General features: G+C 47.9%; 3 protein-coding genes across 4 annotated transcripts; 1 reads left to right on the plus strand and 2 right to left on the minus strand.

Moving 5' to 3' along the window:
• Positions 1 to 10,967: 10,967 nt before the first annotated feature.
• FAM174C (family with sequence similarity 174 member C) lies at positions 10,968 to 113,742 on the minus strand. 2 transcript variants are annotated; one of them, XM_063914337.1, is made up of 5 exons: positions 113,638 to 113,742; positions 68,982 to 69,089; positions 14,055 to 14,290; positions 11,660 to 11,779; positions 10,968 to 11,539 (listed from the first exon to the last, which is right to left on the minus strand). In XM_063914337.1, the coding sequence occupies exons 2-5, from the start codon at positions 68,985 to 68,987 to the stop codon at positions 11,536 to 11,538; spliced, it is 366 nt and encodes a 121-aa protein (XP_063770407.1). In that variant the 5' UTR covers positions 68,988 to 69,089; positions 113,638 to 113,742; the 3' UTR covers positions 10,968 to 11,535. The 2 variants fall into 2 exon arrangements, with proteins under 2 accessions (XP_063770407.1, XP_063770408.1); XM_063914338.1 differs by lacking the exon at positions 113,638 to 113,742 and adding an exon at positions 113,242 to 113,266.
• A 138-nt stretch (positions 113,743 to 113,880) lies between these two features.
• On the plus strand, positions 113,881 to 117,569 carry LOC134901718 (putative nuclease HARBI1). Its single transcript, XM_063914336.1, has 3 exons — positions 113,881 to 116,763; positions 116,852 to 117,223; positions 117,308 to 117,569. Coding segments are annotated over exons 1-3 (1,137 nt in total). The 5' UTR covers positions 113,881 to 116,000; the 3' UTR covers positions 117,310 to 117,569.
• A 4,781-nt stretch (positions 117,570 to 122,350) lies between these two features.
• Positions 122,351 to 127,810, minus strand: LOC134927343 (serine/arginine repetitive matrix protein 1-like). Its single transcript, XM_063921696.1, has 6 exons — positions 127,357 to 127,810; positions 125,051 to 125,229; positions 124,363 to 124,882; positions 123,779 to 124,285; positions 123,562 to 123,687; positions 122,351 to 123,486 (listed from the first exon to the last, which is right to left on the minus strand). Exons 2-6 carry the CDS (start codon positions 125,225 to 125,227, stop codon positions 122,801 to 122,803), a joined length of 2,016 nt encoding a protein of 671 aa, XP_063777766.1. The 5' UTR covers positions 125,228 to 125,229; positions 127,357 to 127,810; the 3' UTR covers positions 122,351 to 122,800.
• Positions 127,811 to 144,179: the final 16,369 nt, after the last annotated feature.

Consider the following 144,179-nt stretch of genomic DNA (forward strand, 5'->3'; position numbering starts at 1 on the left):
TGGGGATGACTTCACCGGGAATACCCTTTCGAGCTAGGATTTGGCGTTCAACCGCCACACCGTCAAACGCAACCGCGGTAAGTCTTGGAACACGCACGGCCCTTGCTGTAACAGGTCCTCTCTTAGCGGAAGAGGCCAGGGATCTTCTACGAGTAATTCCTGAAGATCCGGAAACCAGGTCCTCCGTGGCCAATCTGGAACAATGAGTATCGCCTGAACCCTTGTTCGTCTTATGATCCTTATCACCTTTGGAATGAGTGGAAGTGGAGGGAACACATATACCGACTGAAACACCCACGGTGTCACCAGGGCGTCCACTGCACTGGCTTGAGGGTCCTTCGACCTGGAACAATATCTCTGAAGCTTCTTGTTGAGGCAGGACCGCATCATGTCTATTTGAGGAATTCCCCAATGACCAATGACTTGTCTCTTCTGCAAAGACCTCTTGATGAAGACCCCACTCTCCTGGATGGAGATCGTGTCTGCTGAGGAAGTCCGCTTCTCAGTTGTCCACGCCCGGAATGAAGACCGCTTACAGAGCACTGGCATTTTTTTCCGCCAAGCGGAGAACTTTTGTGGCCTCCGCCATCGCCGCTCTGCTCTTTGTTCCACCCTGGCTGTTTATGTACGCCACTGCTGTTATGTTGTCCGACTGAATCAGGACGGGCAGACCGCGAAGAAGATGTTCCGCTTGTAGAAGGCCGTTGTAGATGGCTCTTAATTCCAGAACGTTTATGTGCAGACAAGCTTCCTGGCTTGACCATTTTCCCTGGAAATTTTCCCCCTGTCTGACTGCTCTCCAGCCTCGGAGACTTGCGTCCGTGGTCACCAGGACCCAATCCTGGATCCCGAACCTGCGTCCCTCTAGGAGGCGAGAACTTTGGAGCCATCACAGGAGACATACTCTGGTCCTGGAAGATAGGCTTATTTTCCGGTGCATGTGCAGGTGAGACCCGGACCACTTGTCAAACAGGTCCCACTGAAACACCCTGGCATGGAACCTGCCAAACGGAATGGCTTCGTAGGCTGCCACCATCTTCCCCAGCACACGAGTGCATTGATGAATCGACACTCTTGCCGGTTTCAGAATCTCCTTGACCATGTTCTGGATTTCCAGAGCTTTTTCCCCTGGGAGAAACACTCTGCAGTTCCGTGTCCAGGATCATGCCCAAGAATGACAGCCGTGTTGTCGGAACCAACTGTGACTTTGGCAAATTTAGGATCCAACCATGTTGTTGCAGGACTGTCAGGGAGAGCGCAATGTTTCCTAGCAACTGCTCCTTTGATCTCGCCTTTATCAGATCGCCCAAGTACGGGATAATTGTGACACCCTGCTTGCGCAGAAGCACCATCATTTCCGCCATGACTTTGGTGAAAATCCTCGGAGCCGTGGAAAGACCAAACGGCAACGTCTGAAATTGGTAATGACAATCCTGAACAGCAAACCTCAGGTAAGCTTGATGTGGAGGATATATTGGGACATGTAAGTAGGCATCTTTGATGTCAACTGACGCCATAAAATCTCCCCCTTCCAGACTGGAGATCACTGCTCGGAGAGATTCCATCTTGAATTTGAATCTTTTCAGATATAAATTGAGGGGTTTTAAGTTCAGAACCGGTCTGACCGAGCCATCCGGCTTTGGGACGACGAACAGGTTCGAATAAAACCCTTCTCCCTGTTCTGACGGGGGTACCGTGACAATGACTTGCTGTTGACAGAGCTTTTGTATCGCAGCGCATACTACTTCCCTTTCCGGAAGAGAAACTGGCAAGGCGGATTTGAAAAATCGGTGTGGGGGAGGGGGGGGCACGTCCTGAAACTCCAGTTTGTACCCTTGGGACACTATTTCTAACACCCAAGGATCCAGGCCCGAGTGAAACCAGCCCTGACTGAAGAGCTGGAGACGTGCCCCCACCGGTGCAGACTCCTGCAGAGGAGCCCCAGCGTCATGCCACAGCAGGTTACCTCTTTCCCTTTCCTCTACCTTTAGAGTCAAGAAAGGACGACCCTCTTCCTTTTTTGTATTTACTGGGCCGAAAGGACTGCATCTGATAGCGAGGCGTCTTTTTCTGTTGCGCAGGGACATAAGGTAGAAATGATGACTTACCGGCGGTAGCCGTAGATACCAGATCAGCGAGGCCGTCACCAAAAAAAGACACCACCTTTATACGGGAGAGCCTCCATATCTTTCTTAGAGTCGGCATCAGCATTCCATTGATGAATCCACAGTGCTCTCCTGGCCAAGACTGCCATGGCATTGGCCCTTGATCCCAACAGGCCAATATCACTCGCCGCATCCTTTAGGTAGGCTGCAGCGTCCCTGATATAACCGAGAGTCAAAAGAATGCTATCTCTATCCAGGGTATCTATGTCAGATGAAAAAGTTATCTGCCCACTTTCAAAATATTGCTACTCAACCATGCAGACGAAACGGCAGGTCTGTAGTGACATAAATGGATTTTAAGGTAGTTTCCTGCTTACGATCCGCAGGACCTTTAGGGCAGCCGTGTCAGGAGACGGAAGCTCCACCTTTTTGGTCAGACGTGACAGAGCTTTGTCCACATTGGGGGTTGACTCCCACTTTTCCCTGTCCTCAGAGGGGAATGGATACGCCATCAGAACTCTTTTGGGAATCTAACTTTTTGTCAGGAGTTTCCCAATCTTTTTCAAAAAGAGTGTTCAGCTCATGAGAGGGGGGAAACGTTTTTCCCTTATACAAACAGACCCTTGTATCAGGAATAGTAGGGACTTCTGTGTTATGCAATACGTCTTTAATTGCCACAATCATGTACTGAATACTCTTAACCAGTTTAGAATTCAATCTGGCATCACTACAGTCGACACTGAAATCAGAGTCAGTGTCGGTATCTGTATCTGTTATCTGGGTAAATGAACGCTTTTGTGACCCCAAGGGGGTCTGGACCTGAGACAAGGCGTCCTCCATGGATTTTCTCCCTGTTTGGGTCTGAGAATCAGATTTATCCAGCCTTTTAAGTCAATAACGCCACATTTGCATTCAACGTACTCAACATATCTACCCAATCAGCTGTCGGCGGTGCCGACAGGGTCACTCCCAGCGGCTTATCTGCCCCCACTCCAACTTCCTCCGGGGAGGAGCACTCAGCCTCAGACATGTCGACACACACGTACAGACACGCACGATCACACTGGGCTATAGGGGACAGACCCACAGCAAAGCCTGTTAGAGAAACACAGAGGGAGTTTACCAGCTCACAACCCAGCACCTATCCCGGAACTGAGACTTTATACACACTGCCTCAGACCTGTTAGCGCTTTTATATCAAATGATAATAGCACCAAAGTACTGTGCCCCCCCCCCCCCCCCCCTGTTTTGCACCCTGTTACTTGTACAGAAGTGTGGAGGTCAGGGCCAGTGTCTCTGCAGCTCCTGTGAAGAGAAAATGGCGCTGGGTAGCTGTGAGGGCTAAGCCGCGCCCCCTCACCGGTGCGCTTCAGTCCCGCTCAGATTCAAAATGTTTATACTGGCAGGGGCTATATTTAGTGCCTAGGCACTTCTAATACAGGTTGAGTATCCCATATCCCAATATTCCAAAATACGGAATATTCCGAAGTACGGACTTTTTTGAGTGAGAGTGAGATAGTGAAACCTTTGTTTTTTGATGGCTCAATGTGCACAAACTTTGTTTAATACACAAAGTTATTAAAAATATTGTATTAAATGACCTTCAGGCTGTGTGTATAAGGTGTATATGAAACATAAATGAATTGTGTGAATGTACATACACTTTGTTTAATGCACAAAGTTATAAAAAATATTGGCTAAAATTACCTTCAGGCTGTGTGTATAAGGTATATATGTAACATAAATGCATTCTGTGCTTAGACTTAGGTCCCATCACCATGATATCTCATTATGGTATGCAATTATTCCGAAATACGGAAAAATCCCATATCCAAAATACCTCTGGTCCCAAGCATTTTGGATAAGGGATACTCAACCTGTATATATTTTAGCCAGTGGTCACTTCAGTATTCATGCCACCCAGGGCGCCCTCCCTGCGCCCTGCACCCTGCTAGTGCCGCCGTATGCGTGTGTGGGAGCATGGCGCACAGCGCGACTGCTGCACGGTACCTCAATACTGAAGTCTTCTGCCGTCACTGAAGTCTTCTTTTCTTCGTAATACTCACCCGGCTTCTTGCTTCTGGCTCTGTGAGGGGGTGATGGCGCGGCTCCGGGAACAAGCAGCTAGGCGCATCAAGTGATCGGATCCTCTGGAGCTAATGGTGTCCAGAAGCCTAAGAAGCAGAGCCTTTGAACTCACAGAAGTAGGGCTGCTTCTCTCCTCTCACTCCCACGATGCAGGGAGCCTGTTGCCAGCAGGTCTCCCTGAACATAAAAAAACCTAACAAAGTCTTTTCAGAGAAACTCAGGAGAGTTCCCCTGTGTGTGTCCAGTCTCTCTAGGCACAGAATCTAACACAGAATCTAACTGAGGTCTGGAGGAGGGGCATAGAGGGAGGAGCCAGTTCACACCCATTTAAAGTCTTAAAGTGCCCATGTCTCCTGCGGATCCCGTCTATACACGATGGTCCTTTTGGAGTCCCCAGCGTCCTCTAGGACGTATGAGAAAAAATGAGTTTTTAAACCTACCGGTAAATCTATTTCTCCTAGTCCGTAGAGGATGCTGGGGACTCCGTAAGGACCATGGGGTACAGACGGGCTCCGCAGGAGATAGGGCACCTAAAAAGAACTTTTACTATGGGTGTGCACTGGCTCCTCCCTCTATGCCCCTCTTCCAGACCTCAGTTAGAGAACTGTGCCCAGAGGAGATGGACAATACAAGGCAGGATTTAGCAATCCAAGGGCAAGATTCATACCAGCCCACACCAATCATACCATGTAACCTGGAACATACATAACCAGTTAACAGTATGAACAAAAAACAACAGTAACGGTCCAAGACCGATGTCAACTGTAACATAACCCTTATGTAAGCAACAACTATATACAAGTCTTGCAGAGTTTCCGCACTGGGACGGGCGCCCAGCATCCTCTACGGACTAGGAGAAATAGATTTACCGGTAGGATTAAAATCTTATTTTCTCAAACGTCCTAGAGGATGCTGGGGACTCCGTAAGGACCATGGGGTTTATACCAAAGCATCCAATCGGGCGGGAGAGTGCGTATGACTCTGCAACACCGACTGAGCAAACGCTAGGTCCTCATCAGCCAGGGTATCAAACTTGTAGAATTTAGCAAAAAAGTGTTTGACCCCGACCAAGTCGCCGCTCTGCAAAGTTGTAAAGCCGAGACGCCTCGGGCAGCCGCCCAAGAAGAGCCCACCTTCCTAGTGGAATGGGCCTTAACCGAATTTGGTACCGGCAAACCAGCCGTAGAGTGAGCCTGCTGAATCGTATTACAGATCCAGCGAGCAATAGTCTGCTTTGAAGCAGGAGCGCCAATCTTATTGGCCGCATACAGGACAAACAGAGCCTCTGTTTTCCTAATTCTAGCCGTCCTGGCTACATAAATCTTTAAGGCCCTGACTACATCCAGGGATCTGGAATCCTCCAGGTCACCGGTAGCCACAGGCACCACAATAGGTTAATTCATATGGAACGACGAAACCACTTTAGGCAAAAATTGCGGACGTGTCCTCAATTCAGCTCGATCCACATGAAAAATCAAGTAGGGGCTCTTGTGTGAGAGCCGCCAATTCTGACACTCGCCTTGCTGATGCTAAGGCCAACAACATGACCACCTTCCAGGTAAGAAATTTCAACTCAACCTTGTTAAGCGGTTCAAACCAGTGTGATTTTAGGAACTGCAACACCACGTTCAGGTCCCATGGTGCCACTGGAGGCACAAAAGGGGGCTGGATGTGCAGAACTCCCTTTAGAAACGTCTGGACTTCTGGAAGAGAAGCCAATTCCTTCTGAAAGAAAATCGAGAGGGCCGAAATCTGTACCTTAACCGAGCCTAATTTCAGGCCCATATCCACTCCTGTCTGTAGGAAGTGGAGAAGACGACCCAGATGAAAATCTTCCGTAGGTGCATTCTTGGTCTCACACCAAGACACCTACTTTCGCCAGATACGGTGATAATGTTTTATCGTCACCTCCTTCCTAGCCTTTATTAAAGTAGGGATGACCTCTTCCGGAATCCCCTTTTTTGCTAGGATTCGGCGTTCAACCGCCATGCCGTCAAACGTAACCGCGGTAAGTCTTAAAATACACAGGGCCCCTGCTGCAACAGGTCTTCCCTCAGAGGAAGAGGCCAGGGGTCTCCTGTGAGCATCTCTTGTAGATCCGAGTACCAGGCCCTTCGAGGCCAGTCTGGGACAACGAGTATCGTCTGTACTCTTCTTCGTCTTATGATCCTCAACACTTTCGTGATGAGAGGAAGAGGAGGAAACACGTAGACCGATTCGAACACCCACGGTGTTACCAGTGCGTCTACTGCTACTGCCTGAGGGTCCCGAGACCTGGCGCAATACCTCCGAAGTTTTTTGTTGAGGCGTGACGCCATCATGTCTATTTGAGGAGTTCCCCAAAGACGTGTTACGTCTGCAAAGACTTCTTGATGAAGTCCCCACTCTCCTGGATGGAGATCGTGTCTGCTGAGGAAGTCTGCTTCCCAGTTGTCCACTCCCGGAATGAAGACAGCCGACAGAGCGCTTACATGATTTTCCGCCCAGCAAAGTATCCTTGTGGCTTCCGCCATCGCGACTCTGCTTCTTGTCCCGCCTTGGCGGTTCACATGAGCCACTGCTGTGACATTGTCTGATTGAATCAGAACCGGTAGGTTTCGAAGAAAACTCTCCGCTTGTCGAAGGCCGTTGTAAATGGCCCTGAGTTCCAACACATTGATGTGTAGACAGGACTCCTGGTCTGACCAAAGACCCTGAAAAGTCTTTCCCTGTGTGACCGCTCCCCATCCTCGGAGGCTCGCGTCCGTGGTAACCAGGATCCAGTCCTGAATCCCGAACCGGCGACCCTCCAGCAGGTGAGCACTTTGCAACCACCACAGGAGGGACACTCTGGTTCCTGGGGACAGAGTTATTTTTCGATGTAAGTGCAGATGGGACCCGGACCACTTGTCCAGAAGGTCCCATTGAAAAGTCCTTGCATGGAACCTTCCGAAGGGAATGGCCCCGTAGGCCGCCACCATTTTCCCCAGAACTCGAGTGCATTGGTGAACTGACACCCTTTTCGGTTTTAGCAGGTCTCTGACCATGTTCTGGATGTCTTGGGCTCTCTCTATTGGGAGAAAGACCTTCATTTGTTCCGTATCCAGTATCATACCTAGGAACGGTAATCGAGTTGCCGGAATCAACTGTGACTTCGGTAGATTTAGAATCCAACCGTGTTGCTGGAGCACTCTCAGAGAGAGCGCCACACTGCTCAGCAATTTCTGCCTTGATCTCGCTTTTATCAGGAGATCGTCCAAGTATGGGATAATTGTGACTCCATGCTTGCGCAGGACCACCATCATTTCCGCCATTATCTTGGTGAAAATCCTCGGGGCCATGGAAAGTCCAAACGGCAACGTCTGAAATTGGTAATGACAATCCTGTACAGCGAATCTCAGGTATTCCTGGTGGGGGGCATATATGGGGACATGAAGGTATGCATCCTTTATGTCCAGAGACACCATAAACTCCCCCTCCTCCATGTTGGCTATTATTGCTCTGAGAGATTCCATTTTGAATTTGAATCTTTTTATGTACAGGTTTAGGGATTTCAGATTCAAAATCGGTCTGACCGTACCGTCCGGTTTCGGGACCACAAATAGGGTTGAATAGTAACCTCTTCCCTGCTAGTGCAGGGGAACCTTGATTATCACTTGCTGTATACACAGCGTTTGAATTGCAGCTAACACTACATCCCTTTCCGATGTGGAAGCTGGTAGGGCCGATTTGAAAAATCGGCTCGGGGGCACATCCTCGAATTCCAATTTGTAACCCTGGGAAACTATTTCCAACACCCAGGGATTCAGGTCTGAACTGACCCAGGCCTGAATGAAAAGTCGAAGACGTGCCCCCACCGGTGCGGACTCCCTCAGGTGGTTTTTGGAGCAGCCGGGGAGGACTTTTGTTCCTGGGCACCTGCCGAAGCAGGTGCTCTCTTGCCTCTGCCCTTACCTCTGGCGAGGAAAGAGGATCCCCGACCTCTTTTGGACTTGTGCGACCGAAAGGACTGCATCTGAAAGGACTGCATCTGATAGGGTGTTGCTTTCTTTTGCTGTTGGGGAATATATGGTAAAAAATTTGAATTACCTGCTGTAGCTGTGGAAACCAGGTCCGTCAGCCCATCCCCAAACAATACATCACCCTTATAGGGTAGCACTTCCATATGGAATCCGCATCACCCGTCCATTGGCGAGTCCATAAGGATCTTCTCGGTGAGATAGACATGGCATTGGCCCTAGAAGCTAGCAATCCAATGTCCCTTTGAGCATCCCTCATAAATAAGACTGCGTCTTTTATATGGGCTAGAGTTAGGAATATAGTATCCTTATCCATAGTATCAAATTGATTTGTCAGCTCATCTGTCCAAGCTGCAATTGCGCTACACACCCATGCCGACGCAATCGTCGGTCTTAACACAGCACCCGTATGAGAATAAATACCCTTTAAGGTAGTTTCTTGCCTGCGATCTGCAGGGTCCTTAAGGGCCGCTGTGTCAGGAGACGGTAGCGCCACTTTCTTGGACAAGCGCGTCAGGGCCTTGTCCACAGTGGGGGGTGATTCCCAAATCTCCCTGTCCTGCTTAGGGAAGGGGTATGCCATAAAAATTATTTTGGGTATCTGCGGTCTCTTATCCGGAGTCTCCCAAGCTTTTCCAAAGAACTCATTTAATTCACGAGATGTGGGAAAATTAATAATCTGTTTCTTTTCCTTAAACATGTGTACCCTTGTGTCGGGGACCGAGGGTTCATCCACAATATGCAACACATCCCTTATTGCCACAATCATACACTGAATGGTTTTAGTCACCCTAGGGTGCAATTTTACTTCGTCATAGTCGACACTGGAATCAGAATCCGTGTCAGTAGTAGTGTCTTGTGTTAAGGGACGCTTTTGAGACCCAGACGGGCCCTGTGAGTCGGTCCAATCTGAAGATTGACCGCCTGATGTCCCCCCTAAACCAGCCTTATCAAGCCTTTTATGTAAAGATGCCACACTTGCATGCAACGTATGCCACATGTCCATCCAATCTGAAGTCGGCACAACCGACGGGGACACACCACTCATTTGCTCCACCTCCTCCTTGGAGAAGCCTTCCGCCTCAGACATGTCGACACACACGTACCGACACCCCACACACACAGGGATTAACCTATAAGGGGACAAAACCCCAACCAGGTCCTAAGGAGAGACAGAGAAAGAGTATGCCAGCACACACCAGCGCTTAACAACACTGGAAGAAAATATATATATATCCAGATAGCGCTTTTTTATATATATTATGTCAATTCCCACTCACTGCGTCGCCAAAGTGCCCCCCTCCTCTTTTTTCCAGCCTGTGTTCAGCAGGGGAGAGACCAGGGAGCCAGCGTTTTCTTTCTCATGCAGCTTCTGTGGAGAAAATGGCGCTGGTTAGTGCTGAGGATCAAGCCCCGCCCACCCGACGGCAGGCTTCGGTCTCAGTGATTTTTCAATAAAATGGCGGGGGATCAGCGATTTACTGCCTCTGCAGTCTAATGCCACTGTTTTGTGCCAAAATGTGAGGTTTATTATTGCTGCCCAGGGCGGGCGCCCGCCCCCCCCCCCCCCCCCCTGTTGCCAACAGGACTCCCTGAAAATAAAAAACCTAACAAAATTCTTTTTCCACAGAAAACTCTGGAGAGCTCTCTGCAGTGCACCCATTCTCCTCTGGGCACAAGATCTAACTGAGGTCTGGAGGAGGGGCATAGAGGGAGGAGCCAGTGCACACCCATAGTCAAAAGTTCTTTTTAGGTGCCCTATCTCCTGCGGAGCCCGTCTATACCCCATGGTCCTTACGGAGTCCCCAGCATCCTCTAGGACGTAAGAGAAATAAATATATTTTACGATAATAAAAATAAATAAATGAGAAAATAAATAGACACACACAGGTACAGTATGTAACTGCCATGTGCCCCTCAAACCCTTAATCCAGCTCTATGAGACTGTAGGTGTGATATGGAAGCAACATGATTGACACAGGTGTGAGAGGTCAAGAGTTCAGGGAAACTTATTACATATACATTTTATCAGCCGTTGATTATATTATGTAGAAGGTTATTTTATAGATGGGTGAGGACTGTGCAATAAACTTTCTATCAGCTGCAAAAAGGAGGTCGTTTTTAAAGGCATCAATATTAAATAACATTATCCTTAGCATTTGATTTTTCAACTGATTGTGCTTTAATTCTAAGGGGTCATCACTGGGCAGGAGTGGTAGGTGTAACGAAGACATGCAGCCCCTTATACTCTGTTAATGAGGTGGCCCTGTAGATGTGGGGTGTTAAGCTACACTCTAGCAGATTCAGCAGCAGAGTTGTTGGGTTTTAAGGTTCTGCAGGTGTTAAACTATAATAATAAATAATTATTATTATTATTATTATTATATCTATCAATATATCACAAATGTACCGTCAATGTTAAAATTTAAAATATCAACTTACCTTAGACTTACAAGTCTTTTCAGCAGACAGCAATAAAACCAGCTGTGACAGACAGCTCACACGCAGCTGACTGTTCTATGCTGAGTAACATCACAAATGCTGTTTATGATGTAAGCCATGTACATGGGCAGTCTTGTCAGTTATTCCATTGCACCACTGAATGTAAGAATGAATGTGCTTCCTTACAGGGTAACTATGAATGCCCTGTACACTCAAACCTCCAATTCAGAGGTATGGGATTATGTAGAGCGTGTCCTGGTTGGAATAGAAATTAGAACTGTGAGGCCACATAACCAAAAATACGCATTGCAATTAACTAACGGTCGAATGGCTGTTCAAATTAGAGGGAATGTTTTATTCATGTATAAAAAGGCACAGTGGAAAAATAAACATTTGTTACAAAACATACTGCACCAGCTATAAAAGTATTAGCACATTGTGAGGAAGAGACTGCTTCTTTGCAGAACTCATTGGCAGCAAAATTATGTCATTACCTGGTTCCACCAACAAAATCTAGAACATACTTAGTTGGTCATGGAAAAATCAATGCAGTTAATAAACCATTAATAGCTGTAAGGTCAAGTTGGGAAAAGTTACACATACTGTAGTCCTCAATGTGAAAATGGAATGTACATTTTGTGCAAATGGCATAGAATAAACAGTAATTTTTTTTTTCTAAAGCCTTGTGTGTAAAATTCCTCTCAGTAGTATATACATGCTATGCCCCAAATCATAGCAGGTTAGTCTTCTGCAGTAGCAATGGTTCTGAAAAGTATAAATAATGGGTGCCAACACTCGTATCCCCTCAAAACACAGGGCCTGTAGGAAGCAGGTCTGCCATCACAAGGACAGAAAGTTGGTCTTCATTGCAGTTAGCCAACCAAGAATTACCTATTTGCCAATCACCTGTGGGGGAAAAAAAAAGAAAAAGTGGTGGTAGGGAAACAAACAGAATCACCTTTATAATAGAGGCCAAAATAAACATCAGTGTAAAAGGTATAAACTTGGAGTTTCCACTATCCTCACCTTCTTATACGTCTGGATTCAAAAATTTTCTCTTCATCGCTGTCTAGAGACGCCATTTCCATGTTTTCATCGTAGTCTGAGAGAAGCCCATATTTCTTCCTCTGTGGCTTCTTTTTTAAACTAAAAAGTGTGATGTAAAATTGGTTAGGGTTGATTATATAGAATGTTGACTGACAACACTGCAGCGTTAATTGTCAAAATTTTGGATTACTTAAGATCATACTTCCACTATCTGGAGTAAAATGTGGACACATACCAATATATCTACGTGAAAAGTCAACTCCATAATCACCAGATTAGAATCTTATTTTAATACTGGCTCCCATTTACAAGATATTTGAAATGGGGCGACATGAAAAGTCGACGTTTAGAATGTCAACATGGTGTGAATGCTGAAATATGGATGATGACCATAGTTTTGTCCATAGGTGTCTTGACTAAAGGCTCTTTGAGCAGCCCTGGTTCTAAAAATACAGGGGTGGAAAGGGGGTACAGCGGAATGAGTAGGGGTCCTCCATATTTTCAGAACCACCACTGGGCTCCACTGGCAGCAGGGTAAAGCTACAGCCAGGGGGCACACTTCACGGGACCTCCCGACCAAAGCATTATCCCCCCCAACTAGACAACCCAGGCCGGGGATTCCTGGGGAAGTGCCCCCCCCCCTCAAATATTGGGTCCCCCGCCCCCTCTCCAGTCTACCCTAGGCCTGGGCTGAAGCCCAGGGATAGCTCCCTGCACCCCTGGGTGGTGGGTGGGGAGGTTGATAGCAGTAAAAGTAAAATTGTCCTACACAGTTGAACTACAGGTTCCAGTAAGCACGCTTCAGTATGCCTGCACTTGACATGCCAGCTTGCTCAGACATTGAGGGCCTTCTGGTGCCTTTAGTCTCCCTAAGGTTGTAAATAATGTATTATATAGCATTCTTCCGAGTGGGAGCGGCCTATGAGTTCTTTTGTATTGGCCACCACCCACCCGAGTCTTCAGGAGCTCTTCTCAGCTCCTCCTCCATCAGACTGCCTGCACCATGGGGGTCATTCCGAGTTGTTCGTTTGCTAGCAGATTTTAGCAGCATTGCACACGCTAGGGCGCCGCCCTCTGGGAGTGTATCTTAGTTTAGCAGAATTGCGAACGAAAGATTAGCAGAATTGCGAATAGAAAATTCTTAGCAGTTTCTGAGTAGCTCGAGACTTACTCCTACACTGCGATCAGCTCAGCCCGTTTTGTTCCTGGTTTGACGTCACAAACACGCCCTGCGTTCGGCCAGCCACTCCCCCGTTTCTCCAGACACTCCTGTGTTTTATCCTGGCACGCCTGCGTTTTTCCGCACACTCCCAGAAAACGGCCAGTTTCCGCCCAGAAACACCCACTTCCTGTCAATCACACTCCGATCACTTCAACGATGGAAATTCTTCGTTCGGACATGAGTAAATCTACTAAGTTTTGAGCTAAAATACTTAGCGCATGCGCACTGCGTACCATGCGCATTTTCGCCTTAATCGCTCCGTTGCAAAAATCGGCAACGAGCGAACAACTCGGAATGACCCCCCATGTCTGTAATATATACCAGCCAAAGGGGAGCAAGACCATGATGTGGCAAGTCGCGATTGGCTTGCTGTGGCCATCCTGAAATTGAAGAATGGCGTGAGTGAGCCAATTACATGTCTCTGTACCATTTTTTAAATGGGCAGTTCTGCCAAATATGAGTGTTCTCTCCCCACTAGGCCTCAAACTTTTACAGAAAACTGAATCCTGGAACTGCCACCTGTATCACAGAGCAGCTGCTTACAGGTAACTTGCACCCACCATCCGTCCCCCTCCCCACTAGGCACCCGTATGCTCCCGCCCCCAATCCCACTAGCACTATAGTCACCCATTTGTACCTGCTCCTTCCCATCCCCCCACGTGCAGCATGCGAAGCCCTGCCCACTGTCGGCGAACCGGTTGGCCCATTGGACGATCCTCGCCATACACCCAAAACAAAGCTCGATATATCTTTAACTGAATATATACTGGTGATCCTAAACATTTTTGATCAGAATGGCCTATGAAAAAAAAAGCCCCAACACAGTTATCTCCAAAACTGAGAATTGCCACAATATATCGCAGATGTATGGGGGCCTTAACCCTAACAAAATCGACGAAAATCAGTTGCCCATATTAAGCCATGTCGTTCACTTCAATGTTGACTTTCCATCCAAGTCAACATTATGAATGGATAGCTTTAAAACCACCCGATGAGACACTAAATGGAGTTCCTGTTAACCATGTAAGCCATTTTCAAGCTTCTTGTTTGACAGTCTCCCAAGGTTGGAAAACCTATATACGGCGGTGGTGGAAGATGAAGAAGAAAGAAATGTAATAGTGAGAATATAATCACAAGGCTTTTGTCTCTTACGTGCAAGTCCGGATAACAAAGTAGAGTACAGCCAACAAGCTGATGCCAATGAGTACATAGAAAGCTCTCTGCATCATTTCAATGTTATTCCAGAAGGGCTTGATACGACCAGTGACAATTGAGGTAGGAGTCTGCGGTGATCCTGTGGATGTAATGTGTGTAGTATTGTTCTGTCCTTTTGTACTCTCAGCCAGAGACAGGATGATCATTAGAAAGTATGCATAGCTCCACATCTCCTGCAATTAAAGTCAAATAGTTGTATTCAGCAAGCAACATATTAAACATTATTCACATTTAATATCAAACATACTCCACAGCATTTCACAAATGGGGACAGAAACAGATTAAAAGATGGAGACCCAATTAGAGTTAAGGTTCTGACACACAAATGAAACATGGGTTATCTGGTCGGAAGATATTGCTCAAGGTGATCCTACCATAAATAGTCACATTGTGCAATTGGCACTAAATTAAATTGTGCCCAGTGCTGGGAAGGAGCTCCCAGAGCTAGTCAATTCAGCGAGCTGTTATGTTTGAGAATGCCAGTTCTCGCGCCTTAAATATGGTGTTTTGTACCGAGAACCGGCATTCTCTGACTTAAGTGCCGGGTGCAATGCAGTTTCTGGCACACTAAAAGGCAGAAAACAGCATTGCACCAATAGTTTTGTTGGATTTCTTCTCGCACCCCAGGAGTAGTGCGAGAAGAAATCCTCAATTCCGGCATAACATTGCGCTGAATTGAATAGCTCCAGGAGCCATTTCCCAGCCCTCTTTAATTTGCGCTGGGGACGGAGGGGGCGCTCATTTCCCCCAGCGGGAATAATGGGCGATGTGCTAGATTGTACCTGCATGCAGGCCAATCTAGCAACAGCAATCTTTGGGGGGAGGGGGGGGGGGGGGAATACACACAAGAGATCCATGCTTAAAATCTAAGCTGTCTAGTCAGATTGCTTAGATTTTAATAACCGATTTCTCTATGTGTACCACCCTCTAAAAGAGGTTTGACAATCGCTCCCTCACAAAACCTGTGACCGCAAATGAATTAGAGAAGCATATCATCGACAGAGCAAAAAGATTGAGCTATAAGTTATTTTGGGGGCTATTCAAGAAGCAGTGAATCAGTGCAGAAATTGCCCATGGCAACCAATCGGCACTGAAGTAACATTTATCCAGTGCAGTCTATAAAATTATAAGTAGCAGCTGATTGGTTGCCATGGTCAACTTGGTGCAGTTATGTTAATTGGTTTGTGGGTTAGTATCATTTTTATAATTTTATTTTTTACTTGATTTTTGGGGAAGGGGGTGTAAAGCCCAGTACACACGGGGAGATGTGATCAGAGATGTGTGCTGAGCGATCTAGCACAGACCGCTCAGCACATCACGATGTGTGCTGAGCGTGGGGAACAGGGGGAAGGAAGGGGGGGTGCACACTTCACCCAGCTGTGAAATGAGTCAGATTGGCCAGGAACAATCTAGCACCGACAAAGCCCCGCGAATCGCTGTCGCCGGCACCCCTACACACAGAGCGTTGTGTTCTTAATTTCTAGTCAGACTGCTTATGGGATAAAAGAGAAATTGCTAAAATTAATGCGAGATTATGACTTAAGGTTTTTGGTTGTAAAAGGGCATGGTGGAAAGGTTGAGAAGAGATTTCAATCTAATAAAAAAAAGTTTGTTGTTAGAAGACCAAGAAGAGAGATTGAGGGGTATATTTACTAAAAAAGTGATTTCCATTGATTTCAAGTCAATGAAAATCGATGTTGTGTTTCCAGGGCTAACACACACATTTACGAACATTTAAAAAGGACTATAAAATGTCATATTAGTAAATGTGTATTACAGCCCCTGAAACAACATTGATTTAGACTGATTGCCATCAATTTGAAATTGCACTACAGTACATCGAACCAAATATCAACCTTTGGTAAATATACCCCTGGGAGTTTATTTGTTCTGCAAAGCCATGTTTGATCCAAAAACAGATTAGCTTGAACCACTTGTAAAGATGCTAATGTGGTTAAAGCTGCACTACTATCATCAAAAGGAGCAAAGCATTATAGCTCTGCCCTCTCTGGAGCTCAGTGTGATGTTCTGGTGTAAAGGGGGGTACTCACGGAGCGATCGCTGCTTAAAATCTAAGCAATCTGACTAGATTGCTTAGAATTTAAGCATGATCGCTCCGTGTGTACCCCCCACAGCGATAGCGATGTGCAGCCCCATACAGGCCAATCTAGCAGGTCGCTCATTTCACCCGCTGGGTGAAATGAGCAGCCCCCAGTCCTCCCCCTGCATCGCTCAGCACACATCGGCCCGTGAGTACTGGGCTTAAGGGATGAGAAGCTGCAATCAAGGACACTTCTTATCTGCTCACATACCTGTCAGCAAGCTTTTTCAATTGGTAACAATAGGAAAAGAATTCCTGTGAGTAAACCCATACACAAAAACTTACAGCTCTTAATCTCAGCTGCCAACTTGAAAGAGAGGAATGCCACACCTCTTTTTAAATTTGTGAATACATATATAATCCTTATGTGGTATTGTATCTTTAAGATCTGACCGGTAAGTACAGGAGAACATGAAAATTGGAAACTTTACATGTATGAGGAGGCCTAGATGAGTAACAGTGCAAAGAGGTTAACCAGTGGAAGAGAGATTGCATACCATGGTCCCAGAGAGAGAAAGTGTGTCAAATAATCACAAACTGAACAAAGAGCCTGATTCACATAGGCATATGTATCCCCAGCTGCAAATTTGTAGGCAGCAATTGTGCAAAAATACGCAAATGCCGCAGCCATCTGGATTTGTACCGAGACGCTCACTGGCAGCTTTGCAAATTTCAGTGTCTATGTACAAGGACGCAGCATCCGTCGTAGAACAGTTGATTATCGAAGTTCCAAGTAGCCCTGTGCATGCACACAGGAAGTAAAACACTGGAGACATTGCAGCTGTGTACATGATCGCAGTCCTAGCCTTATAACAACCCCAAAACAGATGGGACACTCCTTTATTTTTAACACCACTTCCAGTCCCTGTATGTCCTCTCAGCGACCGCTGTCACAACACCATCGCGGCACATGCAAAGCGACATGAATGCATGCACAGACCGCTGATAATCAGGGCCAAAGTAGGAAGCCAACTAGAAGAGGGAGGGAGAGAAGGTGAGCGAGATGATTTTAGAGATTAATCAGGATAATGAGAATGCTGAAATCGCCAAAGATGGTCGTGGTGATGCCAGAGGACGAGAAATGGAGCTAGGGTGGAATAACAGCTCACAGCAACTTGCAGGGAGAAGGAATTGATTACTGCATTTGGACAGTATGTACTACAAATGATGAGAGGAAAATATAAGGAAGAAGAAGACTTTAACATGGGCACCTTGGGAAAGGACTGCATCTAAGGCAGTGGGGATTCAATTGTTTTCCACCCAAACCCACACTAGGCACCTATACAAATGGGTGCCCAATGGAGCAATTCAATTGTTTCTCCGACGGGGCACCATTAGTACTGACGTGCCTAAGAGCATCGTGTTTAGCCGCACAAAGTGGCTAAACCAGTATAAGAAGTGGTTTAGGTACCCAAATGGTAGTTTAGGCACCCAAACAGACTTTGTGCATATTACTTCTCACACCACTGGAGGCTGCAAGAAGAAATTGTGTTCACCCGCGGCTATAGGTGTTTGAAATGAGCAACAATTGAATTGCTCCATGTGGGTGCCTATTCCTAAAACGTCCACAACAATTGAATTGCCCTTTTATTGTGCGACAGGTTTTAGTTTTTGCTGAAACCTAGAGGAAGTTTGAGGATGAAGAGGTCATGGACAGGGGTTAGTCTATCAGAGACATGGCAGTAGCCACATTTCCATGGAAATGATTAAGCACCATTTTGTGTGAGTAACAGTATCATTGAACAATCACAGAATGAAAATGAGCTGTATATTAGTCAATTTACATTTATAAATAAACAAAGGATGCAGGAAATTAGATTATAATGTGTATGTTAAAGATTGCACAGAATAGACATTTCCTAAGAGGCTAACTAGATGATGTTTAGACAACAATTGACTTTATGCGATCTTTCATTTATGCTCTGTATTATTCACTGATTAGAGCGGATAATCATTTTTTAAAAATGTAAATTTTTTAGTCTTTATTTTACAATTATACTTAGACCACTTTACACGGCTTTCGTGGAAACCAGAGGTTAAACAAAAATGCAAATTGTTACCCTGGGTCTGATCTGGTTTCCAGACATCTGCTGCGGTCACGGTAGGCTGTACTAGCTTTTGCCAGCAGCAGGCTGTCAACACACTATTAAAAGGGGCTCCTCCAAAGTTTGCCACCAACCCAATACACTCTCCTAGTTCCTGCATCACTGAAAAATATTCTGCTTTTAGGTTTAACTTCTGGAATTCAAGAGAGAATTAATTTATTTACAGTAAATTAACCTTTATTAAGCCAAAAGGCTTAAAAAGGTTTTTAGTATTTTATAGGATACACTAGTACAGGCATTCCCAACCCCAGCACTCAAGGTACACTAACAGTACATGTTTTAGTGATATTCATACCTGAGCACAGGCAGCTTAATTAGTTCCTCAGTTATTTTGATTTAACCATTTGTGCTGGAGGCTGTATATCACTAAAACCTGCACTGTTAAGGCCCATATAGACGGGCCGATGCAGGAGAGATGTGTGCTGAGCGAGCCGCTCAGCACACATCTCTCCCACCGCTCAGCACAGAGCGATCTGTGCTGAGCGTGCGGGGGGAGACGGGGGGGGGGGGGGGGGGGCGCTCACTTCACCCAGCGGCAATCTAGCAGCAGCGATAGCAGCGCATCGCTATCGCTGTTAGGGCTACACACGGAGCGATCTTACTGAAAATCTAAGCAATCTAGTCAGATTGCTTAGATTATCGCTCCGTGTGTACCCCCCTTAAGTGTGCCTTGAGGACCAAGGTTGGGAATGCTTAACTTAGGGTAACCATTCTGCACTGTGTGGCACCATTTGCAGCTGAAGATTCTTAATAGATAAATTTGTCCTTTTATTTTGTCATCTTCCCCCTTCGAGTACTAGGGACCTCCATGTTCCTTTGTTATAATGGTAACAGACTGAAGTGGTGATATCAGGATTTTGGTACTTACCGATAAATCCCTTTCTCCGATTCCACAGGGGCCACTGGAGCGTAGTTACAATGGGGAAATAGTAGGCAGTAATTGGGAGCTGGCACTTTAAAAATTCTCACACTGTGGCTAGCTCCTCCCCTACTATCTCCCCTCCAAGCCAGTCTACGTAAAACTGTGCCCGAGGAGAGCTGGAATAAACAAACCGTAAGGTAGAGGAGGTTAATGACGCCCTGTAAACCAGGATAACCCAAACTAAACCTGGAACCGAACCTGACAAAAAACCAGGCAAGCCTGAACTCAACAAGCAGTCATATGGTGATCTGCAAACAGTTAAGCAAAAAACAAGGAGGAACAGCGCTGGGCGGGCGTCCAGTGGCCCCTGTGGAATCGGAGAAAGGGATTTATCGGTAAGTACCAAAATCCTGATTTCTCCTTCATCCACTAGGGGCCACTGGAGCGTAGTTACAATGGGGACGTCCCAGAGCTCCCAAAACGGGTGGGAGAGCGCTGAGAGTCCTGTAAAACCACTCGGCCAAACTGTGATGCAGAGGCCGCGAAAGTGTCAAACTTGTAGAATTTGACTAAACGAATGCCGGTCCGACCAAGTAGTCACCCGACAAAGTATTCATGGAGACCCCACGGGCAACTGCCCACGAAGGTCCCACAACGCGCGTAAAGTGCGCTGAAAAGGAAAACAGAGGCTCCAGAGCAACCGCCAAGAAGACTGTCTGATTGTCAGAGGTATCCAACAGCCCAGCATATGCTGGGACCCCGGCTATTTAGTACGGGAGCATCGTACAGAACAGAGAGGAAAAACACTTCGTTGAATAGCCTAAGACCTCTGTAGAGAGAGTCGGCGAGCCCTGACAACATTCAAAGAGGACTGAAATACACTAGTGTCAGATTTATATGAAAAACGTACATCCCCCCTGGAAGGAACGACCGCTGAGGCCGAAGCTCAGCCGGGGGAGTTGTCAATAGAGTACTCTCTGAAAGAGAGGCTGAACTTGCGGCCGCCAGGCAAATCTCTTTTGGAAGAAAACCGAAAAAAGGAAGAGACACAAAATTCAGGTCAATGTGTTTTGAAGCGCAGCCGAGTAAAACCTCCCAGAGAAACCCAAGATGACGGCTGAATGGTAACTGAAAGAAGGGGAAAACCCCTTTTTCTCCTTATTAAGTTCCTTAAAGTTTTTGCAAAAGTGGCAAAAGCGAGAAGAGGTAACAGACTTCTGAAATTGGGGCCCAGTAGGCCTAACCGAACTAGGGAACTCCTCCCTTCTGAGGTCTCGTGAACAGTCACATGGTTAAATGAAACCAGTGTAAGATTGAAAAAGGAAAAAGGACCTTGTTGAAGTAGACAGTCCAGTCGAGGTAGGAGCCAAGGCTCCTCTACTGACAGCAGGTGTAGCTGTATCTTCAAGTCATGCGAGGCCCAACCAGAGCCACGGAGAGGACTAGCACGCATATTCCCTTCCTGTGTTATCGACCGTGAGGTAGAAATAGAAAAGGAGGCAGGATAGAATAACCCGAAACTCCCAGGAACCCTGAGGTCATCCTCGGCTATTGCCGCCAGAGCTCACGTCCGAGAGTAGGAAAGGGTTAAAGAGTCAGTCAGAACGCTCTGAGGTCGCTCCGAACTCTCCGCCCATAGCGGACCAGCTGACCAAACTCCGGGGAATGTTCCCTCACCCGGGAGTCTGACCTGGTGGCTTGACCTGGAAAGAAGCTTGTTGTCCCCCGCTCAGAGGGGAATGTAGGCGACCATTCATTGCGTCGCAGCTTGACTGAAGAAATAGAATACCTGGTACCGAGGAAGGAAAAATCCCCCGACGGACCCTGTTGAGAAAACGTCTATGAGGAGCATAAATTGGATCTGTGTCGAACCAGAAGCTCCTGGATCCTCCGGATCTTCAGAAGCCCCTAATGTACAGAGTGGGATAGTAGCAGTAGACTGTCCCATTAGGGAACCAACGTCACCTCCTGCCCTTTAAAAAGAGTTATTCTGTGATCTTCCTGAACCCTGTGGGAGCGGAAGAGAGATCGAAAGGAAAGGACTGACAGTGAAAATAAGAATCCTATAATGCGAATCTGAGAAAAGCCCGATACGGAAACCCAGCGGAAATCAGTAAACAGGCATCTCTGAAGAGAAGGGACACGTAAAACTCCCTTTTTTGTTCAAACTAGCAATCACAGACTGAAAGGATTCTAAGGCCAGAATAGGCCTGGCCGAGCCAACTGGCTTCGGAACGTGAAAAGAAAACAAAGGCCTGAGAATTGTCCCGATTGAAATGATATGTGAAAAACAGGGAACACCCCCCTTTGCGATTTGAAGCATATAGAGCGCCGCCGGCATTATGACTCGTCATTGTAAAGCGGCCGATCCATGCCGAGGGACTCCGGAGACGGTTTTACCCCAACATCCAGTCTGTAACCGCCCAAGCCTTGTCCCACCGACCTGCGCCTACCCTGGGGCTCTCCAGGTGGTAGGAAAGTCTGACCTGTAGTGGGTGTATAGGATGACCGAAAATCAGACTGGACCGAGGATGTTGAACCTACTGCTTCAACCTTTTTACCCTGAGACCCCCTGGGTACGGAGATATCGCCCGTGTGGAGTCGAAAGCTTGAAAGGGTACGGAAAAATCTAAAAGGAAAGACCGATAAAGGTCTGTTTTGGAGCTGGGGCAGTAGTAGGAGAAATCAAAGTGGACTTACCTCCAATGGTTCAAGAAATCCTGCAGAAAGTTCCTTCCCCTGAACCATCTGCCCCGTAGGATTTCATATTCCCCTGTCACTGTCGCAGCCCCACAGTCCAAGCGAAAATGCAGGTTCCGAGTCTACAGACGTGGAGACTTCCAAAGAACATAAAGCAGAATCGTGATTCTGTAACCTAGAGGACAATTGTTCCACAACCTACCTGCTCCGGACAGGGTAGAAACCCGCTGCCGTATCTGTGCTTTCGATGGATCCCTGAGCCAGGTTGCCTCAGGAAAACGGCAGCTTGTTGGGCCGGCGATACATTAAGGGGTATACCCTAGAGAGGTTCTGATACCCTTGTGTGCCGTCTGCGGGGAAAGGATAGGAAAACAAACCTTGTTTGATACCTGAAATTGTGTCTTCGGGTGTCTGCCGGCCGCTTACCGGGGCATGTCCAGCTACCCCGAAACTGGACCAGTCGCTGCCATTTTGTCCTCGGCGTCGAACCCTGATGGACTTGACGTGTCCGCCTCCTTTACCTGCAGTATCAGCCGAACTGCTGTACAATGCACCTGGATATTCTGAGACACTGGTTCAGACTCCCCAGAAAACAGACATCATTAGTATTGTAACATGGAAGGTTAACAAGGTTCCTTTAGAAACCTGGAGAGGTGAAATGACGTACAAGGTCTCTGGTTAATAGTGACATTACCTGTATAATCTGAGCTGTTCAAACAGGAGTGTCATGCAGGTGTGTGGAGGGCTCTGCAGATGGCTCCACCGCCTACTTCACACCTAAGAGGGAAATCTTTGACTATCCCAGGTGAGACAAACTAAAGGAGAAAAGTGGTTATATAAACACAGCCCTATGCAAGGTTTATGTAAGGCCTGCACCATAATGTTTGACCGACACGATTCAAATAAACTTTCTGGAGCAGCGGAGACCTGAACCAATAGCGCTGCGCTGTGGGACAGGAGTCTTAGCCACTAGGCTATAGGAGCTCCCCTTAAAGGTTTTTTTTTTTGTTTTTTTTTTGGATGATCAGATACCCGCTACTAGCGTACTGAGCCACAGCGCTATTTGTCTGATGCCTTAAATACATTCCCCAAATTACTAATAGCATTAGTAACTAGTGACACCAAGGAATAATAAAGGGAAAGGCAACACCCCACCCTGTATGTAGTGTACCGCTAATTTAGGTGCACCCGAAGTTTCTCGGAGGTTGCGCTGGCTTTCCAAAATGGTGACCAGCCTGCGAGAAAAGATGGGGGAAAATGTTATGTGGCAAGGGGTATTTTGTTATTAGAAAACATTGCGGAAGTGTTTGTTTTATCCCCTATATATGGTATTGTATGTACATATCTATATACATACCCACACACACTTAATATATATATATATATATATATATATATATATATATATATATATATATATATATATATATATATATATATATATATATATATACACACACACACATATATATATATATATATATATATATATATAATAAGAATTTACTTACCGATAATTCTATTTCTCATAGTCCGTAGTGGATGCTGGGGACTCCGTCAGGACCATGGGGAATAGCGGGCTCCGCAGGAGACAGGGCACATCTAAAAAAGCTTTTAGGTCACATGGTGCGTACTGGCTCCTCCCCCTATGACCCTCCTCCAAGCCTCAGTTAGGTACTGTGCCCGGACGAGCGTACACAATAAGGAAGGATCTTGAATCCCGGGTAAGACTCATACCAGCCACACCAATCACACCGTACAACTTGTGATCTGAACCCAGTTAACAGTATGATAACAAAACGAAGTAGCCTCTGAAAAGATGGCTCACAACAACAGTAATATCCCGATTTTGTAACAATAACTATGTACAAGCATTGCAGACAATCCGCACTTGGGATGGGCGCCCAGCATCCACTACGGACTATGAGAAATAGAATTATCGGTAAGTAAATTCTTATTTTCTCTAACGTCCTAGTGGATGCTGGGGACTCCGTCAGGACCATGGGGATTATACCAAAGCTCCCAAACGGGCGGGAGAGTGCGGATGACTCTGCAGCACCGAATGAGAAAACTCCAGGTCCTCTTTAGCCAGAGTATCAAATTTGTAAAATTTTACAAACGTGTTCTCCCCTGACCACGTAGCTGCTCGGCAAAGTTGTAATGCCGAGACCCCTCGGGCAGCCGCCCAAGATGAGCCCACCTTCCTTGTGGAGTGGGCCTTTACAGATTTAGGCTGTGGCACGCCTGCCACAGAATGTGCAAGTTGGATTGTGCTACAGATCCAACGTGCAATCGTCTGTTTAGACGCAGGAGCACCCATCTTGTTGGGTGCATACAATGTAAACAACGAGTCAGTTTTTCTGACTCCAGCTGTCCTTGAAATATATATTTTTAATGCTCTGACAACGTCCAGTAACTTGGAGTCCTCCAAGTCGCTAGTAGCCGCAGGCACCACAATAGGCTGGTTCAAGTGAAATGCCGAAACCACCTTAGGGAGAAATTGAGGACGTGTCCTCAATTCTGCCCTGTCCGAATGGAATATCAGATATGGGCTCTTGTATGACAAAGCTGCCAACTCTGAAACTCTCCTGGCAGAAGCCAGGGCCAACAGCATGGTTACCTTCCATGTAAGGTATTTTAATTCTACCGATTTTAACGGCTCAAACCAATGAGATTTGAGAAAATTTAGAACCACGTTCAAATCCCACGGTGCCACTGGAGGCACTATTGGGGGTTGTATATGTAGTACACCTTTGACAAAAGTTTGTACTTCAGGCACTGACGCCAATTCCTTCTGGAAGAAAATTGATAAGGCCGAAATTTGAACTTTAATGGACCCCAATTTTAGGCCCATAGACAATCCTGCTTGCAGGAAATGTAAGAATCGACCCAATTGAAATTCTTCCGTTGGAGCCTTCTTGGCCTCACACCACGCAACATATTTTCGCCAAATGCGGTGATAATGTTGTACAGTCACTTCCTTTCTAGCCTTAATCAAGGTAGGAATAACTTCCTCTGGAATGCCCTTTTCTTTTAGAATCCGGCGTTCAACCGCCATGCCGTCAAACGCAGACGCGGTAAGTCTTGGAACATACAAGGTCCCTGCTGAAGCAGATCCCTTCTTAGAGGTAGAGGCCACGGATCCTCCGTGAGCATCTCTTGAAGTTCCGGATACCAAGTTCTTCTTGGCCAGTCCGGAGCCACCAGTATCGTTCTTACTCCTCTTTTCCGTATAATTCTCAGTACCTTTGGTATGAGAGGCAGAGGAGGGAACACATACACTGACTGGTACACCCACGGTGTTACCAGAGCGTCCACAGCTATTGCCTGAGGGTCTCTTGACCTGGCGCAATACCTGTCCAATTTTTTGTTGAGGCGAGACGCCATCATGTCCACCTTTGGTTTTTCCCAACGGTTCACAATCATGTGGAAAACTTCTGGATGAAGTCCCCACTCTCCCGGGTGAAGGTCGTGTCTGCTGAGGAAATCTGCTTCCCAGTTGTCCACTCCCGGGATGAACACTGCTGACAGTGCTATGACATGATTCTCCGCCCAGCGCAGAATCCTTGCAGCTTCTGCCATTGCACTCCTGCTTTTCGTGCCGCCTTGTCGGTTTACGTGGGCGACTGCCGTGATGTTGTCGGACTGGATCAACACCGGCTGACCCTGAAGCAGCGGTTTTGCCAGACTTAGAGCATTGTAGATCGCTCTTAGCTCCAGTATATTTATGTGAAGAGACGTCTCCAGGTTTGACCACACGCCCTGGAAGTTTCTTCCCTTTGTGACTGCTCCCCAACCTCGTAGGCTGGCATCCGTAGTCACCAGGACCCAGTCCTGTATGCCGAATCTGCGGCCCACTAACAGATGGGCAGTCTGCAACCACCACAGGAGAGACAACCTTGTTCTCGGTGACAGTGTTATCCGCTGATGCATGTGCAGATGCGATCCGGACCATTTGTCCAGCAGATCCCACTGAAATGTCCGTGCATGGAATCTGCCGAATGGAATCGCTTCGTACGAAGCCACCATCTTTCCCAGGACTCTTGTGCATTGATGTACTGACACAGTTCCTGGTTTTAGGAGGTTCCTGACAAGTTCGGATAACTCCCTTGCTTTCTCTTCCGGGAGAAATACCTTTTTCTGAACCGTGTCCAGAATCATACCCAGGAACAGCAGATGCGTTGTCGGGGTCAATTGAGATTTTGGAAGATTTAGAATCCACCCGTGTTGCTGAAGCACTACTTGTGTTAGCGCCACACCGACTTCCAGCTGTTCTCTGGACTTTGCCCTTATCAGGAGATCGTCCAAGTAAGGGATAATTAATACGCCTTTTCTTCGTAGAAGAACCATCATTTCGGTCATTACCTTGGTAAAGACCCGAGGGGCCGTGGACAAACCAAACGGCAGCGTTTGAAACTGATAATGACAGTCTTGTATCACGAACCTGAGATACCCTTGGTGTGAGGGGTAAATCGGGACATGTAGATAAGCATCTTTTATGTCCAAGGACACCATGAAGTCTCCTTCTTCCAGATTCGCTATCACTGCCCTGAGTGACTCCATCTTGAACTTGAATTTCTGTATGTACAGGTTCAAGGATTTCAGATTTAGAATAGGCCTTACCGAACCGTCCGGTTTCGGTACCACAAATAGAGTGGAATAATACCCCTTTCCCTGTTGTAGGAGGGGTACCTTGACTATCACCTGCTGAGAATACAGCTTGTGAATGGCTTCCAAAACCGACGTCCTTTCTGAGGGAGACGTTGGTAAAGCAGACTTTAGGAACCGGCGAGGGGGAAACCTTTCGAACTCCAGCATGTAACCCTGAGATATTATCTGCAGGACCCACGGGTCCACTTGTGAGTGAGCCCATTGATTGCTGAAAATCTTGAGTCGACCCCCCACCGTTCCTGGGTCCGCTTGTAAAGCCCCAGCGTCATGCTGATGGCTTTGTAGAAGCCGGGGCGGGCTTCTGTTCCTGGGCAGGGGCTGCGTGCTGCCCTTTCTTACCCTTTCCTCTGCCTCTCGGCAGATAAGACTGTCCTTTTGGTCGCTTTTTATAGGAGCGAAAGGACTGCGGCTGAAAAGACGGTGTCTTTTTCTGTTGTGAAGGGGTCTGAGGTAAAAAGGTGGATTTGCCGGCAGTTGCCGTGGTCACCAGGTCCGAAAGACCGACCCCAAACAATTCCTCTCCTTTATATGGCAATACTTCCATATGCCTCTTGGAATCCGCATCACCTGACCACTGTCGCGTCCATAAACTTCTTCTGGCAGATATGGACATCGCGCTTACTCTTGATGCTAGAGTACAAACATCCCTCTGAGCATCTCGCATATAAAGAAAAGCATCCTTTAATTGCTCTAGAGTCAATAAAATACTGTCCCTATCCAGGGTCTCAATATTTTCAGTCAGAGAATCCAACCACACTACCCCAGCACTGCACATCCAGGCTGAGGCTATTGCCGGTCGCAGTATAACACCAGTATGTGTGTATATACTCTTCAGTGTAGTTTCCAGCCTCCTATCTGCTGGATCCTTGAGGGCGGCCGTATCAGGAGACGGCAACGCCACTTGCTTTGATAAACGTGTGAGCGCCTTATCCACCTTAGGGGGTGTTTCCCAGCGCGCCCTAACCTCTGGTGGGAAAGGGTATAATGCCAATAACTTCTTTGAAATTAGCAATTTTCTATCGGGGGTAACCCACGCTTCATCACACACATCATTCAATTCCTCTGATTCTGGGAAAAATACAGGTAGTTTTTTTTTTTTACCCCCCACATAATACCCCTTTTTGAGGTACCAGCAGTATCAGAGATCTGCAACGCCTCCTTCATTGCCGTGATCATATAACGTGTGGCCCTATTGGAAAATACGTTTGTTTCTTCACCGTCGACACTAGATTCATCTGTGTCGGTACCCGTGTCGACTGACTGAGGTAAAGGACGTTTTACAGCCCCTGACGGTGTCTGAGACGCCTGAACCGGTACTAACTGGTTTGCCGGGCGTCTTATTTCGTCAACTGACTTTTGTAGTGTGCTGACATTATCACGTAATTCCATAACTAAAGCCATCCATTCCGGTGTCGACTCCCTAGGGGGTGACATTACCATCATCGGCAATTGCTCTGCCTCCACACCAACATCGTCCTCATACATGTCGACACACACGTACCGACACACAGCAGCCACACAGGGAATGCTCTAATCAAAGACAGGACCCCTTAGCCCTTTGGGGAGACAGAGGGAGAGTTTGCCAGCACACACCAAAAGCGCTATAAATGTATATAAACAACCCTAGAAGGTGTTGTTTACTATATATGCGCTCTTAATATATAAATATCGCCAATTTATGCCCCCCTTCTCTTTGTTACCCTGTTTCTGTAGTGCAGTGCAGGGGAGAGTCCTGGGAGCCTTCCTCACCAGCGGAGCTGAGCAGGAAAATGGCGCTGAGTGCTGAGGAGAATAAGCTCCGCCCCTTTTTCGGCGGGATTTTTCTCCCGGTTTTTAAGAAACTGGCCTGGGTCAAAATACATACATATAGCCTTAATGGGTATATGTGATGTATTTATTTTGCCACTAAAGGTAATTATATTGCTGCCCAGGGCGCCCCCAGCAGCGCCCTGCACCCTCCGTGACTGAGTCAGTGAGCCGTGTGACAACAATGGCGCACAGCTGCAGTGCTGTGCGCTACCTTCATGAAGACTGTGGAGTCTTCTGCCGCCTGTTTTCCGGACCTCCGTTCTGCCGTCTCTTCAGCGTCTGTAAGGGGGATCGGCGGCGCGGCTCCGGGACGAACCCCAGGCTGACCTGTGTTCCGACTCCCTCTGGAGCTAAGTGTCCAGTAGCCTAAGACTCCAATCCATCCAGCACGCAGGTGAGTTGGAAATCTCTCCCCTAAGTCCCTCGATGCAGTGATCCTGTTGCCAGCAGGAATCACTGAGATTGAAACCTAAAAAAAACTTTTCTAAACAGCTCTTTAAGAGAGCCACCTAGATTGCACCCTCTCGGACGGGCACAAAAACCTAACTGAGGCTTGGAGGAGGGTCATAGGGGGAGGAGCCAGTACGCACCATGTGACCTAAAAGCTTTTTTAGATGTGCCCTGTCTCCTGCGGAGCCCGCTATTCCCCATGGTCCTGACGGAGTCCCCAGCATCCACTAGGACGTTAGAGAAATACATATCTACACATCTATCTATATCTATCTATCTATCTATATATCTATATATCTATATATATCTCTCGCTATATATATATATATATATATCTATATCTATATATCTATATCTATATATCTATATCTATATCTATATATATATATACATACACATACACATACACATATACACACATACATATATATACATACACACACCACAGTGAACCCAACCGGGTAGAGAAAAACTGTGTATGTGAACCTAATAGGGTAGATAAATACTGTCTATGTGTAATAGAGCAGGTTCCCTGATCTACAAGTATAAAATGCAGGGCAGAGGACTCCCCTGTAGGGAGGAATGTAGCTATATTTCAGCAGCAACAATGTCTAGAAAACTAAAACCCCCAGAGACAGGTGTGTTGCCTAGAGACAGTAACCGAGCTGGGAGCCGCCGCCGGGGAGCCCGCTGTTATAAGCCATCACCCCCCCCTCATACCTTGTACTATATGCACAGGATGAATCCTCCCTGCACAGCCAGGCGAGGAAAGGAGCTTTGAGCGGCCTGGGGAGCGGGGGACTGTGGAGCGGCGATGTCATGCTGCAGCGGCCAGGGAGCGGAGAGAGCCCGCCGTACAGAGCGGGAGTTAGCTCCGCCCCCTTGCTTCGGCGCCAATTTTGAATCCGCTGCATAGCCAGCGGGAAGCGTGTATTCCCCGGCCGCCTCACTTAGTAAATGTATCTCCCCGGCTGTATGCTGCGGCCGGGGAACGGAGTGTGTAAATGTATCTCCCCGGCCGCCTGTATGCTGCGGCCGGGGAACGGAGTGTGTAAATGTATCTCCCCGGCCGCCTGAATGTTGCGGCCGGGGAACGGTCTTAAGTACAGAGATGTATCTCCCCGGCCGCCTGTATGCTGCGGCCGGGGAGCGGGGAGTGCTGCGGTCGGGGAGAGGAGAGCCTGTTACCCGCAGGGAGAATGTATTATATATCACCCGGCTGCCTATGCTGCAGCCGTGTAGTGAAGAGCGCTGAGCCCGCTTACAGAGCGGGCTGAAGCTCCGTCCCCCACATAATGGCGCCAATAAGTGCGCCTACACATTAAATCATTTTGTATCTCCCCGAGTAAAAACATACATCAGTCTAGAGGGGGGGAGATTGTACTCACCGCTGTCCTGATGTAGTGTTGTCAGGAGCCGCACTCAGCGGAGTCTTGCTCGACCGATCGGCCCAGACACGCGCCGCAAGCAGCGGTGTCCGGCAACGTATATTGTGCTGTCGGAATCTTCTGCCGACGGAGTGACCCTGACACGCGCCGCACGCAGCGGTGTCCGGCCACTGATACTCACCGCTGCCCTGCTGCCGGAATCTTCTGCTGGATGGAGTGGCCGCGACACGCGCCGCACGCAGCGGTGTCCGCCAACTCAGGAGAGCTCAGTGTCTCCCTCAGCCGGGGCCCATCCCGAGCCGCACGCAGCTGCGATGGGACCCCGCCGGCAGCTCCCGCGGTGCAGACTGGCAGTGGCAGAGCTGCCAGTCTGTGTGTGTAAGTAAGAAAAAATAAAATAATAAAGAAAAAATTAAAAATTTCTTCAGCTAAACCCAAGTGAACCAGCTCCCTCGGGCACTAACTAAGACTGGCTTGGAGGGGAGATAGTAGGGGAGGAGCTAGCCACAGTGTGAGAATTTTTAAAGTGCCAGCTCCCAATTACTGCCTACTATTTCCCCATTGTAACTACGCTCCAGTGGCCCCTAGTGGATGAAGGAGAAATATTGAAATTTCAATGTTATAGATGGGACTTTATTTCTAGGTTCCACATGCAGTAGTTTGTTCCTTTTTCTTGTATCACCTGCTTTTACAGCAGTTAACAAATCAAATATAAATGGAAGCCACCAGCACTGGTTTTGCCTGTTACTTTGACCATAAATAATTTGAATTGGCCCTAGACCACCAAACCAAGGCACTCCTGCAAGTGTCCGGAGGCGCCCCAGGGTGCCTAGGCACACAGTTTGAGAACCACTGGTACAGAGTATGCCCAGCCTCAGAGAAGGAAAAGCACGAGGAGAGAGGGTCCTGCTCGTGGGAATTTCCATTCTGAAGGGGAAGGGCAGCCAGACAGGGGGGGCACAGATGGGGCAGAAGTGAGCATGTAACAGGATTAGGAGGAAAGATGAGGTAGATGTAAGCATGTAACAAAGGGTTAGGATGAGAGATAACAGGGTTTGATGAAGTACAGTAGTAGGCATTGAGAGGCCATTTATAGTTCTGAAGAGAGCTGGAGAGTCTGATAGTGAAAGGTAGAGAATTCCAGAGGTAGGGAGCACCATGGCCAAAATTTTAGAGGTAGGAATGGGAGGAAGTAATCAGTTGGCAGGAGAGGAGGAATGAATTTGTGAAGCGAAGAGGATGGGAGTGTAACGTGAAATAAGTTCAGATATGAAAATGGGAGAGGAATAGGTGAGGGCTCTGTAAATGGGTCTGAGAAGCTTGAATTGGATTCAGACTGGGAGCTAGTGTAAGGCTTGTAAGAGAGGGGAAGTGGATGTAGTACACTTGGGGGTAATTCAGATCTAATCGCAGCAGAAAACTGTTAGCTACTGGGCAAAACCATGTGCACTGCGGGTTGGGCAAATATAATATTTGCAGAGAGAGTTAGATTTGGGTGGGTTATATTGTTGCTGTGCAGGGTAAATATACGTTATGGTAAGAACTTACCGTTGATAACGGTATTTCTCCTATGTCCACAGGATAACAATGGGATATGATGGAGCGACAGCGGATGGCACCAAACGATCACAAGCTTTCAGTCCTCCCAGGATGCAACGGGCTCGTCCATATATCCCTGCCCACTGGCTCAGGCAAATCAGTTGTATTCCAAAGCATTTAGGCAGGAGCATTATGTAGAACCCTATTCAGGCAAGAAGAACACACATGCACACCCTTCCATACAAGAGGAAAGAGTTTAGGGAGTATAAAGATATCTGTTCTGCTGAAGCACCATGTTGTGCTACCCATGAAGGACCTACCTTACGTGTAGAGTGAGCAGAGACATTAGCCGGAACAGGGAGATCAGCTCGAGAATATGCTTCTGAAATCGTCATTTGAAGCCATCTTGCTAGCGTCTGTTTAGTAGCAGGCCATCCCCGCTTGTGAAATCCGTAGAGAATGAAGAGAGAATCTGCCTTTCTGATGGCACTGGTACGATCCACATAGATTCTCAATGCACGGACTATGTCCAGCAACGCTTCTCCTGTAGAAAGTCCCAATACCTGAAAAGCGGGACCACAATTTCTTCGTCAAGGTGAAATTTAGATACCACCTTAGGAAAATAACCAGACCTAGTTCTGAGAACTGCTTTATCTGGATAAAAAAAAAAATCAGAAAAGGAGATTTACATGACAGCGCTCCTAAATCCGATACTCTTCTAGCAGAAGCAGATGCTATAGTCAGTAGAAAGAGAACTTTAGCTGTTAACCATTTAAGATCCACTTTATTAAGTGGTTCAAACGGAGCCACTTGAAAAGCTTTGAGAACCAGACTTAAATCCCAATGCACTGCAGGAGGAACAAAAGGTGGTTGAATGCGCAGCATTCCCTGGAAAAAAGTACGCACATCCTGTAAATTGGCAATTTTCTTTTGGAACCATACAGTCAATGCTGATACTTGCACTCTCAAGGAAGCCACCTACAAACCCTTACCCATTCCTGCCTGAAGGAAATCTAAGATTCTGGATACTCTGAAGGATTTTGGGTCCATACTTCTGTCACTGCACCAATAAATATAGGTTTGCCATATTCGGTGATAAATGCGAGCTGAGGAGGGTTTCCTTGCTCTGAGCATAGTTTGAATTACCTGTTGTGAAAAACCTCTTGACTTCAGGATTGAGGTTTCAACAGCCACGCCGTCAAAGACAGTCAATCCAGATGCCTGTGATAACAAGGACCCTGCATCAGTAGAGCTGGACGTTGAGGGAGCCAAAGTGGAGCCTCCATCAACATCCTCTGCAGATCTATGTATCAATGCCTTCTGGGCCCAGCCGGAGCTATTAGAATCACGGCACAACAAGGATCACTCCCGGATCCTTTGTTCTTGATCCGTATGCCGGTACTTTGTTGTTCAGACGGGACGCCGTGAGATCTACCTCTGAAAACCCCCACTTGTCAACTAGAGTCTGAAAGACCTCCGGGTGTAGAGCCCATTCGCTTGCTTGAATGGCGTGTCGACTGAGAAAGTCCGCTTCCCAGTTTAGGACTCCCGGAACGAACACTGTGGATAATGCTGAGAGATGGAGTTCTGTCCATTTTAGTATGTGACTTGCCTCCTTCATTGCTTTTTGGCTGCGAGTTCCTCCCTGATGGTTGAGGTACGCTACTGCCGTTGCATTGTCTGAGCGGATCTGGACCGGTTTTCCCTGCAGAATGTCCTTTGCCTGAATCAGTGCCATGTATATGGCCCGAAGTTCCAACAGGTTTATTGGCAGGCAACTTTCTTCTTTGGTCCATTGTCCCTGGAACCATAATTTTCCGGACACTGCTCCCCAGCCCTGAAGACTGGTATCTGTTATCAGGATCTCCCAATCTGATATCCAAAAGGGTCTCCCCTTGTCTAGATTGGATGTCTGTAGCTACCAGGCGAATTACCTTTTTACCTTTACTGGAAGTACCATCGTCTGTTTCCTTATTGTCTGATGTACTCCATTCCATCTGGCCAGAATCAGACGCTGCAGAGATCTTGAGTGGAATTGTGCATATTCCACCATGTCGAATGTTGACACCATCAACCCCATCACTCACATTGCTGCGTGAATTGATATTGTTTGACTGTGTAACAATTCCTGAATCCTTAACTGCACCTTGGATATCTTGTTCAGAGGTAAAAATATTTTCTGCAGACTTGAATCCAATACAGCCCCCAAGTGAATCATCCATTGTGACGGAATCAGAGATGACTTTGCCCAATTTAGGAGCCATCCGTGGTTCTGTAGACAAGTTATTGTCTGTTGGAGATGGCTTAAAAGCAATTCCTGGGATTGTGCCAGGATTAAAAGATCGTCGAGGTATGGAAAAATTCTTATCCCCTGCTTGCGGAGATAAGAAGCCATAACCACCATGATCTTGGTAAATACTCTGGGGGGCTGTGGCTAACCCAAAGGGTATGGCCTGGAACTGAAAATGTTGCTGGAGGATGGCGAACCTGAGGTAACACTGATGGGACAATGCTATAGGAATATGCAGGTAAGCATCCTGTATATTCAGAGATACCATTGTCAAAGTCGAAAAATATTGTAATGCATATGCCTTGTACTAACCCCATGCACATGCCCGCTGCTCGTGCACTCAGTCCGCCGTGCGTGCACATATCCGCAATTTGCGTAGGATCGCTCCGGCGATCATGCGCGTGATATGGGTATTTACGGCGGAGTTTGTGAAGTGCGTAGAGGGTTATTAGAACATTACATATTTAACCCAAATAGTGCATTTTGTACCCATAGTTCCCTTGCACCACATCAGCGAGTATTAATAGTTTAAAAAGTTCCTGGACTAAGAGATTCGCCTTTGCATGATAGGAAGGGTCAGATAAAGGTTGGAAGGTGATGTCTAGTATCCAGCTGTAGGGTATTTTGAGGGTAACATTCCGGTGTTGGTTAGAGAAAGATCGCATGTTCCAGCGTATAGTTATGTGCAGAAGTAGAATATAGATATTAACTGTATTTACTGTGTATTATGTATGCGGCGGGAATCCAGAGGATACCACCCACAAGAGCAGTTGGGGAAAGACATCGCCCATCTATTCAAATCAACCTATGACCTCTTCTGTAATGTAAAGACACATCCCTGTGTCCAATGGACAATGAGATTACAGTGACCATTGTATTGTGTATGCATGTTGTGTATAAAAAGCCCATTGTTGCCTGGCCGGTCAGAAGACTCTGAACGCTTTCTATCTGACTAGCGGAGGACCGGCCGGGTTGCGCTTGCGAACATTCTCACGTATGTACATTCTCTGTAGCCATTATTCTGTTTAGATTTATCTTGTTAGCCTGTAGTGTATGATTTGTACGGTGTTACCTTTTGGAATAATCCACTGTGGCCTTAGAACCCTGTGGTTGCAACTACAAATCGGTGTTGTGTCTTCACTTTCCGGCAAGGGTCTTAGAGTGTATTTATCTGTATAAGGTGTATAAGTATTGATAAGGTGTACGCACTGCGGGTATTTTATACCGTCAGCGCTACTTAAAGTTTAAGGTATAACATCGTTGTAGTACTTTGCTGTTAAGGGTTTAAAGTGTAATCATATCATTACATTGTATCATTAACAAGGTTTAAAGGTTATCAATTGTGTGTGCGCACGCTGTGTGTACTCTGTACACTCAGCGCGGCGTGTGTACGCCAAGTACGTACCAAGTGCAGGACTCTGTACGCAAATAGCGTACAAAGTGCGTAGCACGTGTATTCAGTCTAGCGGCCTTAGCAGCTCCACGGTAATAGTGTATCTAGAGGTATAGCTTTTCGGTCTAAGATAATATCGACATTATCAATTGGGCGCTCGTCCAGTTCTTCCTCATACCCACAGCCTAGCAGGTTTACGCAGACTTTATCTTCTCTTGGTCGGTGGATACACTAGTGCTGATTAGATAAGCGTCTGCCCTGCATGGTTTGAAGGGGTGCAGGAGGGATCCGTAAGGTAAGAACGCAAAAGCTATTTTTTTTTTATCTGCAAATTTCTGTTTGGCGCCAAATGCGCACGCATACACCTGTATTTTGTACTTTGCATATCTGCTCGCATTATTGCCATAAGCATTGATTACTAGATTCATTTTGACCTGTACTGAGAAAATTTGTTGCTATTTAGTTAAAATATAGTTAATAGTTAAGGAAGTAAGTGTAAGACGCACACGCAGCCTGGCCTAGTTGTAAAGGTTTATACAGTAGAAACTGTGTGTTGTGTTCAGTAAGCGATTATAGTTAAATATCGCTTACATTTATAGAAGGGTGGGTTTTGTAGTACTGCGGACGTACGGCCCTTTGTACACGTGTCTTGGACAGCGTACGGGACTGCGTACGCAACGTAAAGGCATACACACGTGGCGTGTTCACGCAACGTGCGTAAAAGTACGACCACTAAATACAAATCACACAATAGCATTGTTTTAGTTTAGGCGCGAGACGGTAGCCACGCGATAATAGCACAAATTGATCAGTTTTCCAATATTTAGTTTAAAAACCTTTTTTACTGTATTACCTCTGGAACTAAGACTGTTTTACCTGAATGAAAGTTAATTTTCTGTACAGAAAAACCAAAGTGTATATGAGTGAACGAGCGTGAGTGTGCAAACAATAAAGGTTTTGTGGACCCAGGGAATTCGGGATCCCGTAGGAGACCACACCAGGTGAGTGGACACTTGGTGGCGTGAGAGTGGCTTGCTCACATTAACATTGATTAAGGTACAAAGGAGCAAGTAGTAGATAACAGCAGACCAAGAGGTCAGCGAAGTCAGAAAACCGCTGACAAAGTCAAGCAAAGCTCTGAATACCGCGGCCTAAAAGGTCAGCAAAGTTTTTGTGTAGAGAGCGCAGCCCAGGGGGTTGGCGTAGAACACATATAGGCCCGTTCAGATACGCTCCGGCTGAGGTTTCGCAGCCTGAAAAACTATTCCATTGGTCGCACGGCGGATAAGTAACAGTTACCTATACGCTGGGCGATTGGATCACGCGTTCGTGGGTGCAATACTTAGCCCACCGCGATACCCTTTTACGAGTTTTGCGTAAAATCGCGGAATCATTGGCGCTAGGTGTAGCACACGCAACGTGATTTGTGTAACAATTTTTTTGTTTTAAGGGAGTTTTCGTTGGTCACTCAGGAAATCTCCAACGACCAATATTTACTGGGAAGGGTAAGTCACTCCCACACACTCTCAGTAAATAGAGGTTACACAGGGGCCCTAGGTTGGGTACGTACCGGCGCTGACGACAGTGCTTAGGTGTATTGGCCAACGTGGGCGTGAGTGGGTGAGAGCACTCGTTGAACTTTCACCGTTGCCTTATAATTGAGTATTTTGTTTATTTGTAGGAATTAGCTGAGAAGGCAATACCTGCAAAAGATGGGGGTCAGTTGCTCAAGTAAGGGACGATCAACCAGGGTTCAGGTTGATATTCCGTGGCCCAAGGGGTCGGCGAGGTACATAATGTGTGAGAAATATGGATCACACGCAGAGGTTTTATGCAATGAATGGGAACGTATGACTGCGGAAGATAGGGAACCATTCCCTAAGGTAGGCAGTTTTAATCCAGAGGTGTTGCAGAATTTAAGGGTTAGGATATGTCTGTTAAAATCCCGAAAAGAAAGGATCAGACACTCAAACTGTTTACATTTATGGCAACGAGAGAGTGATATGCAAAGGGATCTAGCTCACGCAGCTGGTTCCAACCCTAGCAGGAAACGGATTGCAACTGCACCACCACCACCGTATATTACAGGGGAGAAAGTGGCAACAGACAATGGCATACTAATATATGATAAGAGTGAACTTGATAAATGTATTAATGCTAACCCATGCAAGTTGTATCCCATCTTAAACTTCCCTCAGGACTGCGAGCAAGAAGATGAGCCCAGCACGATATCGGCACCCTCTCTAGCAGCCACCATACAAGACACACAAGTGGGCACGGCCCAACCAGTAAGAACAGTAGCAAAGGCCCCTAGCGGAGGGACAGGTGAGGTCGTGTCCACGGGTAAGTACGGTACAGTACATTATGCAGAGACAATTGCACCTCACATTGTAGAAGCAACCCAGAATTATGTAATTGAACTAAATCCTGTCAGGGTGATCGCAGTCCCCAATGGGAAGACTGACGCTCAGGGAATCACTCCCGTCAGGAACATTGCTATGCCTTGTCCTTGGTCCCGGACAGAATTGAGAACAATTATGTCTGAATTTCCCGATCCCAGAAAGGATCTAGCCGCATGTCAGAGGTTTATTAGAGAACTAGGTAACGCCACCGAACCCACAAACAAAGATTGGCGGACAGTGCTACGGGCATGTTTGCCCTCCAATATTGACCCTATGAAATTCATTGCTGATTGTAAATTAGACGCAGAAGTACCTCTCACTGATGAATACACTCAGGAGAATGTAAAACAGATCAATCTGCAGTTAGGGGTATATTTCTCTACTGTTGTCAAGTGGAATAAAATCTTTTCCATAAGACAAAAAGAAGGTGAAACTGCTTCTGAATATTTCCATCGAGCACTGCATGAAATGGCTAGATACACTGGGGTCGAGGACATTAAGGAAAAATAAGAATTTACTTACCGATAATTCTATTTCTCGGAGTCCGTAGTGGATGCTGGGGTTCCTGAAAGGACCATGGGGAATAGCGGCTCCGCAGGAGACAGGGCACAAAAGTAAAGCTTTCCGATCAGGTGGTGTGCACTGGCTCCTCCCCCTATGACCCTCCTCCAAGCCAGTTAGGTACTGTGCCCGGACGAGCGTACACAATAAGGGAGGAATTTTGAATCCCGGGTAAGACTCATACCAGCCACACCAATCACACCGTACAACTTGTGATCTAAACCCAGTTAACAGTATGATAACAGCGGAGCCTCTGAAAAGATGGCTCACAACAATAATAACCCGATTTTTGTAACTATGTACAAGTATTGCAGATAATCCGCACTTGGGATGGGCGCCCAGCATCCACTACGGACTCCGAGAAATAGAATTATCGGTAAGTAAATTCTTATTTTCTCTATCGTCCTAGTGGATGCTGGGGTTCCTGAAAGGACCATGGGGATTATACCAAAGCTCCCAAACGGGCGGGAGAGTGCGGATGACTCTGCAGCACCGAATGAGAGAACTCCAGGTCCTCCTTAGCCAGGGTATCAAATTTGTAGAATTTAGCAAACGTGTTTGCCCCTGACCAAGTAGCTGCTCGGCAAAGTTGTAAAGCCGAGACCCCTCGGGCAGCCGCCCAAGATGAGCCCACCTTCCTTGTGGAATGGGCATTTACATATTTTGGCTGTGGCAGGCCTGCCACAGAATGTGCAAGCTGAATTGTATTACACATCCAACTAGCAATAGTCTGCTTAGAAGCAAGAGCACCCAGTTTGTTGGGTGCATACAGGATAACAGCAAGTCAGTTTTCCTGACTCCAGCCGTCCTGGAACATATTTTCAGGGCCCTGACAACATCTAGCAACTTGGAGTCCTCCAAGTCCCTAGTAGGTGCAAGGCACCACAATAAGCTGGTTCAGGTGAAACACTGACACCACCTTAGGGAGAGAACTGGGGACGAGTCCGCAGCTCTGCCCTGTCCGAATGGACAAACAGATATGGGCTTTTTTGAGAAAAAACCACCAATTTGACACTCGCCTGGTCCAGGCCAGGGCCAAGAGCATGGTCACTTTTCATGTGAGATGCTTCAAATCCACAGATTTGACTGGTTTTAAACCAATGTGATTTGAGGAATCCCAGAACTACGTTGAGATCCCACAGTGCCACTGGAGGCACAAAAGGGGGTTGTATATGCAATACTCCCTTGACAAAACTTCTGGACTTCAGGAACTGAAGCCAATTCTTTCTGGAAGAAAATCGACAGGGCCGAAATTTGAACCTTAATGGACCCCAATCTGAGGCCCATAGACACTCCTGTTTGCAGGAAATGCAGGAAACGACCGAGTTGAAATTTCTTTGTGGGGCCTTCCTGGCCTCACACCACGCAACATATTTTCGCCACATGTGGTGATAATGTTGTGCGGTCACCTCCTTTCTGGCTTTGACCAGGGTAGGAATGACCTCTTCCGGAATGCCTTTTTCCCTTAGGATCCGGCTTTCCACCGCCATGCCGACCAACGCAGCTGCGGTAAGTCTTGGAACAGACATGGTACTTGCTGAAGCAAGTCCCTTCTTAGCGGCAGAGGCCATAAGACCTCTGTAAGCATCTCTTGAAGTACCGGGTACCAAGTCCTTCTTGGCCAATCCGGAGCCATGAGTATAGTTCTTACTCCTCTACGTCTTATAATTCTCAGCACCTTAGGTATGAGAAGCAGAGGAGGGAACACATACACCGACTGGTACACCCACGGTGTTACCAGAACGTCCACAGCTATTGCCTGAGGGTCTCTTGACCTGGCGCAATACCTGTCCCGTTTTTTGTTCAGACGGGACGCCATCATGTCCACCTTTGGTATTTCCCAACGGTTTACAATCATGTGGAAAAAACTTCCCGATGAAGTTTCCACTCTCCCGGGTGGAGGTCGTGCCTGCTGAGGAAGTCTGCTTCCCAGTTTCCATTCCCGGGATGAAACACTGCTGACAGTGCTATCACATGATTTTCCGCCCAGCGAAAAGTCCTTGCAGTTTTTGCCATTGCCCTCCTGCTTCTTGTGTCGCCCTGTCTGTTTACGTGGGCGACTGCCGTGATGTTTTTCCCACTGGATCAATACCGGCTGACCTTGAAGCAGAGGTCTTGCTAAGCTTAGAGCATTATAAATTTACCCTTAGCTCCAGTATATTTATGTGGAGAAAAGTCTCCAGACTTGATCACACTCCCTGGAAATTTTTTCCTTGTGTGACTGCTCCCCAGCCTCTCGGGCTGGGCACCGTGGTCACCAGCATCCAATCCTGAATGCCGAATCTGCGGCCCTCTAGAAGATGAGCACTCTATAACCACCACAGGAGAGACACCCTTGTCCTTGGATATAGGGTTATCCGCTGATGCATCTGAAGATGCGATCCGGACCATTTGTCCAGCAGATCCCACTGAAAAGTTCTTGCGTGAAATCTGCCGAATGGAATTGCTTCGTAGGAAGCCACCATTTTTACCAGGACCCTTGTGCAATGATGCACTGTTTTTAGGAGGTTCCTGACTAGCTCGGATAACTCCCTGGCTTTCTCTTCCGGGAGAAACACCTTTTTCTGGACTGTGTCCAGAATCATCCCTAGGCACAGCAGACGTGTCGTCGGGATCAGCTGCGATTTTGGAATATTTAGAATCCACCCGTGCTGTTGTAGCAGTATCCTAGATAGTGCTACTCCGACCTCCAACTGTTCCCTGGACTATGCCCTTATCAGGAGATCGTCCAAGTAAGGGATAATTAAGACGCCTTTTCTTCGAAGAAGAATCATCATTTCGGCCATTACCTTGGTAAAGACCCGGGGTGCCGTGGACAATCCAAACGGCAGCGTCTGAAACTGATAGTGACAGTTCTGCACCACGAACCTGAGGTACCCTTAGTGAGAAGGGCAAATTTGGGACATAGAGGTAAGCATCCCTGATGTCCCGGGACACTATATAGTCCCCTTCTTCCTGGTTCGTTATCACTGCTCTGAGTGACTCCATCTGGATTTGAACCTTTGTAAGTGTTCAAAAAATTTTTTAGAATAAGTCTCACCTAGCCTTCTGGCTTCAGTACCACAATATAGTGTGGAATAATACCCCTTTTCTTGTAGTAGGAGGGGTAATTTAATTATCACCTGCTGGGAATACAGCTTGTGAATTTTTTCCCATACTGCCTCCTTGTCGGAGGGAGACCTTGGTAAAGCAGACTTCAGGAGCCTGCGAAGGGGAAACGTCTCGACATTCCAATCTGTACCCCTGGGATACTACTTGTAGGATCCAGGGGTCCTGTACGGTCTCAGCGCCATGCTGAGAACTTGTCAGAAGCGGTGGAACGCTTCTGTTCCTGGGAATGGGCTGCCTGCTGCAGTCTTCTTCCCTTTCCTCTATCCCTGGGCAGATATGATCTTATAGGGACGAAAAGACTGAGGCTGAAAAGACGGTGTCTTTTTCTGCAGAGATGTGACTTAGGGTAAAAACGGTGGATTTTCCAGCAGTTGCCGTGGCCACCAGGTCCGATGGACCGACCCCAAATAACTCCTCTTCCTTTATACGGCAATACACCTTTGTGCCGTTTGGAATCTGCATCACCTGACCACTGTCGTGTCCATAACATCTTCTGGCAGTTATGGACATCGCATTTACTCTTGATGCCAGAGTGCAAATATCCCTCTGTGCATCTCGCATATATAGAAATGCATCCTTTAAATGCTCTATAGTCAATAAAATACTGTCCCTGTCAAGGGTATCAATATTTTTAGTCAGGGAATTCGACCAAGCCACCCCAGCTCTGCACATCCAGGCTGAGGCGATCGCTGGTCGCAGTATAACACCAGTATGTGTGTATATACTTTTTATGATATTTTCCAGCCTCCTGTCAGCTGGTCCTTGAGGACGGCCCTATCTATAGACGGTACCGCCACTTGTTTTGATAAGCGTGTGAGCGCCTTATCCACCCTAAGGGGTGTTTCCCAACGCGCCCTAACTTCTGGCGGGAAAGGGTATACCGCCCATAATTTTCTATCGGGGGGAACCCACGCATCATCACACACTTCATTTAATTTATCTGATTCAGGAAAAACTATGGTAGTTTTTTCACATCCCACATAATACCCTCTTTTGTGGTACTTGTAGTATCAGAAATATGTAACACCTCCTTCATTGCCTTTAACGTGTGGCCCTAATAAGGAATACGTTTGTTTATTCACCGTCGACACTGGATTCAGTGTCCCTGTCTGTGTCTGTGTCGACCGACTAAAGTAAACGGGCGTTTTAAAACCCCTGACGGTGTTTTTGAGACGTCTGGACCGGTACTAATTGTTTGTCGGCCGTCTCATGTCGTCAACCGACCTTGCAGCGTGTTGACATTATCACGTAATTCCCTAAATAAGCCATCCATTCCGGTGTCGACTCCCTAGAGAGTGACATCACCATTACAGGCAATTGCTCCGCCTCCTCACCAACATCGTCCTCCTACATGTCGACACACACGTACCGACACACAGCACACACACAGGGAATGCTCTGATAGAGGACAGGACCCACTAGCCCTTTGGAGAGACAGAGGGAGAGTTTGCCAGCACACACCAAAAACGCTATAATTATATAGGGACAACCTTATATAAGTGTTTTCCCTTATAGCATCTTTTTTATATATTTCTAACGCCAAATTAGTGCCCCCCCTCTCTGTTTTAACCCTGTTTCTGTAGTGCAGTGCAGGGGAGAGCCTGGGAGCCTTCCCTCCAGCCTTTCTGTGAGGGAAAATGGCGCTGTGTGCTGAGGAGATAGGCCCCGCCCCTTTTTCGGCGGCCTCGTCTCCCGCTCTTAACGGATTCTGGCAGGGGTTAAATATCTCCATATAGCCTCCGGAGGCTATATGTGAGGTATTTTTAGCCAAAATAGGTATTCATTTGCCTCCCAGGGCGCCCCCCTCCCAGCGCCCTGCACCCTCAGTGACTGCCGTGTGAAGTGTGCTGAGAGGAAAATGGCGCACAGCTGCAGTGCTGTGCGCTACCTTTAGAAGACTGAGGAGTCTTCTGCCGCCGATTCTGGACCTCTTCTTACTTCAGCATCTGCAAGGGGGCCGGCGGCAAGGCTCCGGTGACCATCCAGGCTGTACCTGTGATCGTCCCTCTGGAGCTGATGTCCAGTAGCCAAGAAGCCAATCCATCCTGCACGCAGGTGAGTTCACTTCTTCTCCCCTAAGTCCCTCGTTGCAGTGATCCTGTTGCCAGCAGGACTCACTGTAAAATAAAAAACCTAAGCTAAACTTTTCTAAGCAGCTCTTTAGGAGAGCCACATAGATTGCACCCTTCTCGGCCGGGCACAAAAATCTAACTGGCTTGGAGGAGGGTCATAGGGGGAGGAGCCAGTGCACACCACCTGATCGGAAAGCTTTACTTTTGTGCCCTGTCTCCTGCGGAGCCGCTATTCCCCATGGTCCTTTCAGGAACCCCAGCATCCACTAGGACGATAGAGAAATGTACATCATAGAGAGGTAGCTGTGTCCGTATTAATGGACGGCTTGAAAGAAACGTTGAGAACAAGGGTACAAACCACTCAACCTAACTGGAGAGGTATTTCGGTGGCTGCATTAAGAGAGTCCGCTATCGAGCACGATCGGAACATCATTAAGCACAGGGAGTCACAGGGGGATAAGCTGATGACCGTAAGTATCAAAGCCCTGACAACGAAGCCACATCAGCCAAAACCCCAGACCCCTGATGGTAAGTCGTATGTAGTGAAATGTTATAATTGCAAGAGGGAAGGACATTACGCACGGAACTGTAATTATAAAAGCAACGTATATCGACCCCCTAGACCAGAACATGACTCACAGCATAACACACGTAATTGGGATCAGGGACCGCATAGGAGGAATTATGAGCCACATGCAGGGGAAACAAGGAGGTACCCACCTAGGAGGGACTGGCAGACCTCTGAAAATTCTCAGCTACCCCCCTCACATATTGTAGCTGCCAGCGCGCTGCGGGAGGGTCACAACATACAATAGGGGTTAGGCCACACCTGTAGTTTGCAGCCAGTGAAGTTGATTGCTAGCCTTGGAAATGAACCCGAGGTTACAGTTGATGTAGCTGGTAGATCACTACCTTTCCTTGTAGATACAGGGGCAGCCAGGTCAGTGTTAAATTCAACGGTAGGTATGAAAACCACGGGTAAAACAATTTCAGCAATGGGGGTAACAGGAGTAGTGCAACACTACCCTTTAAGTAGACCAGCGGAGATTACGATAGGGCCTTTGCAAACCAAGCATTCCTTTTTGCTAGCTGCATCGGCGCCGGCTAATCTACTTGGGAGAGATTTATTGTGTAAGATGAGGTGTGTCATATATTGTACTCCTGAGGGTGTCTTCTTAGATATACCCGAGAATCACGTTCAGGAAGTGCAGGATATGTTAGACACCCCACAAAGGTTGATGTCACACTCTGCTGTTATAGACAGGTGTCCATCCAAGGTAGAGGAAATGATCTCCCAGATACCGGAATCCCTCTGGACCAAAGATGGACAAGACACTGGATTGATGGCAAATGTAGCTCCTGTAGTTGTGCAAGTAAAAGATGGTAGGATAGCACCAAAAATCCCACAGTATCCTCTGAAGCCAGAGGTGGAATTAGGAGTGTACCCAGTCATAGAGCGCTTGCTACAACAGGGCATCCTAGTTAGGACGTCCAGCACTGCTAATAGTCCCATCTTCCCTGTGAAAAAGAGTGGGGGGAGGGGTTACAGGCTAGTGCAGGATCTAAGGGGGATAAACAAGATAGTTGAGAGCCAATTCCCCGTAGTGCCAAATCCAGCTGTCATCCTCATGCAAATTCCCCCTACTGCGAAATTTTTCACTGTCATTGACCTCTGTTCTGCTTTCTTTTCGGTCCCTTTGCACCCTGACAGCCAATATTTGTTTGCATTTACATACAGGGGAGTACAGTACACCTGGACTCATCTACCCCAAGGTTTCATTGACAGCCCAAGTATTTTCTCCCAGGCTTTGCATGACTGTTTACAATCCTTTCAACCTGAGAGCGGGTCAGTATTAATACAGTATGTAGATGACTTACTGCTGTGTTCAGATTCACTCGAAGCATCCTTGAAAGACACGAAACAGCTTCTGTTTCACCTTTCTAATACGGGACACAAGGTTTCAAAGGATAAGTTACAGTTGTGCCAGACCAAGGTAAAATATTTGGAACATTGCTTGACACAAGGACTGAGACACCTCACCGCTGATAGAATACAGGCGATTCGCGACATGCCACAAACCCAGCAGCATAACCGCACTTTCCTTGGAATGTGTGGGTACTGCAGAAACTGGATCCCAGGGTTCTCCATACTGGCTTTACCTTTGCAGGAAATGGTCTCCTCGAACAAACCAGATCAGATCTCTCACACAGATGAGTCCGAGCTGTCATTTGAGAGACTTAAACAATGCCTATCACAGGCACCTGCATTAGGCATGCCAGATTATGGGAAACCTTTTGAGTTGTACGGTACGGAAAGTGCCGGGTGTGCGGCAGGTGTCCTAACCCAGAGACATGGTGATGCCAGCAGGCCGGTAGCTTACTACAGTGCACAGTTGGACACCGTAGCACGGTCTCTCCCCACATGCTTGCGAAGTGTTGCAGCGATAGCATTGCTAGCGAGTAAAAGTGAAGATGTAGTGTTGGGACACAACCTGACCATCCATACACCTCATGCAGTGTCAGCCTTACTGAACTCTGCCCAAACCAGACATGTCTCATCAGCACGGTTTACAAGGTGGGAATTAGCACTAATGGCACCTGTAAACATCACCATAAAGAGATGCAGCGCACTAAATCCTGCAACTTATCTCCCAGGTGTGCCTGGACAGGCACAAAGGGTGGAGGATGAGAGTGATGGTGAAGGAGGATTTAGTATAGACACTGACACACATGATTTGATTGTATGGAATATCTGAACTAAACTTTCACTGCAAGACCCGACATTAGTGACAACCCACTGGAAGGCGTAGATTTTACTTTTTACACTGACGGTAGTTGCCACAGACAGACGGACTCGGGAGACTTGTGTACTGGATACGCAGTCGTAGATGACAAAGGTATCATAGAAGCTGAACCCCTGGGCCCACCGCACTCAGAACAAGTTGCTGAGCTGGTCACCCTAACCAGAGCGTGTGAATTGGCTAAGGGTAAGTCAGCCAATATATATATATATATATATATATATATATATATATATATATATATATATATATATATACACACACACACAGACTCTAGGTATGCCTTTGGAGTAGTGCATGATTTCGGGGCCCTATGGCGCCTCAGAAATTTCATGACGGCAGCTGGCACACCTGTAGCGCATGCATCCCATATAAAAAGGCTTCTAACAGCGATACAGGAACCTGACAGAGTGGCTGTTATCAAGTGCAAAGCCCACACTTACAGTCAAGACCCAGTGTCACTTGGTAACAGCCGGGCAGACGAAGCTGCTAAATCAGCAGCCAGCACCCCCATACAGACAGATATCACACAACTGATGGTATTCAATACCGTCAACACACAAAAATTAAGTGAAATGCAAAATTTGTGTTCTCCACAGGAAAAGGCAGTCTGGAGGTCAAAAGGATATGGCCAGGAGTCCTCAGGACTCTGGACAGATGGACAGGGTAAGCCAGTAGCCCCCAGAGCATATCTTCCAAGCTTAGCTGAGGCGGCACACGGTCTGACTCATCTGGGCAAAGAGGGTATGTGTAAGCTGGTGAGAGCATACTGGTGTGCGCCAGGATTCTCGTCTCATGCGGGTAAGAGAGCAATGACATGTCTTATCTGCTTGAGAAAGAATATTGGAAAGTCAATACCAACAGAACCATCCCATATCCCGCCAACAGACGGCCCTTTTCGGGTAATACAAATTGATTTTATACAGTTGCCACCCTGCAGAAATTTAAAGTATGTGCTAGTTTGTATTGACGTGTTTTCAAATTGGGTAGAAGCGTTCCCCGCTGCCACAAATACTGCTACGTTCACTGCAAAGAAAATTGTGCAGGAATTTGTGTGCACATATGGTATCCCTAGAATAACTGAAAGCGATAGGGGTACCCATTTTACAGGTGAAGTCTTTCAGGTTATGTGCAAACTGATGGGAATTAATAGTAAGCTGCATACTCCGTACCGCCCACAGGCGAGTGCGAAAGTGGAAAGAGTAAACAGCACTATTAAGAACAAGCTGAGCAAAGTGATGGCTGAAACTGGATTGTTATGGCCAGAAGCTTTGCCACTTGTATTGTACAGCATCAGAACCACTCCCAGGTCCCCCCTTAACCTATCACCCTTTGAGATTCTTTTTGGTCGACAACCCCATGTAATGATTGACCCCCAAAATTATTTGAAATGCAATAATGAGGTGACTGTAAAATATATGGTTAAGATGAGCCAGCAGCTGAGGAATCAAAACAGGAATCTAAAGCTGGTGATTTCTGACCTACCAAACAGTAATTGTCATGACATTGAACCTGGGGATTATGTAATGATTCAAAATTTTCTACGCTCAGGTTGCCTTATTGACCGGTGGGAAGGACGGTACCAAGTCTTACTGACCAGCACGACAGCATTAAAGGTTGCCGAGAGAGAGACTTGGGTCCACTCGTCCCACTGTAAGAAGGTCGCTGACCCAGAGAGAGCCCGTGACAAAGAGCAGAGTGTAGAGGAAATCGTATCACTGGAGTGCCTGTTCCGGGAAGGTTGAGAGGCAGGACTGTTGTCACGGCAACTGAGCACAGAGAACTACAAGACCAGAGGCTGTTGTCGCACCAAATTTCGTTTTCCTTTTTATTATTTTCTCCATCTCCCATTACCCTCCTTTCCCCCCCTTCCTTGCTCCTTTTTCTCTCCCCTTAACAAGATGGACTTACCCCAAGAGACTGCATTCCGGGTTTTCCTGTTGACCCTGTTGTTGACCAGAGCAGTCTGTTTCGGTGAGAGTACCAGAGATGTCGAGAAAGGATCTGGAATGGGTTCTGATGACAAGGACGGATTTGTAGAATTCCAAGAGCAACACATCCATCGAGCAAAGGCGAGTATCAGAAAACGATCTAGTAGTTAAGAAACTAGGAGGCACTGTGAAGGGTTATTGGCTGAGGAAAATTGTATTTGTAGAAACTGTGGACACATAGTTGAGGACGGGTGCATCCACAGATGTCAGTCCAGCCTTAATATCAACATGGACCGTCATCCATTGAGTGATTATCACTCATTAGTGGGTAAGGTTTTAAACCAAACAGAATGCTGGGTGTGCTCACAAGTACCTCAAGGTCAGAGCAAGTCAGGACTAGTACCGTATCCATTAACAATAGATGAGGTACTTGAATTAAGGGGTGGGAGACCGGTGGACAAGAAATTTAATATTTCTAGGCCCCCTAGTTTGAAGCTCCACCAGTATCATGTGGATAGATCCTTAGTATGTTTCAACATTTCCAATTCATGAAAGCCGGGAAATTGGGAAGTGACATGGAATAACCAAACCATGGCATTTTCACACAGAGCCGACAGAATACCCGTAGACACTGAACTTATACGCCAAATAGCCGACGGTGGAAGGTATTTTCGGTACAGGTATACTCTAGGAAGTAGGACCATGCGGGTTGGAGAAGTATCACCAGGGTACTGTGCGCATATCATACAGCCTGATACGTGTACTGAACAGATGAGAGAGTTAGGGATAGGATTTTTCACTTGGAAGGTTTGCAATATGGTAATGTCATTTTCTGTCCCATATGTTCTCCCCGATGATGCATATTTCATTCAAGGCGTATAAGTGGCTTGCCCCAATCTCAGAGGGATTGTGTTACATTGGAAGACTGTTGCCAGAAGTTATGACCATAACCCATAATAAGATGAAAGACGTTCACCGCAATGCTCAAGCTCCTTACACTCATACTCACTATGAACACATCGTTAAGAGACACCTTATAGATAGGACAGAGCACGCAGCCTCTGATTTGATCCACGAATCCACCGGGATTCAATTCCTACTCGCGTTAGATATCACCCGTACCGCCAGAGGAATTATAAATTATAGGTATATTCACGCGTTAGCGAACCTAATAGATAACATCACCGAGATGTATGATGACACCTTCAGGTATACAGGGAGGGCGTTGCAAGCTTACAAAACGGAACTGATCCAGCACAGGATGGTCCTCAATTATATCACAGCGGTGACAGGCGGGTACTGTGTCACTTTGGCAACTCAGTATGGTGTAAAGTGCTGCACGTACATTACAAACAGCACTGATGACCCAACCGAGGTCATAGATCAAAAGATGGACGATATCTTACAGTTGAAGTGGGAGTTCCGAAGGAGACACAACCTTACCCCTACTGCTGTGAGTAATGACCCGGCTGGGTCTCATGGTTGAACCCACGCAATTGGTTCTCAGGTTTAGGAGAATGGGCTCAAAATGTTATTGTGAGTGTAGGAAAGTTTCTCCTTTGTATCCTGGGAGTTGTCATAATGATTGGCTTGATATTTAGGTGTGTTCGAATTTTAACGCGGCGCAAGCGCGGTACCAAAGTGATGAGTTTGAGGAGCGGGGGCATTGTTACAGCAACTGATTTAATTTATGACCCATCAATAGAGACAATGTTGTGATAAAACGTGATTCCACGGTCCGTTTCTTTCACCCGTTTTTCCTCTGTTTTTCTCTCAGCAAAAATACACCCATCCAGAAAAGACTTTGATGAACACTCTCAGCAAAAATACACCCATCCGGACAAGACTTCGATCAACACCCAAGAACGATTACACAAATGTTATGTGATTGTATTTTTGATATGTTTCTTATCTTCATCTCTACAACCTTCAGGTAGTGACACACATAGTCGACAGGTGATATCCACATATTAGCATTCACATGTGTTCCCCCTCCATGTATCATCAACTAAATGTGCACCCCCTTTGTTGGAACAAGAAGCCGAAAAGAGCTCGGTAGTGTTTGTTGGCCCACTTACAGACCCTTAATACGGATGAGAAGGATTTAATGTATACTTCGCAATACCTCGAAGCTTACCTAGAACATATACGGCACGATGATACATGCCCCTCAGACATGGATTTCATACATACATGCTTTTACTATCCCACTAGGTCATACATTTCCCGCCTACACCTCTCCTCCTACCATCCAATCATTTATGGATAATGTATTGTATATTTTTATCCAACCATATGTAGATATTGTATTATATATTTTTCTGTTTAATGCTTAGATAGTGGCAGTTATTGTTGACTGCCAAAGGGTGGACTGTCGAAGTCGAAAAATATTGTAATGCATATGCCTTGTACTAACCCCATGCACATGCCCGCTGCTCGTACACTCAGTCCGCCGTGCGTGCACATATCCGCAATTTGCGTAGGATCGCTCCGGCGATCATGCGCGTGATATGGGTATTTACGGCGGAGTTTGTGAAGCGCGTAGAGGGTTATTAGAACATTACATATTCAACCCAAATAGTGCATTTTGTACCCATAGTTCCCTTGCACCACATCAGCGAGTATTAATAGTTTAAACAGTTCCTGGACTAAGAGATTCGCCTTTGCATGATAGGAAGGGTCAGATAAAGGTTGGAAGGTGATGTCTAGTATCCAGCTGTAGGGTATTTTGAGGGTAACATTTCCGGTGTTGGTTAGAGAAAGATCGCATGTTCCAGCGTATAGTTATGTGCAGAAGTAGAATATAAATATTAACTGTATTTACTGTATATTATGTATGCGGCGGGAATCCAGAGGATACCACCCACAAGAGCAGTTGGGGAAAGACCTCGCCCATCTATTCAAATCAACCTATGACCTCTTCTGTAATGTAAAGACACATCCCTGTGTCCAATGGACAATGAGATTACAGTGACCATTGTATTGTGTATGCATGTTGTGTATAAAAAGCCCATTGTTGCCTGGCCGGTCAGAAGACTCTGAACGCTTTCTATCTGACTAGCGGAGGACCGGCCGGGTTGCGCTTGCGAACATTCTCACGTATGTACATTCTCTGTAGCCATTATTCTGTTTAGATTTATCTTGTTAGCCTGTAGTGTATGATTTGTACTGTGTTACCTTTTGGAATAATCCACTGTGGCCTTAGAACCCTGTGGTTGCAACTACAAATCGGTGTTGTGTCTTCACTTTCCGGCAAGGGTCTTAGAGTGTATTTATCTGTATAAGGTGTATAAGTATTGATAAGGTGTACGCACTGCGGGTATTTTATACCGTCAGCGCTACTTAAAGTTTAAGGTATAACATCGTTGTAGTACTTTGCTGTTAAGGGTTTAAAGTGTAATCATATCATTACATTGTATCATTAACAATGTTTAAAGGTTATCAATTGTGTGTGCGCACGCTGTGTGTACTCTGTACACTCAGCGCGGCGTGTGTACGCCAAGTACGTACCACGTGCGTAGCACGTGTATTCAGTCTAGCCGCCATAGCGGCTCCACGGTAATAGTGTATCTAGAGGTATAGCTTTTCGGTCTAAGATAATATCGACATTATCACCATGTAATCCCCTGGTTCCATGGCCCAAAACTATGGAGCGTAATGTCTCCATGTGGAACCATGGTACCCAAATGTATTTGGTTTAACATTTCGAGATTGAGAATTGGCCTAAATGACCCATTTGGCTTCTGAACCAAAAACAGGTTGGAGTAAAACCCCTGTCCCCGTTGTGCCGGGGGTACTGGAATAATTACTCCTGACTAAAGCAATTTCTGAACTGCTTCTTGCAGGGCTCTGGCCTTCGCCCCTATACGAGACGGACTGGTGCAGAAGAACCTTAGAGGAGGCTGCTTCTTGAAGGGGAAAACATAACCCAGAGATACCGCTTCTTGCACCCAAGCATCTGTTGTCGACTATTGCCATATGTGTGCAAACTGAAGTAGTCAGCCCCCTACCCTGGGGTCCCCCAGGTGGAGGCCCGCACCATCAGGCTGATGGTTTCTGTTCTGGTTTGGAAGCTGGCCCTCTGGTGGCCCATTGCTTCTTTGCCTTACCAAACTTATTGTATTGGGGCTGCTTAGCCTCACTCTTCCTTTGGTTTTTTCCTTGCCACCGAAATGTCCATAAACCCGAACCCCCAGGCCTGGGGTTATAATTGGCAGGAAACCAGACCTTCTTGGATTCTGCTTCTGACTCCAGGATATCTGTCAATTCCTTACCAAACAGAATATTCCCAACAAAAGGCAAAGATTCCAGAACCTTTTTAGATTCTGAATCAGCTTTCCATGTACGTAACCAAATTGCTCTGCGATCCGCTACCGTTAAGCTGATGCCTTGGAAGCAATAGTACCCATATCTATTGCTGCTTCTTCTAAGAATACCGCAGCCTGCTTCATGTGAGCTATATGGGATTCCTGCTCCCTAGTGTTTGCCACAAGCCCATTTTCCAGTTCGTCAGTCCATTCAGCTACCGCCTTGGCCATCCAAGCTGAAGCCATGGCTGGCCTTATGACTGCCCCCGACAGAGAAAATATGGTTATCAAAAAACCATCCACTCTTCTGTCTGTGACATCATTTAAGGATGTAGACGGTAAAGGCAATGTAGATTTTCGCACTAATCGAATGACGTGCGTATCTACCTTTGAGGCACTTCTCTTTTTAAACAGTCCCCAGTTGGAAAATTAGAATTTACTTACCGATAATTCTATTTCTCGGAGTCCGTAGTGGATGCTGGGGTTCCTGAAAGGACCATGGGGAATAGCGGCTCCGCAGGAGACAGGGCACAAAAAGTAAAGCTTTTCCAGATCAGGTGGTGTGCACTGGCTCCTCCCCCTATGACCCTCCTCCAGACTCCAGTTAGGTACTGTGCCCGGACGAGCGTACACAATAAGGGAGGATTTTGAATCCCGGGTAAGACTCATACCAGCCACACCAATCACACCGTACAACTTGTGATCTAAACCCAGTTAACAGTATGATAACAGAGGAGCCTCTGAAAGATGGCTCCCTAAACAATAACCCGAATTAGTTAACAATAACTATGTACAAGTATTGCAGATAATCCGCACTTGGGATGGGCGCCCAGCATCCACTACGGACTCCGAGAAATAGAATTATCGGTAAGTAAATTCTTATTTTCTCTATCGTCCTAGTGGATGCTGGGGTTCCTGAAAGGACCATGGGGATTATACCAAAGCTCCCAAACGGGCGGGAGAGTGCGGATGACTCTGCAGCACCGAATGAGAGAACTCCAGGTCCTCTTTTGCCAGGGTATCAAATTTGTAGAATTTTACAAACGTGTTCTCCCCTGACCACGTAGCTGCTCGGCAGAGTTGTAATGCCGAGACCCCTCGGGCAGCCGCCCAAGATGAGCCCACTTTCCTTGTGGAATGGGCCTTAACAGATTTAGGCTGTGGCAGGCCTGCCACAGAATGTGCAAGTTGAATTGTGTTACAAATCCAACGAGCAATCGACTGCTTAGAAGCAGGCGCACCCAACTTGTTGGGTGCATACAGTATAAACAGCGAGTCAGATTTTCTGACTCCAGCCGTCCTTGAAATGTATATTTTTAAAGCTCTGACAACGTCCAACAACTTGGAGTCCTCCAAGTCGCTTGTAGCCGCAGGCACTACAATAGGCTGGTTCAGGTGAAACGCTGATACCACCTTAGGGAGAAAATGCGGACGCGTCCGCAGCTCTGCCCTATCCGAATGGAAAATTAAATAAGGGCTTTTATAAGATAAAGCCGCCAGTTCAGATACTCTCCTGGCGGAAGCCAGGGCCAGTAACATAGTCACTTTCCATGTGAGATATTTCAAATCCACATTTTTTAGTGGTTCAAACCAATGGGATTTGAGGAAATCTAAAACTACATTTAGATCCCACGGTGCCACCGGAGGCACCACAGGAGGCTGTATATGCAGTACTCCTTTGACAAAAGTCTGGACCTCAGGGACTGAGGCCAATTCTTTTTGGAAGAATATTGACAGGGCCGAAATTTGAACCTTAATAGATCCCAATTTGAGACCCATAGACAATCCTGATTGCAGGAAATGTAGGAAACGACCCAGTTGAAATTCCTCCGTCGGAGCACTCCGATCCTCGCACCACGCAACATATTTCCGCCAAATGCGGTGATAATGCTTCGCGGTGACTTCCTTTCTTGCCTTAATCAAGGTAGGAATGACTTCTTCTGGAATGCCTTTTCCTTTTAGGATCTGGCGTTCAACCGCCATGCCGTCAAACGCAGCCGCGGTAAGTCTTGAAAGAGGCAGGGACCCTGTTGAAGCAGGTCCCTTCTCAGAGGTAGAGGCCACGGATCGTCCGTGACCATCTCTTGAAGTTCCGGGTACCAAGACCTTCTTGGCCAATCCGGAGCCACTAGTATCGTTCTTACTCCGCTTTGCCGTATGATTCTCAATACCTTTGGTATGAGAGGCAGAGGAGGAAACACATACACCGACTGGTACACCCAAGGTGTTACCAGCGCGTCCACAGCTATTGCCTGCGGATCTCTTGACCTGGCGCAATACCTGTCCAGTTTTTTGTTGAGGCGAGACGCCATCATGTCCACCATTGGTCTTTCCCAACGGTTTATTAGCATGTGGAAAACTTCTGGATGAAGTCCCCACTTTCCCGGGTGAAGATCGTGTCTGCTGAGGAAGTCTGCTTCCCAGTTGTCCACGCCCGGGATGAACACTGCTGACAGTGCTATCACGTGATTCTCCGCCCAGCGAAGGATCCTGGCAGCTTCTGCCATTGCACTCCTGCTTCTTGTGCCGCCCTGTCTGTTTACATGGGCGACTGCCGTGATGTTGTCCGACTGGATCAACACCGGTCTTCCTTGAAGCAGAGGTTCCGCCTGGCTTAGAGCATTGTAGATTGCTCTTAGTTCCAGAATGTTTATGTGAAGAGACTTTTCCAGGCTCGACCACACTCCCTGGAAGTTTCTTCCTTGTGTGACTGCTCCCCAGCCTCTCAGGCTGGCGTCCGTGGTCACCAGGATCCAAATCCTGTATGCCGAATCTGCGGCCCTCCAATAGATGAGCCCTCTGCAACCACCACAGAAGAGATACCCTTGTCCTTGGAGACAGGGTTATCCGCAGGTGCATCTGAAGATGCGACCCTGACCATTTGTCCAACAGATCCCTTTGGAAAATTCTTGCATGGAATCTGCCGAATGGAATTGCTTCGTAAGAAGCCACCATTTTTCCCAGGACTCTTGTGCATTGATGCACAGACACCTTTCCTGGTTTTAGGAGGTTCCTGACCAGGTCGGATAACTCCTTGGCTTTTTCCTCGGGAAGAAAAACCTTTTTCTGAACCGTGTCCAGAATCATCCCTAGGAACAGCAGACGAGTTGTCGGCATTAATTGGGATTTTGGAATATTCAGAATCCATCCGTGCTGCTTTAGCACCTCTTGAGATAGTGCTAATCCCATCTCTAGCTGTTCTCTGGACCTTGCCCTTATTAGGAGATCGTCCAAGTATGGGATAATTAATACGCCTTTTCTTCGAAGAAGAATCATCATCTCGGCCATTACCTTTGTAAAGACCCGAGGTGCCGTGGACAAACCAAACGGCAGCGTCTGAAACTGATAGTGACAGTTTTGTACAACGAACCTGAGGTACCCCTGGTGTGAGGGGTAAATTGGAACGTGGAGATACGCATCCTTGATGTCCAAGGATACCATAAAGTCCCCTTCTTCCAGGTTCGCTATCACTGCTCTGAGTGACTCCATCTTGAACTTGAACTTCTTTATGTACAGGTTCAAGGACTTCAGATTTAGAATAGGCCTTACCGAGCCATCCGGCTTCGGTACCACAAATAGAGTGGAATAATACCCCTTCCCTTGTTGTAGAAGAGGTACCTTGACTATCACCTGCTGAGAGTACAGCTTGTGAATGGCTTCCAAAACCGTCTCCCTTTCGGAGGGGGACGTTGGTAAAGCAGACTTCAGGAAACGGCGAGGTGGATCTGTCTCTAATTCCAACCTGTACCCCTGAGATATTAACTGCAGGATCCAGGGATCTACCTGCGAGTGAGCCCACTGCGCGCTGTAATTTTTGAGACGACCGCCCACCGTCCCCGAGTCCGCTTGAGAAGCCCCAGCGTCATGCTGAGGCTTTTGTAGAAGCCGGGGAGGGCTTCTGTTCCTGGGAAGGAGCTGCCTGTTGCTGTCTCTTCCCTCGACCTCTGCCTCGTGGCAGATATGAATAGCCCTTTGCTCTCTTATTTTTAAAGGAACGAAAGGGCTGCGGTTGAAAAGTCGGTGCCTTTTTCTGTTGGGGAGTGACTTGAGGTAGAAAGGTGGATTTCCCGGCTGTAGCCGTGGCCACCAAATCTGATAGACCGACTCCAAATAACTCCTCCCCTTTATACGGCAAAACTTCCATATGCCGTTTTGAATCCGCATCGCCTGTCCACTGTCGCGTCCATAAAGCTCTTCTGGCCGAAATGGACATAGCACTTACCCGTGATGCCAGTGTGCAGATATCCCTCAATCAATATTTTCAATCAGGGACTCTGACCAAACTACCCCAGCACTGCACATCCAGGCAGTCGCTATAGCTGGTCGTAGTATAACACCTGCATGTGTGTATATACTTTTTTGGATATTTTCCATCCTCCTATCTGATGGATCTTTAAGTGCGGCCGTCTCAGGAGATGGTAACGCCACTTGTTTAGATAAGCGTGTTAGCGCCTTGTCCACCCTAGGAGGTGTTTCCCAGCGCTCCCTAACCTCTGGCGGGAAAGGGTATAATGCCAATAATTTCTTTGAAATTATCAGCTTTTTATCAGGGGCAACCCACGCTTCATCACACACGTCATTTAATTCTTCTGATTCAGGAAAAACTATAGGTAGTTTTTTCACACCCCACATAATACCCTGTTTAGTGGTACCTGTAGTATCAGCTAAATGTAACGCCTCCTTCATTGCCAAAATCATATAACGTGTGGCCCTACTGGAAAATACGGTTGATTCGTCACCGTCACCACTGGAATCAGTGCCTGTGTCTGGGTCTGTGTCGACCGACTGAGGCAAAGGGCGTTTCACAGCCCCTGACGGTGTTTGAGGCGCCTGGACAGGCACTAATTGATTGTCCGGCCGCCTCATGTCGTCAAACGACTGCTTAAGCGAGTTGACGCTATCCCGTAATTCCACAAATAAAGGCATCCATTCTGGTGTCGACCCCCTAGGAGGTGACATCCCCATATTTGGCAATTGCTCCGCCTCCACACCAATATCGTCCTCATACATGTCGACACACACGTACCGACACACAGCAGACACACAGGGAATGCTCTACACGAAGACAGGACCCACTAGCCCTTTGGGGAGACAGAGGGAGAGTCTGCCAGCACACACCAAAAAAGCGCTATATATGACAGGGATAGCCTTATAATAAGTGCTCCCTTATAGCTGCTTTATATATATCAAAATATTGCCATTAAATTTGCCCCCCCTCTCTGTTTTACCCTGTTTCTGTAGTGCAGTGCAGGGGAGAGACCTGGGAGCCGTCCTGACCAGCGGAGCTGTGAGAGGAAATGGCGCCGTGTGCTGAGGAGATAGGCCCCGCCCCTTTTCCGGCGGGCTCGTCTCCCGCTATTTTGTGAATCCAGGCAGGGGTTAAATATCTCCATATAGCCTCTGGGGGCTATATGTGAGGTATTTTTAGCCTTTTAATAGGTTTTCATTTGCCTCCCAGGGCGCCCCCCCCCAGCGCCCTGCACCCTCAGTGACTGCGTGTGAAGTGTGCTGAGAGGAAAATGGCGCACAGCTGCAGTGCTGTGCGCTACCTTTAGAAGACTGCAGGAGTCTTCAGCCGCCGATTCTGGACCTCTTCTTACTTCAGCATCTGCAAGGGGGCCGGCGGCGCGGCTCCGGTGACCATCCAGGCTGTACCTGTGATCGTCCCTCTGGAGCTGATGTCCAGTAGCCAAGAAGCCAATCCATCCTGCACGCAGGTGAGTTCACTTCTTCTCCCCTCTGTCCCTCGTTGCAGTGATCCTGTTGCCAGCAGGAATCACTGTAAAATAAAAAACCTAAGCTAAACTTTCTCTAAGCAGCTCTTTATGAGAGCCACCTAGAATTGCACCCTTCTCGGCCGGGCACAAAAATCTAACTGGAGTCTGGAGGAGGGTCATAGGGGGAGGAGCCAGTGCACACCACCTGATCTGGAAAAGCTTTACTTTTTGTGCCCTGTCTCCTGCGGAGCCGCTATTCCCCATGGTCCTTTCAGGAACCCCAGCATCCACTAGGACGATAGAGAAAGGATAATAGGAATCCCATTTCTTTGGAATTCTAGATTTTTTATTGGGTGTAGCCCAAGCTTCCTCCATGATTTCCGTCAGCTGCTCTGACCCTGGAAACTCAATCCTAACTGTTTTGGGACGCTTAAACACAGGTGCCTTAGTTTTTTATACCGGCTCTGCTGAATCCTCTAGGGACAGAATAGCCTTCATTGCTCCAATTAATTCAGCTATATCCTCTGAGCGGAAACCGTCTACCTGTTCTTCATATGTTGAAGGAGAGTATATAGAGCTATCATCATCTGATTCACAGGCTACATCCTGTGTAGCCTGTGAATTTGATGATATATTTACCCTTGGTTTATCAGCTTGTTTACTTGGAGAAGCTGTTGGGGCTATACCATAAGAGGGAAGCTGCATGTATGGGTTTATAGTATACCCTACTCCTGAGATTGAGGCTGTAGGGACTACCCGCTCGGCTATACTGGACAAGGTCTGTGCAAACATAGCCCAAGGTGGATCTACCTGCCGTTGAACAGGGATCTGCCTTGCAATTTGCTGAAAAGCAAAACAATTTGTACATAACCCATCATGTGCCAGATCCTGAGAGGATAATCCCACCTTGCAGGATAAACATGTTATGAGTGTTGGTGTTACTGTTATTGTAACCTCGTCACCCTTGCCGCTCTTAGACATGATAATCAGCTTTTCACAGTATATTACACAATTTGTGACTGTAATCACTTTACTATATTTAAAGTGATATCAATCTGACCCCAACCCCAGCTATGCACCAGCATTGAGGCGCAGTAGAAACCACTGACAAACATTTATAAAGTCAGCAATCACACTAGCAGTCAGTCACAAGTTATATATTAGTCATATGAGCATATAATCAACTACAAAATACATATCAAAGTATGTAGGAGTACATATTACTGAATTCTGTTCTATACAGTTAAATAACTTATTCAGACGCATTGCGAAGAAAACCACAGTAATGTACACAGACTCATATGCAATAGGCACTAACTTTAACTATACATACTGATAAAAGTAGATAGAAATTTAGTGCTGTATAACCCGTACTCAGAGTGGGATGCAGGGAAACTTACCCCACTTCCAAGATCGATCAATACGTTAGCGAACGCTGAGTGGATCCAGACGCTACTAGTGTACACTGCCGCTCCGGGAATCTTTAGTGAACACAGACGCACTGTGCATGCAGACGCACCGGTGATACAGACGCCTGTACTGCGACCCGGTCGCCTCGCGGTAGCGCTTAGTGTACAGAGACACAGCGGCCTGTGCTGCGACCGAGACCCCTGGTGGTAGCGTCTGAGACGGAAGTGAGGCAAACAGTTCATGGCGGGAGACCGGCGGAAACTGGTCATGAACTGGGGGAGGGGGGACCAGGAGAGCGTCTAACTCCCCACGCTGACATCAACCCTAGGGATCGCAGCCTCATACTATTCCTGGCACCTTATGATCCCTAAGGCCTAGCGCTGGAGCACCCGTGGTGGCGGCGTGCCAGCTACTGTTTGGTAGTCTTCTCTCAATACAGTGCGGCTGTGTTCGTTATTCCCCTTCTAAGTGGAACCGATGCCTTACCTTCTCCCCGTGCTCCGGCCACAGCCTGGTAACGTCTGCTGGACCTGCTAGTAACATCCGACACAGACGCCCGTTGAGACAGCACTTGTACCGTGGGTAAGCGTCGTTGCGACCCAGCGGAGAGTTGTTGGAGCGACTCTTCCCAATATGCGTGTAAGACGCTGTTAGGAAAGATCACTCAAAAACGTAGTAAGACTATAAAAATAAAGTAAAAAAGCTTAGGGCTGCCAAACAGCAACAGCCCTATGACCATGGTCCGGCTCCTGCCGCACCAAACAAAAACTGATTTGCCTGAGCCAGTGGGCGAGCCCGTTGCATCCAGGGAGGACTGAAAGCTTGTGATCGTTTGGTGCCAATCCGCTGTCGCTCAATCATATCCCATTCTTATCCTGTGGATAACCTGTGGACCCTGCCGGAGAAATACTAGCTGCTTTATTTTTACACTGCAATTTAGATTTCAGTTTGAACACACCCCACCCAAATCTAACTCTCTCTGCACGCGTTATATCTGCCCCTTCCCCTGCAGTGCACATGGTTTTGCCCATTAGCTAACAAAATTTGTTGCTACTGTGATCAGATCTGAATTAGGCCCTTGGAGAGGAAGATGAGCTGGGCAGCAGCATTGAGGATAGATTGGAGTGGAGAGAGATTACAGTAGTCCAATCTAGACATGACCAGTGAGTGGATGAGGACCTTACTAGCATTCAGGGTGAGAAAGGGTCTGATCCTGGAAATATTTTTGAAATGGAAATGGCAGGACTGTGAGATGTGCTGAATGTGTGGTTTGAAGGAGAGGGAGGAATTAAGGATAACTCCAAGACAGCATACTTGAGGGCTAGAGGAGAGATAGTTGTGCCATCCATAGATAGTGAAATTGTGGGAAGTGAGGTTATGCAGAGGGTGGGAAGAAGATTAGCCAAGTCTTAGAAATGTTAAGTTTAAGAAAGCGCTGGGACATCCAAGAACAGATAGCAGAGAAACGAGTGAGGAAAGAGGAGGAGAGGTCATGGGAGGAAAGGTAGATTTGAGTGTCGTCAGCATAGACATTATATTGGAAGTGGAAAGAGCGAATGAGCTCACCTAAAGAGAATGTATAGAGAGAAAAAGGAGAGATCCAAGAACATAACCTTGGGAAACACCTATTGTTAGGGGAAGTGTGGGAGAGTTGGAGTCATGATAGGAGACAGAAGGAGCGGTCAGAGAGGACAGTATCACACAGACCAATGGACTGAAGGATTTGTAGGAGGAAAGGGTGTTCTAGAGTATCAAAAGCAGCAGAGCGATCAAGGAGAATAAGCAGAGAGCAGTGGCCCTTGGATTTGGCAGCATGAAGGTCAATTTTATAAATTACTTCTTTCTGTGGGCTTGATTCAAAGATGGACGGAAGTTCAATGCCACATGAAAAGGAGATTTCTGGTAAGAACTTACCGTTGTTAAATCTCTTTCTGCGAGGTACACTGGATTCCACAGGGAATAACATTGGGGTGTAGAGTTGGATCTTGATCCGAGGCACCAACAGGCTAAAAGCTTTGACTGTTCCCAGGATGCATAGCGCCACCTCCTCTATATCCCCGCCTCCAGGAACTGGAGCTCAGTTTTGTTACCTGCTACTGCATTGGACTGGTTAAGAGATGACAATTAGTAGCCACAGCAAACCACATTCTCACGACAGGAGAAGGTACCAGTGGCTAATGCCATACAAACCCAAAGAAGCTAAGTGCGTCAGAATGGGCACCCTGCGGAATCCAGTATACCTCGTAGAAAGAGATTTAACAATGGTAAGTTCTTACCAGAAATCTCCTTTCTGCTGCGGGGTACACTGGGCTCCACAAGTCTGGACAATGGGGTGTAAAGTAGGATCTTGATCCGAGGCACCAACAGGCTCAAAGCTTTGACCTTTTTCCCAAGATGCATAGCGCCGCCTCCTATATCACCCCGCCTCCCAGCACAGGAGTTTAGTTTAGTTTGTCAGTTGGTGCTGCAGTAAGCAGGCACTTAACAGAGGAGCTGCTCCAAGCAGCCCTGAGAAAAGCTTTTTACGAGGTAACAAATGAAGACTTCAAGGGCAGCAGCGGTGGTAAATGTCTTGTGACATTCTCTGCTGCAGCTCCAGCTCTCCCCAACGGCGCTGTACACTCCCGAGCCCTGTTTGCCGGGTATCTACAGTGGAGGCTCCAGTTTTCTTCATGTTAGACACACACGGCTGGGGCTCTCCAGGATCGCGTGGCCGTGCTTCGGGAGGTGGTAAGTGGGTCCCGCTCGCGGGACCCGGTCTTTATCGCGATCCGGCGCGGTCAGTGGGAGGCGGGCCGCGCGCGCTGCCGGTGGACACTGTGGATACAGGCGATCCCACTAGATCACCAGGGCATGGGCGCAGGTCAGGTTTTCTCTTAAAACCGATTTTAATATCGCCCACAGTACCCGGTGGTTTTGCCAGCAAGGGGGATAAGGCTTAGACCTGAAGCCCCTCCCCCAGCCCCAGGGCGCCATTTCCAGCAAGTGTTCCCGCCCTGGAGCTGCATCTCTGTCTTTTCCTCACTCCCTGTCAGTGTCTGCGGCGCCATTACTCCTCAGCTCACTGTTCCTGGGACTGCTTGGGCAAATCCTCCTATGTAAAGCCGCCTGGTTGTCAGCGCTGTGCCTTTACATGACACTTAAGTATTCTACCTGCTTTTTTAGTCAGTGTTAGTAAGAAAGAGTGCATTTAGTCAGGGGTTTATAGTACAATTACCCTGTGATATAACACTACACAGTAAGAAACTGGATGTATATCTATTGACTATATAGCTGTGTAAGCTAGTCCAGTGCAGTATTATTGTCTGTAATAACCTCTGCATTGTACAAACTGTGACTATTTGTGTGTGCATTGATAGCCGAGTAGTGTCCATCCCGTGTCTTTCACTCAACTTGCTATCCCTATATTCTATAACCTGAGGGGGCTTGTTGCGTCAGGTGTTATTTAATATAGAATTTTCACAAAGATATACTGTATTACGTATTTTTCTCTGTGATTTAGTCACCATATCTCTCCTTTATCTCTGCTGGTGCTGACTACACTGTGCAGGGGTTTGGGTTTAGGGATATAGTGCTGCTAATAATTGTACTGTGTTACTTCATACTGCAAGTTATATCTTGTCTGCTTCTGAGGGTAACGGTTCTGGGGCGGAACACACTGCTGGTGTTGCTGAAGCCACAGGCACATATGGGGAGAATATAGCAGCTGTGGGCTCTGATTCTGGGGGCTCCTTGCCCCCCAGTGGGACTGTGGCAACGGAGGCACATACTGACCCTCCATGGGCCACTTTTTCCACGCTTCTGCATACGCTAGTTCATAAACTAACACCCCCTATGGGACCCCCAATGCTGGTATAACCGTATGTGGTCCCTGCAGCTAACCCGCCGTGGGCAGACGATTTATCTGCTCAATTAAATTAGTTGAACCAGTCCCTGACTACTAAAAAGTCTGACCAACGCTCGCCTAAGTCCAAGAGGTCCTCTAAGCGAGCGCTCATCTCCTCACAATCCATTGCTGTCACTGACATCTCGTCTGATGAAGACAGCACATAAACTGACCCCACAGGTTCTGACTCCGATACGGCTGATGGGGAGGGTAGTTCACATGTGGATGTTCCTGATCTTTTGGAGGCTATTAAGTTAATTCTGCAGATTATGGATGATCCCGAGCCATCCGTTCCTCCTAAGAAACCAGATAGGTTCAAGCGTCAGAAGGTGATTAAACAAGTTTTACCTCACTCTGACCACCTAGTGGATATACGTCAGGAACCCTGGTAAAGCCCGGGTACGAAGTTTGTGCCTCAAAAGAAGATGCTGGCTCGCTATCCCCTAGCGCCAGAGCTGTCTAAGAATTGGGAAACGCCTCCTCCAGTAGACTCACATGTGGCTAGGATGGTGGTTTCCTCAGCTCTACCTGTCACTACCGTCACGTCTCTAAAAGAGCCTACGGATAAACGTGTCGAGGGTTGTCTAAAAGCGATTTACACCCTCACGGGTGCTGCACAAAGGCCCACTATTGCAGCTACATGGGCTGCAGAGGCTATTGAAGCATGGGCCTTGGAGTTAGAAGCTGAAATCTCCTCTGACCATGCTAGACAATGCTTGTCATATATTGTCACAGCTTCTCGCTATATTAAAGAGGCGGCTTCTGATGCCGGTATCCTAACAGCCAAGGCCTCTACTACGTCAGTCCTGGCTCGCAGGATATTGTGGCTGAGATCCTGGTTTGTGGATCTGGACTCTAGAAAAACCCTGGAGGTACTCCCTTTCAAGGGGGATATTCTGTTTGGGGAGGACTTAAATAAGATAGTGGCTGACTTGGCTACTGCCAAAACTGCCCGTCTGCCTAATACAGCTCCTTCTGTGTCGAAGGCCAAAGGCCCGTCCTTTCGCCCCTTTCGTCCTTCAGGTAAAGCAAAAAGGTCAGGCGTACCATAAGCAGGCCCGCACTTCCAAACCTGGTAAGCCGAAGCCCAAAAGAGCCTGGGCTGCCCGTCAGCCAGCAGCCAGGACCGATTAGCCTGCCGCATGACGGTGCGGGCTTCCCGCTGGGGGATCCCAGGGTGGGGGGCCGGCTTCTAGGGTATACCCAGGAATGGTTGAAGACCATGGTTGGAAGTCGTCACTCGAGATTACGTCATAGCCTTCAAAAACCGACCCCCTCATCGATTTTGCCAGACAGACGTCCAGTCGGACCAGACAAAGGCAAACACTCTGCATTCGGTGGTACAGACCCTCCTGGATACAGGAGTCGTAGTACAGGTGCCTCTTGCTCAGAGGGGCCAGGGGTACTATTCTCCGCTGTTTCTAGTCCCGAAACCGAATGGGTCCTCCCGGCCCATTCTCAACCTCTAGGCACTAAACAAGTTTGTGAAGGTTTCCAAGTTCCGTATGGAAACCTTTCGCTCTATAGTTCTGGCCTTGGAACCTGGGGACTACATGGTCTCCCTGGACATACAGGATGCTTACCTGCATATTCCTATAGCAGTGTCACATCAACAATACCTGAGGTTCGCTATTGGTAACCTCCATTACCAGTTTCGGGCGTTACCTTTTGGTTTAACAACGGCTCCGCGAGTCTTCACCAAAGTTATGGCGGTGATGACGGTGGTACTCCGCCGTCAAGGGGTCAGGATACTGCCGTATCTGGACGACTTGTTAATCCTGGCAAATTCCCCAGATCTTCTCCTGCGTCATCTAGATACGACGGTCCGGTTTCTACAAGCCCACGGGTGGCTCATCAACTGGAAGAAATCCTCCCTGGTCCCTGCTCAGAGCATGGTGCATCTGGGAGCGCTGTTGGACACTCACAACCAGAGGTTGTTCTTGTCTCAGGAGAAAGTCCTGAAACTTCAGGACAGGATTCGTTGCTTCCTTTCTCGTCCGCAAGTGTCGATACATTCGGCAATGCAGGTGCTGGGCCTCATGGTATCAGCATTCGACATGGTGGAGTATGCTCAATTCCATTCTCGCCCCCTCCAGAAGCCGATTCTAGCCAAGTGGGACGGCCTGCCTCCCCGGATCAGGTCTCAAATGATCTCTTTGACTCCAGAGGTCCATCTGTCACTGCTCTGGTGGCTCCAGGACCGACAATTGTGCAGGGGCCGTCCCTTCTGGATATCCAACTGGGTCCTGTTGACGACAGATGCCAGTCTAAGAGGTTGGGGCGCGGTGCTGGAGCAGCACTCCTTGCAGGGTCGGTGGACCAAGGAGGAATCTCTCCTCTCGATCAACATTCTGGAATTGCGGGCGGTCTTCAAAGCGTTGAACCTAGCCCAGCATTTGATTCAGAACCGTCCTGTTCAAGTACAGTCGGACAACGCCACCACTGTGGCTTACATAAATCATCAAGGCGGCACTTGAAGCCGTTTGGCAATGAAGGAAGCCTCACGGATTCTACGTTGGGCAGAACGCCATCTACCGGCAATATTCATTCCGGGAGTCCTGAATTGGGAAGCGGACTCTCTCAGTCATCAGGACGTGCATGCCGGCGAGTGGGGCCTCCATCCAGAAGTGTTTCAACTCCTCATGGAAAGGTGGGGTCCTCCAGATGTGGATCTGATGGCGTCTCGACACAATCACAAGGTTCCGGTCTTCGGAGCAAGGACAAGGGATACTCGAGCAGCATTTCGTGGATGCGCTGGCAGTGCCGTGGAGGTTTCGGCTGCCGTACGTGTTCCCTCCGGTGTCACTCCTGCCCAGGGTAATTCGGAAGTTCAAGCAAGAAAAAGGAAATCTGCTTCTCATAGCTCCGGCGTGGCCCAGACGGCACTGGTTCTCAGACCTGCAAGGCCTATCGTCAGAGCGTCCATTTCTACTTCCACAACGCCCAGACCTCCTCGTTCAGGGCCCCTGTGTCTACCAGGACCTAGCCCGGCTGTCTTTGATGGCGTGGCTCTTGAAGCTTCCGTCTTAAGAGCTAAGGGTTTTTCTGAAGAGGTCATTAAAACTATGTTGCGGGCCCGGAAACCGGCCTCTGCTCGGATTTACCATCGGGTCTGGCATTCCTACTTTGTTTGGTGCGCATCTAACCATTATGACGCTTCCAAGTTTAGTACAGCCAAACTTTTGGCTTTTCTACAACAGGGCCTAGATTTAGGCCTGCGTCTGGCCTCCCTCAAGGTTCATATTTCTGCCTTGTCGGTTTGGTTTCAGAGAAAAATTGCGACTTTACCTGATGTTCATACTTTCACTCAGGGTGTGTTGCGTATCCAACCTCCCTATGTCCCGCCTGTGGCTCCTTGGGACTTGTCGGTGGTTTTGGAGGCGTTACAAGAGTCTCCATTTGAATCTCTTGGTTCAGCTGACCTTAAGTGGCTTTCCCTTAAGGTGGTGTTTCTGTTGGTTATTGCCTCTGCTAGAAGAGTTGCGGATTTGGGTGCCTGGTCTTGTAGTTCCCCATATCTGATTTTTCACCGTGACCAAGCGGTTCTTAGGACTCGTCCCGGATATTTGCCTAAGGTGGTTTCTTCGTTCCACCTTAATCAGGAGATTGTGGTTCCAGCTTTTGTCTCTCCTGATTTGTCTCCCAAAGAGCGGTCTTTGGATGTGGTACGGGCTCTCCGTATCTATGTGAAGAGAACTGCTTCTATTCGAAAGTCTGATTCTCTTTGTTGTGTTTGGATTTCACAAACGTGGCTGGCCTGCTCACAAGCAGACCCTGGCCAGGTGGATCAGAATGGCGATTGCGCATGCTTATGTGAAGGCTGGTCTGTCAGCTCCTGTTCACATTACGGCCCATTCTACTCGGTCTGTTGGACCTTCTTGGGTGGCCCAACGTGGTGCGACCCTTGATCAATTGTGCAAGGCGGCTACGTGGCCCTCCGGGAACACGTTCATAAGGTTCTATGCCTTCGATACTGCCGCTTCCCAGGATGCTTCCTTTGGATGCCGGGTTCTTGTGCCCGCTACAGTGCGTCCCCTCCCATAAGGAACTGCTTTAGGACATCCCCATTGTCCAGACTTGTGGAGCCCAGTGTACCCCGCAGCAGAAAACTAGTTTTATGGTAAGAACTTACCCTTGTTAAAACTCTTTCTGCGAGGTAGACTGGGCTCCACAAGGCGCCCACCCTAACGCACTTAACTTCTTTGGGTTGATATGGCATTAGCCGCTGACACTTCTCTTGTCGTGAGAGTGTGGTGTATGTGGCTACTAACCGTTGTCGTCTCTTTTCCTGCTACTGCATTGGGCTGGTTAACTAAACTGAGCTCCTGTGCTGGGAGGCGGGGTGATATAGGAGGCGGCGCTATGCATCTTGGGAAGAAGGTCAAAGCTTTGAGCCTGTTGGTGCCTCGGATCAAGATCCTACTCTACACCCCATTGTCCAGACTTGTGGAGCCCAGTGTACCTCGCAGAAAGAGTTTTAACAAAGGTAAGTTCTTACCATAAAACTCGTTTTTCTGCAGCGGGGTACACTGGTATTCCACAGGGAATAACATTGGGGATGTCCTAAAGCAGTTCCTCATGGGAGGGGACGCACAGTAGCGGGCACAAGAACCCGACGTCCAAAGGAGGCATCCTGGGAGGCGGAAGTTCTTTTCAGGGCTGCACTACTGTTAGCTGCCTGCACTGCAGGCACCAACTTACAAACTGAGCTCCAGTGCCTGGAGGTGGGGATATAGAAGAGGCGCTATGCAACAGTCAAAGCTTTTAGCATTTTGGTGCCTCGGATCAAGATCCAACTCTACACCCCGATGTTATTCCCTGTGGAATACCAGTGTACCCCGCTGCAGTAAGTAGCATTGAATTTCCGTTTAATCTCTAGGTAGGGCATGCAGGAGAAGTCTCAGTAGAAGAGACTCCTCCTGCATGTAGCTATGATCCCAGCACTGTGACAGACGTCGCAAGCTGGGATTCAATGTTGCAATGTTCCCCACAGATGGCCAGCTGAGTAAGCCTCAGTTTGCGCAGCTGGCCAACGGAAGAGGGGGCATGCGAGGCTAAGAAGTTTGCAGACCCCTGGCTCTCCCCTCCCAGTAGACAGGGGCAACAAGCCCACGTTTTCTGGAACGCAAGTATGAAGTATAAGTTCAGTACATTGGAGAAATTAGTAAGCAAAAATACCAAATTTTACCATCTGCTTTAACCATGCCTTGAAAACAATCTGGTCTCAGCATTATTTATGCCTGTATCACGCAGCTGTTTTACATGTTAACATTAACTGCCTACTCAATGTTCAGCAGTTACGCTAAAAGTCCTCCTCAAACAATTCAATCTGCATCCTACAAAAACATATACACAAACCTCCATGTTTTACTTCAGGCTCTTTGGTCTTGTTGCAGTGCTCCAGGGTTTTCCTTTGGGCGCAATGGTGTCACAGCAAGTATACGGTCTTGTACTTCCACTGACTGACTGTTAGAAATAAAAGTCAAATGAATAACAAACGCAAGTTCTTCAAAGAGAGCAACTAAACATCTTCCCATAAGAGTTATACTATGTTGAACGTTCTCACTATGAGGGAGATATAATAAGCCAAGAGGAGAGAGATAAAGTACCAGCTAATCAGCTCCTAACTGCCATGTTACAGGCTGTGGGGCAAATGTATTAACCTGGAGAAGGCATAAGTGATAAACGCACCAGCCAATCAGCTCCTGATAATTGACATATTGGAGCTGATTGGCTGGTGCATTTATCACTGGTTTATCACTTCCTTATGCCTTCTTTATGTTAATACATCTGCCCCAATAGTGTTTGAAAAATGAGTAAGGAGCTGATTGGTTGGTACGCTCTCTCTCCAAGGCTTAGTACATCTGCCCCCATTACTTAAAGTCTACTCTCATTAAAAAAAAAAAACAAGCAAAAGGTTACAAATTTACAAAATAAAAACAAACAGTGGTTCCCACACTTTTTTTAAATCACGGCACCCTAGAGTATCTTTTTTTCTCTCCTTTAATTAAATTATTTTATATTAAATGAAAGTAAATTATGTTTATATAATCCTTAGGTTCAATTTTGTGGTGAGGGATTTGGTTCTGTTTGTGCACATATTTTATAACTGGCAGCCACCAGCACTGGTTTTGCCTATTAAGTTGACCATAAATAATTTTAAAATTAGTCCTGGACCACCAATCCATTGCACCCCTGGAAATGTCCTGAGGTACCCCAGGGTGTCTAGACACACAGGGGTATATTTAATTACAGTTGAAACTGCCGTCTTGTCCTAAAGACAACAGTTCTTGACTTTTTATGGTCGGAAGGGGTTCCAACCTATTCAATATCCCCCTCAGCTTTCCGACAAATCAGGATATTAGACTTGTTGGAAAGCATGTGGATCGGGGGAATAGCCGCAGATCCGCGTGCTTCTGTCGGAAACGGGACCAAATTCAACAGGTTTTGGTCCCGTTTCTGACAATCTCAATCCAACTTTAAAAAAAGTCGGATTTCAGTGAGGAGACGGGGGGAGCGGTGTGGCAGGCTATGAGGCAGCAGGGAAGGCAGGTACCTTATGACCGGCGTCCACCCAGCCAAGCACCTCTCGGCTGGCACTGGGCTACACTGCTGAGTGCCATGATGTGCGGCGCCCTCCAGCAGCTCCCTGTAATCTCACACACGGGGAGCTGCTGACAGCAGCTGCACGGATGCCGGATTTGGCCACTCAATTGAATAGGGCTTGTCCGATCCATTCCAACAAATGTATGGCGGAATGGATAAGACTTTAATTGAATATACCCCACAGTTTGAGACCACTGCCCTAAAATAAAATAAAAAAATAGGTCAGGTGGGTAATTGTGACCACAATACGCTTACATTCCAGGTAATAGTTTGTAGAGTGCAGCTTGGAAACAAATACGTTTAAGTTTGGGGCCAGGGGCGTGTTGTCTGTTACACTAATATTTAATTGGCACTAGAATGAATGTTTAATCTAGCTGTGATGCGCATTGAGTACACTTTGTAAATACTTTCTTTTTCAGACTCTGTGGAACTCCTGATGCTGCGTTTTGCTTTCAACAGGATCGCCATGTTAAAATTCAGGGTTAAAAGCCCTAGAGAAGTGGAGGCTTACCAAAATTGCTGCTTAGTAAATTAATCTCAAGGACTGGAAAGTTGAGACACACAACAGACCTTCTGGGGGTGTCAACTTTTCCCCATCTCTACTGAGCTAACCAACACGGAGCCCATGCTGTCATAAACACATTCAGCGCTGGCAACCTCAGAGGTTTTACTTATAACTTAATATTTCTATTAGCCCTTTCATACCATCACAGCACAATCATAGTACAAAACATCATATCCCATTTCAAAAATCATCAGTGCGGACAACACACTGAACAGAAGTGCCCGCTAAGAACGTGCATGGGTAGTGTTAAAGCCCTCAAAACTTTCAGTAATGTCCACGTTAGTAAAACTATAACCTTTTAGGCAATTTTTCTAATACCTTCCATGTCACAGGCTGTGTTTGAAAAAATAGGATTTTAGTACCTACCGGTAAATCCTTTTCTCCTAGTCCGTAGAGGATGCTGGGGACTCCAAAAGGACCATGGGGTATGGACGGATCCGCAGGAGCTTGGGCACACTATAAAGACTTAAACTGGGTGTAAACTGGCTCCTCCCTCTATGCCCCTCCTCCAGACCTCCGTTAGAAAACTGTGCCCAGGAGAGATGGACATTTCGCGAAAAGAATTTATAAGTTAAACACAGTGAGTGTTACCCCAGCTCACACCATGAACATACCGCAAGACATGGCCTTCAACAGAATACCAGCCCACGATATGAAAACCATACAGCCATAGGCTGAGAGAATATGTAACACAACCCGTGTGTCAACCCAACCACTAATAAGAAAGCACATGCCAAGACATGAACAACGTCAGTAATAGCGTGAAAGATAAAAAATACCACAAAGTGTCACCAAAACCAATACTGTAGACATAGTACGCACTGGGACGGGCGCCCAGCATCCTCTACGGACTAGGAGAAAATAAGATTTTACTTACCGGTAAATCTATTTCTCGTAGTCCGTAGTGGATGCTGGGGACTCCGTAAGGACCATGGGGAATAGACGGGCTCCGCAGGAGACAGGGCACTTTAAGAAAGAATTTGGATTCTGGTGTGTTCTGGCTCCTCCCTCTGTGTCCCTCCTCCAGACCTCAGTTAGAGAAACTGCCCGGAAGAGCTGACAGTACAAGGAAAGGATTTTGGAATCCAGGGCAAGACTCATACCAGTCACACCGTATCACTCGTGATAAATTTACCCAGTTAACAGTATGAACAACAACGGAGCATCAGATCAACCCTGATGCAACCAAACATAACCCTTATTTAAGCAATAACTATATACAAGCATTGCAGAAGAAGTTCGCACTTGGGACGGGCGCCCAGCATCCATTACGGACTACGAGAAATAGATTTACCGGTAAGTAAAATCTTATTTTCTCTAACGTCCTAGTGGATGCTGGGGACTCCGTAAGGACCATGGGGATTATACCAAAGCTCCCAAACGGGCGGGAGAGTGCGGATGACTCTGCAGCACCGAATGAACAAACACAAGGTCCTCCTCAGCCAGGGTATCAAACTTGTAAAACTTTGCAAAAGTGTTCGAACCTGACCAAGTAGCTGCTCGGCAAAGCTGTAATGCCGAGACCCCTCGGGCAGCCGCCCAAGAAGAGCCCACCTTCCTTGTGGAGTGGGCTTTTACTGATTTTGGAAGCGGTAATCCAGCCGCAGAATGAGCCTGCTGAATCGTGTTACAGATCCAGCAAGCAATAGTTTGCTTTGAAGCGGGAGCACCCAGCTTGTTGGGTGCCTACAGGATAAACAGCGACTCAGTTTTCCTGACTCTAGCCGTTCTGGCTACATAAACCTTCAAAGCCCTGACCACATCTAGTAACTCGGAATCCTCCAAGTCACGAGTAGCCACAGGCACCACAATAGGTTGGTTCATATGAAAAGATGACACCACTTTTGGCAGAAATTGTGGACGGGTCCGAAATTCTGCCCTGTCCATATGGAAAAACCAGATAGGAGCTTTAATGCAAAAAAGCCGCTAATTTGACACACGCCTAGCTGAAGCGAAGGCCAATAGCATGACCACCTTCCACGTGAGAAATTTTAACTCCACGATTTTGAGTGGCTCAAAAATAAGATTTTACTCACCGGTAAATCTATTTCTCGTAGTCCGTAGTGGATGCTGGGAACTCCGAAAGGACCATGGGGAATAGCGGCTCCGCAGGAGACTGGGCACAACTAAAGAAAGCTTTTAGGTCACCTGGTGTGCACTGGCTCCTCCCACTATGACCCTCCTCCAAGCCTCAGTTAGGACACTGTGCCCGGACGAGCTGACATAATAAGGAAGGATTTTGAATCCCGGGTAAGACTCTTACCAGCCACACCAATCACACCGTATAACTCGTGATACCATACCCAGTTTAACAGTATGAAAACAACTGAGCCTCTCAACAGATGGCTCAACAATAACTATATACAAGTATTGCAGACAATCCGCACTTGGGACGGGCGCCCAGCATCCACTACGGACTACGAGAAATAGATTTACTTGTGAGTAAAATCTTATTTTCTCTGACGTCCTAGTGGATGCTGGGAACTCCGAAAGGACCATGGGGATTATACCAAAGCTCCCAAACGGGCGGGAGAGTGCGGATGACTCTGCAGCACCGAATGAGAGAACTCAAGGTCCTCCTCAGCCAGGGTATCAAATTTGTAGAATTTTGCAAACGTGTTTGCCCCTGACCAAGTAGCAGCTCGGCAAAGTTGTAAAGCCGAGACCCCTCGGGCAGCCGCCCAAGATGAGCCCACCTTCCTTGTGGAATGGGCTTTTACTGATTTAGGATGCGGCAGTCCAGCCGCAGAATGCGCCAGCTGAATTGTGCTACAAATCCAGCGAGCAATAGTCTGCTTAGAAGCAGGAGCACCCAGCTTGTTGGGTGCATACAGGATAAATAGCGAGTCAGTTTTCCTGACTCTAGCCATCCTGGAAACATAAATTTTCAAGGCCCTGACTACTTCCAGTAACTTGGAATCCTCCAAGTCCCTAGTAGCCGCAGGCACCACAATAGGTTGGTTCAAGTGAAAATAAGAATTTACTTACCGATAATTCTATTTCTCGGAGTCCGTAGTGGATGCTGGGGTTCCTGAAAGGACCATGGGGAATAGCGGCTCCGCAGGAGACAGGGCACAAAAGTAAAGCTTTTACAGGTCAGGTGGTGTGTACTGGCTCCTCCCCCCATGACCCTCCTCCAGACTCCAGTTAGGTACTGTGCCCGGACGAGCGTACACAATAAGGGAGGATTTTGAATCCCGGGTAAGACTCATACCAGCCACACCAATCACACCGTACAACTTGTGATCTAAACCCAGTTAACAGTATGATAACAGAGGAGCCTCTGAAAGATGGCTTCCTAAACAATAACCCGAATTAGTTAACAATAACTATGTACAAGTATTGCAGATAATCCGCACTTGGGATGGGCGCCCAGCATCCACTACGGACTCCGAGAAATAGAATTATCGGTAAGTAAATTCTTATTTTCTCTATCGTCCTAAGTGGATGCTGGGGTTCCTGAAAGGACCATGGGGATTATACCAAAGCTCCCAAACGGGCGGGAGAGTGCGGATGACTCTGCAGCACCGAATGAGAGAACTCCAGGTCCTCCTTTGCCAGGGTATCAAATTTGTAAAAATTTACAAACGTGTTCTCCCCTGACCACGTAGCTGCTCGGCAGAGTTGTAATGCCGAGACCCCTCGGGCAGCCGCCCAAGATGAGCCCACCTTCCTTGCGGAATGGGCCTTAACAGATTTAGGCTGTGGCAGGCCTGCCACAGAATGTACAAGTTGAATTTTGTTACAAATCCAACGAGCAATCGACTGCTTAGAAGCAGGTGCACCCAACTTGTTGGGTGCATACAGTATAAACAGCGAGTCAGATTTTCTGACTCCAGCCGTCCTTTAAATGTATATTTTTAAGGCTCTGACAACGTCCAACAACTTGGAGTCCTTCAAGTCGTCTGTAGCCGCAGGCACTACAATAGGCTGGTTCAGGTGAAACGCTGATACCACCTTAGGGAGAAAATGCGGACGCGTCCGCAGCTCTGCCCTATGTCGAATGGAAAATTAAATAAGGGCTTTTATAAAACAAAGCCGCCAGTTCAGATACTCTCCCGGCCGAAGCCAGGGCCAGTAACATAGTCACTTTCCATGTGAGATATTTCAAATCCACATTCTTTAGTGGTTCAAACCAATTGGATTTGAGGAAATCTAAAACTACATTTAGATCCCACGGTGCCACCTTAGGCACCACAGGAGGCTGTATATGCAGTACTCCTTTGATAAAAATCTGGACCTCAGGGACTGAGGCCAATTCTTTTTGGAAGAATATTGATAGGGCCGAAATTTGAACCTTAATAGATCCCAATTTGAGACCCATAGACAATCCTGATTGCAGGAAATGTAGGAAAACGACCCAGTTGAAATTCCTCCATCGGAGCACTCCGCTGCTCGCACCACGCAACATATTTTCGCCAAATACGGCGATAATGCTTCGCGGTGACTTCCTTCCTTGCCTTTATCAAGGTAGGAATGACTTCTTCTGGAATGCCTTTTCCTTTTAGGATCTGGCATTCAAACGCCATGCCGTCAAACGCAGCCGCGGTAAGTCTTGAAAAAGACAAGGACCCTGCTGAAGCAGGTCCCTTCTCAGAAGTAGAGGCCACGGATCGTCCGCGACCATCTCTTGAAGTTCCGGGTACCAAGTCCTTCTTGGCCAATCCGGAGCCACTAGTCTTACTCCTCTTTGCCGTATAATCCTCAATACCTTTGGTATGAGAGGCAGAGGAGGAAACACATATACGGACTGGTACACCCAAGGTGTTACCAACGCGTCCACAGCTATTGCCTGCGGATCTCTTGACCTGGCGCAATAACTGTCCAGTGTCTTGTTGAGGCGAGACGCCATCATGTCCACCATTGGTTTTACCCAACGGTTTAATAGCATGTGGAAAACTTCTGGATGAAGTACCCACTCTCCCGGGTGAAGGTCGTGTCTGCTGAGGAAGTCTGCTTCCCAGTTGTCCACGCCCGGGATGAATACTGCTGACAGTGCTATCACGTGATTCTCCGCCCAGCGAAGGATCCTGGCAGCTTCTGCCATTCTGTTTCTTGTGCCGCCCTGTCTGTTTACATGGGCGACTGCCGTGATGTTGTCCGACTGGATCAACACCGGTCTTCCTTGAAGCAGAGGTTCCGCCTGGCTTAGAGCATTGTAGATTGCTCTTAGTTCCAGAATGCTTATGTGAAGAGACTTTTTCAGGCTCGACCACACTCCCTGGAAATTTCTTCCCTGTGTGACTGCTCCCCAGCCTCTCAGGCTGGCATCCGTGGTCACCAGGATCCAATCCTGCATGCCGAATCTGCGGCCCTCCAATAGATGAGCCTCCTGCAACCACCACAGAAGGGATACCCTTGTCCTCGGCGACAGGGTTATCCGCAGGTGCATCTGAAGATGCGACCCTGACCATTTGTCCAACAGATCCCTTTGCATGGAATCTGCCGAAAGGGATTGCTTCGTAAGAAGCTACCATTTTTTCCCAGGACTCTTGTGCATTGATGTACAGACACCTTTCCTGGTTTTAGGAGGTTCCTGACCAGGTCAGATAACTCCTTGGCTTTTTCTTCGGGAAGAAAAACCTTTTTCTGAACTGTGTCCAGAATCATCCCCAGGAACAGCAGACGAGTTGTCGGCATTAATTGGGATTTTGGAATATTCAGAATCCATCCGTGCTGCTTTAGCACCTCTTGAGATAGTGCTAAACCCATCTCTAGCTGTTCTCTGGACCTTGTCCTTATTAGGAGATCGTCCAAATATGGGATAATTAATACGCCTTTTCTTCGAAGAAGAAATATTATCTCGGCCATTACCTTTGTAAAGACCCGAGGTGCCGTGGACAAACCAAACGGCAGCGTCTGAAACTGATAGTGACAGTTTTGTACAACGAACCTGAGGTACCCCTGGTGTGAGGGGTAATTGGAACGTGGAGAAACGCATCCTTGATGTCCAAGGATACCATAAAGTCCCCTTCTTCCAGGTTCGCTATCACTGCTCTGAGTGACTCCATCTTGAACTTGAACTTCTTTATGTACAGGTTCAAGGACTTCAGATTTAGAATAGGCCTTACCGAGCCATCCGGCTTCGGTACCACAAAAAGAGTGGAATAATACCCCTTCCCTTGTTGTAGAAGAGGTACCTTGACTATCACCTGCTGAGAATACAGCTTGTGAATGGCTTCCAAAACCGTCTCCCTTTCTGAGGGGGACGTTGGTAAAGCCGACTTCAGGAAACGGCGAGGTGGCTCTGTCTCTAATTTCAACCTGTACCCCTGAGATATTATCTGCAGGATCCAGGGATTTACCTGCGAGTGAGCCCACTGCGCGCTGTAATTTTTGAGACGACCGCCTACCGCCCCCAAGTCCGCTTGCGAAGCCCCAGCGTCATGCTGAGGCTTTTGTAGAAGCCGGGGAGGGCTTCTGTTCCTGGGAAGGAGCTGCCTGTTGCTGTCTCTTCCCTCGTCCTCTGCCTCGTGGCAGATATGAATAGCCCTTTGCTCTCTTATTTTTAAAGGAACGAAAAGGCTGCGGTTGAAAAGTCGGTGCCTTTTTCTGTTGGGGAGTGACTTGAGGTAGAAAGGTGGATTTCCCGGCCGTAGCCGTGGCCACCAAATCCGATAGACCGACCCCAAATAACTCCTCTACGCATCGCCTGTCCACTGTCGTGTCCATAAAGCTCTTCTGGCCGAAATGGACATAGCACTTACCCGTGATGCCAGTGTGCAGATATCTCTCTGTGCATCACGCATATAAAGAAATGCATCCTTTATTTGTTCTAACGACAGTAAAATATTGTCCCCGTCCAGGGTATCAATATTTTTGATCAGGGACTCTGACCAAACTACCCCAGCACTGCACATCCAGGCAGTCGCAATAGCTGGTCGTAGTATAACACCTGCATGTGTGTATATACCTTTTTGGATATTTTCCATCCTCCTATCTGATGGATCTTTAAGTGCGGCCGTCTCAGGAGAGGGTAACGCCACTTGTTTTGATAAGCGTGTTAGCGCTTTGTCCACCCTAGGAGGTGTTTCCCAGCGCTCCCTAACCTCTGGCGGGAAAGGGTATAAAGCCAATAACTTCTTTGAAATTAGCAGTTTTTTATCGGGGCACCCCACGCTTCATCACACACGTCATTTAATTCTTCTGATTCGGTAAAAACTACTGGTAGTTTTTTCACACCCCACATAATACCCTGTTTAGTGGTACCTGTAGTATCAGCTAAATGTAACATCTCCTTTATTGCCAAAATCATATAACGTGTGGCCCTACTGGAAAATACGGTTGATTCGTCACCTTCACCACCGGAATCAGTGCCTGTGTCTGGGTCTGTGTCGACCGACTGAGGCAAGGGGCGTTTTACAGCCCCTGACGGTGTTTGAGGCGCCTGGACAGGCACTAATTGAGTGTCCGGCCGCCTCATGTCGGCAAACGACTGCTTAAGCGAGTTGACGCTATCCCGTAATTCCACAAATAAAGGCATCCATTCTGGTGTCGACCCCCTAGGAGGTGACATCCTCATATTTGGCAATTGCTCCGCCTCCACACCAATAACGTCCTCATACATGTCGACACACACGTACCGACACACAGCAGACACACAGGGAATGCTCTATACGAAGACAGGACCCACTAGCCCTTTGGGGAGACAGAGGGAGAGTCTGCCAGCACACACCAAAAAGCGCTATATATGACAGGGATAGCCTTATGATTAAGTGCTCCCTTATAGCTGCTTTTATATTGATATATTGCCATTTATTTTGCCCCCCCTCTCTGTTATACCCTGTTTCTGTAGTGCAGTGCAGGGGAGAGACCTGGGAGCCTTCCTGACCAGCGGAGCTGTGACAGAAAATGGCGCCGTGTGCTGAGGAGATAGGCCCCGCCCCTTTTCCGGCGGGCTCGTCTCCCGCTATTTAGTACATTTAGGCAGGGGTAAATATCTCCATATAGCCTCTGGGGCTATATGTGAGGTATTTTTAGCCTTTTTAAAGGTTTTCATTTGCCTCCCAGGGCGCCCCCCTCCCAGCGCCCTGCACCCTCAGTGACTGCCGTGTGAAGTGTGCTGAGAGGAAAATGGCGCACAGCTGCAGTGCTGTGCGCTACCTTAAGAAGACTGCAGGAGTCTTCAGCCGCCGATTCTGGACCTCTTCTTGCTTCAGCATCTGTGAGGGGGCCGGCGGCGTGGCTCCGGTGACCATCCAGGCTGTACCTGTGATCGTCCCTCTGGAGCTTCATGTCCAGTAGCCAAGAAGCCAATCCATCCTGCACGCAGGTGAGTTCACTTCTTCTCCCCTCTGTCCCTCGTTGCAGTGATCCTGTTGCCAGCAGGAATCACTGTAAAATAAAAACCTAAGCTAAACTCTCTAAGCAGCTCTTTATGAGAGCCACCTAGAATTGCACCCTTCTCGGCCGGGCACAAAAATCTAACTGGAGTCTGGAGGAGGGTCATGGGGGGAGGAGCCAGTACACACCACCTGACCTGTAAAAGCTTTACTTTTGTGCCCTGTCTCCTGCGGAGCCGCTATTCCCCATGGTCCTTTCAGGAACCCCAGCATCCACTTAGGACGATAGAGAAAAGCTGATACCACCTTAGGGAGAAACTGGGGACGAGTCCTCAATTCTGCCCTATCCATATGGAAAATCAGATAAGGGCTTTTACATGACAAAGCCGCCAATTCTGACACACGCCTGGCTGAAGCCAAGGCCAATAACATGACCACTTTCCACGTGAGATATTTTAGATCCACGGTTTTAAGTGGCTCAAACCAATGTGATTTTAAGAAACTCAACACCACGTTGAGATCCCAAGGTGCCACTGGAGGCACAAAAGGGGCTGAATATGCAGCACTCCCTTAACAAACGTCTGAACTTCAGGTAGTGAAGCTAGTTCTTTCTGGAAGAAAATCGACAGAGCCGAGATCTGTACCTTAATGGAGCCTAATTTCAGGCCCATAGTCACTCCTGCTTGTAGGAAATGCAGAAATCGACCCAGTTGAAATTCCTCTGTTGGGGCCTTTTGGGCCTCACACCAAGCAACATACATCCGCCATATGCGGTGATAATGCTTTGCAGTTACATCTTTCCTGGCTTTAATCAGCGTAGGAATGACTTCCTCCGGAATGCCCTTTTCCTTCAGGATCCGGCGTTCAACCGCCATGCCGTCAAACGCAGCAAGTCTTGGAACAGACAGGGCCCCTGCTGCAGCAGGTCCTGTCTGAGCGGCAGAGGCCATGGGTCCTCTGAGATCATCTCTTGAAGTTCCGGGTACCACGCTCGTCTTGGCCAATCCGGAACCACGAGTATTGTTCTTACTCCTCGTTTTCTTATTATTCTCAGTACCCTTGGTATGAGAGGCAGAGGAGGGAACACATAAACTGACTGGTACACCCACGGTGTCACTAGAGCGTCCACAGCTATCGCCTGAGGGTCCCTTGACCTGGCGCAATATCTCTCTAGTTTTTTGTTTAGGCGGGACGCCATCATGTCCACCTGTGGCCTTTCCCAACGGTTTACCAACAGTTGGAAGACTTCTGGATGAAGTCCCCACTCTCCCGGGTGTAGGTCGTGTCCGCTGAGGAAGTCTGCTTCCCAGTTGTCCACTCCCGGAATGAACACTGCTGACAGTGCTAAGACGTGATTTTCCGCCCATCGGAGAATCCTTGTGGCTTCTGCCATCACCATCCTGCTTCTTGTGCCGCCCTGTCGGTTTACATGGGCGACTGCCGTGATGTTGCCTGATTGGATCAGTACCGGCTGGTTTTGAAGCAGAGGCCTTGCCAGACTTAGGGCATTGTAAATGGCCCTCAGTTCCAGAATATTTATGTGTAGGGACGACTCCTGACTTGACCAAAGTCCTTGGAAATTTCTTCCCTGTGTGACTGCCCCCCAGCCTCGAAGGCTGGCATCCGTGGTTACCAGGACCCAGTCCTGTATGCCGAATCTGCGGCCCTCTTGAAGAGGAGCACTCTGCAGCCACCACAGTAGAGATAACCCTGTCTCCAAGGACCAGGGTATCTGAAGATGCGATCCCGACCACTTGTCCAAGAGGGCCCACTGAAAGGTTCTTGCATGGAACCTGCCGAATGGAATTTTGCTTCGTAAGAAGCTACCATTTTTCCCAGGACTCGTGTGCAGTGATGCACCGATACCTGTTTTGGTTTCAGGAGGTCTCTGACTAGAGATGACAGCTCCTTGGCTTTCTCCTGCGGGAGAAACACTTTTTTCTGTTCTGTGTCCAGAACCATCCCCAGGAACAGTAGGCGTGTGGTAGGAACCAGCTGTGAGACTTTGGAATGTATAGAATCCATCCGTGCTGTTGTAGCACTTCCCGAGATAGTGCTACTCCGACCAACAACTGCTCCTTGGACCTCGCCTTTATAAGGAGATCGTCCAAGTACGGGATAATTAAAACTTCCTTTCTCGAAGGAGAATAATCATTTCTGCCATTACCTTGGTAAAGACCCTCGGTGCCGTGGACAGTCCAAACGGCAGTGTTTGGAATTGGTAATGGCAATCCTGTACCACAAATCTGAGGTACTCCTGGTGAGGATGGTAAATGGGGACATGTAGGTAAGCCTCCTTGATGTCCAGGGATACCATGTAATCCCCCTCCTCCAGGCTTGCAATAATCGCCCTGAGCGATTCCATCTTGAACTTGAATTTTTTTATGTATGTGTTCAAGGATTTCAAATATAAAATGGGTCTCACCGAACCGTCCGCTTTCGGTACCACAAACAGTGTGGAATAGTAACCCCGTCCTTGTTGAAGTAGGGGCACCTTGACTATCACCTGCTGGGAATACAGCTTGTGAATTGCCTTTAGCACAGTCTCCCTGCCTGAGGGAGTTGTCGGCAAGGCAGATTTGAGGAAACGGCGGGGGGGAGACGCCTCGAATTCCAGCTTGTACCCCTGAAATACTACTTGAAGGATCTAGGGATCCACCTGTGAGCGAGCCCACTGATCGCTGAAATTTTTGAGGCGGCCCCCCACCGTACCTGGCTACGCCTGTGGAGCCCCCGCGTCATGCGGTGGACTCAGAGGAAGCGGGGGAAGAATTTTGATTCTGGGAACTGGCTGACTGGTGCAGCTTTTTCCCTCTTCCCTCGTTTTACACGCTTGCATTTCTGAAGCCGAAAGGACTGTACCTGATAATACAGTGCTTTCTGAGGCTGTGAGGAAACCTGAGGTAAAAAAATTTCTCCCAGCTGTTGCTGTGGATAAGAGGTCCCAGAGACCATCCCCAAACAATTCCTTACCCTTATAAGGCTCTATGTGCCTTTTAAAGTCAGCATCACCTGTCCAGTGTCGGGTCTCTAATAACCTCCTGACCGAATGGACATTGCATTAATTTTGGATGCCAGCCGACAAAATATCCCTCTCTGCATCCCTCATATATAAGACGACGTCTTATGTTCGCAAACTAGTATCCCTGTTTGACAGGGTTACAGACCACGCTGCAGCAGCACTATCTGCAGGTCTCAGTCTAGTTCCTGAGTGTGTAAATACAGACTTCAGGATAGCCTCCTGCTTTTTATCAGCAGGTACCTTCAAGTGGCCGTATCCTAAGACGGCAGTGCCACCTTTTTTGACAAACGTGTGAGCGCCTTATCCACCCTAGGGGATATCTCCCAGCGTAACTTATCCTCTGGCGGGAAAGGGTACGCCATCAGTAACTTTTTAGAAATTACCAGTTTCTTATCGGGGGAACCCACGCTTTTTCACACTTCATTCACTCATTTGATGGGGGAACAAAACACTGCCTGCTTTTTCTCCCCAAACATAAAACCCTTTTTTAGTGGTACTTGGGTTAATGTCAGAAATGCGTAACACATTTTTTATTTGCCGGGATCATGTAACGGATGTTCCTAGTGGATTGTGTATATGTCTCAACCTCGTCGACACTGGAGTCAGACTCCGTGTCGACATCTGTGTCTGCCATCTGAGGGAGCGGGCGTTTTTGAGCCCCTGATGGCCTTTGAGACGCCTGGGCAGGCGCGGGCTGAGAAGCCGGCTGTCCCATAGCTGTTACGTCATCCAGCCTTTTATGTAAGGAGTTGACACTGTCGGTTTATACCTTCCACCTATCCATCCACTCTGGTGTCGGCCCCCAGGGGGCGACATCACATTTATCGGCATCTGCTCTGCCATCACATAAGCCTCCTCATCAAACGTGTCGACACAGCCGTACCGACACACCGCACACACACAGGGAATGCTCTGACTGAGGACAGGACCCCACACAACCCTTTGGGGAGACAGAGAGAGAGTATGCCAGCACACACCAGAGCGCTATATAATTTAGGGATTAACACTATATTGAGTGAATTTTTCCCAATAGCTGCTTGTAGATACAATATTGCGCCTAAATTTAGTGCCCCCCCTCTCTTTTTAACCCTTTGAGCCTGAAAACTACAGGGGAGAGCCTGGGGAGCTGTCTTCCAGCTGCACTGTGAAGAGAAAATGGCGCCAGTGTGCTGAGAGAGATAGCTCCGCCCCTTTTTCGCGGACTTTTCTCCCGCATTTTTATGGATTCTGGCAGGGGTATTTATCACATATATAGCCTCTGGGGCTATATATTGTGATATATATGCCAGCCAAGGTGTTTTTATTGCTGCTCAGGGTGCCCCCACCCAGCGCCCTGCACCCTCAGTGACCGGAGTGTGAAGTGTGCATGAGGAGCAATGGCGCACAGCTGCAGTGCTGTGCGCTACCTTGGTGAAGACTGATGTCTTCTGCCGCCGATTTTCCGGACCTCTTCTTGCTTCTGGCTCTGTAAGGGGGACGGCGGCGCGGCTCCGGGACCGAACACCAAGGCCAGTTCCATGCGGTCGATCCCTCTGGAGCTAATGGTGTCCAGTAGCCTAAGAAGCCCAAGCTAGCTGCAAGCAGGTAGGTTCGCTTCTTCTCCCCTTAGTCCCCCGCTGCAGTGAGCCTGTTGCCAGCAGGTCTCACTGTAAAATAAAAAACCTAATTATATACTTTCTTTCTAGAAGCTCAGGAGAGCCCCTAGTGTGCATCCAACCTCGGCCGGGCACAAAATCTAACTGAGGCTTGGAGGAGGGTCATAGTGGGAGGAGCCAGTGCACACCAGGTGACCTAAAAGCTTTCTTTAGTTGTGCCCAGTCTCCTGCGGAGCCGCTTTTCCCCATGGTCCTTTCGGAGTTCCCAGCATCCACTAGGACGTCAGATAAATACTTTCTTTTTAGCAAGCTCAGGAGAGCTCACTAAGTAGCACCCAGCTCGTCCGGGCACAGATTCTAACTGGAGGAGGGACATAGAGGGAGGAGCCAGAACACACCAGAATCCAAATTCTTTCTTAAAGTGCCCTGTCTCCTGCGGAGCCCGTCTATTCCCCATGGTCCTTACGGAGTCCCCAGCATCCACTAGGACGTTAGAGAAAAGGATTTACCGGTAGGTACTAAAATCCTATTTTCTCTTACGTCCTAGAGGATGCTGGGGACTCCAAAAGGACCATGGGGTCTCTACCAAAGCTCCAGAACGGGCGGGAGAGTGCGGACGACTCTGCAGCACCGAATGAGTAAACATGAGGTCCCCGTCAGCCAGGGTATCAAACTTGTAGAGCTTAGCAAAGGTGTTTGAAACCCAACCAAGTAGCCGCTCGGCAAAGCTAACCCGCCGAGACACCTCGGGCATCCGCCCAATAGGAGCCCATCTACCTAGTAGAAGGGTCTCCCCCAACTTTGTTCACTGCAATCCAGCCGTAAAGCTAGCACGCCGAATCGTATCACAGATCCAGCGTGTAACAGACTACAGAGACGCAGGCGCCCCAAGCACGCTGGGAGCATACCGGACACCCAGAGCCTCGGTTACCCCAAACTGAACCCAATCGGCGACATAAATCTTCAAAGCCCTGACTACATCGAGAGACTTTGAAGCAGCCAATGCTGAAATTACCACAGGCCACAAAATAGGCAGGTGTTCCGAGAACACCGAAAACCCTTTCCGGCAGAACAATTATCCGCGTCCTTAATTCTATCCACTTGGAAGATCAAACAGGGCTCTTGTGAGACAAAGCCGCTACTTCCGACAACTGCCTCGCAATCGCCCAAAGGGGAAAATCATGACCACTCACCAAGAGAGAAAATTTTACATAACCATTAATAAAGGTTCCAATCAGTGAGACCCAAGAAACCCAACACCACGTCTAGATCCCACTGTGCCAATAGGGCACAAAGGAGGTTGGATGTGCAGTACTCATTCCACGAAAGTCTGAACTTCCGGAAAGGTGGCCAATTTTTTTTTAAAGAAAAGTTATAAGGCCAAACTGTCCTGAAAACCAAATACTGTGGTAAGGCTATTCCGGTTATTCTTTTCTAGCCTGAAGAAGTGTGGAAATGACCACCCTGGGAATACCCACTTGGACTAGGATAAGGCGTACAACCGCCACACCGTCAAACGCAGCCGCGGTAAGTCCTGATACACGCCCGGATCTTGTGGTAACAGTTCCTCGCGTAGAGGAAAAGGCCAGGGATCTTATATGAACAAATCTTGGAAAACTGGATACCAAGCCCTCCTTGGCTAGACCGGAACAATGAAGATCGCCGGAACCTCTGTTCTTCTTACTTTCATCGCCTTCCGCAGAGTGAAAGCGGAAGGGACACATATACTGAAAACACCCAAGGTGTCACGAGGTCGTCCACCGCTATATCTCGAGTGACCCTTGACCTGGAATCTTATTCCTGAGGTATTTGAGGCGAGACGCCAACATGTCCAATTGAGACACTCCTCAAAGACTTGTCACAACTGTGAAACTTCTCGATGACGACAGTTTATCTCCCGGATGGAGAGGGCGTCTGCAGAGGAAATCTATTTCTCCTTCGTTTACGTCCGGAACGAAGACTGCTAATATAACCTTTACCAGTCTCTCCACTCAGGGAAACCATTTCAGCTTCTGCCAATGGCGCTCCTGTCCTTGTTCCGCCCTAACAACTTACTTACGCCACTGCTGTCAAGTCGTCCAACAGACTTAATACGGGCAGATCACGAAGAATATTGTTCGTTGAAAACCGTTCTTAAGTCAAGAAAGCTTATTGTAAACAAGCTTCTCAGCTTGACCGCTTCCTCTGGAAATACTTCCCATGTAAGGACTACTCCCTAGCCTCGGCTATCTGCACACATGGACACCAGGATCTAATCCTGGATCTCGAACCTTCGTCCCTCTAGGAGGTGAGAACTGAGAAGACACCACAGGAGTGATATCCTGGCCATTAGAACTATAGTCCGGTGCATGTGCCGGTGAGACCCGGACCACAACCCCAACAGGTCCCATGAAATCCACTCTGGCATTCGACATGCTCACCGAAAAAACCTCTAAGGCCGCACCCAACTTCCTCATCGACAGAACATACTGATGGAGTGGCACCACAAATCTGATCCGACTCAGAATCCTCAGACCTCTTTTTCACAGGAAAACACAGAACCTCAACCATTCAGTATCTACCCTGATACTACCTTCGACATCTGCATCGTTGGGAACAACAGCCCTTCCCTGTGTTGAAAAACAATCAGAGAGAAACCACGATTTGGATCACTTGTTTCTTGACCACGCCTCAATCAGGCGAACATCTCAGTACAGAATAACAATGGCTCTTACTATTGCGAGAAAACCATCATACTACCATCACTCCAGTGAAATGGCCAAGCCAATCCTGGCTATCCCTCCAGGTAATCTGAATGCGTAGAACACCACATGTAAACATCTTTTTTTTTTTTTTTTTTTTTTTTTAGAACCGGGACAGGAGGACAAGGCCCGAACCTGACACACCCCTGGTATGGCGCCGCGTACTACCTACCCTTCCAGAGGGGAAACGGCAATATCCATTAGAAAAGCAGTGAGGGGAAACATCAGTAATCCAGAATGTCCCCCTTTGGATTCCATAAGTAACTCACCGGTCCTAGTCTATTCCCAGACTAACCGAAAGTAGTAACTGAGTCCTCACCGGAGCGGGGTCCCGCCATATAGACTCTGCGACCTGTGTCGTATGTGGTAGAAACAGAAACGACATCCTCTTCTGCGAACCTAACAAGGCTGCAGAACTCTTACCTTTCCACCTTTCACAGGCTGTACAAAAAGGGAAAAACAAAAAACTGAATTTAAACGATTAAAATGACTGCATCCCCCAAAAGAATGAGTCACCGCCTGTTGCCAGGGAATCTAACTCCCGAAGTTAGACTTACCAGGAATATCCACCGAGATCAGCTGAACTGAGGCATCCCCCCAACCAGCGGTACACCGTCCCAGGGAAAAATTCCAGTAACCATCGGAATCAGCCTCAGCCGTCCCCTGGCCATACTAGCTGTATACGTACGGCAGTCTGCTGCAAAATTATAGAGAAGATCCCACATAAGGAACCTCCCCTCGCTCTTTAGGGTAAATCTATTTTATGACTTACCGAACACAAACACTCCCTCACGTGCCTGTAACGCAAAACCCTCACAGCATAGAAAATAATGATATCACTTAGCATTCCTGTATACGATCCTTTGAGACAGGGCTCCGTGTCGACCAGTCACTGACTTTCACAATATTCCATCCGTGGTGGAAAAGGAATAACCCTTCGGACTTCTGGAGAGGGTGTGAGTCACGGCCGACCGAGAGCTTCATCAACAGGGCGACCAGCACATGAGAAGAAATACTATTAATTCAGTATTCATTATAAATCATACGGAGTCCCAGCATCCTCAAGGACGGTAGAGAAAATAAGATTTTACTTACCGATAAATCTATTTCTCGTAGTCCGTAGTGGATGCTGGGGACTCCGTCAGGACCATGGGGATTAGCGGCTCCGCAGGAGACAGGGCACAAAAATAAAGCTTTAGGATCAGGTGGTGTGCACTGGCTCCTCCCCCTATGACCCTCCTCCAAGCCTCAGTTAGGATACTGTGCCCGGACGAGCGTACACAATAAGGAAGGATTTTGAATCCCGGGTAAGACTCATACCAGCCACACCAATCACACCGTACAACTTGTGATCTGAACCCAGTTAACAGTATGACAAACGTAGGAGCCTCTGAACAGACGGCTCACAACAATAACAACCCGATTTTTTTTTTTTTGTAACAATAACTATGTACAAGTATTGCAGACAATCCGCACTTGGGATGGGCGCCCAGCATCCACTACGGACTACGAGAAATAGATTTATCGGTAAGTAAAATCTTATTTTCTCTAACGTCCTAGTGGATGCTGGGGACTCCGTCAGGACCATGGGGATTATACCAAAGCTCCCAAACGGGCGGGAGAGTGCGGATGACTCTGCAGCACCGAATGAGAGAACTCCAGGTCCTCTTTAGCCAGGGTATCAAATTTGTAGAATTTTACAAACGTGTTCTCCCCCGACCACGTAGCTGCTCGGCAGAGTTGTAATGCCGAGACCCCTCGGGCAGCCGCCCAGGATGAGCCCACCTTCCTTGTGGAATGGGCCTTGACAGATTTAGGCTGTGGCAGGCCTGCCACAGAATGTGCAAGTTGAATTGTGCTACAAATCCAACGAGCAATCGTCTGCTTAGAAGCAGGAGCACCCAGCTTGTTGGGTGCATACAGTATAAACAGCGAGTCAGATTTTCTGACTCCAGCCGTCCTTGAAATATATATTTTCAATGCCCTGACAACGTCCAGCAACTTGGAATCCTCCAAATCGCTAGTAGCCGCAGGCACCACAATAGGCTGGTTCAGGTGAAACGCTGACACCACCTTAGGCAGAAAATGAGGACGCGTCCGCAGTTCTGCCCTGTCCGAATGGAAAATCAGATATGGGCTTTTATAGGATAAAGCCGCCAATTCTGACACTCTCCTGGCTGAAGCCAGGGCCAGTAGCATGGTTACTTTCCATGTAAGATATTTCAAATCCGCCGATTTGAGTGGCTCAAACCAATGGGATTTGAGAAAATCCAAAACTACATTAAGGTCCCACGGAGCCACTGGGGGCACAACCGGGGGCTGTATATGTAGTACTCCTTTTACAAAAGTCTGGACTTCAGGAACTGAAGCCAATTCTTTCTGGAAGAAAATCGACAGGGCCGAAATTTGAACCTTAATGGACCCCAATTTGAGGCCCATAGACAATCCTGTTTGCAGGAAATGTAGGAATCGACCCAATTGAAATTCCTCCGTGGGGGCCTTCCTGGCCTCACACCACGCAACATATTTTCTCCAAATGCGGTGATAATGTTTTGCAGTCACCTCCTTCCTGGCTTTTACCAGTGTAGGAATGACCTCTTCCGGAATGCCTTTTTCCCTTAGAATTCGGCGTTCAACCGCCATGCCGTCAAACGCAGCCGCGGTAAGTCTTGGAATAGACACGGTCCCTGCTGAAGCAGGTCCCGTCTTAGAGGTAGAGGCCACGGATCTTCCGTGAGCATCTCCTGAAGTTCCGGGTACCAAGTTCTTCTTGGCCAATCCGGAGCCACGAGTATCGTTCTTACTCCCCTTTGCCGTATAATTCTCAGTACTTTTGGTATGAGAGGCAGAGGAGGAAACACATACACTGACTGGAACACCCACGGTGTTACCAGAGCGTCCACAGCTATTGCCTGAGGGTCTCTTGACCTGGCGCAATACCTGTCCAGTTTTTTGTTGAGGCGAGACGCCATCATGTCCACCTTTGGTTTTTCCCAACGGTTCACAATCATGTGGAAGACTTCTGGATGAAGTCCCCACTCTCCCGGGTGTAGATCGTGTCTGCTGAGGAAGTCTGCTTCCCAGTTGTCCACTCCCGGAATGAACACTGCTGACAGTGCTATCACATGATCTTCCGCCCAGCGAAGAATCCTTGCAGCTTCTGCCATTGCTCTCCTGCTTCTTGTGCCGCCCTGTCTGTTTACGTGGGCGACTGCCGTGATGTTGTCCGACTGGATCAACACCGGCTGACCCTGAAGCAGGGGTTTTGCCAGGCTTAGAGCATTGTAAATCGCTCTTAGCTCCAGTATATTTATGTGAAGAGACATCTCCAGGCTTGACCATACTCCCTGGAAGTTTCTTCCCTGTGTGACCGCTCCCCAGCCTCTCAGACTGGCATCCGTGGTCACCAGGACCCAGTCCTGTATGCCGAATCTGCGGCCCTCTAACAGATGAGCACTCTGCAACCACCACAGAAGAGACACCCTTGTCCGTGGCGATAAGGTTATCCGCTGATGTGTCTGCAGATGTGATCCGGACCATTTGTCCAGCAGATCCCACTGAAAAGTTCGTGCGTGGAATCTGCCGAATGGAATCGCTTCGTAAGAAGCCACCATCTTTCCCAGGACTCTTGTGCATTGATGCACAGACACTTTCCCTGGTTTTAGGAGGTTCCTGACAAGTTCGGATAACTCCCTGGCTTTCTCCTTCGGAAGAAACACCTTTTTTTGAACCGTGTCCAGAATCATTCCCAGGAACAGCAGACGTGTCGTCGGGGTCAATTGAGATTTTGGAAAATTCAGAATCCACCCGTGCTGTTGCAGCACTATTTGGGTTAGTGCTACTACGTCCTCCAGCTGTTCCCTGGACCTTGCCCTTATCAGGAGATCGTCCAAGTAAGGGATAATTAATACGCCTTTTCTTCGCAGAAGAAACATCATTTCGGCCATTACCTTGGCAAAGACCCGAGGTGCCGTGGACAATCCAAACGGCAGCGTCTGAAACTGATAATGACAGTTTTGCACCACGAACCTGAGGTACCCTTGATGTGAAGGGCAAATTGGGACATGCAGGTAAGCATCCTTGATGTCCAGGGACACCATAAAGTCCCCTTCTTCCAGATTCGCTATCACTGCTCTGAGTGACTCCATCTTGAACTTGAATTTTTGTATGTACAGGTTCAAAGATTTCAGATTTAGAATAGGTCTTACCGAGCCGTCCGGCTTCGGTACCACAAATAGTGTGGAATAATACCCCTTTCCCTGTTGTAGGAGGGGTACCTTGACTATCACCTGCTGAGAATACAGCTTGTGAATGGCTTCCAATACCGTCGCCCTGTCTGAGGGAGACGTTGGCAGAGCAGACTTTAGGAACCGGCGAGGGGGAGACTTCTCGAATTCCAACCTGTAACCCTGAGATACTATCTGCAGGATCCAGGGGTCCACCTGTGAGTGAGCCCACTGTGCGCTGAAATTCTTGAGTCGACCCCCCACCGCCCCTGAGTCCGCTTGTAAAGCCCCAACGTCATGCTGAGGGCTTTGCAGAAGCCGGGGGGGGGCTTCTGCTCGTGGGAAGAAGCTGCTTGGTGCACTCTCTTACCCTTTCCTTTGCCTCGGGGCAAATATGACTGTCCTTTCGCCCGCTTGTTCCTATAGGAACGAAAGGACTGCGGCTGAAAAGACGGTGTCTTTTTCTGTTGGGAGGGGACCTGGGGTAAAAAGGTGGATTTCCCGGCTGTTGCCGTGGCCACCAAATCCGATAGACCGACCCCAAATAATTCCTCCCCCTTATACGGCAATACTTCCATATGCCGTTTGGAATCCGCATCACCTGACCATTGTCGCGTCCATAAACTTCTTCTGGCAGATATGGACATCGCACTTACTCTCGATGCCAGAGTGCAAATATCCCTCTGAGCATCTCGCATATAAAGAAAAGCATCCTTTAATTGCTCTAAAGTCAATAAAATACTGTCCCTATCTAGGGTATCAATATTTTCAGTCAGGGAATCCGACCAAACCACCCCAGCACTGCACATCCATGCAGAGGCGATGGCTGGTCGCAGTATAACACCAGTATGAGTGTATATACTTTTCAGGGTAGTTTCCAGCCTCCTATCCGCTGGATCCTTGAGGGCGGCCGTTTCTGGAGACGGTAACGCCACTTGTTTTGATAAGCGCGTGAGCGCCTTATCCACCCTAGGGGGTGTTTCCCAGCGCGCCCTAACCTCTGGCGGGAAAGGATATAATGCCAATAACTTCTTTGAAATTAGCAGTTTTCTATCGGGGTTAACCCACGCTTCATCACACACTTCATTCAATTCGTCTGATTCAGGAAAACCTACAGGTAGTTTTTTCAGACCCCACATAATTCCCCCTTTTTGTGGTACATGCAGTATCAGGGATATGCAAAGCCTCCTTCATTGCCGTGATCATATAACGTGTGGCCCTACTGGAAAATACGTTTGTTTCTTCACCGTCGACACTAGATTCGGTGTCCGTGTCTGGGTCTGTGTCGACCGACTGAGGTAAAGGGCGTTTTACAGCCCCTGACGGTGTCTGAGACGCCTGTACAGGTACTAACTGGTTTTCCGGCCGTCTCATGTCGTCAACTGATTTTTGTAATGTGCTGACATTATCACGTAATTCCATAAACAAAGCCATCCATTCCGGTGTCGACTCCCTAGGGGGTGACATCACCATTACCGGCAATTGCTCCGCCTCCACACCAACATCGTCCTCATACATGTCGACACACACGTACCGACACACAGGGAATGCTCTTATCGAAGACAGGACCCCACTAGCCCTTTGGGGAGACAGAGGGAGAGTTTGCCAGCACACACCCAAGCGCTATAAATATATAGGAACAACCCTATAGAAGTGTTGTCTCCCTTATAGCAGCTTAATATATATCAAAAACGCCAAAAAAAGTGCCCCCCCCCCCTCTCTGTTTTACCCTGTTTCTGTAGTGCAGTGCAGGGGAGAGTCCTGGGAGCCTTCCTCGCAGCGGAGCCGAGTAGGAAAATGGCGCTGTGTGCTGAGGAGATAGGCCCCGCCCCCTATTTCGGCGGGCTCTTCTCCGGAGTTTGAGAGACCTGGCAGGGGTTAAATACATCCATATAGCCCCAGGGGCTATATGTGATGTATTTTTTAGCCAGAATAAGGTATTCTCATTGCTGCCCAGGGCGCCCCCTGCAGCGCCCTGCACCCTCCGTGACCGCTGGTGTGAAGTGTGACAACAATGGCGCACAGCTGCAGTGCTGTGCGCTACCTCATGAAGACTGAAAAGTCTTCTGCCGCCGGTTTCTGGACCTCTTCGCTTTTCGGCATCTGCAAGGGGGTCGGCGGCGCGGCTCCGGGACCGGACTCCATGGCTGGGCCTGTGTTCGATCCCTCTGGAGCTAATGGTGTCCAGTAGCCTAAGAAGCCAATCCATCCTGCACGCAGGTGAGTTCACATCTTCTCCCCTAAGTCCCTCGTTGCAGTGAGCCTGTTGCCAGCAGGACTCACTGTAAAATAAAAAACCTAAAAACTTTTTCTAAGCAGCTCTTTAGGAGAGCCACCTAGATTGCACCCTGCTCGGACGGGCACAAAAACCTAACTGAGGCTTGGAGGAGGGTCATAGGGGGAGGAGCCAGTGCACACCACCTGATCCTAAAGCTTTATTTTTGTGCCCTGTCTCCTGCGGAGCCGCTAATCCCTATGGTCCTGACGGAGTCCCCAGCATCCACTAGGACGTTAGAGAAAATAGATTTACCGGTAAGTAAAATCTTATTTCTCGTAGTCCGTAGAGGATGCTGGGCGCCCGTCCCAAGGCTATGTTGTTGTTCATAGTGTTAACTGGGTAGTTTATCACAAGTTATACGGTGTGATTGGTGTGGCTGGTATGGATCTCGCCCTTAGATTTACAAAAATCCTTCCTCGTACTGTCCATCTTCTCTGGGCACAGTTTTCCTAACTGAGGTCTGGAGGAGGGGCATAGAGGGAGGAGCCAGTGCACACCCAGAATCCAAAGCTTTCTTAAAGTGCCCTATCTCCTGCGGAGCCCGTCTATTCCCCATGGTCCTTACGGAGTCCCAGCATCCTCTACGGACTACGAGAAATAGATTTACCGGTAAGTAAAATCTTATATTATATATATATTTCTCTAACGTCCTTGAGGATGCTGGGACTCCGTAAGGACCATGGGGATTATACCAAAGCTCCCAAACGGGCGGGAGAGTGCGGATGACTCTGCAGCACCGAATTGAGCAAACAGGAGGTCCTCCTCAGCCAGGGTATCAAACTTTCAGAACTTTGCAAAGGTATTTGACCCCGACCAAGTAGCAGCTCGGCACAGCTGTAGTGCCGAGACCCCTCGGGCAGCCGCCCAAGAAGAGCCCACCTTCCTAGTGGAATGGGCCTAAACCGATTTAGGTAACGGCAATCCTGCCGTAGAATGCGCCAGCTGAATCGTGTTACAGATCCAGCGAGCAATAGTCTGCTTTGAAGCAGGGACGTCAACCTTGTTGGCTGTATACAGGACAAACAGTGCTTCTGTTTTGCAGATCCTAGCCGTTCTGGCCACGTAAATTTTCAAAGCCCTGACCACATCAAGGGACTCGGAATCCTCCAAGTCACGCGTAGCCACAGGCACGACAATAGGTTGGTTCATATGAAAGGATGAGCCCACCTTTGGCAGGAATTGAGGACGGGTCCGCAATTTCGCTCTATCCATATGGACAATCAGATAGGGCTTTTAGTGATAAAAGCCTCCAATTCCGAAACTCGCCTAGCCGAAGCCAAGGCTAACAACATGACCACTGACTTAAGTGGTTCAAACCAATGAGACTTAAGGAACCGTAACACCACGTTAAGGTCCCAAGGCGCCACCGGCGGTACAAAAGGAGGCTAAAAATGCAGTACTCCCTACACAAACGTTTGTACTTCAGGAAGATAAGCCAATTCTTTTTGGAAGAAAATGGATAAGGCCGAAATTTGAACATTTATCGATCCTAATTTCAGGCCCAAGTTCACTCCAGTTTGAAGGAAGTGAAGCAGACAGCCCAAAAGGAATTCCTCCGTAGGAGCATTCCTGGCCTCACATCAGGAAACATATTTACGCCATATTCGGTGATAATGTTTCAATGTCACTTCCTTCCTAGCCTTAATTAGGGTAGGAATGACCTCCTCCGGAATACCCATTACCGCTAGGATCCTGCGTTGAACCGCCATGCCGTTAAACGCAGCCGCGGTAAGTCTGGGAACAGACAGGGCCCCTGCTGCAGCAGGTCCTGTCTTAGAGGAAGAGGCCACGGATTCTCTGTGAGCATTTCCTGCAGATCTGGATACCAGGTCCTCCGTGTCCAATCTGGACCAATGAGAATTGGTCTCACTCCTCTTTTTCTTATTATCCTCAACACCATGGGTATGAGAGGAAGAGGAGTAAACACAGAGACCGACCGGAACACCCACGGTGTCCCTAGGGCGTCCACAGCTTACTGCCTGAGGGTCTTCTGACCTGGCGCAATAACTCTGCAGCTTTGTGTTGAGGCGGGACGCCATCATGTCTATCAGTGGCAGTCTCCACCGAATTGCAATCTGTGCTAAGACTTCCTGATGAAGTCCCCACACTCCAGGACGTAGGTCGTGTCCGCTGAGGAAGTCTGCTTCCCAGTCGTCCACTCCCGGAATGAACACTGCTGACAGTGCGCTTACATGATTCTCCGCCCAGCAAAGAATTCTGGTGGCTTCCGCCATCGCCACTCTGCTGCTTGTGCCGCCTTGGCGGTTTACATGAGCTACTGCAGTGACGTTGTCTGACTGGATCAGAACCGGTTGATCGTGCAGTAGGGTCTCCGCCTGACGTAGGGCGTTGTATATGGCCCTTAGTTCCAAGAAGTGAAGACAAGTCTCTTGACTTGACCAAAGACCTTGGACATTTTATTTTTCGCTGTGTGACTGCTCCCCAACCTCGGAGGCTCGCGTCCGTGGTCACCAGGATCCAGTCCTGAATTCCGAACCTGCGGCCCTATAGAAGGTGAGCATCCTGCAGCCACCACAGGAGAGATACCCTGGCCCTGGGGGAGAGGGTGATCAACTGATGAATCTGTAAATGTGACCCGGACCACTTGTCCAGTAGGTCCCATTTGAAAGACCTTGCATGGAACCTGCAGAAGGGAATGATTTTCCCCGGACTCGGGTGCAGCGATGCCGACACCTGTCTTGGTTTCAAAAAATTCCTGACCAGAGTCATGAGTTCCTGGGCCTTCTCTATCTGAAGGTAAACCCCTTTCTGGTCCGTATCCAGAATCATACCCAAGAAGGGCAGACTAGTCATAGGAACCAACTGTGACTTCGGGATATTGAGAAATTAGCAGTGTTGCTGTGACACCTTCAGCGAAAGTGACACGCTGTTCAACAACTGCTCTTTTGATCTCGCCTTATAGGAGATCGTCCAGGTATGGGATAACTGACTCCTTGCTTGCGTAGGAGCACCATCATTTCCGCCAATTACCCTGAAATTGGTAATGACAATACTGTACCGCAATTCTCAAGTACGCCTGATGGGGTGGATAAATGGGAACATGAAGGTATGCAGCCTTTATGTCTAGATACACCATCAAATCCCCCCTTTCCAGGCTGGCCATGATCGCTCTGAGCGATTCCACTTTAACTTTGAACCTTTTCTAGTATAGGTTCAGAAGTTTTAATGTTAAATAGGTCTGACCGAACCGTACGTATTCGGGACTACAGCCAAGGTTGAGTAATAGCCCCCTCATTGTTGCAGGAGGAGAACCTTGAGCACCACCTGTTGGAGATACAATGTGTGAATTGTATTTAATAGAACTCCCCTTCTGGGGGAGAAGCCGGTAGGTCCGATAAGGAAAAACCGGCGAGGAGGCACCTTTCGAATTCCTTTGTAACCCTGAGACCAATTTTTATTGCCCCGGGATCCACCTGTGAGTGAACTCAGATGTGGCTGAAGAGTCGAAGACGTGATCCCCCTGGGACGGACTACCTTAGCGGAGCTCCCGCATCCTGCAGTGGATGTAGTAGAGGCCGGGGAGGACTTCTGTTCCTGGGAACTAGCTGTGAACCGTGCCCTACTTCTGGTATTCTGCGACCGAAAGGACTGCATTTGATAATGTCGTGCTTTCTTAGTCTGTGAGGGAATATAAGACAACATCTTTTACACACACACACACATTATATATATATATATATATATATATATATATATATATATATATATATATATATATATATATATATGTATTTTTTTTTTTTTTTTTTTTTTTACTCACCGGTAAATCTATTTCTCGTAGTCCGTAGTGGATGCTGGGAACTCCGAAAGGACCATGGGGAATAGCGGCTCCGCAGGAGACTGGGCACAACTAAAGAAAGCTTTTAGGTCACCTGGTGTGACCCTCCTCCAAGCCTCAGTTAGGACACTGTGCCCGGACGAGCTGACATAATAAGGAAGGATTTTGAATCCCGGGTAAGACTCTTACCAGCCACACCAATCACACCGTATAACTCGTGATACCATACCCAGTTTAACAGTATGAAAACAACTGAGCCTCTCAACAGATGGCTCAACAATAACCCTTTAGTTAGGCAATAACTATGTACAAGTATTGCAGACAATCCGCACTTGGGACGGGCGCCCAGCATCCACTACGGACTACGAGAAATAGATTTACCGGTGAGTAAAATCTTATTTTCTCTGACGTCCTAGTGGATGCTGGGAACTCCGAAAGGACCATGGGGATTATACCAAAGCTCCCAAACGGGCGGGAGAGTGCGGATGACTCTGCAGCACCGAATGAGAGAACTCAAGGTCCTCCTCAGCCAGGGTATCAAATTTGTAGAATTTTGCAAACGTGTTTGCCCCTGACCAAGTAGCAGCTCGGCAAAGTTGTAAAGCCGAGACCCCTCGGGCAGCCGCCCAAGATGAGCCCACCTTCCTTGTGGAATGGGCTTTTACTGATTTAGGATGCGGCAGTCCAGCCGCAGAATGCGCCAGCTGAATTGTGCTACAAAACCAGCGAGCAATAGTCTCCTTAGAAGCAGGAGCACCCAGCTTGTTGGGTGCATACAGGATAAATAGCGAGTCAGTTTTCCTGACTCTAGCCGTCCTGGAAACATAAATTTTCAAGGCCCTGACTACGTCCAGCAACTTGGAATCCTCCAAGTCCCTAGTAGCCGCAGGCACCACAATAGGTTGGTTCAAGTGAAAAGCTGATACCACCTTAGGGAGAAACTGGGGACGAGTCCTCAATTCTGCCCTATCCATATGGAAAATCAGATAAGGGCTTTTACATGACAAAGCCGCCAATTCTGACACACGCCTGGCTGAAGCCAAGGCCAATAACATGACCACTTTCCACGTGAGATATTTTAGATCCACGGTTTTAAGTGGCTCAAACCAATGTGATTTTAAGAAACTCAACACCACGTTGAGATCCCAAGGTGCCACTGGAGGCACAAAAGGGGGCTGAATATGTAGCACTCCCTTAACAAACGTCCGAACTTCAGGTAGTGAAGCTAGTTCTTTCTGGAAGAAAATCGACAGAGCCGAGATCTGTACCTTAATGAAGCCTAATTTCAGGCCCATAGTCACTCCTGCTTGTAGGAAATGCAGAAATCGACCCAGTTGAAATTCCTCTGTTGGGGCCTTTTTGGCCTCAAACCAAGCAACATACATCCGCCATATGCGGTGATAATGCTTTGCAGTTACATCTTTCCTGGCTTTAATCAGCGTAGGAATGACTTCCTCCGGAATGCCCTTTTCCTTCAGGATCCGGCGTTCAACCGCCATGCCGTCAAACGCAGCCGCGGTAAGTCTTGGAACAGACAGGGCCCCTGCTGCAGCAGGTCCTGTCTGAGCGGCAGAGGCCATGGGTCCTCTGAGATCATCTCTTGAAGTTCCGGTTACCACGCTCGTCTTGGCCAATCCGGAACCACGAGTATTGTTCTTACTCCTCGTTTTCTTATTATTCTCAGTACCCTTGGTATGAGAGGCAGAGGAGGGAACACAAACTGACTGGTACACCCACGGTGTCACTAGAGCGTCCACAGCTATCGCCTGAGGGTCCCTTGACCTGGCGCAATATCTCTCTAGTTTTTTGTTTAGGCGGGACGCCATCATGTCCACCTGTGGCCTTTCCTAACGGTTTACCAACAGTTGGAAGACTTCTGGATGAAGTCCCCACTCTCCCGGGTGTAGGTCGTGTCCGCTGAGGAAGTCTGCTTCCCAGTTGTCCACTCCCGGAATGAACACTGCTGACAGTGCTAAGACGTGATTTTCCGCCCATCGGAGAATCCTTGTGGCTTCTGCCATCGCCATCCTGCTTCTTGTGCCGCCCTGTCGGTTTACATGGGCGACTGCCGTGATGTTGTCTGATTGGATCAGTACCGGCTGGTTTTGAAGCAGAGGCCTTGCCAGACTTAGGGCATTGTAAATGGCCCTCAGTTCCAGAATATTTATGTGTAGGGACGACTCCTGACTTGACCAAAGTCCTTGGAAATTTCTTCCCTGTGTGACTGCCCCCCAGCCTCGAAGGCTGGCATCCGTGGTTACCAGGACCCAGTCCTGTATGCCGAATCTGCGGCCCTCTTGAAGAGGAGCACTCTGCAGCCACCACAGTAGAGATACCCTGGTCCTTGGAGACAGGGTTATCAGCCGATGCATCTGAAGATGCAATCCCGACCACTTGTCCAAGAGGTCCCACTGAAAGGTTCTTGCATGGAACCTGCCGAATGGAATTTTGCTTCGTAAGAAGCTACCATTTTTCCCAGGACTCGTGTGCAGTGATGCACCGATACCTGTTTTGGTTTCAGGAGGTCTCTGACTAGAGATGACAGCTCCTTGGCTTTCTCCTGCGGGAGAAACACTTTTTTCTGTTCTGTGTCCAGAACCATCCCCAGGAACAGTAGGCGTGTGGTAGGAACCAGCTGTGAGACTTTGGAATGTATAGAATCCATCCGTGCTGTTGTAGCACTTCCCGAGATAGTGCTACTCCGACCAACAACTGCTCCTTGGACCTCGCCTTTATAAGGAGATCGTCCAAGTACGGGATAATTAAAACTTCCTTTCTCGAAGGAGAATAATCATTTCTGCCATTACCTTGGTAAAGACCCTCGGTGCCGTGGACAGTCCAAACGGCAGTGTTTGGAATTGGTAATGGCAATCCTGTACCACAAATCTGAGGTACTCCTGGTGAGGATGGTAAATGGGGACATGTAGGAAAGCCTCCTTGATGTCCAGGGATACCATGTAATCCCCCTCCTCCAGGCTTGCAATAATCGCCCTGAGCGATTCCATCTTGAACTTGAATTTTTTTATGTATGTGTTCAAGGATTTCAAATATAAAATGGGTCTCACCGAACCGTCCGGTTTCGGTACCACAAACAGTGTGGAATAGTAACCCCGTCCTTGTTGAAGTAGGGGCACCTTGACTATCACCTGCTGGGAATACAGCTTGTGAATTGCCTCTAGCACAGTCTCCCTGCCTGAGGGAGTTGTCGGCAAGGCAGATTTGAGGAAACGGCGGGGGGGGGAGACGCCTCGAATTCCAGCTTGTACCCCTGAGATACTACTTGAAGGATCTAGGGATCCACCTGTGAGCGAGCCCACTGATCGCTGAAATTTTTGAGGCGGCCCCCCACCGTACCTGGCTACGCCTGTGGAGCCCCCCCGTCATGCGGTGGACTCAGAGGAAGCGGGGGAAGAATTTTGATTCTGGGAACTGGCTGACTGGTGCAGCTTTTTCCCTCTTCCCTCGTTTTACACGCTTGCATTTCTGAAGCCGAAAGGACTGTACCTGATAATACAGTGCTTTCTGAGGCTGTGAGGAAACCGGAGGTAAAAAAAATTTCTTCCCAGCTGTTGCTGTGGATACGAGGTCCCAGAGACCATCCCCAAACAATTCCTCACCCTTATAAGGCTCTATGTGCCTTTTAAAGTCAGCATCACCTGTCCAGTGTCGGGTCTCTAATAACCTCCTGACCGAATGGACATTGCATTAATTCTGGATGCCAGCCGGCAAAATATCCCTCTGTGCATCCCTCCTATATAAGACGACGTCTTATGTTCGCAAAATAGTATCCCTGTTTGACAGGGTTACAGACCACGCTGCAGCAGCACTATCTGCAGGTCTCAGTCTAGTACCGGAGTGTGTAAACACAGACTTCAGGATAGCCTCCTGCTTTTTATCAGCAGGTACCTTCAAAGTGGCCGTATCCTAAGACGGCAGTGCCACCTTTTTTGACAAACGTGTGAGCGCCTTATCCACCCTAGGGGATATCTCCCAGCGTAACTTATCCTCTGGCGGGAAAGGGTACGCCATCAGTAACTTTTTAGAAATTACCAGTTTCTTATCGGGGGAACCCACGCTTTTTCACACTTCATTCACTCATTTGATGGGGGAACAAAACACTGCCTGCTTTTTCTCCCCAAACATAAAACCCTTTTTTAGTGGTACTTGGGTTAATGTCAGAAATGTGTAACACATTTTTTATTGCCGGGATCATGTAACGGATGTTCCTAGTGGATTGTGTATATGTCTCAACCTCGTCGACACTGGAGTCAGACTCCGTGTCGACATCTGTGTCTGCCATCTGAGGGAGCGGGCGTTTTTGAGCCCCTGATGGCCTTTGAGACGCCTGGGCAGGCGCGGGCTGAGAAGCCGGCTGTCCCATAGCTGTTACGTCATCCAGCCTTTTATGTAAGGAGTTGACACTGTCGGTTTATACCTTCCACCTATCCATCCACTCTGGTGTCGGCCCCACAGGGGGCGACATCACATTTATCGGCATCTGCTCTGCCATCACATAAGCCTCCTCAAACGTGTCGACACAGCCGTACCGACACACCGCACACACACAGGGAATGCTCTGACTGAGGACAGGACCCCACACAGCCCTTTGGGGAGACAGAGAGAGAGTATGCCAGCACACACCAGAGCGCTATATAATTTAGGGATTAACACTATATTGAGTGAATTTTTCCCAATAGCTGCTTGTATATACAATATTGCGCCTAAATTTAGTGCCCCCCCTCTCTTTTTAACCCTTTGAGCCTGAAAACTACAGGGGAGAGCCTGGGGAGCTGTCTTCCAGTTGCACTGTGAAGAGAAATGGCGCCAGTGTGCTGAGAGAGATAGCTCCGCCCCTTTTTCGCGGACTTTTCTCCCGCTTTTTTATGGATTCTGGCAGGGGTATTTATCACATATATAGCCTCCGGGGCTATATATTGTGATATATATGCCAGCCAAGGTGTTTTCATTGCTGCTCAGGGCGCCCCCCCCCAGCGCCCTGCACCCTCAGTGACCGGAGTGTGAAGTGTGCATGAGGAGCAATGGCGCACAGCTGCAGTGCTGTGCGCTACCTTGGTGAAGACTGATGTCTTCTGCCGCCGATTTTCCGGACCTCTTCTTGCTTCTGGCTCTGTAAGGGGGACGGCGGCGCGGCTCCGGGACCGAACACCAAGGCCAGTTCCATGCGGTCGATCCCTCTGGAGCTAATGGTGTCCAGTAGCCTAAGAAGCCCAAGCTAGCTGCAAGCAGGTAGGTTCGCTTCTTCTCCCCTTAGTCCCTCGCTGCAGTGAGCCTGTTGCCAGCAGGTCTCACTGTAAAATAAAAAACCTAATTATATACTTTCTTTCTAGAAGCTCAGGAGAGCCCCTAGTGTGCATCCAACCTCGGCCGGGCACAAAATCTAACTGAGGCTTGGAGGAGGGTCATAGTGGGAGGAGCCAGTGCACACCAGGTGACCTAAAAGCTTTCTTTAGTTGTGCCCAGTCTCCTGCGGAGCCGCTATTCCCCATGGTCCTTTCGGAGTTCCCAGCATCCACTAGGACGTCAGAGAAATATATATATATATATATATATATATATATATATATATATATATATATATATATATATATATATATATATATATATATACACACACACACTAGGGACAATAACATGGCATCCTTATCTAGGGTTTCAACCTCCGCTGATAAGGTATCTGACTACGCTGCTACAGCGCTATAAACCCATGACGACACAATCGCCGGTCTGAGTAGTGTACCAGAATGTGTGTAAATGGACTTCAAAATACTTTTACTGCATGCTATCTGCAGGATCCCTGAGGATAGCTGTTAAGTCAGCGCTACCTTTTTGGGTAAACGTGTCAATGACTTGTACACCCTAGGGGAAGATTCCCATCTTATCCTGGCCCCATTAGGGAAAGGATACTCCCTGAGAATTCTTATTGGGAAGCTGCAGCTTCTTGTCTGGAGATTCCCGCTCTTTTTCTTCATGAGAGGAGGGAAATTTACCTCAGCTTTCTTCCCCTTAAACATGTGTACCCTTGTGTCAGGGACAGATGAGTCATCAGTGATATGCAAAACATCTTTTATTACAATAATCATATATTGAATACTTTTCTGCCAGTCTTGGCTGTACTTTGCATTAACGTAGTCGACACTGGAGTCAGACTCCGTGTCGATAACAGTGTCTATTATTTTGGATAGTGAGCGTTGTGAGACTCTGAAGGTCTCTGTGACATAGGGGCAGACATGGGTAGATTCCCTGTCTGTTCTCTAATCTTTTGTAATAAGTTCATCTTAGCACTTAATTTCACATATCCAATCAGGTGTCGGCGTCGTCGACGGAGACACCACGCACCCACACAGATTTGCTCCATCTCTTCCTTAGGAGAGCCTTTTACCGCAGACATGTGTCAACACACACGTACCGACACACTCCACACACACACAGGGAATCTCTTATCTGAAGACAGGTTCCCCCCTAGGCCCTTTGGAGAGACAGAGAGAGAGAGAGAATGCCAGCACACACCCCAGCGCTATATAACCCAGGAAAAAAAACACAGAATGTTTACCCAGTAGCGCTGCTGTAATGTATAATCGCCAAATATGTGCCCCCCCCCTCTACTTTAAAACCCTCTTCACCATGTGTCAAGCAGGGGAGAGTCCGGGGAGCTTCCTCCCAGCGGTGCTGTGGAGAGAAAATGGCGCTGGTGAGTGCTGAGGGAGAAGCCCCGCCCCCTCGGCGGCGGGCCTCTGTCCCGCTCAAACTTACTAAAATATGGCGGGGGCTCATTTATATACATGTACAGTGCCCACCTGTACATGTATATATACTTTTTGCCATAAGAGAGGTGTTATATTGCTGCCCAGGGCGCCCCCCCCCTGCGCCCTGCACCCTTACAGTGACCGGAGTATGTGAGGTGTATGGGAGCAATGACGTACAGCTGCGGTGCTGTGCGTTACCTCAGTGAAGCTCTAAAGGCTTCTGCCGCCTGAGACGTCTTCTGACTTTGTTTCTTCTGGCTCTGTGAGGAGAACGGCGGCGCGGCTCTGGGGGTGTACGCCCAGTAAGAACCTGTGTTCACCCCCTCTGGAGCTAATGGTGTCCAGTAGCCGAGGAAGCAGAGCCTATCTTAGACAAGAAGGTCTGCCCCTCTCTCCTCAGTCCCTCGATGCAGGGAGCCTGTTGCCAGCAGTGCTCCCTGTAAAAATGTAGAAAAAATCCAAACAAAAATGCTTTCTAGGCAGAGAACTCAGGGAGCTCCCTGCAGTGCACCCATTTCCCTCTGGGCACAGTGTAAAACTGAGGTCTGGAGGAGGGGCATAGAGGGAGGAGCCAGTGCACACCCAGAATCCAAAGCTTTCTTAAAGTACCCTATCTCCTGCGGAGCCAGTCTATTCCCCATGGTCCTTACGGAGTCCCAGCATCCTCAAGGACGTTAGAGAAAATATATATATATATATATATAAAAAATCGGATTGTCTCGAGCCTTCTGGTCCCCCAGTGACATGAATGTGGTCTGAACGTGTATGACCATCTACTGAAAAGCCCCAGTTGTGGATTTACCAGGAAACATTATAGTCGACAGAAAACCCCAGTATTCGTCGACAGCAGGGATTAGTAACCAGGCAAAATTACCGTCTTGCGACCGCAAGCGGTCCGAGGGAAACAACGTACAACTGTATATACACAGGTATAAGTTAGATACAGCATGTCAACTTACCCCGGCGACAACAGTCGGTGCCGACAGGTTCACCCACATACCATTGTGCCTCCCATATAATATTTACTTTTTATGCTGTAGCGAGTACCCACGTGCGTCGGCGATGCAGACAGGGAACCCCATAGGTGTTTATAACAGAACACTCACGCCTGTCGACACAAGTGTACTAAAATGGGTATATCTGACAGGAAGCACACAGAAATTACACACAAGAATGATTTCATGGTCATTCCTAACTGAACTAGTGTCATATAAGTGCAACATAACACTAAAACACTGTGCACCCTCCTCCCCCCCCCCCCCCCATATGTTTGTGCTTTACAAACTTCTTGGCGGGGACAGAGAGAAAATGGCGCTAACTATGTGTGAGGCTAAGAGCCCCCCCCCCCCCCCCTTGGCGCGCTATAGCTCCGATAAATATATTATATATATATATATATATATATATATATATATATATATATATATATATATATATATATATATATATATCCAGGTCGGGCACCGTATATAGTGTAAACACTATATACCCTCAGAAACCAATACAGCCCCCCCCCCCTCCCCCCGTGCGCCCTGCACCCCAGGCAACCGTTGGCGTGTGGGAGGCCTGGCGCGCCGCGCACCCGCAGCTCTCTTTTGGCGGGTTATCGCATGTGGCGCCCGGGACCCCGAAATCAGACCCCGGCGGGGTTGTTACACGGAGCCCCCGGGAGCGCAAGTTGTCAGCCTAAAAAAAACAAACTAACTCGCTGCCCAGGGCGCTCACTGCCCCCCCCCCCCCCAGCACCCGTGTAAGCAGCGGCGGGGGATCAAAGGCGCGTAGCGCTAAAATATGCTGGCGGGGGAATGAAACACGGTGCCCAGGCACCGAAATGCTTTTAAAGGCCAGACTTATTAAGAAAACCAGTAACTTGCTGCCCAGGGCGCTCCCCCCCCCCCCCAGCGCCCTGCACCCCGTGAGTGCCGTTGGTGTGTGGGAGCATGGAGCGCAGCGCGACCGCTGTACCTCCGTTACTGAAGTCTTCTGCCGTCACTGAAGTCTTCTGTCTTCACATACTCACTCGGCTTCTTTCTTCTGGCTTTGTGAGGGGGGGTGGCGGCGCCGCTCCGGGAACAAGCAGCTAGGCGAACCAAGTGATCGAACCCTCTGGAGCTAATGGTGTCCAGTAGCCGAGAAGCAGAGCCCTTGAACTAAGAAGAAGTAGGTCCTGCTTCTCTCCCCTCACTCCCACGCTGCAGGGAGCCTGTAGCCAGCAGGTCTGCCTGAAAATAAAAAACCTAACAAAGTCTTTTAGAGAAACTCAGGAGAGCTCCACTAGTGTGTGACCAATCACTCCTGGGCACAAAGTCTAACTGAGGTCTGGGAGGGGCATAGAGGGAGGAGCCAGTTCAGACCCAGTTTAAGTCTTTATAGTGTGCCCAAGCTCCTGCAGATCCGTCTATACACCATGGTCCTTTTGGAGTCCCCAGAAACCTCTAGGACGTAAGAGAAATGACAGTTAGGAGCTGGTTGGCTTGTACTTTATCACCGTGCAATTTATCTCTCTCCAAGGGGTCTATTCATGAAGCAGTGAAAACTGTGGAGAAGTGAGCCAGTGGAGAAGAGCCAATCATCACTGAAGTAACATTTATAATTTGCATATTATATAATTATACAGAGAAGCTGATTGGTTGCCATGGGCAACTTCTCCAGTGGCTCACTTCTCCAGTCTTTTCACTGCTTCATGAATAAACCCCCAAGGCTTGATAAATCTGGGTCTTACGGCGAGATAAATCTGTAAGATTTTGACTATATACAGTAGTCAAAAGCTTAAAGAAAGTGCGCATCTCTAGGTGTTATGGTGTGTATACACGGTGAGATTTTTTCTTACGATAAATCATAAGAAAAGTTAGTGCAGATCTCAAGGTGAAAGTCACCTTGCGATCCCGATTCGATGCCGATGTGCGGTTGGCATCGCAAGCCTAGATAGTCAAAATTGACTTGCCTGCACAGTCCATCTCTATATAGTGAGAATCGGGCATAGCCTGAATCTCACCGTGTGTATGGGCCTTTAGGCAGCTTGCGATACCGATTCGATCCAGATGCGCAGTCCCGTGGGGTCGGTATCGCAAGCCTATATAGTAAAGACTGACTTGCCTGCACAGTCTATCTAGTACACAGTATAGTCAAAATTGGCACTTAGTCAAAATCGTACATAGACAAAAATAAGATTTTAAACCTACCGGTAAATCTTTTTCTCGTAGTCCGTAGAGGATGCTGGGGACTCCGTAAGGACCATGGGGATAGACGGGCTCCGCAGGAGACATGGGCACTTTAATAAAGACTTTAGGTATGGGTGTGCACTGGCTCCTCCTCCAGACCTCAGTTAGAGAAACTGTGCCCAGAGGAGACGGACAGTACGAGGAAAGGATTTTTGTTAAACCAAGGGCAAGATTCATACCAGCCCACACCATTCACACCGTATAACTTGTGATAAACTAACCAGTTAACAGTATGAAAAAACAGCATAGCATCAGTCGGAGACCGATGAAAACAATAACATAACCCTTATGTAAGCAAAACTATATACACGTCTTGCAGAAGTAGTCCGCACTTGGGACGGGCACCCAGCATCCTCTACGGACTACGAGAAAAAGATTTACCGGTAGGTTTAAAATCTTATTTTCTCTTACATCCTAGAGGTTGCTGGGGACTCCGTAAGGACCATGGGGATTATACCAAAGCTCCCAAACGGGCGGGAGGGTGTGGATGACTCTGCAGCACCAATTGAGCAAACAGGAAGTCCTCCTCAGCCAGGGTATCAAACTTACAGAACTTTGCAAAGGTGTTTGAATCCGACCAAGTAGCAGCTCGGCCCAGCTGTAGTGCCGAGACCCCTCGGGCAGCCGCCCAAGACGAGCCCACCTTCCTAGTGGAATGGGCCTTGACCGATTTTGGTAACGGCAATCCAGCCGTCGCATGCGCCTGCTGAATCGTGTTACAGATCCAGCGAGCAATAGTCTGCTTTGAAGCAGGAGCGCCAACCTTGTTGGCTGCATACAGGACAAACAGTGCTTCTGGTTTTCTGACTCTAGCCGTTCTGGCCACGTAAATTTTCAAAGCCCTGACCACATCAAGGGACTCGGAATACTCCAAGTCTCGTGTAGCCACAGGCACCACAATAGGTTGGTTCATATGAAAAGATGACACCACCTTAAGTAAAAATTGAGGACGGGTACGCAATTCCGCTCTATCCATATGGAAAACTAAATAGGGGATTTTATGAGACAAAGCCGCCAATTCCGACACTCGCCTAGCTGAAGCCAAGGCTAACAACATGACTACCTTCCAAGTGAGATATTTTAACTCCACCGTTTTAAGTGGTTCAAACCAGTGCGACTTAAGGAAACTCAACACCACGTTAAGGTCCCAAGGTGCCACCGGAGGTACAAAAGGAGGCTGAATATGCAGCACTCCCTTCACAAAAGTCTGTACTTCTGGGAGAGAAGCCAATTCGTTTTGAAAGAAAATGGATAAGGCAGAAATCTGAACCTTAATGGAGCCTAATTTTAGGCCCAAATTCACTCGTTTGTAGGAAGTGAAGGAAACGGCCCAGATGGAATTCTTCCGTAGGAGTATTCCTGGCCTCACCTCAAGAAACATATTTTCGCCATATACAGTGATAATGTTTAGCCGTCACGTCCTTCCTAGCCTTTAGCAGAGTAGGAATGACCTCATCCGGAATGCCCTTTTCCGCTAGGATCCGGCGTTCAACCGCCATGCCGTCAAACGCAGCCGCGGTAAGTCTTGGAACAGACAGGGCCCCTGTTGCAACAGGTCCTGTCTTAGAGGAAGAGGCCACGGATCTTCTGTGAGCATCTCCTGCAGATCCGGATACCAGGCCCTTCGTGGCCAATCTGGAACAATGAGAATTGTTTGTACTCCTCTTTTTCTTATTATTCTCAACACCTTTGGGATGAGAGGAAGACGAGGAAACACATAGAACGACTAGAACACCCACGGTGTCACTAAGGCGTCCACAGCTACCGCCTGAGGGTCTCTTGACCTGGCGCAATACCTTTGCAGCTTTTTGTTGAGGCGGGACGCCATCATGTCTATCTGGAGCAGTCCCCACTGGCTTGCAATCTGTGTGAAGACTTCCTGATGAAGTCCCCACTCTCCTGGATGCAAGTCGTGTCTGCTGAGGAAGTCTGCTTCCCAGTTGTCCACTCCCGGAATGAACACTGCTGACAATGCGCTTACATGATTTTCCGCCCAGCGAAGAATCCTGGTGGCTTCCGCCATTGCCACTCTGCTCCTTGTGCCGCCCTGGCGGTTTACATGAGCCACTGCGGTGATGTTGTCTGACTGGATCAGAACTGGTAAGTCGCGAAGCAAGGTCTCCGCTTGACGAAGGGCGTTGTATATGGCCCTCAGCTCCAGGACGTTGATGTGAAGACAAGTCTCTTGACTTGACCAAAGACCCTGGAAGTTTCTTCCTAGTGTGACTGCTCCCCAACCTCGGAGGCTCGCGTCCGTGGTCACCAGAACCCAGTCCTGAATGCCGAACCTGCGACCCTCTAGAAGGTGAGCACTCTTCAGCCACCACAGGAGAGATACCCTGGCCCTGGGGGACAGGGTGATCAACTGAAGAATCTGTAGATGTGACCCGGACCACTTGTCCAGTAGGTCCCATTGGAAGGTCCTCGCATGGAACCTGCCGAATGGAATGGCCTCGTAAGATGCCACCATCTTTCCCAGGACTCGAGTGCAGTGATGCACTGACACCTGTTTTGGTTTCAATAGGTTACTGACCAGAGTCATGAGTTCTTGAGCCTTTTCCATTGGAAGATAAACCCTTTTCTGGTCCGTATCCAGAATCATGCCCAAGAAGGTCAGACGAGTCGTAGGAACCAGCTGCGACTTCGAGATATTGAGAATCCAGCCGTGTTGCTGTAACATCTTCAGTGAAAGTGACACGCTGCTCAGCAACTGCTCTCGTGATCTCGCTTTTATGAGGAGATCGTCCAAGTACGGGATAATTGTGACTCCCTGCTTGCGCAGGAGCACCATCATTTCCGCCATTACCTTGGTGAAAATCCTCGGGCCGTGGAAAGCCCAAATGGCAACGTCTGAAATTAGTAATGACACTCCGGTACCGCAAATCTCAGGTACGCCTGATGAGGTGGATATATATGGGAACATGAAGGTATGCATCCTTTATGTCCAGAGATACCATAAAATCCCCCACTTCCAGGCTGGCGATGACCGCCCTGAGCGATTCCATCTTGAACTTGAACCTTTTCAAGTATAGGTTCAGGGATTTTAAATTTAGAATGGGTCTGACCGAACCGTCCGGTTTCGGGACTACAAACAGGGTTGAGTAATATCCCCTCCCTTGTTGAAGTAGGGGAACCTTGACCACCACCTGTTGAAGATACAATTTGTGAATTGCATTTAACACTATCTCCCTTTCTGGGGGAGAAGTCGGCAGGGCCGATTTGAAAAACCGGCGAGGAGGCACCTCTTCGAGCTTGTAACCTGAGAAACAATTTCTATTGCCCAGGGATCCACCTGTGAGTGAACCCAGATGTGGCTGAAAATTCGAAGACGTGCCCCCACTGGGGCGGGCTCCCTTAGCGGAGCCCCAGCGTCATGCGGTGGATTTTGTAGAGGCCGGGGAGGACTTCTGTTCCTGGGAACTAGCTGTATTGTGCAGCTTTTTCCCTCTGCCCTTACCTCTGGCAAGAAAGGACGCACCTCGTACTCTCTTGTTTCTTTGTGACCGAAAGGACTGCATTTGATAATGTGGTGCTTTCTTAAGGCCCGTACACACTGGTAGATATATCGGCCGTTCTCAGAACGGCCGATATATCGCGGGACAGTCGGCCAGTGTGTACGGCCGATACGTCTGTGAACTCCGTCGTTCACAGATGTATCGCGTCAGCCGCGCAGCACAGCCGACGGCCAATATATCTACCGATATATTGGCGCATCGCTGTGTGTGTACGGGGCGGTCGGCCGACCGCCCGTACACATGCTGCGGCGGCCGGTGGTGATTGACAGCTGAACTGGGCGGGCGTGTGTACACGCCCGCCCAGTTCATGACGTCAGTCCCCGACGGATCGGGCAGTGTGTATGCTCAACACACTGCCCGATCTGTCCATAGATATATCTGCAGATCAATTGATCTGCAGATATATCTATTAGTGTGTACCCACCTTTAAGCTGTGAGGGAATATAAGGCAAAAAATTTGATTTACCAGCTGTCGCTGTGGAGACCAGGTCCGAGAGACCTTCCCCAAACAATTCCTCACCCTTGTAAGGTAACACCTCCATATGCCTCTTTGAGTCTGCATCACCTGTCCACTGCCGGGTCCATAGGACTCGTCTAGCAGAAATCGACATAGCGTTGATTCTAGAACCCAGTAAACCAATGTCTCTTTGAGCATCTCTCATATATAAGACAGCATCTTTCATATGTCCTAGGGTCAATAAGATGGTAGCCTTATCCAGGGTTTCAATTTCCACAGATAAGGTATCTGTCCATGCTGCTACAGCGCTACACACCCAAGCCGACGCAATAGCCGGTCTGAGTAAGGTACCCGAATGTGTGTAAATGGACTTCAAGGTAACCTCCTGCTTGCGATCAGCAGGATCCCTGAGGGTAGCCGTATCTTGGGATGGCAACGCTACCTTTTTGGATAAGCGCGTCAACGCTTTGTCCACCCTAGGGGAGGATTCCCACCGTATCCTGTCCGTTGGCGGGAAAGGATACGCCATAAGAATCCTTTTGGGAATCTGCAGTTTTTTGTCTGGAGATTCCCAAGCTTTTTCACATAACTCGTTACGCTCATGTGAGGGAGGAAAGGTTACCTCAGGTTTCTTTCCCTTATACATGTGTACCCTCGTGTCAGGGACAGGGGGTTCCTCTGTGATATGCAAAACATCTTTTATTGCAATAATCATATATCGAATACATTTAGCCACTTTTGGCTGTAACTTTGCATCATCGTAGTCGACACTGGAGTCAAAATCCGTGTCGGTATCTGTGTCTACTATTTGGGATAGTGGGCGCTTTTGAGACCCCGAAGGTCCCTGCGACATAGGGACAGACATGGGTTGACTCCCTGGCTGTTCCTTAGCTTCCGCTTTGTCTAATCTTTTGTGCAATAAATTTACATTAGCACTTAAAACATTCCACATATCCAACCAGTCAGGTGTCGGCGTTGTCGACTGAGACACCACATTCATTTGCTCCTCCTCCTCCTCCTCCCTAGGAAAGCCTTCTACCTCAGACATGTCGACACACGCGTACCGACACACCACACACTCAGGGAATCCTCTTATCTGAAGAAAGTTCCCCCACAAGGCCCTTTGGAGAGACAGAGAGAGAGTATGCCAGCACACACCCAGCGCTATATGACCCAGGAAAAAAACCACACAATATGTTTACCTAGATAGCGCTGTATGTATTTTGCGCCAAATATGTGCCCCCCCCCTTAACTTTACAACCCTCTTTCACCGTGGATAAGCAGGGGAGAGTCCGGGGAGCTTCCTCTCAGCGCTGTGCTGTGGAGAAAATGGCACTGGTGAGTGCTGAGGAAGAAGCCCCGCCCCCTCGGCGGCAGGCTTCTGTCCCGCTCAAATATCTAAAAACCTGGCTGGGGCTCTTTATATATACAGTGCCCAGCTGTATGTATGTATGTATGTATGTATGTATGTATGTATGTATGTATGTATGTATGTATATATATATATATATATATATATATATATATATATATATATATATATACACACACACACTTTTGCCAGAAAACGAGGTTTATTGCTGCCCAGGGCGCCCCCCCTGCGCCCTGCACCCTACAGTGACTGCCGTTTGTGTGTGCTGTGTGGGAGCAATGGCGCACAGCGTTACTGCTGTGCGTTACCTCAGTGAAGATCTGAAGTCTTCTGCCGCCTCTGAAGTCTTCTTTCTTCTCATACTCACCTGGCTTCTATCTTCCGGCTCTGCGAGGACGGCGGCGCGGCTCTGGGACGGACGGCGAGGGTGAGACCTGCGTACCGATCCCTCTGGAGCTAATGGTGTCCAGTAGCCTAAGAAACAGAGCCTAACATTAAAGTAGGTCTGTTTCTCTCCCCTCAGTCCCTCGATGCAGGGAGTCTGTTGCCAGCAGGCTCCCTGAAAATAAAAAACCTAACAAATATACTTTCTTTCAGGAAACTCAGGAGAGTTCCCTGTAATGCACCCAGTCTCCTCTGGGCACAGTAGTAAACTGAGGTCTGGAAGAGGGGCATAGAGGGAGGAGCCAGTGCACACCCATACCTAAAGTCTTTCTTAAAGTGCCCATGTCTCCTGCAGAGCCCGTCTATCCCCATGGTCCTTACGGAGTCCCCAGCATCCTCTAGGACGTAAGAGAAATCTTAAGTACAGATAGTACAGATTTTGACTATCTGGGCTCTGGGGGAGTTCAAGGGAAATCGCATAGTCAAAATCAGGCATAGCAAGGATCTCGCTGTGTGTACACATCATAGGTCCTCAATAACCTTAAATTAAACTTTTAATTAATTAAATTTCACTATTATCTTCTCTAAAAATAATCCTCAAGGTAGAGGATTAGAAACGCATCATTCAATCGCATCATACAATGCCGGCATTGTCTCCTAGAGGTGTAACATTCGTGGCCAGAGAGAGCCACAAGTACCAGTACAACTAACTTAAAAAATGGGGACGCAAAAGAAAAAACTCCTTCAGTATACAGTGATAAAAGTAGGCGCAGAGCAAGCACGTGAATCACCTGCTAGAGGCAGCCTGCGCTCGGCGCGCTTCACCAGCAGGGGGCGATATAAACATCTACGTTCCGATATTGTTCCGTATTTCTCATAGTTTAGCATGATTACTACAAATATATACCCATGGGAGCGCTGCGTGCGCAGCAGAGCCTATATACAGCAGAGCACAGTCACACTCTGCCGTATACAGCAGCAATTCCACTACCTATTGCTGTGCCAATATACATTCTGACACCGACACGTCCATGGGATAGCTACATAATGCCCCGGCACCTGCTGCTGCTACCTCGGAATATACGATACAGAGAGGAGAGCCGCAGCCAGGGACCTGTACAGCCCACTGCAGCGCCCCCTAGGCTGTGTGCCCATTGCCGGGGCTATAGGCAGAGCATCACACTCACCGGCGAAGTCTGTCCCCGAGCTGCTCTCACTATGCGACGCTAGCAGCAACCACTTCCCGTCCCCCTCCCTCTGTTATTCTGTCACCGGCCACGTCAAAGACATCACTCCCACAGCGGTCATGTGACACCGGGCCTCGGATCATGTGACCATAACAGAAGGAGCCATCTAGGAATCGATCGTTAACCCCTTTCCTGCAGACCTGTTTGCTGAGACCATATTTCATTGTAGAGAGGAATTCAATTGTGAGAGAATGGATTTGCCCGGCCGAGTATGCGCGGCAGCAGCTGCACTTTACGGCAGCGGCCTCTCGCTCGGAAGTTGAATTGAATTCGCCCCATAATTTCTTGTCACCATACCAGTATCACTGATTATTATTATTTTTTCTTCTGCGTTACTTACACAAATTAGGGGTGGGATGCATTATGCGTCACATTTTGCATACAATGTATCCCACACATAACTAGTCTTAAGATAGCATCCTTTTAAACCAGTGCATTTATAAATCACACAGGTTATGTGGCTGACTGACCTCGTACCTGGTTTTAAGCAGCTAGAGAACCTGTGGAAAGCCTATGTTTAGTAATGCTTGTATAATTATGGCTAAAAGTGCAAAGGACAGATTTTTCAATAAAAGCTTCCTTGTTTTTGACACATCTCGAATAACGCGCGTGCCACACGGGAAACTGGGAGTAGGGAGGCCAATCCCAGGCCATTTTTACAGTCCCGGGATTCGGGATTGAAAAATGCTCAATGTCGGGATTCCGGGATTGAACTGTACTTCAATTAACCCCCGTTTCAAGATCATAATTAAAAAAAAAAAAAGTATTCACTATGGAGTAGAGGGGTCCCCGAGGTCATTCGGAGTGTGAGTACTGTTACCTCGTCGTGTGTCACTCGCAGTCCACCTGCTTTGGGCTCTGTATGTAGAGTGACGAGTCACCCTCCGTTTAAAAGGGTGTCGTACGGTATGCCGGCGCTCGGGCTCCCGGCGACCAGCATACCAGCGCCGAGAGCCTGATCGCCGGCATACCGTCAGTGTGGCGAGCGCAAAGTGTGCGACACTGTGTGCACTTGCCACGCTGCGGGCACGGTGGCGCGCTATGCGCGCCACACTATTTTATTCTCCCTCCAGGGTGGTCGTGGACCCACACGAGGGAGAATAGTTGTCGGTATGCCGGGTGTCGGGATTCCGGCACCGGTATACTGTGCGCCGGTATCCCGACATTCAGCATACAGAAGACCACCCGTTTAAAATGATGGCAGGCTGGCTTTTTATGTTTTTGGTACAATTGTTTCTTGCAGTGTCCTTCTATAGTGACAAGAAGCCTGATGTGCACATGAAACATGCCTAACCGTTAGCTCAACCACAAGACCTGCCTATCGCAATTTCCTCTACCAATGAAATGCGCAAAGAAACAACAAATCAAAGGAGCATTGGATGCATAAAGTGATTATTTCATGTACTTTGTATCTTCGTGGAAATCTTGTGGTTAACCATTACATTTGCATAGTTGGAAAATTCTGGCTAGACAAGAACAATTTAGTTTTATATTTGCAAGTTAATAAGTTTCTGACGACTATAAGCTAGCAGCGGGGATGTTCTATCCACCATCACTTGCTATGTACGATGGGCCCAGCTGGCATGGGGCTGCTGACGTCACACCAGTGGTGATTCTGCCCCTTCAGTTATCTGTGATCCTCATTCCACAGTTGTTCTTGTGCTCTCTATGGGGTATATGCAATTGCGGTCGAATTTCAGAAAAAGTCGAATTCCGGAACGTTTTCGCCTCAAAAAATCAATTCGCCTATGCAGTACAGTACTTTTTCGCAAAAAAACGGACATTCAGAATTCGACTTTTGTCATTTCGACTTTTTTCGCATTCGACTTTTCTGCAATGGTACAGATGCTGCAATTCGCCCCAAGCATATTCAATTCAAGTTTGGAAATTCGCCTGCAGTACTTTTCGACCGCAAATTCGCCTATTTCAGTCCGCCTCAGTTGACTGGCGGGTTCTCAAAAAAAATTTTTAGAACATAATTTTTTGGGATATTTGAGGATTGCTAGTAGCATATCTATTTATATTTGAAAGGATTATCTACTTGGTTTGTCTTTTTTTGCTTCACAAGTATTATTTAATTGATTTTTTAAAGGAATACTTTTTTCTTCAATCTCCTGAGGGAATTTTACCCATGATTCCACAGTTTTACCCAGGATACACTTCTGCAAAGCCCCTCCTATCTCCTCACTCCTGGGTTTGAGACTACAGGGAGAAGGAGCCATTTTACAGTCAGCTCTGTGGAATCGTTTTTTTAGGAAAATCCCTGCGTTTTAAAACACATTCCTATTTTTGTACTGACTACAATGATGGAGCCTTTTTCTGACCAGATTGTGTTGTTCATGCTGGCTGCAAGTATGATGGAGGAAGAAGGTGCTGATGAACATCAGGATCCAGGTCAGCAAATGTCTGCATTGGGTGAGCCAGTATTGCGGGTTTCATTTCCACGTCCACGCCAGTATCGCACTAGGCGTGAACTGGAGGATCTCAGCGAGTTCGAGGTGATACAAAATTATCGCTTATCGACTCGCGACATATATTCGCTGTACGCTCTGTTGGAGGCCGACTTGGAACCTCGGGCACGGTCAAATCGTGCAATCAGCGGTTTTCAGAAACTGCTGGGGACGTTACATTTTTTGGCGTCAGGCACATTCCAGCCTACACTGTCTCAAACATGCGGTTTTTCTCAGTCGACACTGTCGCGCTGTATAACCCAAGTCATTAGGGCTTTCCGCAAATTGACGATCCAGTACATCACATTTCCAGAGACGGACAGCGAATGTCGTGAGATCAAATTAGGCTTTTTCAACAAATACAAATTTCCCAATGTGCTGGGCACGATTGACTGTACCCACGTGCAGATCAGACCGCCACGGAATTCAGAGGAATGTTTTCGGAACCGAAAACAGTTCCATTCCCTGAACGTGCAGGCGGTCTGTGATGTAAACATGAGATTTTTGAACATTTTTGTGGGATTTCCTGGATCATCTCACGACTCCTTCATCCTAAGCCAGTCATCGCTGTTTGACAAGTTCGAAACAGGAAACATGCCTGGTGGCTGGCTGTTAGGTATGTATTTTCATTTTTTTATTATTTTATTATTATTTTTTTTATTATTTTTTACAAGTACCTAACATTTTTTTTATATTTTCTATAGGCGATGCGGGTTATCCAAACAAACCGTGGCTGTTGACCCCATTGTCTAATCCTGTTGGTAGAGCAGAAAAACGTTACCAAGAGACACACATTGCATCGAGGGGAGTAATTGAGCGTGCCTTCGGTGTACTTAAAAGCCGGTTTCGATGTTTAGACACTTCCGGCGGTGCTCTTTTGTACTCACCGTCGAAGGTTTGCGGCATGGTAAATGCATGTTGTATTTTACACAACATATGTGTCGCAAACCGTTTGCCGGTGACTCTTCGTCGTAGTGCTTTCCTACGCGGAAACCGGTCTTCTGCTCTACCGGTGGGTATGGGCGAAGGAGAGGATTCCCGGCGGACAGTGATACAAAATTTTTTTGCAGTTACCTGTGAGTATACTGACAACATTTGTATTATCGTGTAAACTGACATTGGATTTTTTTTAAAAAAACCTCTTCATTTATCTATTACAGAGGTTTACATCCTGTTGATGTGTATCCCCAGGCCGTGTTTATACAGTTTGTTCCCCCCTGTTTTATCCTGTTTGGTTACCGCAAATATTTGACCCTTTTATCCAACTCTACCATGGGCGACCTAATGGTGATGTGGACCTGACCCTCCGCCATGTAGCAGACAACCCCCTCAGGTGAGATGGATTGCCCAGAACTCCCTTTGTCCAAAATCACCCCGGCATGTCCAAAGTGCAGCACTCCGGCATTTGCAAGACTGCACATCCAAACATTCCCTCCTGATACACCAATGCTGGTCAGGGAATGTTTGGATGTGTAGTGATACAAGTGCCGGAGGGTTGCATTTGGGCCGCTGTAACCCGCTTGTGTTGTGTGGACTGTTGTATGTACCTCTTTTTCCCAGTCCCAGGGTGACCCTATCACCCATATCTGGAAGCTCAAACTGTTCTCTTCCACAGGTCCTGCGGTGTATCTTCCCAAGTGGCGTGGATGTGAGGAGACACGACATTTCACCCGATGTTCCATGGGCGACCTAATGGTGATGTGGACCTGACCCTCCGCCATGTAGCAGACAACCACCTCAGGTGAGATGCATTGACCAACAAGACTCCCTTGTCCAAAATCACCCCGAAATGTCCAAAGTGCAGCACTCCGGCATTTGCAAGACTGCACATCCAAACATTCCCTGAAACAGCAATGCTAGGGAATGTTTGGATGTGTAGTGATGCAAGTGCAGGAGGGTTGCATTTGGGCCGCTGCAACCCGCTTGTGTTGTGTGGACTGTTGTATGTACCTCTTTTTCCAGCCCCAGGGTGACACTATCACCCATATCTGGAAGCTCAAACTGTTCTCTTCCACAGGTCCTGCGATGTATCTTCCCAAGTGGCGTGGATGTGAAGAGACACGCCATTTCACCCGATGTTCCATGGGCGACCTACTGGTGATGTGGACCTGAACCTCCGCCATGTAGCAGACAACCCCCTCAGGTGAGATGGATTGCCCAGAACTCCCTTTGTCCAAAATCACCCCGGCATGTCCAAAGTGCAGCCCTCCGGCACTTGCGTCACTACACATCCAAACATTCCCTGAAACACCAATGCTGGTCAGGGAATGTTTGGATGTGTAGTGACGCAAGTGCCGGAGGGTTGCATTTGGACCCACTGTTCCCCGCTTGTGTTGTGTGGACTGTATGTACCTCTTCTTTCCAGTCCCAGGGTGACACTATTACCCACATCTGGAAGCTCATACTGTTCTCTTCCACAGGTCCTGCGGTGTATCTTCCCAAGTGGCGTGGATGTGAGGAGACACGCCATTTCACCCGATGTTCCATGGGCGACCTAATGGTGATGTGGACCTGACCCTCCGCCATGTAGCAGACAACCACCTCAGGTGAGATGCATTGACCAACAAGACTCCCTTGTCCAAAATCACCCCGAAATGTCCAAAGTGCAGCACTCCGGCATTTGCAAGACTGCACATCCAAACATTCCCTGAAACAGCAATGCTAGGGAATGTTTGGATGTGTAGTGATGCAAGTGCAGGAGGGTTGCATTTGGGCCGCTGCAACCCGCTTGTGTTGTGTGGACTGTTGTATGTACCTCTTTTTCCAGCCCCAGGGTGACACTATCACCCATATCTGGAAGCTCAAACTGTTCTCTTCCACAGGTCCTGCGATGTATCTTCCCAAGTGGCGTGGATGTGAAGAGACACGCCATTTCACCCGATGTTCCATGGGCGACCTACTGGTGATGTGGACCTGAACCTCCGCCATGTAGCAGACAACCCCCTCAGGTGAGATGGATTGCCCAGAACTCCCTTTGTCCAAAATCACCCCGGCATGTCCAAAGTGCAGCCCTCCGGCACTTGCGTCACTACACATCCAAACATTCCCTGAAACACCAATGCTGGTCAGGGAATGTTTGGATGTGTAGTGACGCAAGTGCCGGAGGGTTGCATTTGGACCCACTGTTCCCCGCTTGTGTTGTGTGGACTGTATGTACCTCTTTTTCCCAGTCCCAGGGTGACCCTATCACCCATATCTGGAAGCTCAAACTGTTCTCTTCCACAGGTCCTGCGGTGTATCTTCCCAAGTGGCGTGGATGTGAGGAGACACGCCATTTCACCCGATGTTCCATGGGCGACCTAATGGTGATGTGGACCTGACCCTCCGCCATGTAGCAGACAACCACCTCAGGTGAGATGCATTGACCAACAAGACTCCCTTGTCCAAAATCACCCCGAAATGTCCAAAGTGCAGCACTCCGGCATTTGCAAGACTGCACATCCAAACATTCCCTGAAACAGCAATGCTAGGGAATGTTTGGATGTGTAGTGATGCAAGTGCAGGAGGGTTGCATTTGGGCCCACTGTTCCCCGCTTGTGTTGTGTGGACTGTATGTACCTCTTTTTCCCAGTCCCAGGGTGACCCTATCACCCATATCTGGAAGCTCAAACTGTTCTCTTCCACAGGTCCTGCGGTGTATCTTCCCAAGTGGCGTGGATGTGAGGAGACACGACATTTCACCCGATGTTCCATGGGCGACCTAATGGTGATGTGGACCTGACCCTCCGCCATGTAGCAGACAACCACCTCAGGTGAGATGCATTGACCAACAAGACTCCCTTGTCCAAAATCACCCCGAAATGTCCAAAGTGCAGCACTTTGGCATTTGCAAGACTGCACATCCAAACATTCCCTGAAACAGCAATGCTAGGGAATGTTTGGATGTGTAGTGATGCAAGTGCAGGAGGGTTGCATTTGGGCCCACTGTTCCCCGCTTGTGTTGTGTGGACTGTATGTACCTCTTTTTCCCAGTCCCAGGGTGACCCTATCACCCATATCTGGAAGCTCAAACTGTTCTCTTCCACAGGTCCTGCGGTGTATCTTCCCAAGTGGCGTGGATGTGAGGAGACACGACATTTCACCCGATGTTCCATGGGCGACCTAATGGTGATGTGGACCTGACCCTCCGCCATGTAGCAGACAACCACCTCAGGTGAGATGCATTGACCAACAAGACTCCCTTGTCCAAAATCACCCCGAAATGTCCAAAGTGCAGCACTCCGGCATTTGCAAGACTGCACATCCAAACATTCCCTGAAACAGCAATGCTAGGGAATGTTTGGATGTGTAGTGATGCAAGTGCAGGAGGGTTGCATTTGGGCCGCTGCAACCCGCTTGTGTTGTGTGGACTGTTGTATGTACCTCTTTTTCCAGCCCCAGGGTGACACTATCACCCATATCTGGAAGCTCAAACTGTTCTCTTCCACAGGTCCTGCGATGTATCTTCCCAAGTGGCGTGGATGTGAAGAGACACGCCATTTCACCCGATGTTCCATGGGCGACCTACTGGTGATGTGGACCTGAACCTCCGCCATGTAGCAGACAACCCCCTCAGGTGAGATGGATTGCCCAGAACTCCCTTTGTCCAAAATCACCCCCGCATGTCCAAAGTGCAGCCCTCCGGCACTTGCGTCACTACACATCCAAACATTCCCTGAAACACCAATGCTGGTCAGGGAATGTTTGGATGTGTAGTGACGCAAGTGCCGGAGGGTTGCATTTGGACCCACTGTTCCCCGCTTGTGTTGTGTGGACTGTGTGTACCTCTTCTTTCCAGTCCCAGGGTGACACTATTACCCACATCTGGTAGCTCATACTGTTCTCTTCCACAGGTCTTCCGGTGTATCCTTCCTAAGTGGCGTGCATGTGAAGAGACAGTTCCCCGGGCAATCTACTTACGTACAATTCAACTGCATTACAAATTTTAATAAAAACCACAGGAAACTTCTATTTTTAACAGTTTATTGAAGAAAAAAAATTTTTAATAAAGTTTGAAAGTTAATTAAAACAAAAAAGTAGTTTGTTCTTCTTTACATTCTTTTCTTGTGTATATAGATATCTGTGGGGAAAAGAAAAAAAGTATATTAAAGTAAAGACACACTAAATTCATGTTCATTTCTTTTCAATGAAAATTTGTGGAACACAGCCCAGCATGACCCATTGCTGGACGGTGTTGTTCTACAAAGGCATGCGGTTCAAAGTGAAAGAGTGGCGTCAGTGGTCAGCACTTTGACACGCTAACATTTGTGGAACAACACAGCCCAGCATGACCCATTGCTGGACGGTGTTGTTCTACAAAGGCATGCGGTTCAAAGTGAAAGAGTGGCGTCAGTGGTCAGCACTTTGACACGCTAACATTTGTGGAACAACACAGCCCAGCATGACCCATTGCTGGACGGTGTTGTTCTACAAAGGCATGCGGTTCAAAGTGAAAGAGTGGCGTCAGTGGTCAGCACTTTGACACGCTAACATTTGTGGAACAACACAGCCCAGCATGACCCATTGCTGGACGGTGTTGTTCTACAAAGGCATGCGGTTCAAAGTGAAAGAGTGGCGTCAGTGGTCAGCACTTTGACACGCTAACATTTGTGGAACAACACAGCCCAGCATGACCCATTGCTGGACGGTGTTGTTCTACAAAGGCATGCGGTTCAAAGTGAAAGAGTGGCGTCAGTGGTCAGCACTTTGACACGCTAACATTTGTGGAACAACACAGCCCAGCATGACCCATTGCTGGACGGTGTTGTTCTACAAAGGCATGCGGTTCAAAGTGAAAGAGTGGCGTCAGTGGTCAGCACTTTGACACGCTAACATTTGTGGAACAACACAGCCCAGCATGACCCATTGCTGGACGGTGTTGTTCTACAAAGGCATGCGGTTCAAAGTGAAAGAGTGGCGTCAGTGGTCAGCACTTTGACACGCTAACATTTGTGGAACAACACAGCCCAGCATGACCCATTGCTGGGCGGTGTTGTTCTACAAAGGCATGCGGTTCAAAGTGAAAGAGTGGCGTCAGTGTTCAGCACTTTGACACGCTAACATTTGTGGAACAACACAGCCCAGCATGACCCATTGCTGGACGGTGTTGTTCTACAAAGGCATGCGGTTCAAAGTGAAAGAGTGGCGTCAGTGGTCAGCACTTTGACACGCTAACATTTGTGGAACAACACAGCCCAGCATGACCCATTGCTGGACGGTGTTGTTCTACAAAGGCATGCGGTTCAAAGTTTCTTGAATTAAACATGGTTCTACTCACCTTGGTACGCACAACACAAACTTATGCCGTCCACTTCATTTCTCCTCACCAATCCTATGAATAAGTCAAAAACACAGACTAGTGAATAGTAAATTCACACAATTAAAGCCTACTGTACATCATTACAAAAAAGGATTTTTGGAAGAAAAAGGGGGTATCAGAATAGCTCTTTGGCCCATCATACATGTAGCCGCAAGGAGCTTTCATCCGTTACCACACGCGCCCGCATACATGCCCGCGCATGTATGCCTACACAAAGCTCCTTGGTAGTACCCGGTCACGGGTGGGGAAGGCCAACAAAGAAAAAACAATAGTAAGAAAAACAACAAACTAATGGGAGGGGAAGACAGGGATACATGAAAAACATTTAAAAGAAAATAAAATAATACGACCGGGTTTATGGTGGAAGTCTGTCCGGATCCTCTTCTTCCCCCTGATAGGGCGTGGATGTCCTGGGAGGCTGGGGAGTATGTTGACTGGCCCTCGGTGCCCATGCTGCTGAAGATTGTGCGGCCGGTGGTGGAGGCATCTGGGGGGTGGGGTACATCCCTGTATATCCCTGGTACATCTGTGACTGTCTGTACTGGGATGGGACTTGAGGAAGGGTACGATGCGTCCTTGTGGCTTGCGACGGCGGATATGGTGGATCACCAGCGTGTTGATGAGCTGGTACTGGGAGCTTTTCATAGATCATCTGCAGTGTGGTTGCGATGACCTGTTGGCTGGAAGAGGAGTGTCGATGACTCTCCGACATGTTCTTATTGCTTTCTGCCAGACATGAGGTGTTTTCCACAAGCTTGACCATGGAATCGGACAGAATGTTAAGTACGTTCATATTCTCCCTATGATCTTGAATTATGATCTGTAGTATTGTGGCCGTGCTGTCGGAAAGAGTCTTCTGCAGTTCATGCAGACTGTTGGACATTTTCTCCATTGTCCTCTCAATGTTGTCCAGTCTGCTTCCCACAACATTTGTGTATGTATCCTGGCGTGTCCCAATCTCTGATGCCAGGGTGTGAACCCTCTGAACAGTTGAGGGATTCTGCCCTTCCTGGATGTCTGCCACCACTTGGATTTGGGCAGCTGAAAAGAAAATTAGACAATATTATACACATTCATCATACATTTTTTTGAAGGCTCACAATTCAATTTACTCACGCAGGGATGTAGCAACTGGAGCCTCCTGCACTTCCACCTCGTCATCCTCTGACGACTCCTGTAGGAGATCCGGCCTGAAGTAGGAACCAATCCCCGAAGCTAGTCCGCTGCTGGTTCGTGGCACCACTGTTTGCAAAATAATTTTTTTGGGAAAGTTAATAAACTTTACACAACTGCTGCCCCCCCCCCCCCCCCCCACAAAAAAACAAAAACAAACCTTCTCCATCCTGTGATGCCGCTGCTCCAGGAGCTTCACTTGTCCTCGTTTCGGAAGACTTTTCAAGGGTCTGGCTGGATACGTCTGCACGGCTGTCCTCAAACCCAAGAAAAGTTTCGTCTGTTAACCCTGTGGACTCAAACAGATCGGGTGATGGGTCCACAAGGGTTGTGTCTTGAGGCTCTTCAGTCACAGTCCCAGAGCTCCTGGAGAGACGACGATCTGGTGATGACCTGCGCGCAGGAGCTGTAGTTTGGCGCCCATCTTGTGGTGTGGTCGCCGACGGTGTCTGGCGCACAGGTGATAGTCTGTGCGCTGACGTCGTCTGGTGCACAGGTGACCAACTGCGCGATGACGAACTGTGGCGCACAGGTGACGATCTGTGTGCTCGCGATGCTTGCGGCGCAGTTGATGGTCCGCGCGCTGCTGCCGATGCCTGCTGCACAGGTGACGGTCCGTGCGCTGGCGATGTCCTGTGCGCAGGTGATGTCCTCTGGGCAGGTCTGTCTGGGAAAAAAAAAAAAGCACATTAGCACATACAAAAATTTTAAAGGGAAGTACAGCTCATGTGAATGTATTCTTACCATCAGACCTCCTTTTGGACGGCTGGTCTCCCGCCTTCCTCCGTCTTCTGGGCGGTTCTTCCTCCTGGGGAAAGCCAGCAGGACGGCTGGAGTCCACACCTCCGCGAACTCCTTCGACCATGGCAGGGTTCATGCGCCTTTTAATAACTTCCTCCCAGGGTAGCCACTTCAGATTGAGAGCCGGGCCACCTCCCGTAGCTGTCTCATGTCGGCGCTGAATCCCCATCTTCTTCTTGGTCTGTCTGCGGCAATCACTGTACCGCTTCAAGCAATTTCTGGTGCTCCGGCGGTTTCCAGATATTGCAGTGACTTGACTGGCGATGGATTCCCAGATGTTCCGCTTTACCTTAGCTGCTGTGGTCTGTGCCCTTAGTCCATACAAAACGTCGTAGGACCTGTCGACGCAATCTACTAGGGTACAGTTTTCCGCCTCAGTGTATCTGGGTCCACGCGGCTTTTTCTGTCCTGCATCTTCACCAGAGGCTTCCTCCTCCGACTGCTCCTCTGGCTGGCTTCTTGCCTTTAGGGATTAAAAAAAAAAAAAAAATTTTTTAATAAGATCGGTATGTACCTGTGAGTGTCAGTATCCCTGGCATTGCGCACCTATTACAGTAGGTGTGCATGGCATTGCACAAACTACAGTGGGTAAAGTTTGATGCTATTTGTGTCTGCAGGTGTGGTTAAGTACCTTTTTACTAGGCTTTTTCTTGGACTTCTCATGGGCCCTTGACAACCGCGGCTGGTCACTAGATGCCTGGTCGGTCGCATCCGCCTCCTGGGTTGGCTCCCACTCCTCATTGCTATGCAGGGATAGATCCGAGGGGGTGGGGGAAGGGGCGGATCGGGTCTGCTTGTCCCTTGACATCTCTGTTATAAAAAAAAAATACATACATGTATAAATGGCTGCCCCTCACAAAATGGCTGCCCCTCACAAAATGGCTGCCCCTCACAAAATGTTGACCAGGCTGTCGACTCAACTTGCTCCAAATCACCCCAAAATGGCCAGAAAGCATCCCAACACACTCAGGAGGTACACCACATCAAAATTAGGCGGGAAAACACATGTTTGAAAAACAATCAGCAGCACATGTCAACCAGGCTGTCGACTAAACTTGCTCCAAATCACCCCAAAATGGCAAGAAAGCATCCCAACACACTCAGGAGGTACACCACATCAAAATTAGGCGGGAAAACACATGTTTGAAAAACAATCAGCAGCACATGTCAACCAGGCTGTCGACTAAACTTGCTCCAAATCACCCCAAAATGGCAAGAAAGCATCCCAGCACACTCAGGAGGCACACCACAGCAAAATTAGGCGGGAAAACACATGTTTGAAAAACAATCAGCAGCACATGTCAACCAGGCTGTCGACTAAAATTGCTCCAAATCACCCCAAAATGGCCAGAAAGCATCCCAAAACACTCAGGAGGTACCCCACAGCAAAATTAGGCGGGAAAACACATGTTTGAAAAACAATCAGCAGCACATGTCAACCAGGCTGTCGACTAAAATTGCTCCAAATCACCCCAAAATGGCCAGAAAGCATCCCAACACACTCAGGAGGTACACCACATCAAAATTAGTTGGGAAAACACATGTTTGAAAAACAATCAGCAGCACATGTCAACCAGGCTGTCGACTAAAATTGCTCCAAATCACCCCAAAATGGCCAGAAAGCATCCCAGCACACTCAGGAGGCACACCACAGCAAAATTAGGCGGGAAAACACATGTTTGAAAAACAATCAGCAGCACATGTCAACCAGGCTGTCGACTGAACTTGCTCCAAATCACCCCAAAATGGCCAGAAAGCATCCCAACACACTCAGGAGGTACCCCACATCAAAATTAGTTGGGAAAACACATGTTTGAAAAACAATCAGCAGCACATGTCAACCAGGCTGTCGACTAAAATTGCTCCAAATCACCCCAAAATGGCCAGAAAGCATCCCAGCACACTCAGGAGGCACACCACAGCAAAATTAGGCGGGAAAACACATGTTTGAAAAACAATCAGCAGCACATGTCAACCAGGCTGTCGACTAAAATTGCTCCAAATCACCCCAAAATGGCCAGAAAGCATCCCAGCACACTCAGGAGGCACACCACAGCAAAATTAGGCGGGAAAACACATGTTTGAAAAACAATCAGCAGCACATGTCAACCAGGCTGTCGACTAAAATTGCTCCAAATCACCCCAAAATGGCCAGAAAGCATCCCAACACACTCAGGAGGCACACCACATCAAAATTAGGCGGGAAAACACATGTTTGAAAAACAATCAGCAACACATGTCAACCAGGCTGTCGACTAAAATTGCTCCAAATCACCCCAAAATGGCCAGAAAGCATCCCAACACACTCAGGAGGTACACCACATCAAAATTAGTTGGGAAAACACATGTTTGAAAAACAATCAGCAGCACATGTCAACCAGGCTGTCGACTAAAATTGCTCCAAATCACCCCAAAATGGCCAGAAAGCATCCCAACACACTCAGGAGGTACACCACGTCAAAATTAGGCGGGAAAACACATGTTTGAAAAACAATCAGCAACACATGTCAACCAGGCTGTCGACTAAAATTGCTCCAAATCACCCCAAAATGGCCAGAAAGCATCCCAACACACTCAGGAGGTACACCACATCAAAATTAGGCGGGAAAACACATGTTTGAAAAACAATCAGCAGCACATGTCAACCAGGCTGTCGACTAAAATTGCTCCAAATCACCCCAAAATGGCCAGAAAGCATCCCAACACACTCAGGAGGTACACCAATGCTAATAGAAGACCCAAAAAAGTCAATTAAAGAATAAAAAAAAAACGTGAAAAACTACCCCAAAACACAAGTCTCCCCCTAAAAATGCAGCAACACAAGCAAGGGGCTATACACATACCTGCACACATGCACAAACACCCCATGTACACCTCATGGCAACCCCCACTACACAAACACATACATGCAACACCAGACACACATGTGGTACTTACCTACAAATGTAGTAAAAGCTCCTAAAATGGCTCTGCTCCGGGGTAACAGGAATCCTCCTGACTGTCCTGGAATAAAGCCTGCTGGGGTGTCCAAACGATATCCACAGCAAACAACCAAATTGCTAGCTCTGCACCTCCACACACCTCTCTGCAGGTTCACAAAATGGCTGCAGAGCACATGCAGCAAACAAGCCCTAATAAAGGGCTGCTTTCGGCGGGAAGGCGAATTCAGTACGCCCACTACTCGCCGATTGGCCGTAATCCGCCTGCGGGAGGGGCGAATCAGTTATACATTGAATATAGTGAATTCAGGGTCCCGGCGACAGGGCTGCGGCTGGCGATAGCGGGCGAATTATACAGGGGCGGATCTAATGACGCGATTCGCCCGCTATTGCATATACCATGTGACCCATTCCCCAGCTGTCCATGTGCTACCTTCGAGTTAGGTACGGGAGACCGGCGGTCGGGATCCCAGCGGTCTGGATACAGGAACTGGATCCCGGCCACCAGAATTCTGGCATGGGGGTGATCGCAATGAAGCCTCGATCTTGCCACAGGTTCTATTCCCACTCTATGGGTGGCGTGGACACCCCCGAGTGGGAATAGTTTGGGCCCCCTGCCGGCATTGTGGTGGCTGGATCCCAGCGTCAGTATACTGACTGTCGGGTTCATTACTACATCCCCTACCTTCACCAGCTGTCTCTTTGTCACTTTCCCCAGCTGTTCCTCTGCCATCTTTCCCAACCTCCTTTGCTATTTGTGCCTTTGCTCCCTTAACCATGTGTGCCCCTGCCCCTTTCTCCATATTTGGGCCTAATTGGGGTGAGGCTGTTGAGGCAGAGCTTTTCCTTTCATACTCCAGTATTCTCCAGAGTTTTGACTATAAAAATAAATAAAAAATACAAAGAAAATCCTATGTTCTTTGTATTATTCTAATCATTTTTATAGTCGAAGCTCTGAGGCAGTGCCTACCTTTTTTGCACGACTCTACAATTTTCCAGTAGTATATAATGCTGCACCCTTGTATAATGCCTACATAAACTATCAGGGGAAGCGGTTAAAATACCGCCAGTCGGGATCCTGGCAGTCACAATATTGACCCCGGAATCCCGACAGAGTGTGACATGCTGCCACCGGATTACCAGCGACAAAGGCTATTCTCCCTCTGTGGGTGGCCACAACACCCATAGAGGGAGAATATAATCTGTGGCGAGCACAGCTAGCCACTGCGCCCGCAGCGTGGCGAGCACAGAGAGCCCGCAAGGGGATTTCTAGCGCTCACACCGCTGCTGGCATTCTGGCGGACGGGATCCCGTCCACCAGCAAATAGTACGTATCCCACCATCAGGGTCATATATGTGTGTGTAAATCTGCTCTGATACTAGACATTGCCTCTCCAGCCATTTACCTCATCACACGTCACTGGTTTGTACGCAATGGCAGATTATCACACGATGGAGCTATTTTCAGGCCACTGCGCATGTGCTGCGAACGCAATGCACATGTGCGAAGGTGCTGCTGCAGTCACGCTTGCAATGAGGTTCTCATTGAAAAGTGATTGACAGGAAGTGACCGTTAGAAGGTGTCAACTGTGAGTTTACAGGGGCGTTTGGCAAACTGCAGATGTGTCATGGCTGTTTTCGGGCTGGGTATCTGCCGTCAGCTACAAGCTTGTACGTAAATATACATGGCTCTTGCGTCGCTTTTGCTGTGTTCAGTTTGTGTAGCCATAGGCATACTCTTAAACTTGATGTTCCTCTTTTTTGTTTATAGGCTGTACACAATTGTAATTGAGTTTGCGATGGCTCCGGTAGGCATCTCTGGTCATTCCTGAGCAGCAGCTTCACTTGCTAACATTAGCAGTTCTGTAGCAGAGAAAATCACTATTGGACATGCATACAAACATGAATGAGGCTCCCAGATGTAGCGTGGAAAATGGAGGCAACAACCAGCTCAGTTTAAAAAAACAAAAAAGTAAAAAAATTATTTTCATGTCTCTTTATTTTTTTTTTCTAATTTATGTCTGTGTGCATGTATGTATATATGTATGTATGTATGTATGTATGTATGTATGTATGTATGTACACTGCTCAAAAAAATAAAGGGAACACTAAAATAACACATTCTAGATCTGAATGAATTAAATATTCTTATTAAATACTTTGTTCTTTACATAGTTGAATGAATGTGCTGACAACAAAATCACACAAAAATTATCAATGGAAATCAAATTTATTAACCCATGGAGGTCTGGATTTGGAGTCACACTCAAAATTAAAGTGGAAAAACACACTACAGGCTGATCCAACTTTGATGTAATGTCCTTAAAACATGTCAAAATGAGGCTCAGTAGTGTGTGTGGCCTTCACGTGCCTGTATGACCTCCCCACAATGCCTGGGCATGCTCCTGATGAGGTGGCTGATGGTCTCCTGAGGGATCTCCTCCCAGACCTGGACTAAAGCATCCGCCAACTCCTGGACAGTCTGTGGTGCAACGTGGCGTTGGTGGATGGAGCGAGACATGATGTCCCAGATGTGCTCAATTGGATTCAGGTCTGGGGAACGGGCGGGCCAGTCCATAGCATCAATGCCTTCGTCTTGCAGGAACTGCTGACACACTCCAGCCACATGAGGTCTAGCATTGTCTTGCATTAGGAGGAACCCAGGGCCAACCGCACCAGCATATGGTCTCACAAGGGGTCTGAGGATCTCATCTCAGTACCTAATGGCAGTCAGGCTACCTCTGGCGAGCACATGGAGTGCTGTGCGGCCCCCCAAAGATGCCACCCCACACCATTACTGAGCCACTGCCAAACCGGTCATGCTGGAGGATATTTCAGGCAGCAGAACGTTCTCCTCGGCGTCTCCAAACTCTGTCACGTCTGTCACATGTGCTCAGTGAGAACCTGCTTTCATCTGTGAAGAGCACAGGGCGCCAGTGGCGAATTTGCCAACCTTGGTGTTCTCTGGCAAATGCCAAACGTCCTGCACGGTGTTGGGCTGTAAGCACAACCCCCACCTGTGGACGTCGGGCCCTCATACCACCCTCATGGAGTCTTTTTCTGATCGTTTGAGTAGACACATGCACATTTGTGGCTTGTTGGAGGTCATTTTGCAGTGCTCCTCCTGTTCCTCCTTGCACAAATGCGGAGGTAGCGGTCCTGCTGCTGGGTTGTTGCCCTCCTACGGCCTCCTCCACGTCTCCTGATGTACTGGCCTGTCTCCTGGTAGCGCCTCCATGCTCTGGACACTACGCTGACAGACACAGCAAACCTTCTTGCCACAGCTCGCATTGATGTGCCATCCTGGATGAGCTGCACTACCTGAGCCACTTGTGTGGGTTGTAGACTCCGTTTAATGCTACCCCTAGAGTGAAAGCACCGCCAGCTTTCAAAAGTGACCAAAACATCAGCCAGAAAGCATAGGAGCTGAGAAGTGGTCTGTGGTCACCACCTGCAGAACAACTCCTTTATTGGGGGTGTCTTGCTAATTGCCTATAATTTCCACCTGATGTCTATTCCATTTGCACAACAGCATGTGAAATTGATTGTCAATCAGTGTTGCTTCCTAAGTGGACAGTTTGATTTCACAGAAGTGTGATTGACTTGGAGTTACATTGTGTTGTTTAAATGTTCCCTTTATTTTTTTGAGCAGTGTATATGTATATGTGGGTGTGTATCTCATGTGTTTGATGGCATATAATAGTGTTGTCTGATGGTTATTGCTCAATGAAATAGGTTGGCACTATATAAATCAGAATAGAAAAAAAGTGGGGAAGTCTGTGGCTCATTCAAGGGTCATATTAACAAAGATGGTGAAACCAAGTGGCGCCACTTTACACAACCAGTGATAATAGAATTTGCTTACACAATAATGGTGTGGCAAATGCTTCCAAACTCCAGATGAATGATTATACACTTCCCCTTGGAAAATGAATACTAAAAATAGAGAGGAACACAGAACATAGTGCAATCCTATTGATAAAACATATAGGTCTTTATTTGTTTCTGGTCCCACTCACATAACGAAGCTGACAAATTTGCATGTAGAAATTCAAAGTGCTGAATACACACAGCTCCATTTCACGAATACATATCCTCCATTGGGCACTTTAAAATAGAAATAGTAATGGTGCAATAACGTCTATGAATGTAGTTAAAAGAATTTTTAATAATATCACTCACAAACACAGATTAAAAAAACAGTATGTAACAAGGATGTGTTGTAAAGACATCAGGGAGGTAAAGAATAGCAACCAGCAGCACAGGAGTATAGTAACCAAGAGTCCCGGTTACTAGAGGTGTCCCCCACACTGTCTGTCACAGCCTCTGGATCCCTGGTCAGAACAGCACACACGATCCCCTGATGTCTTTACAACACAAGCCTCAATCCAAAAGACTTGGGCTTTTGGATTGAGGGGGTGGGGGGCCCTGTCTGTGTAATTTGTGCTGGGCACCACCAGTTCTGATTGCAGCCCTGTCCAACTGTACTTTCCTCTATGCCTTATAAAGATTCTCTCATTTTGGACCATTATTGGGATCCTGGTTATTTTCAGCCAATACATGCTGCAATAGCCAGCCTCATTGCTATATGAGATATGCTGCTGAGATGTGTTGCCTTCCCAGCCCAAACCACAAAGGCAAAAAAAATAAAAATAATGACTTTAAGGATAAGAAAACACAACTATATACAGTGTAAGAAAGACATAACGCTCCACAGAGGGGGTCATTCCGAGTTATTCGCTCGTTGACGATTTTCGCAACGGAGCGATTAAGGCAAAAATGCGCATGCGCATGGTATGCAGTGCGCATGCGCTAAGTATTTTAGCACAAAACTTAGTAGATTTACTCACGTCCGAACGAAGAATTTTCATTGTTGAAGTGATCGGAGTGTGATTAACTGGAAGTGGGTGTTTCTGGGCGGAAACTGGCCGTTTTCTGGGAGTGTGCGGAAAAACGCAGGCGTGTCAGGGAAAAATGCGGGAGTGTATGGAGAAATGGGGGAGTGGCTGGCCGAACGCTGGGCGTGTGTGTGACGTCAAACCAGGAACGAAACGGCCTGAGCTGATCGCAATCTGTGAGTAAGTCTCGAGCTACTCAGAAACTGCTAAGAAATTTCTATTCGCAATTCTACTAATCTTTCGTTCGCAATTCTGCTAAGCTAAGATACACTCCCAGAGGGCGGCGGCTTAGCGTGTGCAATGCTGCTAAAATCTGCTTGCGAGCGAACAACTCGGAATGACCCCCAGAGTCCACACTTTGGCACCATACTAGGCATGTGTTTCTCAGACGTCCTAGAGGATGCTGGGGACTCCATAAGGACCATGGGGTATAGACGGGATCCGCAGGAGACATGGGCACACTATAAGACTTTGAATGGGTGTGAACTGGCTCCTCCCTCTATGTCCCTCCTCCAGACTCCAGTTAGATTCTGTGCCCAGGAGAGACTGGACACACACTAGGGGAGCTCTACTGAGTTTCTCTGAAAAGACTTTATGTTAGTTTTTTTATTTTCAGAAAGACCTGCTGGCTACAGGCTCTCTGCTTCGTGGGATTGAGGGGAGAGAAGTCAGACCTACTTCTTCTGAGTTAAGGGCTCTGCTTCTTAGGCTACTGGACACCATTAGCTCCAGAGGGTTCGATCACTTGGTGCGCCGAGCTGCTTGTTCCCGGAGCCGCGCCGTCAACCCCCTCACAGAAGCCAGAAGAAAGAAGCCGGGTGAGTATTAGAAGAACAAAAGACTTCAGTGACGGCAGAAGACTTCAGAGTCTCAGAGGTACCGCGCAGCGGTCGCGCTGCGCGCCATTGCTCCCACACACCAACGGCACTACAAGGGTGCAGGGCGCAGGGGGGGTGCCCTGGGCAGCAATTATACATCTCCAATGAGCCTGGCTAAAGATGTATACAGTGCATATGCACTGTATACGGACCCTCGCCAGTATAAAACTGTAAAATAATAGCGGGGCTGAAGCGCGCTGAGAAGGGGGCGTGACTTAGCCCTCACAACTTGATACAGCGCCATTTTCTCCAGAGTACCCGCCAAAGCACTGTTTACAGCTAGCAGTGTAAACCGAAGGGGGGCACAGTGATTTAGTGCAATATAAAAAAAATATAGCACTATATTATATAATGGGCGTGTAGTCAATGAGTTGTACATAAGTGTCTGTGTTTTCCCTGTCAGATATACCCACTATAGCTTTTTAGTACACATGTGTCGACATGTGTGAGTGCTCTGTCGCAAACAGCTATGGGAATCTCTCTGTCGGCATCGCCGACTCCTGATTGGAACTTGATTCAGTAGATTAAGTGTCAGCAGGTCGGTAGTTGTATGCTTTTTCAAAAAGTAAACACTGTATGGGAGACACAGTAGTATGTGGGTGACCCTGTCGGCACCAACTGTTATTACTGGGTGTAAATTAACTTGATGTAACTAACTTATACCTGTATATATATTTATATGTATGGTACGGTTCCATAGGCCTGTAGCTCGAGCACAGACATGGTTGTATTTGTGGGGGAGTGATATTAAATTTATATGTGTATGCTTCCCTCTGACCCCCTCGGGGTCGCAAGAATGTTATTTTGCCTTGTTACTACTCCCTGCTGTCGACGAATACTATGTTTTATGTCGACCATAAGGTTTCCTGGTTAGATCCACAACTTGGGCATTCAGTACATGGTCATACACATTCAGAACACATTAATGTCACTAGGGACCCTGCGGTTCCGGACAAACTGCTTATATGTATGATATATATATATATTTAGGATATGTGTGTATAGGTGTATTACAATATGTATATTCATATTACAATTTCTAATGAATGCTGAAGTAACAGTATTCTTTCTCATGTGCTGGTCCCTCTGTTGATAAAGCTCTAGGTCGGCCGTGACGAGTTGGTCTAGATCCTCACGAGGAGTCCGAGTGTTTATTCTTTTCCCGCCGCATATAGAATACAGTGAAAGTCAACTCCTGGTCTGTACGGGGCCCTGTCACAAAGGATCATATACAGGAAGCTAAGTGATATTTTAATTATATGCTTTGATGATATTTGCATTACATGCGCATGGGGGAGTGCTTGTATTCGGAAATGGTCGGTTACCTTGGCATCCGATAGTATTACCCTAGAGAGAGAGGGGATGTTTCTCATGTTGGGTCTTCTCTATAACATTGCGGCAGGCTGCTGTGCGACTACAAGAGGTATGGCCAAGGGAATGCTGAGGCTGACTCCGAGAGATACTGGAGTATTTTCCCTGTGAAGGTGTAACCGCTGTTTGGGGATGCCTTAGTTAAGTTACTCTCGGCAGATACCACTGGTAAGTCTACCTTCGTGAGATAGGTTCCCTCACAACGGTTGGTGACGCATTCTTTTGTGGGATGCAGTCATTTTAACCGGTTGGATACCGTTCTTTTTTCCCTTTCTTTGCAGATAGTGGAAGGTGAAAAGGTAAGAGGTCTGCAGCCTTTTTAGGTTCACAGAAGCGGATATCGTCTTCTGTTTCTACCACATCCACCGCATGTCTCTGGGTCTATCTTGCTGGAGCCCTCACCGGTGGGAACTCGTCTAATACTCTTCAGTCAGTCCGGGAATGGACTTGGACCTGTGAGTTAATAATAGAATCCAAAGGGGGACATACTGGAGTTTACAGATGATTCCCCTCACTGATTTTTCAAATAGATCTTACCGATTCTCCTCTGGAAGGGGGGGTAGTATGCGACGCCATACCAGAATTGCGTCAGGATCAGGACATTGTCCTGCTGTCCCTGTATAAAAAATAAATAAAAAAGAAACAAAGATTTCTACTTAAGAAGTTGAACTACAGGATGGAATCTCTCAGGCCAGGGAGCTCCAACACGTAACAGAAGAAGGGGGTTTAAATGCGTTTTCCTCCGCATTAAGCTTACCAGGGTTTGCTATCCAGGATTGTCTTTGTCATTTCACCAGAGTGATGGCAGTATGATGGTTTTCCTTCAATAGTAAGAGGCTTTATTATTCTGTACTGAGGCGCTCTCCTGACTACGGCGAGGTCAAGAAACAAGTGGTGCAAATCGTTGTTTCTCTCTGTTCTTCAACACAGAGAATGGCTGTTGTTCCCAACAACACAGATGTCGGAGGTGGGTATCAGATTAGATACTGAACGGTTGAGGTTTCATTTTTTCCTGTGGAAAGAGGTCTGAGGATCCAGAGTCGGATCAGATTTGCAGTGACAACCCATCAATATGTTCCGTTTATGAAGAAGATGGTAGCGGCCTAAGAGGCCTTTTCGGTGAGCAGGTCAAATGCCAGAGTGGTTTTCACGGGACCAGTTGGACATGTGGTCTGGGTCTCACCTGCACATGCACCTGAATATAATCCTAAGGACCAGGATATCGCTCCTGTGGTGGCTGCACGGTTCTCACCTCCTAGAGGGACGAAGGTTCGGGATCCAGGATTAGATCCTGGTGTCTATGCATGCAGGTCTCCGAGGCTGGGAAGCAGTCTTTCCAAGGGAAGTATTTTAGGGGAAAAGGTCAAGCTGGGAAGCTTGTCTGCAATAAGCATTCTTGAATCAAGAGCTATTTTCAACGAACATCTTCTTTGTGATCTGCCCGTGTTAATTCTGTCGGACGACTTAACAGCAGTGGCGTAAGTAAGCCGCTAGGGCGGAACACGGAGCAAAGCTGCAATGGCAGAAGCTGCATAAGTTTTCCACTGGGCGGAAAGGCAGGTAAATGCTATATTAGCGGTCTTCGTTCCGGATGTAGACGACGGAGAAATAGATTTCCTCTGCAGACGCGATATCCATCCTGGAGAAATGCAGTAGTCATCGAGAAGTTTTCACAGAAGTGCCAAGTCTTTTAGGAGTGCCTCAATTGGACATGATGGCGTCTCGCCTCAACGAGCGACCTCAGGGATATTGTTCCAGGTCAAGGGACACTCAAGCTATAGCAGTGGATGCCCTCGTGACACCTTGGGTGTTTTCAGTCAGTTTTTGTGTCCCCTCCACTTTCACTCTTTCCGAAGGTGATACCCGTAAGAAGAACAAAGGTTCAGGCGATCTTCATTGTTCCGGTCTAGTCAAGGAGGTGCTTGGTATCCAGATCTTCAAGACTTCCTCATAGAAGATCCATAGCCTTTTTTCTTCTACGAGAGGACCTGTTGCAGCGGGGACCGGGCGTGTATCAGGACTTACCGCTGCTGCGTTTGACGGCAGGGCGTTTGTACGCCATATCCTAGCCCGAAAGGGTATTTCCGGTGAAGTCATTCCCACTTTGCTTCAAGCTAGGAAAGGAGTAACGGTGAAGCTTTACCTCCATCTTTGGAGGAAGTAGGTGTCTTGGTGTGAATCCTAGAAGGCTCCTACGGGAGAATTTCAACTGAGTCGTTTTTCTCCTTTCTTTGCAAGCAGGTGTGGATGCTGGCCTAAAGTTAGGCTCCATTTCAGTGCAGTGTTCGGCCTTATTACATTTTCTTTAAAAAAAGAATTGGCCACCTTTCCGGAAGTTCAGACTTTTGTGTAGGGAGTGCTACACATCCAACCTCCGTTTGTGCCCCCACTGGCACCGTGGGTCCTTAACGTGGTGTTACAGTTTTCTTATATCACACTGGTTGAAACCTTTATGAAAGGTTGTGTTAAAAGTTCTCTCTTGGAAAGTGGTCATGTTATTGGCCTTGGCATCCGCAAGGCGGGTGTCGGAAGTTGCGGCTTTATCTCACAAGAGCCCCTATTAGGTCTTCCATGTGGATAGAGCGGAATTGAGAAATCGGAAAATAGTTCTGCCAAAAGTGGTTTCTGTGATTCCCTGAAACCAGCCTATGTTGATGCCTGTGGTTACTTAAGCGTTGGCTGATTCAAAGTCTCTCAATGCAGTCAGGGCTTTGAATATTTATGTCGCCAGATCGTCTCGGATTGGGGAAACAGAGGCTCTGTTTGTCCTGTATGCTCCCAGCAAAATTGGGGCGCCTGTTTCTATGCAGTCTGTTGCACGCTAGATCTGTGATATGATTCGGCATGCTCTTTCTACGGCTGGATTGCCGTTACCGAAGTCGGTGGAGACCCATTCTACTTGGAAGATGGGCTCTTCTTGGGAGATGCCCAAGGAGTCTCCGCGGTTCAACTTTGCCGATCGGCTACTTGGTCGGGTTTAAACACTTTTGCTAAGCTCTACAAGTTTGATACCCTGGCTGATGGGGTCCTCATGTTTGCTCAATCGGTGCTGCAGAGTCGTCCGCACTCTCCCGCCCGGTCTGGAGCTTTGGTATAAACCCCATGGTCCTTACGGAGTCCCCAGCATCCTCTAGGACGTATGAGAAAATAGGATTTTAATACCTACCGGTAAATCCTTTTCTCTTAGTCCGTAGAGGATGCTGGGCGCCCGTCCCAGTGCGTACTGTGTCTGCAGTTATTGGTTATGGTTACACTCTTGTGGTGTTTCTTATCTGTCAGGCTGCTGCTGACGTTCATGCCATGGCATGCGGTATCTTATTATTGGTTGTGTTGACACACAGGTTGTGTTACATATTCTCTCAGCATGTGGCTGTGTATTTTTCATGCCGTTGGCTGGTGTTCTATTGAATCAAATGCCACGTTTTGCGGTGTGTTCGAGGTGTGAGTTGGTATGACACTCACCGTGTTTAAACAATAAATTCTTTCCTCAAAATGTCCGTCTCCCTGGGTACAGTTCTTTAACTGGAGTCTGGAGGAGGGGCATAGAGGGAGGAGCCAGTTCACACCCATTCAAAGTCTTATAGTGTGCCCATGTCTCCTGCGGATCCCGTCTATACCACATGGTCCTTACGGAGTCCCCAGCATCCTCTACGGACTAAGAGAAAAGGATTTACCGGTAGGTATTAAAATCCTATTTTTTCTTTCCTCTTAGATTGACAATGTGAATTTGACATTTGTTTCAACAAACGTGAAAGCAGTGCATCTTTATCAAAACACATTGCAAAATGATTATACGACAGGCATATGAATTATTGTATTTATGTACATATCCCCTAACATAGTAACATAGGGGGTAATTCCAAGTTGATCGCAGCAGGATTTTTTTTAGCAGTTGGGCAAAACCATGTGCACTGCAGGGGAGGCAGATATAACGTGCAGAAAGAGTTAGATTTGGGTGGGTTATTTTATTTCTGTGCAGGGTAAATACTGGCTGCTTTATTTTTACACTGCAAATTAGATTGCAGATTGAACACACCACACCCAAATCTTACTCTCTCTGCACATGTTAAATCTGCCTCCCCTGCAGTGCACATGGGTCCTCATTCCGAGTTGTTCGCTCGGTAATGTTCTTCGCATCGCAGCGATTTTCCGCTAATTGCGCATGCGCAATGTTCGCACTGCGACTGCGCCAAGTAAATTTGCTAAGAAGTTTGGTATTTTACTCACGGCATTACGAGGTTTTTTTCTTCGTTCTGGTGATCGGAGTGTGATTGACAGGAAGTGGGTGTTTCTGGGCGGAAACTGGCCGTTTTATGGGAGTGTGTGAAAAAACGCTGCCGTTTCTGGGAAAAACGCAGGAGTGGCTGAAGAAATGGGGGAGTGTCTGGGCGAACGCTGGGTGTGTTTGTGACGTCAAACCAGGCACGACAAGCACTGAACTGATCGCACTGGAAGAGTAAGTCTCGAGCTACTCAGAAACTGCACAGAAAAATCTTTTCGCAATATTGCGAATACTTCGTTCGCAATTCTGCTAAGCTAAGATACACTCCCAGAGGGCGGCGGCTTAGCGTGTGTACTGCTGCGAAAAGCGGCTAGCGAGCGAACAACTCGGAATGAGGGCCATGGTTTTGGCCAACTGCTAAAAAATTTCCTGCTGCGATCAACTTGGAATTACCCCCATGGTTTTGCCCAACTGCTAACACAAATCCTGCTGCGATCAACTTGGAATTACCCCCATAGTTAGTGAGGTTAAAAAAAGACAAGTTGTCCATCAAGTTCAACCTTTGTTTTGATCCTATACTGTTATGAATGTAACCAAAGTATACCTGTAGTAAATCAATACAGTCTTTTTAAATGTTATATCCTTGGATATCTTTATCAGTTAGAAATGTATCCAACCCATTTTTAAACTGAATTACTGAGGGGGTCATTCCGAGTTGATCACTCGCTAGCTATTTTTTGCAGCGCTGCGATCAGATAGTCGCCGCCTATGGGGGAGTGTATTTTCGCTTTGCAAGTGTGCGAACGCTTGTGCAGCCGAGCGGTACAAAAAAGTTTCATGCAGTTTCTGAGTAGGTCTGAACTTACTTAGCCGCTGCGATCACTTCAGCCTGTCTGGTCCCGGAATTGACGTCAGACACCCGCCCTGCAAACGCTTGGACACGTCTGCGTTTTTCCAACCACTCCCAGAAAACGGATAGTTGACACCCATAAACGCCCTCTTCCTGTCAATCTTCTTGCGATTGGTTGTGTGAATGCATTCTTCGTTAAATCCATCGCCCAGCACGATCCGCTTTGTACCCATACGATGCGCCTGCGCAATGTGGTGCATACGCATGTGAATTTTTGCTAAGTTTTGACCTGATTGCAGCGCTGCAAAAAAAAGATAGCATGCGATCAGGTCGGAATGACCCCCTGAGTCCGCAATTACTACCATCTCTGGCAAGGTATTCCAGATCCTTACTACCCTTATTGTGAAGAACCCCCTCCTTCGTTGGGTATTACACTTTTTCTCTAATAACCTCAGAGAGTGTCCGTGTGTCCTTTGTATACAGTAGGTCTCCTCATAAACAAATCACCTGATAGCTCCATGAATTGTCCCTTTATGTATTTATATATATATTGATAATGGGCCTAATTCAGAGTTGATCGCAGCAGCAAATTTGTTAGCAGTTGGGCAAAACCATGGGGGTAATTCAGACCTGATCGCTCGCTAGCGTTTTTTGCAGTGCTGAAATCAGGTCAGAACTGTGCATGCGTATGCACAATGCGCAGGCACGTCGCACGGGTACAAAGCGGATCGTTGCTGTGCGATGCGTTTTACGAAGAATCTATTCGCACAGCCGATCGCAAGGAGATTGACAGGATGAAGGCGTTTGTGGGTGGCAACTGACCGTTTTCAGGGAGTGGTTAGAAAAACTCAAGTGTGTCCAAGCATTTGCAGGGCGGGTGTCTGATGTCAGTTCTGGCCCTGGACAGACTGAAGTGATCGCAGCGGCTGCACATGCAATCGCACAGCAATAATACACTCCCCAGTGGGCGGTGACTATGCGAACGCAGGACTGCAAAAAACAGCTAGCGATCAATCATGTCTGCGATCATATAACGTGCAGAAAGAGTTAGATTTGGGTGCGGTGTGTTCACACTGAAATCTAGATTGCAGTGTCAAGTTAAAGCAGCCAGTATTTACCCTGCACAGAAACAAAATAACCCACCCAAATCTAACTCTCTCTGCAAATGTTATATCTGCCCCCTCCCCTGCAGTGCACATGGTTTTGCCCAACTTCTAACAAATTTGCTGCTGTGATCAACTCTGAATTACCCCCATTGGCCCTCATTCCGAGTTGTTCGCTCGTTATTTTCCTTCGCATCAGTGCGATTTTCCGCTAACTGCGCATGCGCAATGTTCGCACTGTGGCTGCGCCAAGTAAATTTGCTAAGAAGTTTGGTATTTTACTCACGCCATTACAAGGTTTTTTCTTCGTTCTGCTGATCGTAGTGTGATTGACAGGAAGTGAGTGTTTCTGGGTGGAAACTGGCCGTTTTATGGAAGTGTGGCCAATCTAGCGGGTCGCTCACTTCACCTGCTGGGTGAAGTGAGCGCCCCCCCCCCCCCATCTCCCCCCGCACGCTCAGCACAGATCGCGCTGTGCTGAGCGGCAGGAGAGATGTGTGCTGAGCGGTTCGCTCAGCACACATCTCTCCTTAATCGGCCCGTGGGTACTGGGCTTTAACCTTCTTATTAAGCCACATTGGTTTGTATTTTGAACTTTTGTGTTTGCTGCTCATGGGAATGAATGTACGATTATTGGACAACGGTTTAAAAGCATCCCACATTTCAGCTGTGTTCTTACCATTGAACAAAGTATCCCAGTCAATGTCCTTCAGTGCTTGTTTGAGACTGTCAGAATTTGCTTTTCTGAAGTTGAAAGTCTTAGTTGAACCCTTATACTGATGTTTTTGAAAACCAATATGAAATGTGACCATATTGTGATCGCTGTTTCCCAATGTCTGCCCTACTTTAGTATTTGATATTATCTCCACATTATTTGTTAGTACTAGGTCCAGTATTGTACTGCTTCTAGTAGGCTCCTCGATTAATTGAGACAAATAGTGGTCTTTTTGCATATTTAAGAGCCTTTTTCCCTTAGCTGTAACACATGATACATTGTTCCAATTTATGTTAGGGTAGTTAAAATCCCCAATAATTATGACTTCCTCCAACCCTGCTGCTTTTTCAATTTGCTGCAATAGATGAACCTGCTCAGTCAAACTAATGTCAGGTGGTTTGCAGCATGTACCTAATATTATCCTTTTAGTTCCTCGTCCTCCACATGATAGTTCAACCCACTGTGCCTCCTCGGTATCTTTTGTTCCCACGTAGATCACCTCCTTTAGGTATGGTTTTAAGAATGGTTTAATGTAAAGGTATACTCCTCCTTTTTTGTTTGCCCTGTCTCTCTTGAACAGTGTATATCCCCCCAGACTTGCTGCCCAGTTATGTGAGTCATCCCATTATTATTATTATTATTATTATTATTATTATTATCATCATCATCAACTATTTATATGGCGCCATATGGGATCAGCAGCGCCCAATTACAGAGTAAACAAATAAGCAAAACATGAAGACAGTGACTTACAGTTCAATATAAGATAGGACAAGTACAGGGTATATAAACATAGCTGCGTCAGTAGACAGCACTGAAATAATTATCAGGGTGGCAGAAAACCGAAGGATTTGGTGCCATCAAAGGGAGCACTGAAAAGAAGCTAGGTTAAGTAAGAAACATAAAAGCACATGAGGGAAGACGACCCTGCTCTTGAGAGCTTACATTCTAAAGGGGAGGGGCACACAAACAGGGGTGACACAGATGGGGTAGAAAGTGAGTGTAGGCCACAGAAGGCTTAGGTTGAAAGACGGCTGGGTTTGGTGAAGAAGTTCACCATGTCTCCATAATCAGGGGCAAACGCAGGATTTGCAAAGGGGGGTTTCCAGATAGATAGATATATATATATATAAAAGCCAAAGTGCCGGCGCTCACTTGCTGAAATGAAAAATACTTTGCCCTGGTGCCCTCCCGGGTCAAAATGCCCCAATCTATCCAATGTACAAGGCGGCACTCATGGGTCTATATATATATATATATATATATATATATATACATACACATACACACACACACACACTGTGATGCGGGTGGCACTTGGCGGACTTGGAGGCAGTTGTGGTGCTTGGTCCTTTGCACCTGTGTCTCATGGTGGACCCCCGTCGTCAGGGATAGCATTGTCCCTGACGACGGTGGTCCACCCCGGGGCAATAGAAGTTTGCTATACAAATATATATATATATATATATATATATATATATATATATATATATAGCATTCTAAGTCAGCCGGCACTCCCTGCTTCCGTACAGCTGGTCCCGGTGCCCAGTACAGAATTCCACATATACCTCCAAAGTAGCACGGCACTCACAGGGTCTCGTTTCAGCAAAGTTTTAATTGCAGTGTTTCGAGGCTGACGCCTCTTCCTCAGGACACACCAACGAACCCGGTGTTTACATCAACATATTTCGAGGCTGACGCCTCTTCCTCAGGACACACCAACGAACGTTCGTTGGTGTGTCCTGAGGAAGAGGCGTCTACATGAACATGTTTCGAGGCTGACGCCTCTTCCTCAGGACACACCAACGAACCCGGTGTTTACATCTACATATTTCGAGGCTGACGCCTCTTCCTCAGGACACACCAACGAACGTTCGTTGGTGTGTCCTGAGGAAGAGGCGTCAGCCTCGAAACATGTTGATGTAAACACCGCAATTAAAACTTTGCTGAAACGAGTCCCTGTGAGTGCCGTGCTACTTTGGAGATAGATATATATATATATATATATATATATATATATATTGTCTATTGGACCGGCACTCACCCTTAAATGCTGTTAGGCTCCGGTGCCCTCTGGAAACATAGCATATGTGTCCCACATCCAACAAGCAGCGGCACTCGGAGACTCTTTCGTGGTAAAAAATCAAGTGTGCATTTTAATTCATGTCACAGCAAGGCCAACGTTTCGGGGCTTGTCTATGTCTACCCCTTTGTCAAGGTGAGAGAAAAGTGAAATATACATAAAAACCCATACCTTATAAAGTGAAAAAGACCTGCCCATGGGAACTGAAGTGCAGGTGCGGGAACACGCCATGCTCCCGTCCCGAGTGTAAGGTGCAGGATGATGACGTCAGTACGACGAGACGCGGTGCGGACTCCCTCCGCCGGCCGTCCGCATCGCCATGGCAACCCGAACGTGGTTGCGCTCACGCTCTCCCGGCGTCCTCGTTTCCCTGGTTACCCGGTCCATGCAGGCCGTCAGCGTCAGAATCCTCACCGCGTCACCGCTGCACCGCATCCCCATCTACCGCACTGTGTGAAACAATATTAATACTGGACAATAAACATGTACATAATAACATATATAAGGCATATTGTTATGCAAACTGTACCATATAGAAACATGATATAAAATAAATAATAAATAAATAACAACAATAGAAAGACCTCATCTGCATCACATTGTGCATATAGACTGGCTTAAGTATCAAACTATAATTCAATTTGTGTGCTGAACATAATGTCTCATATTGAAGATGCTGCTTTGGAGTTGTATTATTAATG

Source organism: Pseudophryne corroboree, chromosome 1 (assembly GCF_028390025.1).
Source record: "Pseudophryne corroboree isolate aPseCor3 chromosome 1, aPseCor3.hap2, whole genome shotgun sequence".
Lineage (NCBI taxonomy): Eukaryota > Metazoa > Chordata > Amphibia > Anura > Myobatrachidae > Pseudophryne > Pseudophryne corroboree.

Bases quoted from the DNA above. Each gene is read 5' to 3' on its own strand.
- FAM174C (XM_063914337.1), bottom strand. The intron at 11,780-14,054 runs GTAAGAGACAAA...CACACTTTTTAG, and splicing joins TTTGTTATCCGGACTTGCAC to TTTAAAAAAGAAGCCACAGA.
- LOC134901718 (XM_063914336.1), top strand. From the start codon at position 116,001: ATGATGGAGCCTTTTTCTGACCAGATTGTGTTGTTCATGCTGGCTGCA. The intron at 116,764-116,851 runs GTATGTATTTTC...TATTTTCTATAG, and splicing joins GCCTGGTGGCTGGCTGTTAG to GCGATGCGGGTTATCCAAAC.
- LOC134927343 (XM_063921696.1), bottom strand. From the start codon at position 125,227: ATGTCAAGGGACAAGCAGACCCGATCCGCCCCTTCCCCCACCCCCTCG. The intron at 124,883-125,050 runs GTACTTAACCAC...TAATCCCTAAAG, and splicing joins AGAAAAAGCCTAGTAAAAAG to GCAAGAAGCCAGCCAGAGGA. The intron at 123,487-123,561 runs GTGAGTAAATTG...TTTTCTTTTCAG, and splicing joins TCCAGTTGCTACATCCCTGC to CTGCCCAAATCCAAGTGGTG.